The sequence below is a fragment of the Toxotes jaculatrix genome, chromosome 12 (genome assembly GCF_017976425.1).
Source record: "Toxotes jaculatrix isolate fToxJac2 chromosome 12, fToxJac2.pri, whole genome shotgun sequence".
In the NCBI taxonomy this organism is placed as follows: Eukaryota; Metazoa; Chordata; class Actinopteri; family Toxotidae; genus Toxotes; species Toxotes jaculatrix.
The window spans coordinates 2,775,018-2,919,196 of NC_054405.1; the positions used below are offsets into that span (position 1 = coordinate 2,775,018).

At 42.1% G+C, this 144,179-nt stretch overlaps 3 protein-coding genes across 5 annotated transcripts; 1 reads left to right on the forward strand and 2 right to left on the reverse strand.

Annotated features, from left to right (window-relative positions):
- Positions 1-7,826: 7,826 nt before the first annotated feature.
- On the reverse strand, positions 7,827-27,247 carry LOC121190961 (golgin subfamily B member 1-like). Its single transcript, XM_041051984.1, has 10 exons — positions 27,109-27,247; positions 26,858-26,928; positions 26,407-26,604; positions 24,036-25,813; positions 14,522-22,783; positions 13,586-14,278; positions 11,693-12,667; positions 8,952-10,774; positions 8,014-8,033; positions 7,827-7,840 (listed from the first exon to the last, which is right to left on the reverse strand). The coding sequence occupies exons 2-10, from the start codon at positions 26,877-26,879 to the stop codon at positions 7,827-7,829; spliced, it is 13,785 nt and encodes a 4,594-aa protein (XP_040907918.1). The 5' UTR covers positions 26,880-26,928; positions 27,109-27,247.
- Positions 27,248-29,699: 2,452 nt separating this feature from the next.
- Positions 29,700-75,081, forward strand: cblb (Cbl proto-oncogene B, E3 ubiquitin protein ligase). Of its 3 annotated transcripts, none has more exons than XM_041052111.1 (19): positions 29,700-29,873; positions 31,952-32,129; positions 32,672-32,922; positions 46,829-46,975; positions 51,515-51,671; positions 54,362-54,483; positions 58,689-58,826; positions 59,644-59,731; positions 60,433-60,564; positions 64,593-64,793; positions 64,915-65,112; positions 65,212-65,598; positions 67,617-67,708; positions 69,552-69,686; positions 69,784-69,848; positions 72,701-72,796; positions 72,976-73,191; positions 73,360-73,476; positions 73,874-75,081. In XM_041052111.1, exons 2-19 carry the CDS (start codon positions 31,962-31,964, stop codon positions 74,125-74,127), a joined length of 2,964 nt encoding a protein of 987 aa, XP_040908045.1. In that variant the 5' UTR covers positions 29,700-29,873; positions 31,952-31,961; the 3' UTR covers positions 74,128-75,081. The 3 variants fall into 3 exon arrangements, with proteins under 3 accessions (XP_040908045.1, XP_040908044.1, XP_040908046.1); XM_041052110.1 differs by lacking the exon at positions 29,700-29,873 and adding an exon at positions 30,572-30,914; XM_041052112.1 differs by lacking the exon at positions 29,700-29,873 and adding an exon at positions 31,572-31,703.
- A 6,563-nt stretch (positions 75,082-81,644) lies between these two features.
- On the reverse strand, positions 81,645-140,099 carry alcama (activated leukocyte cell adhesion molecule a). The gene is made up of 16 exons (XM_041052113.1): positions 139,879-140,099; positions 104,507-104,613; positions 101,915-102,134; positions 101,129-101,193; positions 95,992-96,079; positions 95,577-95,747; positions 93,463-93,587; positions 93,038-93,170; positions 89,245-89,357; positions 88,776-88,899; positions 88,405-88,526; positions 87,091-87,220; positions 85,256-85,282; positions 83,286-83,400; positions 82,777-82,895; positions 81,645-82,327 (listed from the first exon to the last, which is right to left on the reverse strand). The coding sequence occupies exons 1-15, from the start codon at positions 139,934-139,936 to the stop codon at positions 82,811-82,813; spliced, it is 1,683 nt and encodes a 560-aa protein (XP_040908047.1). The 5' UTR covers positions 139,937-140,099; the 3' UTR covers positions 81,645-82,327; positions 82,777-82,810.
- Positions 140,100-144,179: the final 4,080 nt, after the last annotated feature.

The window sequence follows — 144,179 nt, forward strand, 5'->3', positions numbered from 1 at the left end:
AAAAGCACAACCGCTTGGTTTGAAAGTAGCAAACACTTTTTCTTTTACCTGATGTGTACCAAGTGTACCACGGTAAAAAAGGTGGAAAAAACCAAACAAACCAGGAATAACAAAGAAAAAGGAAAAGGACATTGACAGCATCAGTTCTTAAATATTTAAGATTCTCTGTGAATAAGTGAGACTGGCATTTTAATATATTATATTGATATTTCACATCACTCACTCTTAAAAGAGTTCGCTATTAAATCTTATTTTGCTAAGCAAGAAAAAAATGATTTTTATACATGCAGATAAATGTGGTACAACAGCCATTAAAGGTAAAACATTTTTGAGACACAAACCTCACACATTTTGCACTCTTATATGCAGAAATACAAAAACAACATTTTGATAAATAAATAGTTAGTATACATGACGTTTACAAAGTGTAGTTCATTTCACTTAAGGAATTCTTCTAAATTAGGAAATCTTCCATCCAATGGATTAAAATGTTTCAAAATATTTTGGTGTTATCTTTGTATTTCAAGTGTTCAAATAAAATACGTACTTAAGAAAAGTAAAGAAACATCCAAATTGCTAATTACATCTCTCATGTCTCCTCTGGGCACTCTTTCATATAGGAGACACAACGAGGGCAGCAGCACTGACAGCAGTAATCCCGGAGCTGACAGAGGAGTCCACTGGATGTCTGTGAAGTTGTCTGAGCTCTTTCTACCTTCATCTGCTCTTGGTCTGCTCTGGTAGAAGCTGGTTGTATTGATTGCACCGCTTCATCCCCCGTGATTACATCCACCTGGATTGTCTGATTAGCTTTGTCGCTAGTTGTCAGTGTCCTAGACACTTTTTCTTTGATGTGGAGTTTCTCAATCTCACTGAGCATCCGAACCTTAAGTTGTTGAAGCTCTGTGTATTTTTTATCAAGCATTTTGCTCTCTCTCTCCCAGTCACTTTTAAAGGCTGTGTCCTCACTTTGTCCTTGTTCCTGCTTTTTCTTCTCCAGTGGATCTTTATCTTTCTGCAACCATGTCCTCTTAACGAACTGATTGATCACCTTCAGTCTTTTCTCCAGATTGTTTCTCATTTCTTGACCCCTGTTCTTCATCTGATCAATCTCCTTCCGTTCCACTTTGGTGTCCTTCCAGATCTTTCGCAAATAGTCTCTTTTTGACGTTTTCCCGTCGGTGAAATCATTTTGCTCCGCCTCTGACCTGGAGTAGTATTTCCCTTTTCTTTCAAGATCGCCTTTGTCTTCAAATTGTTCCATCTGGATCGCAAGGTCTGACAGTGGGATATCATCCTCGCATTCAGACTCTTCAGGTTTATTTAAATCCTGCTTCTCAACTTCATGCTTTTGCGGCAATTCTTCTGCTACAACCTCAGTTTGTACGGCCTTGTCAAAGTTCATTGTCACCACATGTTTTTTCTCGCTTTGTATCAGGTCATAATAACCACTGATTATGTTTTTCTGTTTATCGAGTTTGGCACACTTGAGTTCCAATATTGAATTTAGTCTGAGTATGTCTCCATTTTTGTCTTCTAATCGGTCCATATTCTTTCTAAAGTCTTCATGTGTCCTTTTATTCAGCTGTTGGAGTTTTGCTCTCAGATTACCCATGGAGTTCATAACACTGGTGAGCCGGTCCTCTGTGATTTTTGGTTCAGGCAGTTCACCTTTCATTCCCTTCTTTTCATTTAAAAACATTTCTCTCTCACGTTCAATAGTCTTCTTCATTTGATACAGTTGCTCTTTTTCTTGGTTCACCTCATCAAGTAGACAATCAATGCTTTCTTTCTTGCTTTGTAGCTCCAACTTTGTGATCTCCAGCTTGTCTTTTTCCTCTTTTATGTCTTGTTCTAATATGTTGGTTTGTTTCAGGATGTCAGACCTCATCAGTTTCACGTTCACAGTCTCTTTGTCCATCATCTCATCCACTCTTTCCAGATCCTCTCTCTCTTCCTTTAGCTTTGCCTTCAGTTTTTTAATATGTTGTTTTTCCAACTCGATCTTTTGCTTCCATAGATTTTCAGTGTTCTCCTTCTGGATGACAATGTCTGACAGTATACTGATAAGACCCTCCTTTTCTCTCTGTAACAGCTCAGAGTAACAGGCCATGCTGTCTTTCTGTTTATCAAGTTCTGCTAACTTTTCTTCCAATACACTGCACAATTTTTGCATGTATTTTTTGCTTTGTTCTAATCTATTTATTTTGTGTGTGATGTCTTCGCTTATCCTTTCATTCAGCTCTTTAGGTTTTGGTCTCAGAGTTATCTTTGATTCTCCTGTATCTTTTCTCATTTTTGCCTCAGACTCATCTTCGTTTTTATCAGTTTCATTTGAAAGCTTCTCTCTCTCTTCATCAGTAGTAAAGTTCATTTGACTGGGTTGTTCCCTCTCTTCTCTGATGAGGTCCTCCTGTTTCCTCTTGTTAGCACCAATCTTAAAATGTTCCTGTTCTTCTGTTTCTGTCAGTAAAATGCTCCTACTAGTTTCCTGTTCTTGAAATTGTTTTTGGAACACATCATCCTTGCCTTTTACTTCTGGTTTGAGTACAGTCATATTCATGACATCCTTAAGCTTTTCTCGGGCTTTCTGAACGTTAATAGACAAATCTTTAATGTTGGTTTTCTCTCGGTTTATCTCAGCTAGGAGAAGGTCAGTGTTCTCTTTCTTGCTTTGTAGCTTAGTTTTTTGTATTTCCATCATTCTCATTTTCTCTTTTGCGTCTTGTTCTAATGTATTAATTTGTGTAAGAATGTAAGACCTCATCTGCTCTAAAGAGCTTCCAGCTTCAACTGCTTCTCTTGTCTTGTTTTCCAGTTCTTGTTTCATTCTTCTGTTGTTCTCATCCTGGAGTTCTTGTTCTTTTTGCTTCCGTGCAATGATGTTCATCACATTCTGAAGTTTGTCTCTTTCAGTGTGAACCTTAAGGGTCAGATCTTTAATGTTGATTTTCTCTCTGTTGATCTCATCAAACAGACTGTCTGCATGTTCTTTCTTCTTCTGTAGTTCAGTCTGGGTCTTTTCCAACTTGTCTTTTTCTTTGCTTAAATCTCCTTTCTCTTGTTCTAACAAGTCCATTTGGTTCTTGATGTCAGACCTCATCGCCTCCACGTCCAGCTTCTCTTTGTTCATCATCTCATTCATTCTTTCCAGATCTTCTCTCTCTTTCTCCAGCTCTGCCTTTAGTTTCATTAGATCTGTCTTCTCCAACACAGCCTCTGCTTCCAGTCGATTTTTCATGTCTTGTCTCTGGACGACAATTTCTGACAACACCCTCTTCAAACCTTCCCTTTCTCTCTGTAGTGTCTCAGTGGAATGTGTTATATTTTCTTTGTGCTGATCCACATCAATTAGCTTTTGCTCCAAAACACTGAGCAGTTTCAGAACGTCTTCATTGTTTTGTTCCAGTCTGATGATTTTGTTACTCGTGTCTTTACTCATCCTTTCATTCAGCTGTTGCAGTTTTACTCTCAGATTTTCTATGACTTTCATTTTATTGGTGACTTGATGTTCCCTCATGACCAGCTCAGACCTTTCTCGTTCCAGTTTGTCCTTTTCATTCCAAAACATTTCTCTGTCTCTGTCAATGTCAGTCTTCATCTGACTGAGGAGTACTCTCTCTCCACTCATGTCCTTCATTGCAACCTCAGCTTCTTCTTTCTTCTTGTTGAGATCCTTCCTCAAACGTTCCACTTCCTGTCTTTCTGCCAGTATTCTCTCCTCTTGGCTTTCCAGTTCTTGTTTCATTCTTCTGTTGTTCTCATCCTGGAGTTCTTGTTCTTTTTGCTTCAGTGCAATGATGTTCATCACATTCTGAAGTTTGTCTCTTTCAGTGTGAACTTGAAGGGTCAGATCTTTAATGTTGGTTTTCTCTCTGTTGAGCTCATCAAACAGACTGTCTGCATGTTCTTTCTTCTTCTGTAGTTCAGTCTTTGTCATTTCCAACTTGTCTTTTTCTTTGCTTAGATCTTGTTTCTCTTGTTCTAACAAGTCCATTTGGTTCTTGACGTCAGATCTCATCAGCTCCAACTCCAGTTTCTCTTTGTTCATCATCTCCTTCTCTCTGTTCAGATCTTCTCTCTCTTTCTCCAGCTCAGTCTTCAGTCCATCAAGATGTAGTTTTTCTGTCAGTATGTTTTGCTTCCATAGATTTTCAGTGTTCTCTTTCTGGATGACAATGTCTGACAGTATACTGATCAGACCTTCCTTTTCTCTCTCTAACAGCTCAGAGTAACACACCATGTTTTCTTTCTGTCCACCAAGTTCTGCTATATTTTCTTCCAGTGCATTGTACACTAATATCACATCTTCATTTTTCTGTTGTAAACTTTCCATTTTGTGTTTGATGTCTTTACTCATCCTTTCATTCAGCTGTTGCAGTTTTACTCTCAGATTTTCTGTGACTTTTATTTTAATGGTGACTTGATGTTCCCTCATCATCAGCTCAGACCTTTCTCTTTCCAGTTTGTCCTTTTCATTCCCAAACATTTCTCTGTCTCTGTCAATGTCAGTCTTCATCTGACTGAGGAGTTCTCTCTCTCCACTCATGTCCTTCATTGTGGCTTCAGCTTCTTCTTTTTTCTTGTTGAGATCCTTCCTCAAACGTTCCACTTCCTGTCTTTCTGCCAGTATTCTCTTGTCTTGGCTTTCCAGTTCTTGTTTCATTCTTCTGTTGTTCTCATCCTGGAGTTCTTGTTCTTTTTGCTTCCATGCAATGATGTTCATCACATTCTGAAGTTTGTCTCTTTCAGTGTGAACCTGAAGGGTCAGATCTTTAATGTTGATTTTCTCTCTGTTGATCTCATCAAACAGACTGTCTGCATGTTCTTTCTTCTTCTGTAGTTCAGTCTGGGTCTTTTCCAACTTGTCTTTTTCTTTGCTTAAATCTCCTTTCTCTTGTTCTAACAAGTCCATTTGGTTCTTGATGTCAGACCTCATCGCCTCCACGTCCAGCTTCTCTTTGTTCATCATCTCATTCATTCTTTCCAGATCTTCTCTCTCTTTCTCCAGCTCTGCCTTTAGTTTCATTAGATCTTTCTTCTCCAACACAGCCTCTGCTTCCAGTCGATTTTTCATGTCTTGTCTCTGGATGACAATTCCTGACAACACCCTCTTCAAACCTTCCCTTTCTCTCTGTAGTGTCTCAGTGGAATGTGTTATATTTTCTTTGTGTTGATCCACATCAATTAGCTTTTGCTCCAAAACACTGAGCAGTTTCAGTACGTCTTCGTTGTTTTGTTCCAGTCTGATGATTTTGTTACTCGTGTCTTTACTCATCCTTTCATTCAGCTGTTGCAGTTTTACTCTCAGATTTTCTATGACTTTCATTTTATTGGTGACTTGATGTTCCCTCATCACCAGCTCAGACCTTTCTCGTTCCAGTTTGTCCTTTTCATTCCAAAACATTTCTCTGTCTCTGTCAATGTCAGTCTTCATCTGACTGAGGAGTACTCTCTCTCCACTCATGTCCTTCATTGCAACCTCAGCTTCTTCTTTCTTCTTGTTGAGATCCTTCCTCAAACGTTCCACTTCCTGTCTTTCTGCCAGTATTCTCTCCTCTTGGCTTTCCAGTTCTTGTTTCATTCTTCTGTTGTTCTCATCCTGGAGTTCTTGTTCTTTTTGCTTCAGTGCAATGATGTTCATCACATTCTGAAGTTTGTCTCTTTCAGTGTGAACTTGAAGGGTCAGATCTTTAATGTTGGTTTTCTCTCTGTTGAGCTCATCAAACAGACTGTCTGCATGTTCTTTCTTCTTCTGTAGTTCAGTCTTTGTCATTTCCAACTTGTCTTTTTCTTTGCTTAGATCTTGTTTCTCTTGTTCTAACAAGTCCATTTGGTTCTTGACGTCAGATCTCATCAGCTCCAACTCCAGTTTCTCTTTGTTCATCATCTCCTTCTCTCTGTTCAGATCTTCTCTCTCTTTCTCCAGCTCAGTCTTCAGTCCATCAAGATGTAGTTTTTCTGTCAGTATGTTTTGCTTCCATAGATTTTCAGTGTTCTCTTTCTGGATGACAATGTCTGACAGTATACTGATCAGACCTTCCTTTTCTCTCTCTAACAGCTCAGAGTAACACACCATGTTTTCTTTCTGTCCACCAAGTTCTGCTATATTTTCTTCCAGTGCATTGTACACTAATATCACATCTTCATTTTTGTGTTGTAAACTTTCCATTTTGTGTTTGATGTCTTTACTCATCCTTTCATTCAGCTGTTGCAGTTTTACTCTCAGATTTTCTGTGACTTTTATTTTAATGGTGACTTGATGTTCCCTCATCATCAGCTCAGACCTTTCTCTTTCCAGTTTGTCCTTTTCATTCCCAAACATTTCTCTGTCTCTGTCAATGTCAGTCTTCATCTGACTGAGGAGTTCTCTCTCTCCACTCATGTCCTTCATTGTGGCTTCAGCTTCTTCTTTTTTCTTGTTGAGATCCTTCCTCAAACGTTCCACTTCCTGTCTTTCTGCCAGTATTCTCTTGTCTTGGCTTTCCAGTTCTTGTTTCATTCTTCTGTTGTTCTCATCCTGGAGTTCTTGTTCTTTTTGCTTCAGTGCAATGATGTTCATCACATTCTGAAGTTTGTCTCTTTCAGTGTGAACCTGAAGGGTCAGATCTTTAATGTTGATTTTCTCTCTGTTGATCTCATCAAACAGACTGTCTGCATGTTCTTTCTTCTTCTGTAGTTCAGTCTGGGTCTTTTCCAACTTGTCTTTTTCTTTGCTTAAATCTCCTTTCTCTTGTTCTAACAAGTCCATTTGGTTCTTGATGTCAGACCTCATCGCCTCCACGTCCAGCTTCTCTTTGTTCATCATCTCATTCATTCTTTCCAGATCTTCTCTCTCTTTCTCCAGCTCTGCCTTTAGTTTCATTAGATCTGTCTTCTCCAACACAGCCTCTGCTTCCAGTCGATTTTTCATGTCTTGTCTCTGGACGACAATTTCTGACAACACCCTCTTCAAACCTTCCCTTTCTCTCTGTAGTGTCTCAGTGGAATGTGTTATATTTTCTTTGTGCTGATCCACATCAATTAGCTTTTGCTCCAAAACACTGAGCAGTTTCAGTACGTCTTCATTGTTTTGTTCCAGTCTGATGATTTTGTTACTCGTGTCTTTACTCATCCTTTCATTCAGCTGTTGCAGTTTTACTCTCAGATTTTCTATGACTTTCATTTTATTGGTGACTTGATGTTCCCTCATCACCAGCTCAGACCTTTCTCGTTCCAGTTTGTCCTTTTCATTCCAAAACATTTCTCTGTCTCTGTCAATGTCAGTCTTCATCTGACTGAGGAGTACTCTCTCTCCACTCATGTCCTTCATTGCAACCTCAGCTTCTTCTTTCTTCTTGTTGAGATCCTTCCTCAAACGTTCCACTTCCTGTCTTTCTGCCAGTATTCTCTCCTCTTGGCTTTCCAGTTCTTGTTTCATTCTTCTGTTGTTCTCATCCTGGAGTTCTTGTTCTTTTTGCTTCAGTGCAATGATGTTCATCACATTCTGAAGTTTGTCTCTTTCAGTGTGAACTTGAAGGGTCAGATCTTTAATGTTGATTTTCTCTCTGTTGAGCTCATCAAACAGACTGTCTGCATGTTCTTTCTTCTTCTGTAGTTCAGTCTTTGTCATTTCCAACTTGTCTTTTTCTTTGCTTAGATCTTGTTTCTCTTGTTCTAACAAGTCCATTTGGTTCTTGACGTCAGATCTCATCAGCTCCAACTCCAGTTTCTCTTTGTTCATCATCTCCTTCTCTCTGTTCAGATCTTCTCTCTCTTTCTCCAGCTCAGTCTTCAGTCCATCAAGATGTAGTTTTTCTGTCAGTATGTTTTGCTTCCATAGATTTTCAGTGTTCTCTTTCTGGATGACAATGTCTGACAGTATACTGATCAGACCTTCCTTTTCTCTCTCTAACAGCTCAGAGTAACACACCACGTTTTCTTTCTGTCCACCAAGTTCTGCTATATTTTCTTCCAGTGCATTGTACACTAATATCACATCTTCATTTTTCTGTTGTAAACTTTCCATTTTGTGTTTGATGTCTTTACTCATCCTTTCATTCAGCTGTTGCAGTTTTACTCTCAGATTTTCTGTGACTTTTATTTTAATGGTGACTTGATGTTCCCTCATCATCAGCTCAGACCTTTCTCTTTCCAGTTTGTCCTTTTCATTCCCAAACATTTCTCTGTCTCTGTCAATGTCAGTCTTCATCTGACTGAGGAGTTCTCTCTCTTCACTCATGTCCTTCATTGTGGCTTTAGCTTCTTCTTTTTTCTTGTTGAGATCCTTCCTCAAACGTTCCACTTCCTGTCTTTCTGCCAGTATTCTCTTCTCTTGGCTTTCCAGTTCTTGTTTCATTCTTCTGTTGTTCTCATCCTGGAGTTCTTGTTCTTTTTGCTTCCATGCAATGATGTTCATCACATTCTGAAGTTTGTCTCTTTGAGTGTGAACTTGAAGGGTCAGATCTTTAATGTTGGTTTTCTCTCTGTTGATCTCATCAAACAGACTGTCTGCATGTTCTTTCTTCTTCTGTAGTTCAGTCTTTGTCATTTCCAACTTGTCTTTTTCTTTGCTTAGATCTCCTTTCTCTTGTTCTAACAAGTCCATTTGGTTCTTGACGTCAGATCTCATCAGCTCCACGTCCAGCTTCTCTTTGTTCATCATCTTATTCATTCTTTCCAGATCTTTTCTCTCTTTCTCCAGCTCTGCTTTTAGTTTCATTAGATCTGTCTTCTCCAACACAGCCTCTGCTTCCAGTCGATCTTTCATGTCTTGTCTCTGGACGACAATTTCTGACAACACCTTCTTCAAACCTTCCCTTTCTCTCTGTAGTGTCTCAGTGGAACGTGTTATATTTTCTTTGTGCTGATCCACATCAATTAGCTTTTGCTCCAAAACACTGAGCAGTTTCAAAACTTCTTCATTGTTTTGTTCCAGTCTGATGATTTTGTTACTCATGTCTTTATTCATCCTTTCATTCAGCTGTTGCAGTTTTACTCTCAGGTTTTCTATGACTTTCATTTTATTGGTGACTTGATGTTCCCTCATCATCAGCTCAGACCTTTCTCGTTCCAGTTTGTCCTTTTCATTCCAAAACATTTCTCTTTCTCTGTCAATGTCAGTCTTCATCTGACTGAGGAATTCTCTCTCTCCACTCATGTCCTTCATTGCAACCTCAGCTTCTTCTTTCTTCTTGTTGAGATCCTTCCTCAAACGTTCCACTTCCTGTCTTTCTGCCAGTATTCTCTTCTCTTGGCTTTCCAGTTCTTCTTTTATTCTTCTGTTGTTCTCATCCTGGAGTTCTTGTTCTTTTTGCTTCCATGCAATGATGTTCATCACATTCTGAAGTTTGTCTCTTTCAGTGTGAACCTGAAGGGTCAGATCTTTAATGTTGGTTTTCTCTCTGTTGAGCTCATCAAACAGACTGTCTGCATGTTCTTTCTTCTTCTGTAGTTCAGTCTGGGTCTTTTCCAACTTGTCTTTTTCTTTGCTTAAATCTCCTTTCTCTTGTTCTAACAAGTCCATTTGGTTCTTGATGTCAGACCTCATCGCCTCCACGTCCAGCTTCTCTTTGTTCATCATCTCATTCATTCTTTCCAGATCTTCTCTCTCTTTCTCCAGCTCTGCCTTTAGTTTCATTAGATCTGTCTTCTCCAACACAGCCTCTGCTTCCAGTCGATTTTTCATGTCTTGTCTCTGGACGACAATTCCTGACAACACCCTCTTCAAACCTTCCCTTTCTCTCTGTAGTGTCTCATTGGAACGTGTTATATTTTCTTTGTGTTGATCCACATCAATTAGCTTTTGCTCCAAAACACTGAGCAGTTTCAGTACGTCTTCGTTGTTTTGTTCCAGTCTGATGATTTTGTTACTCGTGTCTTTACTCATCCTTTCATTCAGCTGTTGCAGTTTTACTCTCAGATTTTCTATGACTTTCATTTTATTGGTGACTTGATGTTCCCTCATCACCAGCTCAGACCTTTCTCGTTCCAGTTTGTCCTTTTCATTCCAAAACATTTCTCTGTCTCTGTCAATGTCAGTCTTCATCTGACTGAGGAGTACTCTCTCTCCACTCATGTCCTTCATTGCAACCTCAGCTTCTTCTTTCTTCTTGTTGAGATCCTTCCTCAAACGTTCCACTTCCTGTCTTTCTGCCAGTATTCTCTCCTCTTGGCTTTCCAGTTCTTGTTTCATTCTTCTGTTGTTCTCATCCTGGAGTTCTTGTTCTTTTTGCTTCAGTGCAATGATGTTCATCACATTCTGAAGTTTGTCTCTTTCAGTGTGAACTTGAAGGGTCAGATCTTTAATGTTGGTTTTCTCTCTGTTGAGCTCATCAAACAGACTGTCTGCATGTTCTTTCTTCTTCTGTAGTTCAGTCTTTGTCATTTCCAACTTGTCTTTTTCTTTGCTTAGATCTTGTTTCTCTTGTTCTAACAAGTCCATTTGGTTCTTGACGTCAGATCTCATCAGCTCCAACTCCAGTTTCTCTTTGTTCATCATCTCCTTCTCTCTGTTCAGATCTTCTCTCTCTTTCTCCAGCTCAGTCTTCAGTCCATCAAGATGTAGTTTTTCTGTCAGTATGTTTTGCTTCCATAGATTTTCAGTGTTCTCTTTCTGGATGACAATGTCTGACAGTATACTGATCAGACCTTCCTTTTCTCTCTCTAACAGCTCAGAGTAACACACCATGTTTTCTTTCTGTCCACCAAGTTCTGCTATATTTTCTTCCAGTGCATTGTACACTAATATCACATCTTCATTTTTCTGTTGTAAACTTTCCATTTTGTGTTTGATGTCTTTACTCATCCTTTCATTCAGCTGTTGCAGTTTTACTCTCAGATTTTCTGTGACTTTTATTTTAATGGTGACTTGATGTTCCCTCATCATCAGCTCAGACCTTTCTCTTTCCAGTTTGTCCTTTTCATTCCCAAACATTTCTCTGTCTCTGTCAATGTCAGTCTTCATCTGACTGAGGAGTTCTCTCTCTCCACTCATGTCTTTCATTGTGGCTTCAGCTTCTTCTTTTTTCTTGTTGAGATCCTTCCTCAAACGTTCCACTTCCTGTCTTTCTGCCAGTATTCTCTTGTCTTGGCTTTCCAGTTCTTGTTTCATTCTTCTGTTGTTCTCATCCTGGAGTTCTTGTTCTTTTTGCTTCCATGCAATGATGTTCATCACATTCTGAAGTTTGTCTCTTTCAGTGTGAACCTGAAGGGTCAGATCTTTAATGTTGATTTTCTCTCTGTTGATCTCATCAAACAGACTGTCTGCATGTTCTTTCTTCTTCTGTAGTTCAGTCTGGGTCTTTTCCAACTTGTCTTTTTCTTTGCTTAAATCTCCTTTCTCTTGTTCTAACAAGTCCATTTGGTTCTTGATGTCAGACCTCATCGCCTCCACGTCCAGCTTCTCTTTGTTCATCATCTCATTCATTCTTTCCAGATCTTCTCTCTCTTTCTCCAGCTCTGCCTTTAGTTTCATTAGATCTTTCTTCTCCAACACAGCCTCTGCTTCCAGTCGATTTTTCATGTCTTGTCTCTGGATGACAATTCCTGACAACACCCTCTTCAAACCTTCCCTTTCTCTCTGTAGTGTCTCAGTGGAATGTGTTATATTTTCTTTGTGTTGATCCACATCAATTAGCTTTTGCTCCAAAACACTGAGCAGTCTCAGTACGTCTTCATTGTTTTGTTCCAGTCTGATGATTTTGTTACTCATGTCTTTACTCATCCTTTCATTCAGCTGTTGCAGTTTTACTCTCAGATTTTCTATGACTTTCATTTTATTGGTGACTTGATGTTCCCTCATCACCAGCTCAGACCTTTCTCGTTCCAGTTTGTCCTTTTCATTCCAAAACATTTTTCTTTCTCTGTCAATGTCAGTCTTCATCTGACTGAGGAATTCTCTCTCTCCACTCATGTCCTTCATTGCAACCTCAGCTTCTTCTTTCTTCTTGTTGAGATCCTTCCTCAAACGTTCCACTTCCTGTCTTTCTGCCAGTATTCTCTCCTCTTGGCTTTCCAGTTCTTGTTTCATTTTTCTGTTGTTCTCATCCTGGAGTTCTTGTTCTTTTGGCTTCAGTGCAATGATGTTCATCACATTCTGAAGTTTGTCTCTTTCAGTGTGAACTTGAAGGGTCAGATCTTTAATGTTGGTTTTCTCTCTGTTGAGCTCATCAAACAGACTGTCTGCATGTTCTTTCTTCTTCTGTAGTTCAGTCTTTGTCATTTCCAACTTGTCTTTTTCTTTGCTTAGATCTTGTTTCTCTTGTTCTAACAAGTCCATTTGGTTCTTGACGTCAGATCTCATCAGCTCCAACTCCAGTTTCTCTTTGTTCATCATCTCCTTCTCTCTGTTCAGATCTTCTCTCTCTTTCTCCAGCTCAGTCTTCAGTCCATCAAGATGTAGTTTTTCTGTCAGTATGTTTTGCTTCCATAGATTTTCAGTGTTCTCTTTCTGGATGACAATGTCTGACAGTATACTGATCAGACCTTCCTTTTCTCTCTCTAACAGCTCAGAGTAACACACCATGTTTTCTTTCTGTCCACCAAGTTCTGCTATATTTTCTTCCAGTGCATTGTACACTAATATCACATCTTCATTTTTCTGTTGTAAACTTTCCATTTTGTGTTTGATGTCTTTACTCATCCTTTCATTCAGCTGTTGCAGTTTTACTCTCAGATTTTCTGTGACTTTTATTTTAATGGTGACTTGATGTTCCCTCATCATCAGCTCAGACCTTTCTCTTTCCAGTTTGTCCTTTTCATTCCCAAACATTTCTCTGTCTCTGTCAATGTCAGTCTTCATCTGACTGAGGAGTTCTCTCTCTCCACTCATGTCCTTCATTGTGGCTTTAGCTTCTTCTTTTTTCTTGTTGAGATCCTTCCTCAAACGTTCCACTTCCTGTCTTTCTGCCAGTATTCTCTTCTCTTGGCTTTCCAGTTCTTGTTTCATTCTTCTGTTGTTCTCATTCTGGAGTTCTTGTTCTTTTTGCTTCCATGCAATGATGTTCATCACATTCTGAAGTTTGTCTCTTTGAGTGTGAACTTGAAGGGTCAGATCTTTAATGTTGGTTTTCTCTCTGTTGATCTCATCAAACAGACTGTCTGCATGTTCTTTCTTCTTCTGTAGTTCAGTCTTTGTCATTTCCAACTTGTCTTTTTCTTTGCTTAGATCGTGTTTCTCTTGTTCTAACAAGTCCATTTGGTTCTTGACGTCAGATCTCATCAGCTCCACGTCCAGCTTCTCTGTGTTCATCATCTCATTCATTCTTTCCAGATCTTCTCTCTCTTTCTCCATCTCTGCTTTTAGTTTCATTAGATCTGTCTTCTCCAACACAGCCTCTGCTTCCAGTCGATTTTTCGTGTCTTGTCTCTGGACGACAATTTCTGACAACACCCTCTTCAAACCTTCCCTTTCTCTCTGTAGTGTCTCAGTGGAACGTGTTATATTTTCTTTGTGTTGATCCACATCAATTAGCTTTTGCTCCAAAACACTGAGCAGTTTCAAAACTTCTTCATTGTTTTGTTCCAGTCTGATGATTTTGTTACTCATGTCTTTATTCATCCTTTCATTCAGCTGTTGCAGTTTTACTCTCAGGTTTTCTACGACTTTCATTTTATTGGTGACTTGATGTTCCCTCATCATCAGCTCAGACCTTTCTCTTTCCAGTTTGTCCTTTTCATTCCAAAACATTTCTCTTTCTCTGTCAATGTCAGTCTTCATCTGACTGAGGAATTCTCTCTCTCCACTCATGTCCTTCATTGCAACCTCAGCTTCTTCTTTCTTCTTGTTGAGATCCTTCCTCAAACGTTCCACTTCCTGTCTTTCTGCCAGTATTCTCTTCTCTAGGCTTTCCAGTTCTTCTTTTATTCTTCTGTTGTTCTCATACTGGAGTTCTTGTTCTTTTTGCTTCCATGCAATGATGTTCATCACATTCTGAAGTGTGTCTCTTTGAGTGTGAACTTGTAGGGTCAGATCTTTAATGTTGGTTTTCTCTCTGTTGATCTCATCAAACAGACTGTCTGCATGTTCTTTCTTCTTCTGTAGTTCAGTCTTTGTCATTTCCAACTTGTCTTTTTCTTTTCTTAGATCTTGTTTCTCTTGTTCTAACAAGTCCATTTGGTTCTTGATGTCAGATCTCATCAGCTCCATGTCCAGCTTCTCTTTGTTCATCATCTCATTCATTCTTTCCTGATCTTCTCTCTCTTTATCCAGCTCTGCTTTTAGTTTCATTAGATCTTTCTTCTCCAACACAGCCTCTGCTTCCAGTCGATTTTTCATGTCTTGTCTCTGGACGACAATTTCTGACAACACCTTCTTCAAACCTTCCCTTTCTCTCTGTAGTGTCTCAGTGGAACGTGTTATATTTTCTTTGTGTTGATCCACATCAATTAGCTTTTGCTCCAAAACCCTGAGCAGTTTCAGAACGTCTTCATTGTTTTGTTCCAGTCTGATGATTTTGTTACTCATGTCTTTATTCATCCTTTCATTCAGCTGTTGCAGTTTTACTCTCAGGTTTTCTACGACTTTAATTTTATTGGTGACTTGATGTTCCCTCATCATCAGCTCAGACCTTTCTCTTTCCAGTTTGTCCTTTTCATTCCAAAACATTTCTCTTTCTCTGTCAATGTCAGTCTTCATCTGACTGAGGAATTCTCTCTCTCCACTCATGTCCTTCATTGCAACCTCAGCTTCTTCTTTCTTCTTGTTGAGATCCTTCCTCAAACGTTCCACTTCCTGTCTTTCTGCCAGTATTCTCTTCTCTTGGCTTTCCAGTTCTTCTTTTATTCTTCTGTTGTTCTCATACTGGAGTTCTTGTTCTTTTTGCTTCCATGCAATGATGTTCATCACATTCTGAAGTTTGTCTCTTTGAGTGTGAACTTGTAGGGTCAGATCTTTAATGTTGGTTTTCTCTCTGTTGATCTCATCAAACAGACTGTCTGCATGTTCTTTCTTCTTCTGTAGTTCAGTCTTTGTCATTTCCAACTTGTCTTTTTCTTTTCTTAGATCTTGTTTCTCTTGTTCTAACAAGTCCATTTGGTTCTTGACGTCAGATCTCATCAGCTCCATGTCCATCTTCTCTTTGTTCATCATCTCATTCATTCTTTCCTGATCTTCTCTCTCTTTCTCCAGCTCTGCTTTTAGTTTCATTAGATCTTTCTTCTCCAACACAACCTCTGCTTCCAGTCGATTTTTCATGTCTTGTCTCTGGACGACAATTCCTGACAACACCCTCTTCAAACCTTCCCTTTCTCTCTGTAGTGTCTCAGTGGAACGTGTTATATTTTCTTTGTGTTGATCCACATCAATTAGCTTTTGCTCCAAAACACTGAGCAGTTTCAGAACGTCTTCATTGTTTTGTTCCAGTCTGATGATTTTGTTACTCATGTCTTTATTCATCCTTTCATTCAGCTGTTGCAGTTTTACTCTCAGATTTTCTATGACTTTCATTTTATTGGTGACTTGATGTTCCCTCATCATCAGCTCAGACCTTTCTCGTTCCAGTTTGTCCTTTTCATTCCAAAACATTTCTCTGTCTCTGTCAATCTCAGTCTTCATCTGACTGAGGAATTCTCTCTCTCCACTCATGTCCTTCATTGCAACCTCAGCTTCTTCTTTCTTCTTGTTGAGATCCTTCCTCAAACGTTCCACTTCCTGTCTTTCTGCCAGTATTCTCTTCTCTAGGCTTTCCAGTTCTTCTTTTATTCTTCTGTTGTTCTCATACTGGAGTTCTTGTTCTTTTTGCTTCCATGCAATGATGTTCATCACATTCTGAAGTTTGTCTCTTTGAGTGTGAACTTGTAGGGTCAGATCTTTAATGTTGGTTTTCTCTCTGTTGATCTCATCAAACAGACTGTCTGCATGTTCTTTCTTCTTCTGTAGTTCAGTCTTTGTCATTTCCAACTTGTCTTTTTCTTTTCTTAGATCTTGTTTCTCTTGTTCTAACAAGTCCATTTGGTTCTTGACGTCAGATCTCATCAGCTCCATGTCCATCTTCTCTTTGTTCATCATCTCATTCATTCTTTCCTGATCTTCTCTCTCTTTCTCCAGCTCTGCTTTTAGTTTCATTAGATCTTTCTTCTCCAACACAGCCTCTGCTTCCAGTCGATTTTTCATGTCTTGTCTCTGGACGACAATTCCTGACAACACCCTCTTCAAACCTTCCCTTTCTCTCTGTAGTGTCTCAGTGGAACGTGTTATATTTTCTTTGTGTTGATCCACATCAATTAGCTTTTGCTCCAAAACACTGAGCAGTTTCAGAACGTCTTCATTGTTTTGTTCCAGTCTGATGATTTTGTTACTCATGTCTTTATTCATCCTTTCATTCAGCTGTTGCAGTTTTACTCTCAGATTTTCTATGACTTTCATTTTATTGGTGACTTGATGTTCCCTCATCATCAGCTCAGACCTTTCTCTTTCCAGTTTGTCCTTTTCATTCCAAAACATTTCTCTGTCTCTGTCAATCTCAGTCTTCATCTGACTGAGGAGTTCTCTCTCTCCACTCATGTCCTTCATTGTGGCTTCAGCTTCTTCTTTCTTCTTGTTGAGATCCTTCCTCAAACTTTCCACTTCTTGTCTTTCTGCCAGTATTCTCTCCTCTTGGCTTTCCAGTTCTTCTTTTATTCTTCTGTTGTTCTCATCCTTGAGTTCTTGTTCTTTTTGCTTCCATGCAATGATGGTCATCACATTCTGAAGTTTGTCTCTTTCAGTGTGAACCTGAAGGGTCAGATCTTTAATGTTGGTTTTCTCTCTGTTGATCTCATCAAACAGACTGTCTGCATGTTCTTTCTTCTTCTGTAGTTCAGTCTTTGTCATTTCCAACTTGTCTTTTTCTTTTCTTAGATCTTGTTTCTCTTGTTCTAACAAGTCCATTTGGTTCTTGACATCAGATCTCATCAGCTCCAAGTCCAGTTTCTCTTTGTTCATCTTCTCATTCATTCTTTCCACATCTTCCCTTTCTTTCATCAGTTCTGCCCTCTGTTTGTCAAGATTTATCTCTTCCATGTCAATCTTCTTCTTCCATTGATTTTCCATGACTTCTTGTTTCATTACCATCTCTGATAGTAAACCTCTAAGTTGATTTTTTTCTGTTTGTATCATCTGAGTGTAAACCGATATCTGGTTTCTCTCCTCATCAGTGTCTGCAAGTCTTTGCTTCAATATCAGGCATAAACTCTGCATATCTCTTTTGTTTTGTTCTAATATTTCTGTTTTGTTTTTGATCTCTCTGCAAGTCCTTTCATTCAGCTCCTTGAGTTTTGCCCTTAGAGTTTGTAAGGATAGTATTTTCCTCAAGAACTGATCTTCTCTGACGTTAAACTCAGACAGTTCTGCTTCCAGTTTATCTTTCTCCTTCTCAAGTTGTTCTCTGTCCATGTCAAGACTAGTCTTCATCTGACTGAGGAGTTCTCTCTCTCTACTGATGCTGTTCATGGCAGAATCAATCTCCTCTTTCTCTTTGTTGAGATCCTTCCTCAAAACTTGCAGTTTTTCTTTTTCTTCCATTACACTGTTCCTTTGGGTTTGTAGTTCTTGAGTTTGTGTTTTGATGTCATTGTCCTTTAGTTCTTGTTCTTTTTGCTTTAATGCAATGATGTTCATCACATTCTGAAGTTTGTCTCTTTCAGTGTGAACTTGAAGGGTCAGATCTTTAATGTTGGTTTTCTCTCTGTTGATCTCATCAAACAGACTGTCTGCATGTTCTTTCTTCTTCTGTAGTTCAGTCTGTGTCATTTCCAACTTGTGTTTTTCTTTGCTTAGACCTTGTTTCTCTTGTTCTAACAAGTCCATTTGGTTCTTGACGTCAGATCTCATCAGCTCCAAGTCCAGTTTCTCTTTGTTCATCATCTCCTTCTCTCTGTTCAGATCTTCTCTTTCTTTCTCCAGCTCAGTCTTCAGTCCATCAAGATGTAGTTTTTCTGTCAGTTTGTTTTCCTTCAATAGATTTTCAGTGTTCTCTTTCTGGATGACAATGTCTGACAGTATACTGATCAGACCTTCCTTTTCTCTCTCTAACAGCTCAGAGTAACACGCCATGTTTTCTTTCTGTCCATCAAGTTCTGCTACCTTTTCTTCCAGGGCATTGCACACTATTATCACATCTTCATTGTTGTGTTGTAAACTTTCCATTTTGTGTTTGATGTCTTTACTCATCCTTTCATTCAGCTGTTGAAGTTTTACTCTCAGATTTTCTATGACTTTCATTTTATTGGTCAGTTGATGTTCCCTCATCATCAGCTCAGATCTTTCTCTTTCCAGTTTGTCCTTTTCATTCCAAAACATTTCTCTCTCTCTGTCAATGTCAGTCTTCATCTGACTGAGGAATTCTCTCTCTCCACTCATGTCCTCCATTGCAACCTCAGCTTCTTCTTTCTTCTTGATGAGATCCTTCCTCAAACGTTCCACTTCCTGTCTTTCTGCCAGTATTCTCTTCTCTTGGCTTTCCAGTTCTTCTTTTATTCTTCTGTTGTTCTCATCCTGGAGTTCCTGTTCTTTTTGCTTCAATGCAATGATGTTCATCACATTCTGAAGTTTGTCTCCTTCAGTGTGAACCTGAAGGGTCAGATCTTTAATGTTGGTTTTTTCTCTGTTGATCTCATCAAACAGACTGTCTGCATGTTCTTTCTTCTTCTGTAGTTCAGTCTGTGTCATTTCCAACTTGTCTTTTTCTTTGCTTAGATCTTGTTTCTCTTGTTCTAACAAGTCCATTTGGTTCTTGACATCAGATCTCATCAGCTCCAGCTCCTGCTTCTCTTTGTTCATCATCTCATTCATTCTTTCCTGATCTTCTCTCTCTTTCTGCAGCTCTGCCTTTAGTTTCATTAGATCTTTCTTCTCCAATACAGCCTCTGCTTCCAGTCGATTTTTCATGTCTTTTCTCTGGACGACAATTTCTGACAACACCCTCTTCAAACCTTCCCTTTCTCTCTGTAGCGTCTCAGTGGAACATGTTATATTTTCTTTGTGTTGATCCACGTCAATTAGCTTTTGCTCCAAAACACTGAGCAGTTTCAGTACGTCTTCGTTGTTTTTTTCCAGTCTGATGATTTTGTCACTCGTGTCTTTACTCATCCTTGCATTCAGCTGATAAAGTTTTACTCTCAGATTTTCTATGACTTTCATTTTATTTGTGACTTGATGTTCCCTCATCATCAGCTCAGACCTTTCTCTTTCCAGTTTGTCCTTTTCATTCCAAAGCATTTCTCTGTCTCTGTCAATGTCAGTCTTCATCTGGCTGAGGAGTTCTCTCTCTCCGCTGATGTTCTTCATGGCAGCTTCAACCTTGTCTTTCTTTTTCTTCACATCAATCATTAAATGTTCCCCTTCTTCTTCTGCATGTTCTGTTTTCTTTTGTAACTCAATCTTTGTGATTTCCAGCTTTTCGGCTTCCTTCCGTATATCTTCTTTATCTTGTTCTAACATGTGACCATGTTTCAGAACATCAGACCTGAATTGTTCTAAGTCCTTTCTCTTTCTGTTCCTCTCATTCACTCTTTTTGGATCCTCTCTGTCTTGCTTCAGCTCTGATTTCAGTTTTTTGAGATGAAGTTTTTTCCTACTTTTTAATTTCTGTTGTCCTGTTGCAGTATCAAGTTTTCCATGTAGCTGCTCCTTCTCACTCTCCATCTCCTTCTCTCTCAGGTCTAACTCTTCTGATTTTTCTGCATGTTTCTCCTTTTCCACTTTTCTGATGTTCATCTCCACTTGCTCCAAATGTGTTTGCTTTTGCTGCAGGTCCTTTAATGCGCTCGTCATCATTTCTTTCTGCCTTTTAATATCCTCCTTCATGTTTTCTATTTCTTCCCTTGCCTGGGTTATGATTTTTGCCTGGGCCTCCATGTGTTGTTTTTCATCATGAATGGCTGCATTCAAATCTTCACTGTGTTTTTTCATGTCTTTACATTTCTCCATGCATATGTGAATTAGTTGGCAGTGCTTAAGAATTTGATTTGCAACTTTAGTGATGTGCGGAACCCACAACCGCTCCGTTCCACCTCTGCTCTCATCCTTTTCTTTTTGCAGCTTCAGCTTCATGATCTCTAGTTCATCTCTCTCTCTGATGATCCTCTCCAGCTGCTGGTCGAGCTCTTTCTTCCTCTTCCTCATCTCCTTCTTGAGGGCATCTTTTTCTGCTTTGACATCAGCCCACATCTCTTTCACTTCCTGGTCTTTTCGGTTGCCTTTTCGGATCATCTGTTGATTTTCTCTTTTCTTGAACTCCAACTCAGACTTCAGCACTTCCATCTCTCTTCTTTCTCTTTTAACTTTCACTAGAGCAATGTCAAGCTCCTGTTTTTGTTTTTGGATATCCTCCCTCATTTGGACCATTTCATCCACCTCTGCTTCTGCTTGAATAGTCAGTTTTTCAAAGACAATCTTTATGAAGGATTTGGTTTTGATCATGTTGTCTTTAATAGTCCTGTTCTCGCCTTTTAATGCTTTGAGCCCTTCTCTTTGTTTCCCTAAGTGAACATTTACATTTTCCAGAATTCCCATTTCCCTTCTAATTATTTCCAACTGTACGTCAATCTTTTGTCTCATGTTTTGGGGGTCAGCAGTGGAATCAGTGATCTTTGAGCTTTGGTGTACCATTGCATCTTCCTCCTTGTTGCTTCCCGTCTTCTTTTCCAGACTTTGTTTTTCATACCCTCTGTATACTTGGATGAGAGTGGTTGTGTCTTTGCTGCCCTGCCTGTCCTCGGCTTGCTCTTCCTTCTGTTGTTGCAGTTTTATCCTCAGCACCTCTAACTCATCCCTCTCTCTCATGGTTTTCTCCAGTCTTTGGTCTAATTCTCTTTGTCTTTTTCTGGTCTCTCTCCTCAGTGATTCCTTCTCTCTTTGTATTTCCTTCCACACCATTTCGCACTCCTCTTTTTTTCTCATGCTTTTCCCAAACATCTGTTCACCTTCTTTTCTCTTCGTTTCCAGCTCTGACTTGAGCAGTTCCATTTCTCTTATTTCTCTTTTGGCTGCCTGTGCTCTGAAATCAAGCTCCTCTTTTTGTCTTTCAATATATTCCCTTAAACAGTTCATCTCATGCATTTCAGCTTCGGCTTGCTGTCTTGCTATCTTCACACTCTCCTTCTCCATTTGAATCTGTTGTTTCAGCATCTCACTCTCTTCTCTCTTCATCTCTTGCTTCACTTGCTCATGTTGTTCAGCTTCACTGTTTTTCTGGTCCAGACTCTCCAGGATGAGTTTAACGTCTTCTTCCAGCTTCTCCTTATCTGAACTGAGTCCAAAGTTTTCATTTTCTGTTTCCCCCATTTCTTTGCCCATTCTTCTCTTTTGTTTGTCCCTTTCTTTATCAGCTTCAGCTGTACTGTATTTCTTTATGTCTCCCTTCTTTTCCGATGCAGGTTCTCCGACCTTTTTCTGACAGATTTGGTTCTTGAATTTTTTGAGGTTAGCTCTTTCCTGGGATATCAACAGATAAGTGCTTTCCAGGTGGTGTTCTGTAGCCTTAATCTTGTCGTTTAGGCCTTCTAACTGTCTCAGTTTTGCTTCAGTCTCGTCCATGATAATCTTTGCATGCTGACTTTTTTCTCTAGTCTTCACAGCCATTTTCTCGATGGCGCTCTTAACGTTCGCCATTCTCTCCAGCTGCTGCTCAATCGCTTCAGCTTGTCTCTGCACTTTGATTTTCAAAATGTCTAATTTGTCTCTCTCTCTCAAGGTTTTCTCCAACCTCTGATCCAGTTCTCTTTTCTGTCTTTTTGCTGCAGTTTTTGCCAATTTCATGTTACTCATTTCTTCTTCCAAGTGCATTTCGCTTTGCCTCATTGCAGTTTTTACCATTTTCAAAAACTCTTGGATTTGTCTCATTTCTTGTAGCAGTCCTTCTGTTTCACTGTCACCATCTGTATGATCTGTGTCAACATTCATTCTCTCTGTTTGGACTTTTAGGTCTAGTTTTACTAATCTCATGATTTCTTTTGTTCTGTAAATCTCTGCCCTAAGTCTCTGTATATCAGCACTTCCTGTGTCCTTTGGCTCAGAACCTCCATCCATCGCCTCAGTCTGCGTCTGTAGATCTTTTTTTGACTCCTGACTTTGTGTCAGTCTCATCATGTCAGACTCTTGTTTCACTTCATTGCCGTTGTCCTCTTTTTGCACATGGACTTCATATGTAGTTGTTTCATGTTTGAAAACATTGGTGTTTACCCACAAAATGTCTCTGTGCTCTGTTTCTTTCAGCAGTCCCGTGTCTTCTTCCTCCACTTTTCCAGTTTCCCTGACTGTAACTTGTAACCCAGTTTCAGTCTCCGGCCTCTGGCTCTGCAGGTCATTTATATCCCTAATGAGCCTTTTAATCTCTTGATTTTTTTCCTCCATGTTCTCCATAGCATCCTTTACTTGTTCTTTGATTTCCTCCTCTCTCTCCTTGAGTGTGAATATCTGCTTTTCCACTTCTTCCTTTTGTCTTACATTTATTATCAATTCTGCCTGATCATCATCAGAAAGGATTTCTTCATAGACCTCTGTCTGCACCTGTAAGAAAATCTGCTGCTTTTCATTTATGTCCACTGCTAAAAACTGCCTGTGCTCCTGTCCTTTCATGTCCTCACTTTGCTGCTGGTCTTCTAATGGACCAGACTGTTGGAAGGACACAGCCTCTTTTGTAAGTTCATCGTCTGCTCTTCCTTGGTCTGTTGGAATTTCCCGTGTTTGATCTTTGAGGGATTCTCTGACTCTTTCTTTCTGTGGTTCTTGAAGTTTAGATGTTTTCACTGAAAAAGTCTTTTTGATCGCAGACTCTGTCGATATCCATCTGCTGACCTGAGCTTTCATTGAAGTCAGCTTGTCCTTCACAAAAAAGAAAGAATTGTTTTTGTCATTGCTTCTCATGCAGCTATGTTAGGTTATTGTTGTTGTGACATTAATTTCATTTAACAAATTATCCATGTTTTTTGCTGTTAAAACTATACATCCCAGAATCATTAAACTCACTGCCATGGGCCTGTGGCAGGAAGAAGTATTCATATATTTGAGTGAAATAGAAATAGTAATACTTTTACAAACAACCTAGTACTACACTGGAAATGCCTTCTGGGAGAGACTGTCCACTGCTGTTCAGAACAACTGTAACACCTTTGACTTACTATGTGGTCTTATACTCCTCTTTTCTCGTACAACAAAACCATAGCAGTGTCAAATACACTCAGTGAGCACTTTATTAGGAACACCATACTAACACTTCCTTCCTTTGCTCTCATGGATTCACCAGATGTTGGAAACTTCCTCTGAGCTTCTGCTCCATGTTGACATGATTCATCACGTCAACATGGATTCATGTTGTTGACTCCAAATTCTGACCCTACCATCTGCAGGAATCCGGAACCATCAGACCAGACTACGTTTTTCCAGTTTTTCCAGAGACCAACCAGATGTGGTCTCTGCGGTTATATTCTACAATGATCCATTTCCATTTCCAACACATTACTCTGTTTAATGTTCCACTCTGCTACAGATACATTTTGGATTAATATTCTATGCAGACTATAATGTAAATAATTACCAATCATGACAGCTTTTTGCTTCTGTGCTCTGTTTCCTATCAACTGTAATCTGCTGAGCACACAGTATCCACTAACTGTTCTGTAATCTGAATGCTGGCCCTCTAACATTGTTCACTGCCAACCCTGTTTGTATCATGTGTTATATGCTGCATGCCCTTCTCCTCCTCTCCTCCATTCCCAGCTGTCCTATCTTCCTCCTTTTCCTCCTTTCACCCAGCCCGACCATCAGCAGGAGGGGCCTCCATCTGAGCCAGGTTCTCCTCAAGGTTTCTTCCAGGTAAAAGGGAGTTTTTTCTCGCCACTGTCCCCTTAAGTTCTTGCTCTGGGGTCAGACTCTGGGTCTCTGTAAAGCGTTCGTTCCTGTTGTGTTCCCATTAAAAGTGCTTGGTGAGTGTATATGTACCAGTGACAGTGAAACGCTTAAACCTAACTCATCTCATCATTAATGAGACATTAATTATGTCTCATGGCTACTCAGCCGTCTGACAACGCTAAGTAGCCACTCTACAATACAGTTTAAGCAATTGCGATGTACTTACCATGTATTTTTTCACTTCTTCCTTGTTCTTTTCCATCTCCCTTTGGGCTTTGAACATTTCCTCTTGTGTGTTTTTCATCTCTGTGGCAGCTTTTTCTATGTTAGTTTTCATGTCAGCCATAGTCAGCATTGTGGTTATTGTATTTTCCAGTTTTTGTTCTGCCTCCTCCCATTGTCTTCGCATCTTCACCTTCAGAATCTCTAACTCATCCCTCTCTTTCATGGTCTTCTCCAGCCGCTGCTCTAGTGCCCTTTGCTTTTTCCTCTCTTGAAAATTTCTCCATTTGATCTGGCTCTTCTCCTCTGTGAAGAGCCTCCTCCTCTGTTCTATATCTCCTCTCACCATTTGCAGCATCTTTCTGATTTCACGAACTTCAAAAATCACTCTCTGCATGTCAGCTTTCACTTTTTCATTGGCGTTTATCTTTATGTTGTCTTCCTCAAACTGATTTTCTTTAAGTGTTATCTCGTGCTCGTCCTCCATTCCCCGCTCCGGCTCCTGCTGTGACCCCTGCAGCATCTTCCTGATTTCTTGTACTTCAGAAATCACTCTCTGCATGTCGGCTTTCACTTTGTAGTTCATCTCCATGTTCTCTTCTTCAAACTGAGTTTCTTTAGGTCTTATCCTGTGTCCGTCCTCCATTTTCCCCTCCGGTGCCTGCTCTGTCTGTCCTGTCGTCTTATCTTGTCTTCCCTCCGTGTCTTGTTTATTATATTCGGCCTCTTTCTTCAATTCGTTTATCGCCTCTTTTTTTCTCCTGCTCATCCTTATCATTTTTATCAGGTTCTTTTTCTTTATGTCCATCTCAGTCTTTATGGCCTCCAACTCTCTTATTTCTTTCTGTGTCCTTTGTAACTTGTTGTCCAGCTCTTGTTTTTGCCTTTCAGTCTCTTCATTTATCTCCTGCCTCTCTCTCATATTCACCTCAACTTGTTGTTGACTGTCTTCCAGCACATCCCAAAGTTTCTCCATCTCTTCTCGGATTCTGCCAAGTTTGACCTTCACGCTGTCAAATGTGTCCGTTCCTTTGTTCTGTCTTTCCCTCTTCTCCATCTCTGGGACTGCAGCTTTCTGCATTTCCACATCTCTTTGAACCTCCCTCCACCTTTGCTTCACCTTATTGATATTGACTTCCATATTAAGTTTGATGTGCTCAATTTGACTTCTATATTGTGAAATATCCTCTTTACTTCTCTTCATCTGTCGCTTTATGTCTGCCATGATTTTGTCAAGTTGTTCTTTTGCCTGCTTTGCTTGCAGGAGCCTCTTCATCATCCCCTCTTCTCGCTTTGCCATGAGTTCTTTGGGTTCCTTACCTTCTTGTCTTGTCTTATCACATGTGATGGTTTCCAGTCTTTGTCGCTCACTCCTGATCTCATTACGTCTTCTGTCCAGAGCTTCCCTCTCTTGATACATTTCATCCCACATTTCCAGAAGCTGCGTTTTTTCTCGAGTGGCTTCATTTTTATTTTCCTGGAGTTTCTCAATAACGTTCTCCATCTCTAATCTCAGTTTTTCTATCAGTAAACACTGATGGTGTTTTTCAGCTGTCAGTCTGTTAATGTCCTTCTGTTGCTGTTCTATCTTTATCTTTAAGCATCCAGTTTTATTCCTTTCGCTTTGTGTCTCTTCCCATTGTTGTTCGATCTCCTCCATCACTTCACGTGTCAGTTGCCTTTGCCTTATAATAGTCTCCCTGTTGGTTTTCATGTTGACCTGTGTCTGTTTGTCCACTAATTTCTTGATGTTTGCCATTGTGCTGTTCTCTTGTCTTTGCGCTGTTGGTCAAGAAAATGGACAGAATGTCGCTGGTTTAACAAAAGACCAAACAGACCAACAAAAGACCACTGCTCAGTAGCCACTCTAGAGTGCAGTTTTTTTGTTGTGTTAAACCAGGCCAGAAAGGGTTAGGTTTTAGTTATCAGTTAGACACGCTTCTCTCACACTGTCCCCCTCCCCCACTCACAAGGCTGGCAAACAGCTGGACCTTTTCTTCACTGGACACTGCTACCCACTCCGAGTTAACCTTGAAACCCATGTTTAAAAAAACCCAAAAACAAACAAACCCTCACAAAACTCTTCAGGCCTATCAACCTTTCTTTTTCTCCATGTTCCAGCCCAGGATAAAGCAGGTTACCCTCACTGATTACCATCCACCTTTCCCTCTGCCTCTTCAGCTTTAGCCTCCACCTCCAATCCCATCCCCACCTACTTCCCATCTAGAGTTATACTATTATACAGTATTTGAATATTATTATTATTTAACCTAGTTCATGTTTTGCATAGAAAATCTTTGTGAGGTAAATAGTGCGTATAGTACATGCTGATGCTGATGTTTGAAACATGCACCATGTTAACAGGTTTTTCTTACCTAATTCAGCTACAAGCTCAGGTTCCTGGTGTGAAAGCATCTGGTGGAGGCTAACTCTGGACTCCCCCATTTGTTCCTGTGGCGTTGGAGTGTCGGTGATAGGTGTGGGTTGCTGTGAGACCCTGGCCTCCGTGGTGGCTCCAGGTGACCCCACCCCAGCGATGATCTGCTCCCTGAGCTCCTCCTGGTAGGTTTCCACTACAGAAGGATTTTTTTTGTGGTTAATTCTCTTGCATGGCTTTGACAATACTTTATACCTACACAGAAACTTGTACCTACTACTAATTTGACTTAACTGTACAGTCTGACAAAGCTATTTCTAAAGTTCTTAGGTTTTGACTTAATCATGCATTTAAAATGTTGAAACCTAATCAAACAAAGGCTGATGCATCAGACAGCTGTAATATGTTTTATGTTGAGAACCAAACAGGAATAAAATAATAACACATACCATGGTCTCCTGATTTGGCCATGTTTCCATGTTATGGTTTCAAAACTGGTATTTCCCATGAGATCACAGTCCTGTGTAGGAATGATAAAAGATAAAAAAAAAACAAAAACAAAACAAAAACTCACAATTTACTTAACACACACACACGTACTAAAATTGCTGCAGTTAGAACAAGCCAAATGAATGATTAAATGTCACAAAAATATTTCACTGCAAATTTATGTTATTTCTCTTATTATTTTTTGTCTTACCTCAGCTTTCTTTTGAGTTGTTTACAAAAACACAAAGTAAACCACATGAGACTCAAAGTCCTAGAAGGTAAGGCACATTTGTTAGAGAGTCATTTGAAGGAGGGCTGCGCTGGTGCGACACTGTTTAGTTGCAGCTCAGTGGAGATCTGCAGAGATGAGGCAGTCCGGCAAATATTATCTTCAAAACATTTTCTGTCTCCTCCCTCCACTTGTTTGTTGACCACCAGGTCTTGCTGTCAGATCGATGTCACCCAGAAAGTGTTTGTGTGTGTGTGTGTGTGTGCGATTGGGTGATGGTCGGGTGGTGGAACATCTTGGTCTGTGAGTCTGGTCTCTGCTGATAAGGGTGGGGTCCATGTCTGGCTTGGTGTCCAGGGTTTCCCTCAGCTCCCCTGATGTACTTAAGCACTGAATAACCACATATGTGGCTGAATGGTTGTTAGTGTGATTATGCATCACAATTACCAGAATCCTACATGCACTGCATGAAAAGATCTTGGAAATTAGACTTTTGATTTTGTAAAGATAAAGATATGGGAGTGTAGGTGAAATTTAATCCTGCACTGTGAATTTACACCCACGGTTTTCTTATATCATTATAACTAAGATGTCAGTAAAGTGCATTCACTCGGTTTGGCCATTTAGGTGCTTTTACAGAGACAATGAACCGGACATAAAATAAATGATGTCAGATTAACTTTCATTCTAAACTCATTTAGTTTAACTGTAAACTACCAATACTGTCTCCCTAAACTACAGTCAAATCAAATTTCTTCCATATCTGCTGTATTAACAGTTTTCTTTTCCATTGAGTATACTGCCCTCTACTGGGAAAGTGACAGATCTAAAAAAAAGTACCTTCAAATGTGATTGATACTTTCTGATAATTTTGTCACTAAGAGGGGTTTTTATTTTATCATTAGGAAAAAGGCTCAGTGATTTGGATCCCTGTTCTTATGCTCTTTTTTAAATATTTTCCTCTTCATTCTGGTTTCGCCTCCATATTTCAAATACATACCAGTCAGGTGTATCTGAGACTAAATATAAATACTTATAAGTACTTTTTCTTGAGTATTTCCAGTTCATGCCAGTTTATATTTGTACTCCACTACAATTCAGAGGAGAATTCTGGACCTTTCATTCCACCTAATTTATTGGGCAGCTTTAGTCACTAGTAACTTTACAGATGAATATTATTGTAGATTAACTGCCCGACAATATATAGCTTCACCTCAACCAACTACCTCAGTCAAATGTCTCTTACATGTTAATGCATCAGTAAAAATAATCCAATAATATAATATATAACAGTACATGGCTCACAGGGACCATTTTTCTGAATTATGATTCTTTTGATGCTTTAAGTACATATTGCTAATCCCACTTAAATACTTTAACTCAAGAGACATTTTCAAAGCTGAATTTTTGCTTTTATTGGAGTATTGTATAATCCATGCATTGTTCATTTTAACCAAGGTGGATGCTGCCCAGTGTTTATCATGCGGATCCTGTATATCACATGGAGAGTCACACCAGCTTTGAAAATCAGCTCTCTCTCCAGATGAAATCATATATCATGCAAAATACATGACAAATATTTGCCCTCAGTGCGAAGTTTCATGCCAGCAGCATGTGACAGATGACGTATCAATGAACTCGCTGCCAACGTTTATGAGGCTAAAGTGAGTACAGATAAAATGATACTGTGTTTTTTTTAAGGCAGCAGTCAGATGGAAATGAAACCCTACAGAAATACACACACCATTCTGTCATTCACTAAACTTAACACACTGCTTCAGCTTTCACTCTGCCACCTGCACAACAGCACTCTTCTATTTCATGTCCAGATCATCAGACCATCATTTCTAAGTCAGAGTAACTAAATCTAATGAGAAAAAAACACTACATTAAAAATTTTTAACAGCATTAATTTTTCAACCATCGTTGAATTACTGTAAAAATAAATACACAGAGTGATAACATCTATTTTTTAGTAGTACTCTTCTTACATATTTGTTACCACAAGGATGTGAAGCCAGGCAGCATTCCCTGACTATTAACTGTGTGTGACGAAAGGCATACAGCAGAAACTGGTCCTGCATTGGTTGACATTCACTGGTACGAGATAAACGTTCATATCAAATCCATCAATTAACATAAGAAAAAAGAAAAAGATGTAATAAAAACCAGGAGATGTAAAAAAAAAAAAATAAAAAACAGAAACATGATCCACTTACATTCAAGTATCATCACATTCAAAAAACATCAGTTTCTGTCAGATAAGCAAAATCTCTAAACTTGTTTTAATTCCAATTTTTTTTTATTTTTATTTTTATTATTATTATTATTATTATTATTTTTTTTTTTTTGGTTTTGGATTTTGTCCTTGGGTAATTCTTCTAAACTTTTATAACTGTTTTACTGTGATTCTTCTGTTGTAATTACTACTACATAACTTTGACAATAATCATTGCCTTTATTCCAGTAATAGTACTGGACATTTTTCTAACGCCCACTCTACTTCCTGTGTCATTTCCGGTACAACACTGCTCGTTTTGTCCACAGTGAGAGTAGTTGTGTGGATTTCTTTGGGAGCGGCCCTTCTCCTGTCACTCTCCTCTGTGGCTGCGCCAAAAGCACGAACGTGAGGACAGAGCAACACGGGAAGTTGGTCCGCGGTACTTCCATATTAAGAGCATGAACTCGTCGGGTTTTTGAGGGAATGTGATGGGAAGCAACCAAACAATGTGCAACTCCAAGCGTAGGTAAGTAAAAGTCCGGTACACGAAATGTAAACGTGCATTTACGTACACTGTAGGCTACTCGTATGTACAGCGTCCAAATGTGGTCGCTGCAAGCGTAAAACAGAAAGGAGAAACAAATGAAAAGAGATTTATTTTGAAATCATTTAAAAGCTCACGAGGGGAACATTCAGGACTGATGTTACAGCGATCCTGTAACACTGTGGTGGCGTGAGTCGTCAACTTTGTTTCCTCGGGGGGTTAATAAAAGAAAAGAAGATAGCCTTTTTCTTGAGAGTTGAGATGGGGGGGTCGCTTTTCTTTCTGGGGGTGTCAAACTTGACATTAGTGCCATCCCCCACGGGGGCACCAATAGGGTGTCTTGTCGCTTCTGTCATTGCGTTGGTCGGTTCCTGGAAAATATTGCTTCACTCTCCCATGGACCCTCCTACCGCTGGAACAGCTGCGTCAACACCGCTAAAACACAGACAGGAAGCGTGGGAAGTTAAACAGTGCCTTCAAATTAAAGGAAGAGACTGTGACCGTATTGGGTGGAATATGACTGTATTGGGAAGATTAGGGGGGGCATATGATTAAGCTAAAACACTTAATTGAACGATACGGTTCAATAAAAGTGAGCGAACGACTCCAGATCCTAGTTTGAAGTGTACGTCATTGTTCCTCCAGCGGGGCTTTATTTTGAAATGTGCAACAGGATGTGGCATTTTTGATATTACCTTTACGCTGATGTCGCTGTACAAAACATACAGTACAGACCTCCCAGCTCCGCGTTTATCCAACTAGTCCGACAGATACTCCGGAACAGCTTTTTTATAAAAATAAAAAAAAAGACGACTGTAAAATATGGAGGCTTTACAGTGAAGTAACAGGATTACACACGCTGGATACTTTTCCTGACACTGTTTTCCTCCGGACACTTGGACACTCCTTGTTTTTTTTTGTTTTTTGTTTTTTGTTGTGTGTGTGTGTGCGTGTGTGTGCGCGCGCGCGCTGGATGTGGATCAAATTCAGCAGGGATCCCAGCAGACATTCCCTGGTGGTTTGGTAAGTTAGGACTTTGTGTCCCCCCCCCTCCCCTCCTCCCCACCCTTGATGATCGATTCATGTGAGTTCCTGTTGAAAACGCCACAGTGACTGGAAAGGGATCTCTTGTGATCTTCACATGCTTGTGTGACTTGCCCTGGCATCACTCAGAGTCGCTTATAGAATCAACCCACCCCCCAGCTAGAAAACAATGTAGGACGGTTATGTTGTACTTTAATAACAGCAGAACTCTAAGTAACAGCCTGTAAACACATAAGCAAAGCTGGCGCACAGAAGCCACATAGGAATAGACCTCAGTATCAGCAGTGATCAGTGTAAACTAACCCTTCACCTCACGGGTGCCATCAGCAGTTTATTTGTTTGTGTAATTTGGTTGCAGTATCATTGTGCAGTTGAATTTAATCATTTGTAAAAAAATGAGTGGACAACAGCCCTCCTGAGGGAAGACAACAGCAGGCATGAAAGCAGGGGTTAAACTCTCATGTCAGGGACCAACCGGACACACAGGCACAAAACTATGAGGCTCACTTTGTGTTATATGTACTTAGTTCATCACTGCTGCACTGTAGGAGAAGTAAGACACTGTGGATGACAGTAGTCATTCAACACATTGTCTCAGTATGTTAACCTCTAGTATAATACAATGCTGGACTAACTGATCTGGGACCCTGAGAACACCTTTAAAGACCTGTGTCGAACCCCTTCCTCAAACAGGCCTGGTTAGGCATCCGTCAAACACAAAGACATCTTTCAGGTGTCTGTGGAGCAGCACTTAAGGGAGAAGCAGTGGTAATAACACTAACAGCATTTGTGCTGTTGTAACAGTTCCTCTGAGAGTATTTTTGTCAAAGAACCAGAGAGCTCTGTCTGTTTTTTTTTCCCGCTGTCTCATGTTGAAGTGGAGGAGTTCTGTCTGAAATCTGTGAATGGACAGGGGTCAAACAAAAGGGCGACTGTAACTGATTATCTTTACAAACTGAGCAAAAGGTTTAGGACTGTGTGGCAGTAATTATTTCTTTTTTTTTTTCGTGCATCAGTGTGTAGGAAATGGCAACTGCTCTCAGTGGCCGAAATCCTGGCGGACGTGGACCGAACCGAAGCAAAGGTCGGATTTTAGGCATCTTCGATGCCATCCATGATGCTGTGGGGCCCCCGAAACAAGCAGCCGCCGACCGGCGGACCGTGGAGAAAACCTGGAAGCTCATGGATAAAGTTGTAAGTTTGGAGAGATAAACCAGTCAGGCCTGTCTGCCAGATGGTAGCAGTAGGCACAGTCTTTGTTGGGAGACGCACATGGAGAGGTGGAGCCGATGCTAATCGGTGCACATGTGTTCCCCTGTTCATGTTTTCTGATGGTGCCTTTAATTAGCTGAAGCATTTGTTTGATGCCCTCTAACAGTACACAGCTTTGGCTGGCACATATGGGATGATAACTCATTGAAGATGCAACAAAAGACTGATTCATTCATCTAATTCAAACAAATAATACAGATTCGGGCAGCATTGTTAGTGTGTATGAACAATGTTAATACCATGCAGAGGTGTGTGTCTTTTCAGTGGAAATAATCTGCATACTTTTTACATTAGTAAGCCTCTTCTATCTTAAAGTATACTTTCAGATTCCATCATATTAACATCTGACCCTGTTGTGTTGTTGTGTCAAGCATCGTCTCCCTTTTTGTAATCTGGCGTACACCACTAAATGTTGGCGCGTCAGTCAGTCGAGCATTTCACGGACCGGGGCTTCTTTGCTGCAGGTCCGGCTGTGCCAAAACCCCAGACTCCAGCTGAAGAACAGTCCGCCGTACATCCTGGACATCTTACCCGATGCCTACCAGCACCTGCGGCTCATACTCGGCAAGTACGAAGAGAACCAGAGACTCACTCAGCTCAGTGAGAATGAGTACTTTAAAATCTACATCGACAGCCTTATGAAGAAATCCAAACAGGCCATCCGGCTCTTCAAAGAGGGAAAGGAGAGGATGTATGAGGAGCAGTCACAGGACAGGTAAGAGAACCTTTGATCACAGAAAACATTTATCTTGATTTACCTTTTTTCTTTCTTTTTTTTTTTTTTTTACTCTGTGAGTTCAATGGACAATCTGACAGAAGTTTCATATTATATTCCAATTTTTATTGATGATTTAAGCTTTAACATTTTCTGGTGGCAGCAGTTCTGAGCTTACACTGTGTGCAGGTCGTGTAGCTCTCCGGCTGCGTGCGGGTTTCTGTTGGTTAGACGTGTACAGTAGATGCTGGAGGATGCCGTCTGTTTGGAGGTCACTGTCCCTTTTCAGAATAATATAAGACACAGGATGTGAGTTGTGTCTGGTGTCACCGCTCTTATTTTCTTACTCACTGACAACTGTGGTCACCGAGACAAAGCAAGAGATGATAGACCTTCTCACTTACATCTGGACTCTTTGTCTGCAGTTTGCGAATGTTTCAGCAAAATGAAACGAAGCTACATTTAGTCTCTTAGCTCTGGAGTCCACTTTATCTCAATTCAGTTGTAAGTTGCTAATCTTGAAGATGGTCTAATGATTGTCATGTTCAGACGTAATTACTAAAAATAAAATATTTTGCTCCAATTTTTGATCTCAGCCGTGTCAGTGTTATGACAGATAATAATGCCTCACCGTGGGTCGTCAGCAGAGGCACTGCGATGATGGGCGATCCTACGTGGGAGGATTGCCCTTTTTCGCCAGGGTTTACAGGAAGGACACCCGCCATTTTCTGTCCCCTCAACGGTCCAATTTGCAAAGTGTTACATATCAAAACGACAGATTTTTGGTTTGTGGCTCCGTAAACCTGTCCCGAATGCCTTCTTTTATTTAAATGAGCCCAGTGTGATGGCTATGTGTTAGACATGAGCCTGACTGACTCAGATTATAGAAGGAGTGGGAGGTGGAGATGGAGAAGTGAAAGAGAGGAGAAAAGAGAAAGCAGGGGCATATTCAGCAGAAAAGAAACGTTGCCTTCGGTTTTTTGGTTATCTGTGTGTGGCAGCCGGGCTGCTGCCCTCGCTTCTTTTACTCGCTGCTTTTCTTTTATCTTCTGTGCATTTTACTGAAAATTAAATTCTTACTTAAATGTCACATAACTGTAGTTGCTGTGATAGTCAAGTTGCTGACATTGCCAACAAGGAGGTTGTCATTATTTTATGTGTGTGTATGTGCATAAAGATATATACATATATACATATATATATATATATATATATATATAGTCAGCTGACCTCATTCTTTGACCACATGACCTTCTTCCATTGCTCCAGAGTCCAGTCTTTATGAAAGATAATCGCCCATGCAGTAATTATCCAACAGGAGGCTCTTACCGATTTGCTTAGTTAAATCCAGGTGGTGACTTTTTTTTTTTTTGTTTTTGGCCAGGCAGTGTATATATAAAGCTTCCCCCCCCCCTACAATTTATTTTAGATCATCACAATGAAATTAACTTTGAGCTTGCACCATTTCCTCTTTAACAATGACCCAAAGGCATAATGATCACTTAGTATTGACTGGAGCGGCGGATGTAAGGAGAATGAGACGTGATGAATGAGTACTGCTTACAGCAAAGAAAGGGCACTGCCTCACCATAAGCCGCTGTATGCTTTGGACATCTTAGAAAAAAAAAAAAAAAAAGAGAGAAGAAAGAACTAAGAAAGTGTCATTTTCTAAAAGTCAAGAGTGTGAGCTGATGAAGGGTGTGAAAGGCTCCAATGGTTCTCTGTGATTACCATGTGCAGAGCAGAGGGAAAATCCCCATGCACTTTACATCCTGTTCATATATTTCCTCTCCGGTTGAGCTCTGAAATAGTCACCCAGCACGGTTTTTGATCTGTCTCTGTCTGTATGAACTCTTCATTTTTTTCCCCCCTCTTTCTTAAACTTGTCTTTCTTGTTGCCTCGATAATTCATTTGCTCCTTCACCATGACCACGTAACAGGCTCCGCTCCTGCGGCCTTAATCTGTCACCAGTGTTGTTGACGGCGTTTTGCAGTAATCACTACGCACTGCTGCTGCACTTACAGTAAAAGAGGAGAAAAAAATGTTTTTAGTTTTGCTAATTACATTATATTTTAATATTCAGCCCAAAGCTGCTATCTACCTCATCTCAACAAGAAGCACACACAACACTAACCCTCTGCCCTTCAGCTGAACACGTCACATCCCCTACCTCGAACACAGCATCTGTCACACCTGCATTAGAGTCACACAGGCTTGTGTCAGCCCTCCTCCTCAGACATGGACCCAGTTCCAGTTTTTGATAAGCAGTCAGAGAGGAATACCGCTGCTGGCCACTTCTGGGTTTAGGATTTTGTCAGTTCATTACTTAACACGTTCATGAATGTCTACTCTGATTTCCTATATTTCATTTTTATTAAATTAAAAAATAGTTACAACAACTCTGTAGTCCTCCTAGAGCACCGAGTCTTGATTAGCTCCATGGGATCACAGTGATCGAGGAACAGTATTTTTATTTTATTTTTTTTTAATTGAAATTAAATTTACATAGAAATGATCACAGTGGTATTCTGCATATTTAATTATATATCCCGGCAGTTTTTTTTTTAGATGTGATCTGGGGCACTTGTCAAAACAATGAAGTCGAAGAGGAAGAAGAAGCTGCTGGTTTCACCTCCACAGGACGATCACTATACTGGCAACACAAAAGTGACTATGATCAAAAAAAAAATTCAGCTTCTCTCTGCTACCTTTCAGAGAAGTTTCATCTCTAGGCAACCAGAGCCCACATAAAACACAGTTGGGCATTTTTTTTTTCTCATTCACCCTGTCTAAAACATTTCAGACATCAAACCATGTTAAGTAACTCTGTTCAGGCTTGTACTTGTGCGTGTGTGTGTGTGTATATATATATATATATATATAGTTTCAGTTTCCCCACACACCCATGTTGTGTTGCTGTGTGATCTAATTTACTCCAGTACAGAATATCTTAGCATTTACGCTCTACACAGTCTCTTTAACTCCCCTGTAAAACACGGATGGATTATGAGACAATGGGGCCCCTGGGCACAGACATGTAAAAGGCCCCACACCCCTTCAACACAGAAGCAAGGCACCCAGACTTCCATTTGTAGCTCTGTTGTGTTCTTCAGTGATATTATAATCCCCCGCCTCCATCCCAACCCCATCCACAACAAATAATGGCAAATGTATAGGATTCAAGTGGTCGTGCAGTGTGGTGGTAAACATTATTAGCTGTATAAAGGAGAGGCTTGTTGTGAAGTGGGAGGATGTGCGGAGCTTTTTCTCAGCGACTGTGTGAGTGTATATGTTTTACACCACGTACAATTCCCTCCGAGGAACGACTAAAGCGATCTCACATCTGGTGTCGCAGCTGTCTCTGGGGGACACGGGTAGCCATATGCGGCCTGCTGCGTCTTTGTGGCAGCCTGTCTAGCACAAGTCTGGTTCATATGCTTGATTAACTGCTGATAACCCCCCCACAAAAAAAGGGGGGCGGGGGTTGTGCTCCATTTTAAGACATCTGATGTCCATGCCGCCCCCCCCCCCAACACACACACACACACACACACACACACACCCTAGCCGCCTTACCCGGTCTTCATTGTCCCACAGCTGACCACCTGATCCCCCACCCCCCTCCCTTGCATCGTCCTCTTCCACACGCTGAGCAAGAAGACAGGGATGTGATAGGAATATTAATTAGGAAATTAAAGGATGGAAGAAAATTGCAAACAGCTGGTTTGGTGGAGGAGTCAAAGATTGCACAGGAACTTTCCGTTCTTACTTTCGATGCTAATGTCTCTTTGACTTAATTGTCTTTGACCCTGAAGTTACATTTGCCACTTAAGTTCCCCCCTCCAACAAAAAAAAAAAAAGTTTCTTTGTAGCCTCTTTTAAATCAAATACCCGAGAGCCCCTAATTTGACTCTGCAGGCTGTTATATTTAATTAGGCAAAATTAATTTCTTTGACTTATTTTTTTTTTCAAGATCCTCTTTTAATTAAGCCTTTATTTTCTAGAACAAACCTTTGGCAGAAAGATGAGTTGGCAGAAGATGAGTTCTCGTTGAGCGCAGGAAAACTTCACCGTCACCGTCTTACTTGAGATCAGACTCACTGTGGTCAAAATCTGTTGTGCGCGTTGGCAGTTAAGGGTCACGGACCCGTGGGATTTCATTCTATATTCAGCCTGATGAATCTTTTCTGAGATGAAAACCCCCCCCCCTCTCAGGAGACAGACCTGCCGCCGCAGCATAAAATGACATTGACAAACACAAGAGCCGTGTGGCTTTCATAACTCACTCGCTGCAGAGGATCAACCCGCCGCGTGAAACGTGGCTTTGCTGAGGTCGAAGCTGTAAAACACGAAGTTGCTCTAAACGAGATCTGCCTCGGCTTTAGAAGGCTCCCCTGCCTCTGTGAGGCCAGGGCGATTCCCCTGAAAACAGACTTTCACAGTTAGCTTCAATTAATTAACACAATTACACTCCTACCAGTGAAATGTCCATTTGTGTAGTGTGTCTTCGATCTGTATTTACAGTAAATCAAATGGAACTGCACTGTCACAAACCACGTGAAGTGGAATGTTAGGTCCATCACAGGCAGTGAAGATGATGATAATTTGGTGTGATATATAAAATGTTATACCATTTGGTGAACGTTAATCCATTAGCAGCAGTGTGTGTGTGTGTGTGTGTGTGACCACACTGTGTGACCACACTGCAAACTCTCTCTTGCCCTTCTGTGATGCAGCATCTGAAGTGATTTGCACCGCCGGAGCGTTTTTTTTACAGCCTGACAGGCACGCCTTTAGCAGCTTCCTAAAGTGATTGTCTTTAAATAAGCTGTATTAAAAGTGCACCTCTTTTGCCAGGAAGCAGAGCGTTGCAGATAAAAAAAAAAAAGACGATCTGACCTCCTTCTCTTCTCGGGCCCTTGGGTTTGTTCGCCACCCTGCTCCTCTGCCCCCCCTGCCTGATTGTGAATAATAACCCCTGACTCATGGTGCAGTGACATATTGGAGAAACATGCTCGGCGTTTTTGTAACTTCTCACCGTGACCAGCAGTGATGGTGGTGATGACTCTCTAGCAGCAGTATTTTGGCTCTGAGGAGGAATGAAGAAAGAAAAGGTCTCTGCCGAGCAGCGTATTCGTACTCGGGTTTTCTAGATGACCCCATCACTTACAGGAATTCAGCTCTGAAGGGAAATGAGCCACGTACAGAACCAGAGTGGGTTGAATGACATGTTTCTTTTTTTTTTTCAAGCAAAGTCGTGATTTGCTGACTCAGTTTATCTTTTTTTTTTTTTAAACTGATCCCCCCCCAAATGGAGACTTGTTTTGAAAAATCTTGCTGGAATCCTTCATCAGAAAATATTTCGAAAGCTTGAGATTCACAGTTCGAGGAGAATAAGACATTTGGAGGTGTTGTGAAGATCAGACTTGCAGATAAAAGTCTGAGGCCTCTCAGCTCTGGCATCAGCATGATTTGCCAACTAGTTGAAGCTTGCTACAGACAAAGACTTATGTAATGTTCCTGGTATATGTAGAGTTTACTGTCGGGGGTGAAACAGAACATTGCTGTCACTTTCTTCATCAGGGAAATGATCAGAAACCTGTGCAGCTGAGAAGCGTTCGAAGTTGAGATTTAACTTGATGTTGTTAATGTTAATGACATCACAATAAAATAATAATTTTTTTTTTTGAATGGCTGATTCCCGTTATCATGACAGGCTGGAAACACGCGATGTGGTCGAATTACTGAGGTGAGAGGTGCTGTGTGCTTCCTGGTGAATGATCTCACCGTGTTTCACACATTTCTTCACAGCATCACTGGCAGTGGAAAGTTTCTGTCTTTCGTTTTTCTGAATTGAATTTCTTTGTAGTTTACTGTGTTTGGTTGTAGTAGCCACACATTGTTCAGTACTCTGTAGACAGGACTGGCAGTTCTTTGATCTCTAAAAGCCGCGTGTATTAATCCAATGTGGAACGTACTTTGGTATCGGTTCTGTGGAATGGTACTCGTACACGTCCTCGCACTCTGGTGCGTCACAGGGAGCGGGTCGTGCTTTGAAGTGATGATGTCACACGTTCACATGGAAAGCTGTAAGGGCCAGAGCTCCGGCTGAGATGAGTAAGGCTCCAGAAAGTAGAACCATCTGGGGAGGAAGTGGAGCACCAGAGGAGGAAGCCAGAGCGCTTCAGTCAGGAACCAAGAGGCTCAGAACACGGGGGAGGTGTGTGTGTGTGTGTGTGTGTGTGTGTGGTAAGGGTCGTTGCTAGGCTTACTCACCGCTCTCTGACTAAGGTTTTGTCTGAATCTGCTGACTTCCAACCAAATGTTTCACAAACTCACTCATGACATTTACTTAAGCTTGTGTAAGCTAATGAGGGATTACAGATACAACAGTGATCATCTTTCACTCTCACTCACTCACTCACTCACACACACACACACTCAGATAGCTCATGCAACAAGTTAGACTGCTTGCAGATCATTAGATACTGTCTCTTTAATCTGACCAGCAGTGACCTTTCTGTGTACGCTCTCTGCATGGTTTCGTGTGGTTTCCCCCGCACAGTTCAAGCATACGTAGGTTAGGTGTGCAGCCAATACTACTATCAACACTTTGCCCCCCCCCCCACCCCCAGATGAAGTCCTCCATTGTGTTGGCACATTGTTGGCAGTGTGTCTTTGCTGAAGTTTTGCTGTAGACTTTCTCTACAGTTACCTTCACCCCTGCTCTGCAGACGTCGGTGGTGATGTCGCTGTGAATGTTGCTTCTGGGTTTTTCCTCGCCGCTCTCACAACGGTTCGATCATGATCTGCTCTTGTGGTGACCTGGTTAATGTCTGCTGTTCAGGACGCCAGTAGTTTCTTTCTGCTTCAGGACATTGCAGATTGTTGTATTGGCTATTTCAAAAGCCCTTACCAGTCACACGTTCCAAACTTTTTGCTGACTGACTGATTGACTGACTGGGTGGGTGGGTTCACACAAAATGTGCTATGTCCTAAGCACATCTACATGTAGATGTGAAATATACAGGAAATAAGAGCTGAGATTCTAAACACTTTCTGTCTCATAGTCGTCTTTTGATCTCAAACCCTGAGGAAGGATTACGAATATTCAGACAATGGAATTGGAATGTGGAAAATGTCCTCAATAAATAAATCATAGATAATAATAATGATAATAATAATAATGGGCTGGTTAATGGGCTCTCACTGTTTCCCACGGGTTGAGTATTTACTTGTGGTGGTGGGCGGCGTAGCGTGTGACCAATGTACATAAGAAACTCAAACAGTTTAGAGTTACCGAGAGAGTAACCCAGGTTATTTTCTATATTTAGAATTCACAGATGTCCCCTGAATGCCTCACATGCAGACTACCAGTAGACGCTACAATATACAGATGTACCCTAAACACCTCACAGGTGGCTGTGCACAGACAACGCTCTAAATCCTCACTCCAGTTTCTGCAGGGCACAGCACACAGCTCAGACAGGTGTGTGGCCAAAAATGAGTTGGTCTGGAAAGAATGAAATAAGGCGTGTGGCTGAAACTGGCTCATCCTTCACATTTGACTAACACCCAGAACGTTCCCACGGCTGCTGAGCAGTGTGGCTTTGAAGAAAACCAACCATTTGGACTTGTTCTTCCAAACTTTCTTGCTGGAATTATTCAGATGTCAGTTCACCTGGTCCGCTGTGGCTGTGTTTTTGTGTGTATGTGTGTGTGTGTGTGTGTGTGTGTGTGGAGGAGGAGCTGCCTGAGCCCAGCCCAGCCCACAGGGAGCAGTCGAAAGGGCAGAAGCAGCGTGAATGAACTGCTACATTCATTAAGTGCAGTGGGGTTATTCAGAGGTGGTTGGCGATGGATGGGGGAGGGGGGGTGGGGGGTTATTATGTGCAGAACTGGGACACCAGAGACCTGAGGTTCACACCCAGAGTCCTGTCTGAGGTAAAACAGGTTGTGTCTGAAGTCACTGTGAACTTTTTCTGTAACAAAGCAGACCAGGATCTTTCCCTGTCCTGAACCAACAGAACCATAAAACAGTTTAATACTGCTGAAGTCACTGCAGTGGATACTATGCTGCTGATGGCCTGCTCACAGGAAGTACAGGTTCCAGACGGTGCAACGACTGAATGGTTAACACCTCTGAACATCAACAATCAGTAACCCTCTCATATCTTAATACACACACGACATCCAGCTCAACAAAATGGCCACACAGCGACCGACCTTGAATCAAAGGAAATGTTTTGCACATACAGTCATTTAAAACTGCTGTTTTAGTTTGTCTTCCTGTGAGCATCTCTGCATGTTTTTGATGTTTCTGTAGTAGTAATAGGAGTGATGATAAAGATTTTACACATAGACACACAATAGGGGTCCTGTGATTGGACAATAAAGTTCCTATGTTAAGCTATAAAAAACTAAGACAACATGAAGTATGTGTATGCATCTCCAGAGAGAGGGAGGAGGAATCTGTGATTTCCTGCTCCTTCAATCTGTTATAGAACCTGAGTTTCTGAGCAGCATGGATGGGCTAAGAAAGGAAATCCATATCAACAGATACTCTTCTGGTTTTGGATTGTCCCTGGCCTCGGCCGCTTCTCTCTTTGTTCCAAAGCTCAAGCTCATGTTCCCTCCTCTGTCTCTGTCTCTCTGTCTTAATGGACACTGTTCTTTAGCTGTTTCAGTGGCAAATGATTTGCTCTAAATAATTGATGCTGAATAACAATCCTTGGAAACAGTTCAATCAGTGACTCTGCAGACCGAGTGCCCTTCTTCTCCCATTTTTCTCCCATCTTTCTGCTTTGACCCACAGGGTGCTTTCACCCACCCACCCACACCCCCAGCCTCCCTCCCACACCCTTTGTTTGTGGCAGCAGCAGCATGTACAAGATCTGATGATAGACTGATAGACTGATCTGTCTGATAGTCCCTTTATGATGCCGTTACAGTCCCCTCGTGGCCACTCCTCTCTCACTGTATCTCTGCTGTCAGCTGCACGTCCCAGTCCCATATTTCCTCTGACTTTCAGGTAGGTGGATGATTTAGATCCACCCTTCAACCCTCCAGAGTCATCCAGCAGTGGTTCTCTAATTCTGCTAACTTAAACTATGATCAAACTAACTGACATATTAATCAATTCTTTTTTTTTCCCCGTCGGTCTCCCAAAAACATTTCTAGTATATTTTTAAGACAGATCACTATTAATTAACAGTCAGATCATTCTTTTTTCAGACGTCTCTCACAGAGGGAAATGTTTTAGAGGGAACTGTACAGAGGAACAACAACAAGTCTGCGACAGAGGATACTGATGCCTTTCAGGTGACAGGAAACCAGTAGGAACAGAGCTGGTGAACAGCGGTTGAACAGCACTTAGCGCAGGTGTCACCGCAATGACGGTGTGACACCATGTAGGCCGGTGGAAGCTTGTGTCTTTCTCGTAAAAAAAAGTGCTTCACTGTGAGATTTGACTTTGTTTCGAGGCTAAACTGCGACTTTTCTTCAGTGAGGGTTTTTTTTGGTGGACATCTGTTTGGTTTCACTCTTGTGGATGGCTTGGATATAAACAGAGGTGCACATAACAGAGCCATCCAAGGATATCTATAACAATTATGCGTTAGTCTGCCAGCAGTTTTTCTGGCCACCGTGCTCCACACACTCTGAGCACATTAGCCCTAATGAATGGGCTGGCTTTCCTGGGGCGCTTGTCAAAGCAGGCAGATTACACAACCAGTCAAATGGCACGGGGGGGGGGGGGGGGGGGGGGGGGGGGGGGCACGGCAAGGACACATGAAGAAGGACTAACTAAGCAAACCTTGTGAAATGTTACTGCTGAGGACGTAAACATACAATCTGCTGTGTGCTTTGCATCCCAGTGACACGCTAGAAATAATATATCTGGTCTCAGTGCAACGTGCTCCTGATGCAACAGCGTGCGTGGATCATACGGCTCAGAATGCGGGCATACTGCTGTCTGTTTAGGGTGTTTTCCGAGCCGAGCCCCTCGTCCATAAAGTTCCAGCCGTTGGTGTAAGTGCCTGCAGCTTTTCCCTCTGCATCCCAGCGGAGGGATTTTTTTTTTTGGGGGGGCTGGTCCTCGGCTGATTAGAGGCCTAATGGTGACTGGAAGAGCATAAAATTATTGAGACGGGCTTGGCTTTGTTGGTGCAGGCACACACGCATAAATACACACATATATACGGACACACCCATGCACGCGCACACACACAGAATGCAGTGTATGCTACCACCAAGGCACAGAAGAGTGATTCTCACTTAGATCCATCTACTATGAGGAGAAGGCAATTTGGTGTTTGCTGAATTGGAGTCATTATTTTCTAAATAGCTTCTTGCGGTCACGATCGCTGATCGGGTTGTGTCATTGCCCAGCTATGCTGTGTGTACAAACTGTGCATGCATGGTCATGGCCAGAAAGTATACAGCATCTGCTGCGTTTCTAAATAATTTGTCCCCAAACAGCGCTGAGAGATTGATCGTGGTCTGTTATCAGTACAGGAGCACAATGCAATGATAAATAAATCCCGCCTGCCTCACTGGGGCAACCGCCATGTAGATGTATTAAACAGAGAACTGTACGGAGCACTGGACTGCATTTCAGCTCTTTCAGCATGAGTCAGCAGTCCAGTGTAAACCAAAGACAGGTTTTTCCTCTGGAGGAGAAGTGCTTTCATGACGTGCAGCATGATGCCAGAATACAGTGAAAGGTTCTGTGGACACCTTTCTCTGAAACATTCAAAACAAGTGGCTGTAAACAGCACTTCCTCTTCCTGGAATCATGCATCGTCACATAGAAGCTCCTCAAAAGAGTTTCTTAAAGTTGTAAAGCAACCAGTACCTGACGATAAACACTCGTGCGGTTGGCTTCAGATTTCGCGGGCGTGTTGCCCGAGGACCCAAGGAGGTGCAGCGTCCGCTGGGAAGTTTTTCGAAACATCGGAAAACATCTTTTCTACGTGTTATTTAAAATGAAGAAAAAGCTGGAACTCTACTATGAAGGGCAGCGCTTTCACTTCGGTTTGATGCTCTCGAGAAAGCTGCAGGCTGCGTTAAACACAGGCCAAGTGATCGCATGTCGAAACAGGCGCTGCACCAGTTAATTGAATATCCACCATCAGGCGAACGTCACTCCACTTCTTACATGTAGGAGGAGGTGACAGCTGTGACAGGAAAACACAGCATGTCTTGTGGACGCACTCGGGTTGGTTCAAGTGACATGCAGCCGTTTTAAAGAGCATTTTTACAGGAGACATTCTTTACTATAGAATTAGTTGATTTTAAGATGCTGCAGTTGTAAGATCTGTAACTTTGCGTGGACGCTCTGCGAGGTACTGCTCTCGGCTAGTCCCACAGAAGCTCATCTATTTCCCTGAACTGGTGAATCTTAATCTTAATAAATGATCGTGTGGAAAATCAGAAAGACTAGAACTTAACCTCGCTGCATGTGGGCGTCGTTTGAACACTCAACAAGGCCCCCCGTTAGCATATACAGTTCAACAGTGCTGTACTTGCTGATGGGAAAATACCTGAAGATGTTTCTGAAAACTCTGATTGTGTTATTGAGCCTCTGCTGGAGAGAGTGGGACTGTAAAACATTTCATATGTGCTCTGAGTTCAGAAGATAAGTTATTCTATTTTTTATTAGCTAAGCTAGTATGTTGAGTGGTCTCTGCTTCCTGACTCGTGTGTCTGTGTTCAGTCCTCGTATGTTATAAACATGATGTGTATGAAACACCTGCTTTCTTTAGCAATGCTGATGAACAGTCAGCAGCCATGTGACTCTGTGTAAGATTCCATTTATATAGACCTTTTCTATTTTTATCAACCGCTTTAAGCGCTTTTACACTACCAGTCACATTCACACACACTCACACACACTGTTGGGCGCATGAGGGGAAATTTGGGATTCAGGAATCTTGCTTATGGACACGTAGTCTGGAGGAGCTGGGAATCAAACATCCTCAGCCACAGCCTCCCCAAGTGTTAAAGCCTGAGTAAATGTCTGATGATTAGCTCACTGTCCAGTGAGTCAGTGTGTGTGTGTGTGTGTGTGTGAGGATAGATTCTGCAGTGGTGATGGGCTGCATGTAGAGTTTACGACCCTGTGGATCATCTGTTTGTTCTCTCAGTGAAGTCAAAGGTCTTGTGATGATCATACAGCAGTTTGAGGTTGTGTCACTGAGACGAAGCTTATGTTACATGTGAAATGATATTGATCAAAAAACGCACAGCACACACACACATCTGTCAAACCAAACAGACAAACATCTGTGGAACGATTGTTCTGTGATGGAAGGAAGAAGTAAAAAGTTAGTGTGCCCTCACACACACACACACACACACACACACGTACACATACACAAAGCTTGTTATCAGCACCCCACAGCCAGTGTGCTGTCTTTGTCCCACACACTCACACCTTGGGCAAAGTCACCCCCGTCTAAGTCCATGTGCCTGTGTGTTGCCCTGGAATGTGTACGAGCCTGGAGTCTAATCTCAGGGAGCTGGAGACAAATCCCCGTCCCAGAGGAGATGGAGAGGAGAATCACCGACACTTCACAAAGAATAGGCAATAAATAAATAAATAAATAAATAAAAATCCTTCCTGGAGTGTCCTTCCCCACTTCCTTCAGGATTTAGAAGTGTTGCTAACTTATACGTGACGACTGGGCTGTAAGCTTAAACTCCACTGTCCATATCTCAGCCGTTTCAGTACTAATCTCACAACTCACTTCCTAATGCCTCATCAAAGTCTGACTTCTGTGAAAAGACTTGACTACGCTGTTCAGAGAATTCAAGTCGCTTTAATTATTCCCCTCTCTCTCTCTCTGTAGCGCCGCTCAGCTCCCTGTTTTGTTGATGCAATTTAAATGCAAATGAATATTTGTGCATTTGTACAGACAGACTGAAAAAAAAAAAAAACGGAACGGAAAAGCCCGGATTTATCTTTGAAAACATTGGTCTCGCAAAAAGTGGTGAACGAAGTGAAGCATCAGACAAAGACTCTACCACTTGCCTGTTTAATATCACTTAATAGCTAGTATTTCCTTCACAGACCCGCAGTCCAGCAGTGTAAACATAGCAATCGTTATTTTTGATTAGATGTGGTTTAAAAAAACAAACAAACTAAAAACGATTTCGAGAAGTCGCATGTTATTTCTGTGCTGTTCGGTGTTTGAATGTAAAACAGTTTCCTCTGTGAAGCCTTTAGAGGCTCGTTTGATATTAAGGTCATTTAGATTTCCTAAATAAATAAATTTAGGGACATGATATTAAAAAAAAAAAAACTTTATACAATATATAAATTACAATACTTGAAATGATGTGAAATGAATTGTGCAACTATTTGTGAATGAAATCCAGTAGTGATACACATAGATATGTATGTATAAATAATATAAAGTCTATTGTGTTACATATGACGTGTGCAGTAAATCTGCTACACACAATATATAATAAAAATACAGTACATGTTTTGACACAGTTTTTCATGTTCAGTTGTGTTTATCACGTGACATGTGATTTAGCCCTGACATCCTGTCCCATACTGTACTTTTTTAAAGAGATTGAAGCCATTTCTTTTTTCTTTTTTTTTTGCTTTGAGAAAAAAGAAACAGTTCTTGGTGTCTTATGTGTGCAGCTTCTTTCTATTTGCGTCCAGATTAAATGATGTCTGTACTTTGAAGTACTGGTTATTGGGCTCACAGAGTGTCACAAAGATCTGTTTCCATGTTCCAGCTCCAGTAAATCTGAAGTCGACAATATGTCCAGAATTCTGAAGGTGGAATAATTTCCATATGGTATCTGTTGAGCATTCAAAGGCTATAATGGTTCACCAACTGTTTCCTCTCTCTTTTTTTTTTTTTTTTTTTGGCCTCTTCTCTGCAGGAGGAACCTGACCAAGCTGTCTCTGATCTTCAGTCACATGCTGGCTGAAATCAAAGCCATCTTCCCTGGAGGACAGTTCCAGGGGGACAATTTCAGGATCACCAAAGCTGATGCCGCTGACTTCTGGAGGAGATACTTTGGAGAAAAGTAAGCTTGGCCTCATCTTTAGCTTTTCTTTAGCAACTCTGAGCTGATACTTTGCTTTTTTTTTTTGATAGATCAAGATTTCTTTCTGTAATAAGGAGAAGCAGCTGTCAAGATCCTTCCTTCCTGTTTTTGTAATCTCCCGGATACTATCTGTTTCTTGATGGTTCAGACATATGCATGCCGTTTCTCAGTGTAATGACATGAGGGGGAGACGCTTGGATGTTGGAGCAACTCCAAGACAGTGTGACAGACTGTCACACTGAGCCCTGCTTACACACACACACACACACACACACACCCAGCTGAGAGCAGCTGCTGTGTGCGACCAGTGTTTGTCTCACTAACATGCACAGCTGAGACAAGATCGTGACCTCCGTCTGGTTGTGTGCGAACACCTTCTCCAATTTTACTCAAGTCTCAATCCACAGTTTGCAGAACGTTGTCCGACCTTTTGCTGAGCATTGTGGGTCCACAAACGGTGTGTGTGCGCTTTGGGTTTGCAGCTGCGTTTGGTAGCGTCACGTTTTGTTTTCTCTAAAGGACAATGACGTGTTTTTCTTTGCAGCCTAAAGGACGGAATGCAGCTCTCACTTAGTTGTGATTCAACACTTCCTGTGTGCATTGCTATCGACCACACCACACTTTATTTGGGCAAAGAAGACAAAGTTACAGGCCTGCACCGGTGTTTTACACCCTTCTTTCTATGGGAAGAGAGTATTTTTACAGGAAATTTACAGGAGGTTTGTCTTTCCTGTTAACACCATATGGCAGCTCTCTGCAGTGAGTTTTAGCATCCTAAACTATCTGTAGTGTTTCATACCTTTTTTTTTTTTAAACTGTGTCATCAGCTGTGTTTTATTGATAACATAAGAGCACAGAAGTGCTGTTTTGTTGTCCTCAGAACCACTAATTATCCTTTCATTGGAGCTTCAGAGTCATTTGAAGGATCAAACAGCATTTAGCCTATGAAGAGCCATTTTACGGTGTAGAAGAGAGAGGTTTACGATTTAATGAAGGGAGAGTCCCATATCAGTGGACTGAATTCCCTGAGGAACAGTTTACTGCACCACCTTAAGGGATTTCAGGATAATGGGATGCCCAGAATACACTGAAACTTACAGGGACAAAAACAAAGAGTCTCGCTTGTCTTTAAACATGTCTGTTATCTAAAGGAAACCAAATGAGGGCGATTAGGTGAAAGGCAGCGATGACAAACGAGCAAACGCTACACAACAAAAACACAAAACGAGAGCTTTCTAATGTGTGCTACGCTTGAAGAAGTGCATGTAGGTGTAGAATCGGCAAAGGAGCCCAGTTTGTACAAACACTGGCTTATAGCACGTCTTTATCTCAATTCACAGGATGCACAACTAACCATTTCTTGGTGGGTGGCGGAAGATTAAATCAGCAAATGTAAACACTACGATAGGGCTATAGGTTAAATCAGCATTTCAAGCCGTGCGATAATTCGAGAGAATGTCAGAGTGCACATTTACATTTGACAGCATTGTAGATGAGCTGATTGAAATGAGGCCACAGAGGAAACCATGTGAAAAGACAGAATTTCACAAGTAAAAGTCTTTTGCTGGCAGAAGGGACAGGCGTCCCTCTGGGGGACTGTGTGTGTTCCTTGCTTCAGATGAAGAGGCTCTGCTCGTGCTCCACTGTGTTCGCAGCCACTCCAAAGACGAATCAATTGTCAATTGTCAATCGATGATTGTTACAAAGCGCCGCTTCCTGTGGTCACGGGGAAAGGATGTGCACCAAACCCCCCCCCCTTTTAAATGACCAACCAGCCAAGGTCGCACTGCATTATCCAATCACAGTTGTCCCCAGCTTCAGTAAATGAGCTAACTTCATTACTTATGTCACATGATGTCTGTTAGATCAATGAATCCTATGTTCAGTTCAGAGAACCTTATTGTCATTCGCTTTACGTCTCGAGTACATATAAAAAACGAGATATGGTCTCAGTATGGTCCCTGAGAGAAAGTATTGCACATGTATGGAGCAGCTGTACAGATAAGGCATTTTCTATTGCAACAGTTTTTTGGGGTTTTTTTTTTACAGTGTCCTGTTGAAGGGCTACAGAGCGTTCAGGAGTCTGATAGCCTGTGGAATGAAGGAGTTGCGGAACCTGCTTGTGATGCTGCGGTAACCTCGACGTGTTCGAATATCAGTGTGTGGTATAATACACTGTTTCCATTGGAAGGTTAAAGCAGCTTCTTGAAGCACAGCCTGCATATTCTGCTTAACACAGCAGCATAATGAATCATGTGGTTCTCCAGTAGGGTGGTGTCAGACACAGCAGTGGGTATGTGAGGCTAATGTATACAGTCAGTGAATATTAAAGTGGTCAGCCATGCGTTGAAACCAGAGAGCAATGTTCCCATCAGCACTGGCTTCTGTGTGTGTGTGTGTGTGTGTTTTTAACAGCCTTGATTAGTATCAAACGGCATCCTGCTTAACTCTGAGGTCATGGAGCGTTCATGTGTGCTCCTCTTCTCCCTTTTTATCTCCCTCCCTCCCTCTAACTCTGGCTGTGAGCTGGTATTAAAAATGCGACTGTCTCCTCTCCTGCTGTTCCAGCCGGTGGCTCCGGAGCTGTTGTCATATTTTGGATATTTCCTCCATCCTCTCACCACCGCTGGGTTAGGCCGGCCCCGTAGCACACGCTGCAGTTGATTTGATTAATTTCTAAACTCCAGCTGTCCATTTTATAATTTGCTATTGTCACCTTTGTTTTGATATGACTCTGAAATCAAATGTCTCTGTTCGTGGCGTCGCACATATACGGCTGAGTCCGGTTTGTAAGTTTTGCAGACTGTTCTCACTGCATCTCAGTACTGATGCAGAAACATTTCCTAAACATGTGTTGTGATACCTTAGTTTGAGAACGATGAGCAGGGTTTTTTTTTTCTGCTGAATTTTGCTAGAATTCAAGATGAAATATGAAAATATGCTCAGTCTATAAAAAGAAAGAAATGGAGAAAGACAGAAAAAAAAAACGATTTCATGTTGTTGCTATACTTCCAGTCTAGTTAGCCCAAAATAATATATTGAATAAAAAGAAAGTATTGCCACATTACTTTTAGAAAGTCACATCAGTATTGACACATATCAGTGATAATGCATTTTATGATCCTCAGGTTTGGTTCCCGTTGTACATTTCAAGCTGCTGTCTGTCTGTTTAGAGTTGGAAACAGAGGGATGACTTGGTAAACTGGTTCTTTAGTGTGTGGCGTGCAAAATAATTTCTCCTCCACATGATCGACATTTTTCTGATAAACTCAAACCACAGAATAATTTCACAGCAGCGGTCGAACCGAGGAGGCGACATGATTTGAAGAGCCTGAGGAATAACTTTCGGTTAAACAATCCTCTTGGTTTTTATATGATTACATTAAAACAATCAAGGAGAATGTGACCAAAGTCCTGACCGAACCATTTTTAACGGTAACTTGACAGTTTCAGCTCAGTCAGACTGAAACATTTTAAGGCTTCATTTCCAGCCCTAATTGTGAATAATATTATAATGACTTTCAGTAATAATGTGTGAGACATATGAGTTGGTGTGTAAGTTGCAGGAGGGGTGTTTGTATGTTTAGCTATAGTATGTATTCAAAATTGGAAAGAACCTCCTAAGAATATCAGAGGGGTGTCCAGGTAAGACGCGTCTCCACACTCAGGTGCTCCTGATTATTAGATTTATTTTAATCTATTTTCCGACAAAGTATCCGATCTTGCACTTGCAGTACTCCCAGCTCTCGGTTGAGGTCAGAGAAAAAAAAAAAAAAAAAAAAAAAAGATCGAGGCTCATGCACGTCTGTGTCAGCTGCCGTGTGGTCAGTTGAATGAGACTCAGAGAGAAATGCGTTCCCACCAGTTCATTCTGTGACTTCACCACTCTGAGAGTCATAGGTGTTTTTCAGGCTGGCCTCGCTGTTAGAAGATGCGAACAAAGGCAGCTTTAACGTTCAGGTTTAGCTATCGCTTGTTCCTGAAACTCTCCATCTCTGATGCTACGATACAAACCCATCTCTCTGCAGGTGCCTTTTCCCCTTTCTTAATGTAATTCAATGTGTCTGGGTCGCTGCCTGGTAGCAATGCATTTTGGTTTTGTACTGTTGTTGTTGTTGTTGTTGTTGTGTGAAGCTTTCAGCCGCGTCAGGAAGTAAGATATATTAGTGTGAGAATAACTTCTGCTGATGTGTTTGACCACATCAGCAGACAGTGAAGCTGCTGATCACAGTCACCACAAGCACTTGATAGTTTGACATTTGGCAGAAATGGTTTCACCAGCAGATACTTGTGTTTATCACAGCCTCATCGAATCAAAGGGCACATTTTTTTTTTTCCTCTACCTCTTGTTTTGTCTCATCTGTCTAAGAGCTGTAGGAGTAGGACAGAAAATAAGTCTTATCTATGAGCCATTTCAATATTTTTGTTGTTCAGGATCTCTTGCATTCAATTTGTGAAATGTACATTTATATGAATAAAGATGCATTGTTTGACAGACTTGTTGCTGTCCCCTTGCAGGACGATAGTGCCGTGGAAAGTCTTCCGACAGTGCCTTCACGAACTGCATCCCATCAGCTCGGGCCTGGAGGCCATGGCCCTCAAATCCACCATTGACCTCACCTGCAACGACTACATTTCTGTGTTCGAGTTCGACATCTTCACACGCCTCTTCCAGGTGAGTCAAAAACATCACCAAGTCTCAAAACCTGTGAATCGAGACACTCGGACTCACGCTGCACATTAAGCACTTAAACGTTTTGTTCACACTGGATTCAGCTACAGCGGTTTTGGACTTTTGTGTGGGAGCTATGTCGTCCTGGGGTTAACCCTGAAAACAGAAAACATGAAAGCAAAAGGATGCTTGAAAAGAGTGTTGTTACATGTGTTAACAGGCAGCGTACTTCATCAAATGTCAAATCAAATGTCATGTACCCGATGTATTATCATAACCACCTCTAATGAGGAATAAAGCACGTTTATGAATAGACCTAGAATATAACTAATGCACGGATACACAAACAAAAATCACCAGTATACCAGACACACTCCGCTTCATTCATTTGATACAAATGTTTGCTTAAAGCAGGAGAACAAAAGTGTCCAGAAAAAACCTCCTACTTGAGCCACTTGTGCGATGTGTGCCATCATTTTTTTTTTCCCACCCATTTAGAGAATAGCGATGGCTTGGCAGAGTTTCACTGAATCAGCAGTAACCTTTATGCCAGTATCAAACTGTGCTCTAAGTGCAGACGCCCTAGAAATGCTGCTTTTTACCCGGATATGCTTGTGTATCTTCTTTTAATACATATTAGGAATCTGTTCCTGGGCTTAGCTACTTTACTGTTGCTAGTGTACAAACCCACTGCACTGAGCCCAGTGCCTGCCCTTAAGGTGAATCAGAGGGAGACTGTTTTGAATTTGAATCTATTAACTGTAAATTATGGATATAAGACACTGGATTGTATCTTAGCCCACTCTGGTCCAGTGCTGTATTCAAACTCTGACACAAAGTAGATAACGCTGTAGATGTGGGAACCCCAGTGATACTTAAAGAACCTCTAGACATATCAGCATTGTTAAATTTAAGCAGAAGGAGATCATGTTTTGAATGCATGCAGAGTCGCAGTGAAGGGGGCTGGGGCTAAGTTAACACAATAGGAGCAAAAAGAAAAGTAGAAAGTATTTGTTCCTGGCCGATGTTTTCTGCTCTATTTTGTGCGCTTCTTTGAGATTTGTGGATGTATGTGGCTTTAGCTCCCTCCTGTTGACAGATTACTGGCCCATGTGGCTTCAAGATGGTGTGTGTGGGCGGCGAGGCTTTTAAAAGCCATGTTTTACTTTGGCAGAACCTTTGGACTTTGTACTCTGCAAAGTGAACATGACAAATAAGACGGTGGAAGAGCATGAGGATTTTGTCAGGATCAGTTTCACCAAAAAAATGGGATGTCACTTTTTTGAAGAGATTAAAAAAAAAAAAAAAAGAAAAGTCCTAAACCTCTGATTTATTTGATGAACTCACAGGTTTTGTCAGTGAGTTAAATAGTGCACGCTCTAACTAAAGCAAATACAGTTGTGGGTTGGAGTTGCCAGTGACTGGCTGGCTTCCTGGGAAGCCACTTCCATGGCTGGCGTAAACCTGCGTGTCAGTGGAGGCGGTCCCCTGTGGGCGACCTCGTGCCCCCAGGGCCTGTTGGGAATTCTGGTGGGAGGCCGTACGAGCCAAACTTGATGACCAAACCACGATATTTTGTAACCCTGTCTGGACTGAAGTGGGTTAGCTCTTGTACTGTAATACCTCAGCTCTAGTTGACTGTGGGACATGATTAAACCCACGTAAGACAAATGTATGGTCTGACCATGAAGAACAGAATGAGAGAATAGTGTCTTTCTTTGCTTTCCAGTCTGTGTCCCACTCAGTACTTAGTGTTTTTTTTTTTTCTTCCATCTGGCTGTCTCCTGCCTCTTTGGGCTTTGGGCCACTATCCAGTTTACTGCTCAAATCAACAAACTCACAGAGTGGTTGGGCTTCAGCCCAAAAGGCCAGTTAATTCCAGAGTGTGTTTTTTTTTTTTTTTTTTTTGTCTTCTGCCAAACCAGCTATACAGTCAGGGCAGTAGATCATTGTCCCTGGTGAGCTCCGGCTAACAGGCTGTGGATGGAGTGTCTTGGGAGCTTGGAATCACATGGAGCCAACTGGCAACACAACAGACCATGACTTTATGCTCTGAATTCAGGGATCTGATGGTAACAGCTTCTCTGTCAATACCAATCTTCTTTTTTTTCACATTTGTGCTTGATTTCTGGAATTAAGTGGTGAGTGTGGTTGTTGCACCCAAAAAAAAAACAAAAAAAAACCCAACACCCTCTCATTTAATGAAGTGAGAGGGTGTTGTTTTTTTGTTTTTTTTGCAGATGCTAAATGGGACAAAGGTCTTTCTATATCTGTATGTAATCTTACACGCTTCATTTATGAAATCTTTCCTGCTGAGCAGTCAAGGAAACAGACTCCACCCCTCCTCGGCGCTAATGTTAGCTCGCTCTCTTCCACATCAAATGCTCTGGCATCTGTTGTAACTCTGTCCTGCAGAAAACCTCAAACCAGCTGTAAACAAAGCCAAACACAACTGGCTGGCGGTGCGCGAGCTGCCGCCCAAACTCCCAGTCACCGAGCTGGCTGTGTATCAGAGAACTCGCACCCTGTGCTTTCTTCTCTCGTTTCACTGAGCCGTTTTTTTTTTTTTTTTTCTGATTTGATGGCTAGTTTGATTCATTTTGTTCTGACAATATGAAAAATAAAACTGTGCAACGCATTATGATCCATGTTTAGTTCATACAACACTGGGTGGTCTTTTTTTTTTTTTTCAGCCATGGGGATCAATTCTGAGGAACTGGAATTTCCTGGCAGTGACGCACCCCGGCTACATGGCCTTCCTTACCTACGATGAAGTCAAAGCCCGGCTGCACAAGTACATCAACAAGCCTGGCAGGTATGTTAATGGTGTGTGTGTAATCTAAGTACCCGAGGGGGCATTTACGAAACTGACGTTCACCCCCCACTTTGACACCATGATTTACCAACAGTGCACAGGTGAGAAAAGAAGCAGGGGTAGAGCTCACATCTTAACCTCTCCTTTTTTTTTTTTTTTTAATTCTTCACACCGCCGTTTCTGTCACTATTAATGCACACAACTAAGTTTCCGTGAAAATGTGCAGCGTTATCACCGTATTTGAATGATATCACATGTCTTCCTTCTTCTCTGTGATGGTTTAACTTTTCACTCCTTCCAGCGGGGTCAGACCACACGCTGCATGAACTGCTCTCTTTTCTGAGCGTAACCCAACCCCTCATAGACTTCACAGCCATCGAATTGACTCCTGGAATGACAGAACGAGCTTTCTGTTTCACTCGGCGTGTGGGCTGTGTTGTGTGTGTGCAGCAGAGAGATGAGCTTAATGTTATATTTGCGCTTCCAGCAGCAGCTGTGAGCATAAAATAGGTGCAGAGGACAAAAAAAAAAAAAAAAAAAAACTATTTCCAAAAACAACATCAGCTCAGTTTGTTTTGTTTCCAGTTTTGCTGAAATTCACTCTATATACAAATGAGCAAACTTGAAATGCACTGCTGTGCTGTACTCATTAAAAGCAGCTCATTTGAATAAGGCTGGTACAGTCTCACTGGTACCTGAAGCAACATGCCCATACCGACGCAGCTCTTTGTGTTCTTAATGCGGGGATGTTGTGTGTCTGAGCACACTTGTCTTGTAGTGGTGATCTATGGGTAAAAATGGTCACTGGAACAAATTAGCAGCAAGGCTGAGTGAGCACACCTTCAGTTCTCCTCAGTGTCGAACACCTCACAGGATTCAGGAAGTCCGGTTTCAGCACTAATTAGCTTAATGACTGTCAATTACACATCAAAGCCTGTGCCCAGGTGAGATAAGTCTTATTCACTCAGACCTATTTTTGTCTGAATGAAGAACCAGGAAATCATTTCATTAAAGAAACAACAGGAGAACGATAAACAGCAGTTAATGACAAGCAGCTATTTAGTGAAAAATACGTGATATTGAGTTTCCTCCACTGTTTTTTCACCTTGATGTTCACAGAAGAAAATGAATTTAATCTGCTTCATCTGTGTGGGTGTGGTTTGATCAGCTTTGCCTGTAAGTGTTGTCTTACTGGCAACACATGCAAACAACCTGCTGCTATCATCCGATTCTGATTTGATACCTACACTGATAAACTCTGAGCAGCTGACGGAAATTATGTTCAACCTTTTTTCCAGCAGAGCCGTGAGAGAAACGTAGGACTTTGTCTCTTATAATAAAACGCTGATGAAGAAAATAGGCTCTCGGAGCCTTTAAATTCGTATGAGGGTTGGAATATAATAACCTTCTGCTGCCTCTTTGACAAGCCAAGAAGTCAGGATTTGTTTACCCTGGACTTATCTGAACCCCTCCCGCCAGTCACCTGCAGCTTCTTCTTCTTCTTCTTGTCATCTGTGTGCCGACACACCGCCGGGTCTGAAAGTCAACACGCTGTTTCTGGATCCAATTTTTCACGGATATAACCATTGATCTCCTCGGCCTGCACATGTGCTCATGAATATTTACAGTGTCGATCGCCGTAGCAAACAGCCTTAGAGCTCAGGCTCAGAGGCAAAGGATATCAGTCAGGAGCAAAGAATGTTTTTAGGAATTTCCATTTGGGATTATACGTGGCATAAACATGTTGTGCTTTACTGTCACACCTTCCCAAAGCTCTGTATTACTGTCATCTATATATTCATAAAACATGACATAATCTTTGTTTCAAACCCTGTGATAGCAGCAGGGTATAAATGATCCCTAAACAAACAGCATGCAATAAAGAGTGAGACGAGTGGACTACAATTGAACCTTTATGGCAAACTAAATTCTTAATAGTATAAATGAAGAGCTCATAGTTTCAAACTGATGTTGTGACAAAAAGCTCTCACTGCTCAGCTGGGAGGCTCGAACTCATTACTCACTGGCTACAAAAAAAAGACAAACTGTGGAGCAGTTTGTGTGTGTGGCATACACACTGGTTTCTGAAACAAATGCTGACAAGCTGCGTTTGGTGTGGTGCCAATGTCGAAGGTTATTTCCCCTTCACATGGCGAGTTCCTGGCCGTGGGGGGGGGGGGGGGGGGGGGGTGTGTTAAAGTAGCTTGAGAAAAGTACCTTCAGCAGCAGTGCTAATTTATTGCGAGCAGCTCGTACGGCCTCGAGCTGAGCTGTGCATGCCCTGCGACCAGCCGCCGGCCGTTTTTGCGGCGACGTGGTGGAGCAGATAATGACAGGACAGGAAGTGCGTGTGTGTGTGTGTGTGTGTGGAAGTCAGCGTGGATGGGGTTAGTGAGTGTCTGAGCATGCAAATGTATAGGGTGCTAATCCCCAAGTGAATCATGCAAATGCCATTGTTATGAACAAACACACACACACAGCTGTGTGGGCGAGGGCAGTCGTATCAGATGAGCCGCTACATGTAACCACTTCAGCTCACTCACACACACATAATAAAACACACCCACACACACACACACACACACACACACACACATTTCTATGCTAAGCACTTGGGATAAGCCAGATCTTACAGATTGGTGAAAAGTCAACCCACGATGTATTGATCATATCTCAATAAAAGGAGTCTCTCCTCAGTCAAAGCCAAGCTGCAGTGGATCTAGCTGGAGGCCTTTGTTGCGGGTGGAGGTGGGATTGCGTTGTGGTCAAGGCTCGCTCTAAGCCCAGCACTCTGCATTTATAATACCTCCTCTGTCTGTTGTTTTTTTTTTTTTTCCCCACATCTTTTCTACATTCAGATTGTCACCTTGTGCTGAGCTGTTTCCTTTCTGTTCAGCTGTGAATTGTTTGAGGAAGTCTGTCGCTTCGTTCGCTGCCGTTTGAACTGAAATAAAAGACAAAGGTAGAAAGTTCATATTTCAGAAAACTCTGTTGTATATTTTTGTATTTATCGGAGTGTGTGAGTTGTAATCACCCCGTCTGTTCTACCCTGCAGTGGTCACTCAGGTCTGATCGATCCATTGATCACAGCAGGTCTGCGCAGTTGAATCATGAGGCTATTTGAAAAGGTTGTCAGTATTAGTGTTAGTATTAGTATTCGAGGGACAGAGTGGCCATGGCTGCTGATAAAAGGAAAGTGCCAAAGAAGATTAAATGAAATGTTCCTGCCTGTAATAAGGCAAACCTGACAAACCTCAATGGACAATTTACATGTTCAAAGACATATAGTGTTTGCACCCTGTGATACTATCACCTCAACCCTTCTCAACAATCATGTGTTGTCTGCATGTCTCCAAAGACTACACACACACACACACACACAAACACACACACAGTAACAGCAGCTATTATGGTGGTCTGACTGTGTGTGTGAGAGAATTGATCATTTGTGTGTCAGTGCCCTCATGATGAGGTCAGTTGACACTTGCTTCTCTTTGAAACCATTTACCATTTATACATCATTATATTATATATTGTTATATATGTATACATTGTTATATACACACGTATTTATAGATACACATTTAGGAGGGCTTGAAATAATCATATTATATAAGTTATCATTATAGAATTATAATTATGAAAAATATAATTATTATTATAAAATAAACAGCATTACATGAGATGTATTTTTCAAACACGTAAAACAAAAAATTCATTTCATTCATTTTTCATTACAGCTTGACAGGAATCATCAATTTAGACAGTAGAAAAAAATATCTCTCATTGGGTTTTATTTGGTTTTTTTTTTTGTGTGTAATATTATTTTATATTTATTTCTAATTTATGTTCTGTGTTGTTGTGTGTGTTTTCCTCTTGAGCTGTGTCATTTGTCCAGTTTAGCTTGAGTCACTGCAAACTAGCAATTACAATGTCAACTTCAATACGATGAAGAAAATCCACAAAAACTCTACGCCGAAAAAATGCAGGACACAAAAAAAGAACATAGAATACATATATGTAAATACTGCTGTATACCTATAGAATAAGGGTGTATAGTAGCTTATGACTTGTCAAAGTTAGATTTGGATGTTATCATTTTTACATGTATTTAACAACCCAACTTTTTTCTGATTAAGAGTAACACCGTTGCTTGTGTTGCACCTCGTGTGTATGACCCATGCTCGTCTGTCCTCCTTTCTCAGTTACATCTTCAGACTGAGTTGTACGCGGCTGGGCCAGTGGGCCATCGGTTACGTGACCAATGACGGCAGCATACTGCAAACCATCCCCCACAACAAGCCGCTGTTCCAGGCCCTCATCGACGGCTACAGGGAGGGCTTGTACGTAACCTATCATACACTCAGACACACACTCTCTCCCTCTCTGGCTCAGTCTCTGTTTGTATATTGATAAGTTGAGCTAAACTCTCCGCTGCGTATGAGCTGTATACAAATGAGAAAGGATTTGCATAGTCTCTTGACAAATCAGATCACAGTGCTTCTTCTCTGAGCAACTTCCTTGATGAAACATTGTGCTCTTTTGTTTTTTGTTTTTTTTCTCAGCAAGACAAGAGGATGTCTTTGAGCTTCAGTTCGTTCTGCGGGGCCATCTGTTTCTATCATACCTGATAATCTGACAGGCCCCCAGACAAATAAAACACGCTTCCTTCCACTTAAGTGCATGGCATCTCTCTTCCTGCAGCCGTCAGTCTGGCTGGCAGAGGCTGTTCAGGGATCGCTGTTTTTTTTTTGTGCAGTCCAGAGGAAGGGGAGGAGGAGGCATGGGGGAACGGAGGGGGGGGGTCCTGTTTGAAGCATTCCCTCTTCATTCCATGTAGAGACATATTACTAACTTACATGGTTTTTATTCAAGATTTGCAGTGATTTTTTTTTTTTTTTTTTTACTTAACATCTGTCAATCATAAATCAGCATCAGTTAAAGTCCATGCAAATCCTTTAAAGTACAGCTAGCACTGTGAGTGCTCTTACTGCTGCTTCTTGTCAGCAGGATTGTTGTTATTTACTCATTCATCTGTTTTGAATATCATAGAAGTCAAAACATACATAACTCTGATAGGATTATTTTGAGCAAATATCTCGCTGTGTGTTTTGAACCGTTGAGCTTGTTTAACCCTCCCCCCCCCCTTCTCATCTGCAGCTACTTGTTCCCTGATGGTCGCAGTTACAACCCTGACCTCACTGGATTATGTGAGCCGACGCCTCATGATCACATCAAAGTGACACAAGTGGGTTTTGTGTGTGTATCTGAAAAACGTGGTCAGGTCATGGAATTTCTTAGGCAGAAGCCCAGTCTTCCTCATGACATTTAAGAGTGTGGAAAATGTTCAGTGATTGAACCTGATCAAATATATGTCAAACCGCTCATAAAATCTAATATGCGTGGGAGTGTTTCAAAAGACATGACTCAAAGCCCCTCCTATACTCTCTAAACCTTGAGAACAACTATATAAAATGTGTAATTAAATTGTCCAATTGTGTGGCTTTTTGCTTGCTTTACTCAGAGACTGCTTTTTGTGCACAGTGAGGCTGAAACTTGCTCTTTTTTTTTTTTTTTCCCACCACATTTTTCCACTCTGAAAACAACCAATGAGGGCACAGCTAGTGTTGTGTTCATCCACTCACGTGCAGTGTTTAATGTCCATTAATGTCTTAGTGACAAAGGGAAACCATCATACCTGAACTGAGATTAAAAAAAAAAAATAAACCTTGAATTATCATTAACCAAGATAATTGAAGGTCGTGGAGTAGCTGTGGATTAGTGACAGGAAGTCCCTGAAAGCATTATGGACTTTGGCATTAAGTCTGTGGTATAGCTGTGTGTGTATGTGTGTGTGTGTGTGTGTGTATTTTGGTGACTTTTTTCCTCATGCGCTGTTTGATCCATGCATCACTCGATGACTAACGGGATTTTGCTCTGCCCGAACAGGAGCAGTATGAGCTGTACTGTGAGATGGGCTCCACCTTCCAGCTCTGTAAGATCTGTGCTGAGAACGACAAAGACGTCAAGATCGAACCCTGCGGCCACCTCATGTGTACTTCCTGTCTTACGGCCTGGCAGGTAACGTAAAGAAAACCGTGAACTACCGTCACAATCTGTTGCCGTTACACATGCACGTGGGACACTGCGGGTTAATAATAGAATATACACATCTTTGTCATCAGCATCATCATCATCATCTGTGTCCCTCTGAAAAACATTCTGCTCAGTTTGGCATGAAAAACACCACGGGCTCACTTGTCAAATTTGAAATCTTATCAAACCAGCTGTATTTTTTTTTTTTTTAGATATATTAGTAGGAACAAGTCTTGGTTGAGGTTAACAAGTGTCTGCATATCAGTGAGAACAGATTACTGAATAATACAAGCAACTTTCAGTGCATGGTGAAAAAACCCCTCCCTCCCTCCCTCCCTCACTCCCTCCCTCCCTCCCTCACTCCCTCCCTCCCTCCCTCCCTCACTCCCTCCCTCACTCCCTCCCTCACTCCCTCCCTCACTTCCTTCCAGTGTCCTTGTGTCCCATCCTAATCAAATTTCCATATATCAGTCATTAGCGGAAGTGAAAACTGAGAGTGTGTGCACACAGTGTGTATTCCAGTGTTTCTGAAAGTGCTTCTGTGCTTCCTGCTGTGCGCTGTTTTTTTTTTTTGTGTGTGTGTGTGTGTGTGTGTGTGTGTGCATCCCATCGTACACAGTCCTACGCTGCCGGCTTCTTTGTGCTTGTGCACTTGTTTGCCTATCAGAAGCTTAGCAAGCCACGTGTGTTTGTAATTACCTTCCCCTACTGAGTCATTAGCATTAAGTCCAGAGACTCTCTCTCTCCTCCTCTCCTTCCTTTCCACCCCCCTCCCATGTTGCAATCAAAAAAAAGATGGCTCTCCAGACATGTACAAGTTCTGCACTGACCTTGGTGTTATTGATCTCTGACAGGGACACACACACACACACGTATTCACTCTGCAGGCCTGGACACAAGCCCAAAAACCTGTCTCGCAATCGCAACTCTGTATTAAGGTTATTGAGAGCTGGCTGAAAGTGCATTTGTTCTGACTCTCCGAGGGGTTGCATATTAAAAACATATAGACCTGCGTCGGTGTTCGAACACGCGTGGAATTGTTCAGCTTTCTGCAAGTGAAACCCAGAAACCAAGAAACTGCAGTCATTCTGTTTTCTGACGGAAATGGTTTCCAGTAGAGACAAACAGCAAGCCTTGCATTAATTATCTTTTTTTTTTTTTGTTTTCTATTAGTAGTGCTCATCTACTTGGCAGTGGAGCGTTTGCGAGGGAGGACCTGGAAAATGATTCAGAGGACTGTGAATGCAGGTTTTATACACCGAGTTGAGTGCACTCTGTTTTTCAGTCAGTCAGCGCTATAATAGTTTCCATTTATCGTGAGCGTTTTGTTTGAGTCATCTTAAAGAGATGATGTCGAAAAAGAAAAGACGGTGAGAGACATTTTACACCATTAGACTGCTTTGCTTACAGTCTCTGTAGATGCAGTGAGCCCGTGCTCTCTGTCACAGGAAGTCATCTTCACTGCTATTTTTATAGGCGTTTTGCTAACCTTGCAAAAAACAAAAAACAAAAACAAAAACAAAAAAACACTCAAATTAAATTATATTTACCCCCCAGATGAGTGAAAGGTCACAGGTCTCCCAACAACACAAACAATGAGTTCCTACAGGGTCTACAAAAGCATTTATTAGAAGGCGATCTGTGCTCCACACAATGTACGTCCTAACCCTGGTTTAAGTGTCTGGACAGCTTTGTGCAGAAGCACACACACACACACACAACACACACACACTAGTGTTTGGTTTGCTGTTCAGTTCTCAAGAGGTTCGATTTCATGGCTACAAAAGCTGGAGAGGTTTTTCTTAAGTGGCTTTAAGCTTCTGAACGTGGCTGTAGGTTTAGCAAATGAGCGCAGTCTTTCCAGAGCTCCGTCCTGCGCTCTGTAAACAGTGGGATGCGGCAGCACCCACATTTAACAGTGTTTGTCTGTCATACTTCCTGTTATGACAAGTGGATGTGACCACGCCTCCCCCACAATGACAGTAAGTTATTCAGTGGATACATGAGTGGATGCATAGACACTGAGACACTGACAACATCTAGTAGTAGAAAAATATATGTCTATATATATTGATATATATGAGAAACTGTGAGTCAGAGAGAAAGAGGGGGAACCCTCCTACCCTGTGACAGTGAGTAACCCGGCCTCGGCCCGTTCAGGTCACTGACTCAGTGGTGGTTCCCTGACTTTCCTCTCACTCCATGTATTAGTCAGCAAGGGGTGGAACAGTACGCTCTTCACACAGAGCCGGCTGATGACATACGTACCTCCACATCCTGTTTTCTTTATTGGCCATGTTTGATCTCTGCAGTGTATGGGGGCACATGAACATCAGAGGGTTCCCTTCTTCTAGATATTGGTTTTATCCTAAATCAAAGCAGCGAGGACTCAGAATGATTCACAGGGGGCTTTTCCGTGTCTTGGTTTTACCAGAGTGTAGGTTTCATCAGATCTGACTGCGAGTGGTTTGTGTGTCTTACTATTGATTGTATCAGTGTGAGTTTTATACTTTGTTTCCACAAAGTATAAAGTCAGCATTGTCCAGAGTGATGCAGACATTTCTTTTCAGAGAGCCTGGCTGCCTTTGGTAATTATTTCATTTAGTTCTATAAAGCATTTATTTGGTAACTTTCACATCGAAAGACATTTAGACTGAAACTGGTTCACCCAACATGAAATTTGGTTAGAAAGCTGCTCTCATCAATACATTTCTGTTAATGATGGATAATGTGGGAAAGGTGAACCCACAGAGGATGATCGCCTGACTCGGCAGCGATCCTCAGCTCTAGTTAAGCAGCAGCAGCAGCATCATGGAGCATTTAGCAGCTAAAGAGCCTGATGCTTTTTTCAGGAGATGGAGACCAAACCAGAGCTAAAAAAAAAAAAAAAAAAAAACATTCATACTTTGTGTACCTAATGTGTAAGTAGGCAGCTGTTTGCAAACACATTCACCATATCAGCTTCATAAAGTGATGATAGATAGTGATCATAGCTTGTGCTGCTGCCCTCTAGTGGCCAAGAAAATAAATAAATACAGGTTCAAGTTTTTAGATTTCAAAGTTACAGTTATCATTTAACTGACTATATTTTAATGTGTCAGGACACCTGTTAAAATACAGTCACATTTAAATTCAGTTGCAACAATGGTTATATGGAAACTAGACATAAAAAGCCTTCACTCCTCAGTCACATTCAGTCCAGTTTTAACCTTGATGTCCAGACTTCTGTAAATCAGGAAATCAGTGTGTGGAGGGTGGACATGTTTTTGAACTGAATTCAATTCACTCCCTTGTCACTTCAAGTTGTGTCCGTTGCTGAACTGTCTGGTTTCTCCCAGCGTCTGTGACCATCGCGCCGTCTCCTCCTCCTCCTCCTCCTCCCTCTGGGCTCCCTTCCTTTTTAACCTCCCACTCCTTCCCCTTCTCCACCCACTCTAATTAGGATTAAGTTTCAAACTTGCCTTTGGTGCCCCCCCCCCCCATATGGCTGCCACAAATGCAGCTTTGTTCTTTGTAAACATTGTCTGCCTTTGATTGTAGTCACTGAGTCAGTGCAGAGAGATGCACTGAAAACCAAAGCCTCTTTTATTATCTTATTTATGACCTCTGTTTGACAGCGGCTGCCATGTGGAATATGTACATGTGGCCAGTGAATGTTGTACAGTTTTCCCTGGAGAAGATCTGCACAAGCATGTGTCCAGTGGACTTTGCCAGAGCCCTTTCATGAATGAGGGGAAGAGCGAATAAGATATAGGGTAGTAATGACGAGCGTAATGTTAACCACGTGTATCCCAGCTGTGTGTGTGTGTGTGCGGCAACGCCCTTCCTGTTCCACAGGCCAATCCTTGACGTTTCCGAAACACTAAAGCAACAAAGCTATTCTCATCACATCATTAGATTTAGAAAGGTCTGTGGGTTACAAATGTTACTACCACACCTGTGTCACAGTGTGTGTGTGTGTGTGCAATGATGTATCCTGTCTCACACACTCTTTTCCCATATATCCGCTCCAGGAATCAGATGGTCAGGGTTGCCCGTTCTGCCGTTGTGAGATCAAAGGCACAGAGCCCATCATCGTGGATCCCTTTGACCCACGAAATGAGGGCACCAAGTGTTTCTTCCTGGACCAGCACAGCTGCCAAATGCTGGAGCTGGAGGACGAGGAAGACCGAGAGGACTGCTTGGTCATGAACGGACTGGCCAGCATCAGGAAGGTAAATCACTGATCTGTTGATGGACAGGCGAAAGGGCTTGAAGAATCACTGGGTGAATAAGACACAAGTGACTGAATCTAATCTAAACGCCCCTTTAAGACTTTGTTTCATGTCCTCTCAGTACTGTGGCGAACGTCAGAACTCGCCCATGGTGTCCCCCAACTCTTCGCCCGTCATCCCGCACAGGAAAGCCCACGGAGGAGGAGACTCCAGTCACTCCGTCCAGCACCTCGGCCTTCCCCCTGTCCCGCCACGACTGGACCTCATCCAGAAAGGTGCCATCCGCTCCCCGTCTGCCAGTCCCACCGGCTCCCCAAAGGTCAGTCGTGGCATTTCCCAAATACAAGGAAAGATGAGTTGCCCTGTATTTCATGTCACATGATCACTAAAGTCAGTGTGTCTCTCTCCACCTCTCCAGTCTTCACCAGGCATGTCCAGGAAGCAAGACAAGCCTCTCCCAGCCCCACCTCCCCCCCAGAGGGACCCACCTCCGCCGCCTCCCCCCGAGCGTCCGCCCCCCATCCCCCCCGAGTCACGCCACTCTTGGCTCTCCAGCCCCTCTTCCTTGTCCTCTTCCGTGTCATCGTCCACTGGCACCCTGTCAGACTCCCCGATGCCCCCCGAGACACGCGGTGCCAAAGACAGCCACTTGGCAGACGCCCATAGGACTGGAGTCGAACACCAGCTCCAGCTGGGCCCTGCCGGCCCCTCCTCCCACCTGAATGGGAGACCGCTCAGCTGTCCCATTGCAGGATTTGGACACAGACACAGAATTGAGGGGGCAGGAAACTCAGAGAACTCCAAGGTAGGGCTCAGCTTTGGTTTGGGAGAAGTTTTTTTTTGGTTTGTTTCTACAGTAAAAGAAAAGAAATGTTTAGCATGAAATTTGCACAGATGTTCATGGTTCCGATGGGATGAATGCTCTGACATCCTCACAGTGTGATTGATTGACGATGCATGCGCTTATCAAAGGCGTAAATGTATAAGAAAGTCGCTGCCGTCGTCGTCTCAGGACCCTGAATCCACATGACACCGAACAGGAAGCAGTTTTTCTTTGTTTACAGCTGCATTCAGTGTCACAGTCTCCACAGAGAAGCTGAAGACACAGTATGCGTGTTTATTTTATACTTTTAAGAACGCGGCCATCCTGTTTGATGACATGTATGTGATTCTCTGATTGACCAGCTGTCCCATGGAAAGAAACAGGCAGGTGAGCTCCACAGCTTGTTAGCAGGGTTAGGGTTCGTTTTTTTTTTTAGACGTGGTTGCTCTTACTAATTTAGAGTCTCTGAAGCATTTAATGGTTTCTCTCCCCTCCTACAGATTTCTGTTATCATTGTTTATTTCATCATGTGGGTTTCTTGGTGCTAATACATTGGAACTGTATTATTCATAGATGCGTATGTGTCTGTAATGTGGTATGAATATAGACTGGAATGACTTATTCTCTCAGATATTCCACCACATATAAACATCTGTGCCCTTTAATAAATGTTCTGTCATTGTCAAGCTTTTTTTTTTTTTTTTTTTTTTTTACAGTTAGGAAGCAGAAAAATCAGACAGTCAGAGAGACACAGGGTCCATTAATGAAAGAAACAGAATCCTAATAGGTGCAGTTTTACAGCAGTTGCTTACATGTATGTGACCTGCTTCAAGCCACATCATTGGTGGTTGTTAAGGGGGTTGAACTTGTGCATCACACCCAGAGGTGTGAACTCCTAATAGATCAGTCGTCTTTAAAGATGATGTCCAGTGACACATGTCTCACACTGACAGCAGGAAGCAAAGTGCAAAGCACTGGTAGTGAATGAAACATATTTGTCCTTAACGTCTTTTCTTTTTTTTTTTTTGTACCTGCTGCTCTTCATTGATTTATAGCATCCAGAGTGGTTTCTTTCTGTCTGTGAGTGTGTGACTGCAGATGTGTGGTCCACACAGGTTAAATAGAGCAGCCCCCCCCCCCCCCTTCTGCTTTTCTATAACTGCCCACAGCACAGTGTGGACCATTGTTCATGAGGTAAAGTACCTGAATGTGCACTCTGTTCATGAAAGTCAGAAGCTTAATGAGTTTACACTCGTGGTTATTCTGATCTTTCTGTGCTTGGTTACAGAGTGTGATACGCTTGTTCATGAGTAGAGAGAGACAACGGTGGAAAGTTTAATGATTCACATGGTCTTTTTATACACACACACACTCAGGCACACACAGCTGATCTCTCCCTCCAGAGACGCTCTTTGATCACGCAGTGCCTCCAGTTGCAGTGTGGAGGAGCATTGTCACTTTTGGTGATGTTCAGGAAGTGGATGTGGTTATTTGCATGCTTTTTGTCTGCCGTACAGAGCTCAAGCTCTCAGTTCAGCGGCAGGTGCGCTTTGCATATGAAATATTACTTCTAAACCGCTGATAGCGAAGGTCACGTTCGGCCCAGGCTTTTCAGAACAAGTCTGATGATAAGGCAGAATTCACAGCTCACGTCTTCCCTGTGACTGCAGAGTCTGTGGATTAGTATTGAGCTTAAATCACAGGAGAGCAGAGGATCTATCCTGAGGTCTGTCATGCATTGCTGCATCACAGTCCTCCTCAGCAGCACTGCTGTCTACATGCAGAGCTCGTCACAGTGTAGATATCTAGACTCTACCGCTAACTCTCCAGACAGTGATTCATCCTGCTCAGAGCACCGCTGGCTGATGACTGGACAATGAAAACCTTTATTTCAAATATATCAGCTTTTCATAAACAAGTCATTTACACATACATTGTTTTTCAACCCCCACTTTCTTTCCTCTTGATCCTCTTGTGTGTGTGTGTGTGTGTCTGTGCAGCCCTTCTCTAACGGCATTCAAGTCAGCGACGAGTACGACGTCCTTCCCTCGCGGCTCTCGCCGACTCAGTCCACACTCGCCAGTAGCCACAAGTGAGTATTACAAACACACACATTCACACACAATGGGATCATTTATCCAGCAAGTTACGGACAACCACTTTCCCTGGAAATACAGCGGAAAAGTTTGGGCAGTATTGAAATGAGAAATGTGTTAGTGTGGGTAGATAAGATTCCAGTAACACATTAACCTGTGAGCTCCCTGTGAGTTAATGGGGTTTTTTTTTTTTGTAGTACCTCTTCTATCTTACCTCCTGTATCAGACATGTGCAGTGTCGTCTGGCCGCTGAGCTGAGTGGACAGTCTTAGAGCAGACTTTGGGGAGAGCACTAACAAAATTGGGCTCGTTTTTAACCTTATCTTAAAACGAGCTTCACTGCGTGTTAAAGCTGCTTCTCCTGTACAAGCAGGTATCACTTCCCTTTGGTCTTGAAGCTCTGTCGCCTGAGTCTGCTCCTTTCTTTTCTCCTTGGTTTCAGACTCTGGGACTTTATACCAGTGTGAGGTCTGGTAGCCTCGGGGGGGGGGGGGGGGCCTGGCTATAGAGACAGCTTTGAAAAATGATGGCTGAACATCTAATAGCCTTTTAGCTGCAGCCCCGGATTAGATTAGGCCTCTCTCTGTGTATCAGGCTGTAGTGGAGGCAGGGGATAGAGCTGCCACTTCTGATGAAGCTTGAGCTGAAAGAGGAAGCTCTGCTCCTACTGAAAACAATTTAGTGTTGTAAAATATTGTGGGGGCTGTTAGAGTAATACACACACACACACACTTCCCTAACACATGATACCGCAGCTGACTCGCACACATAAGCTCTGCAAGGATAGGTTACATTCACAGGACCACTTACTCACACGCACATTTTTATATAGATATAGTAAAAATATATATATCAAAGTCCCTGCATCAATCGTGGAGGACAGTTCCTCCACTGCTGCTGTGTTTAATCATTACCCACACCTTACTGTACACTGTAACACATGCAGTGGGTAAACACAGCGAACAAGGGGCGGAGCCAGCTGATAAGAGGTGCCGCATATTTTCACATCACTTGTTCTGGGATCATTCAGAGCACGGTGATTATGGCCCCGATGCTCTACACGCGATACACGTCATGAGTTACTGTTCGGCTCAGTGGTTCCTCAGCCGTGATGAGAGAGGTGAGATGTTTCTCACATTCACAGCAGGACATGACAGCACACACACACACACACACACACACACACTCTTCAGTCCTCAGGCCTCAGCTTCCCAAACATTTCCCCCGCAGACACACATTTCATTTCTAATGAACAGTAAATGATCTTTCAATGTGTTTCTGATATTTTCCATCAAAGTGAAGACTGCTTGTTTTTCCGATGCACAGAAAAAGGCTGTGAGCGTTTTATTGTGACACACACACTCACACACACACACACACAGTCTTTTGATGTGGGGAGAAATTAAAGAGAGCACAAGCTGTAGGTCTGACTCCACTGACAGACCATTCCTCAACATGTCCTTTCATGTACCCCACTCTCTGCTCCGGGATACATGAAAGGACAAGTTGAGGAATCATCTCACTCAAATGTGATGTCGGGAACGGCTGTAAGACGCTGACTGGTCCTACACTGATGGACGTCTGTGTGTCCCCACAACAAGCAGCTAAGACCTGTCTGTAAAGCCCTGAGAGTGTGGGTGTTAATCTGAGACTGTGAAGAGTCGACATGTGTCATGTTTCATGACTCTTTACAGTGACGAATCCTGTACCTGGAAAAGTCAGCAGAGCTTTGAAGCTGGTAGCTGTCCTCTCATTAGCTGTGGCTGTGTTTCTGTTGTGTTTTTGACATGTTTGATGTCAGTGATAGTGAGCGACACTAACCAACCACTGTCTTCACAGACCCTCCAACCCTTTCAGCAGTCCTGTGTTAGACCGACAGCAGAGGGCGATGGAGCGGGTGGAGGATGACTATCAGATCCCTTCATCCAACCTCTGCCTGAGCCAGACTCCAGTCTGCATCTCTGTACCCAGCAGGTACCGACCTTCTCTCAGTGCGTTTAAGTTACCACGGTTACAAAAGCGTTGATGCTTTCAGAGTTTGTGTAGCAAAAAGTTTTCCTCTCTCACCCAGGCACTTGGAGAACGGCTCCCCAGAGCCCTCCAGTGAGGAGAGGAAGCCACAGCCCCCTGAACCTGGTAAGTCCTGAGACCAGCAGAGAGGACTGAAACATCCCACATTACCTGTAGAAACTGTTGGGACACTTTTGAAATCCACTATTGAGTCTTAAAATGTTCTGCTGCTGAGTGTCAACATAAGAAAGAGGCAGCAGGTAAGAATTCTTTTTGTAAGCTGAATGTTCGGTGCTCTGTTCGCTGAAAAAAATGTTTTGTTGAATTTACTCAATTTTAATGTTGAAAGTGGTTGCACGCAATACACTCATCTAAATCTAGACATATTTTTTTAAGTTGACTGTACTTTGTATTTTTGAGTAATTTCAAATAAATTATGTAAGCAGTTTCAGCACAAAAATTCGGAGTAGTTGTTACTCTGATTTCCTTAGGAATTCTAACTAAACCCATGTTTAATTTACTTACATTCATTATGTAATTCATATATTGTGGTTAACTAATTTGTTATTGTGCTTTAAATTAAATTGTTTTATTCTGCATGCTGCATATCGCCTCACAGCAAGAGGGCTCCAGGTTCGAACCCCGGTCTGGGCCCTTCTGTGTGGAGTTTGCATGTTCTCCCTGTGCCTGCCTGGGTTCTTTCCAGGTACTCCGGCTTCCTCCCACAATCCCAAAAACATGCATGGGTTAGGTTAATTGGCTACTTTAAATTGCCCGTAGGTGTGAGTGTGCGCGTGTGTGGTTGTCTGTCTTTGTGTGTCAGCCCTGCGATTGGCTGGCGACCAGTCCAGGGTGTACCCTGCCTCTCGCCCATAGTCAGCTGGGATAGGCTCCAGCTCCCCCACAACCCTGACAAGAGGATTAAGCGGTAGAAAATGAATGAATGAATTCTGCATTTGTGAAATATGTTAATTAAATTCACAATTTTATTTAAAACAATCAAAATGCATATGTAGATGTGGGGGTGGCCGAGAAACCCTGTATACAACAATGGGTTGTGGCAGACTGGAGCAATTCCCAATTCCATTTTATTTGACAAAATTAGAATCTTGTTCAAAAACTTCACAGTTAAAAAATGCACATTGGGCCAACCAGAAAGATAAAAGTAAGCAAAAAAGGGGGAAAAATTTCTCAAGAGCACTTCTCAAGAAGAATCAAAATAATACACATCAAAAGACTGCCTTTCTGGTTATACCCTTAAAGCAGAGGTGTCCAAACTGTTCCACAAAGGGCCGTGTGGCTGCAGGTTTTTGTTCCAACCAATCAAGAGCACACAGTTTGACCAATCAGCTGTCTGAAGTCTGAGATCAGTTGATTAAATGAGTCAAGTCTGGTGTGCTGCTGCTTGGTTGGAACACAAACCACAGCCTCCTCACTTTTATACTGGTGGACTGCACCTTCTTAAGAAATCGATATCAATTATCTCTTCCAGCACACTTACAATAATCCCAATATTAAATAAGAAATTATCAAGTAGAATTTCAGTTAAACTTACTTTGAAAACACATATTTCTTTTTAAACAAGATACTTATACAGGTCATTTCACCACAAAAGACAAAACACCCCTCCCACTCTACCACACTTGGTTTCTTCCTCTGTGTGAACCCCCCTATTTAACCAAATGGACTGCTCCAGTTCAGGTTTGGCTGTTCCTGGTCTGACACAGAAAGAAGTGCAACAAAGGAGACAGTAGTGATGAGATGATGATACCTCAAGGAGTGTATTGACACATGACCCAAACTGTGTTGGCACTGTATTGACACCATGTTGGTCACCCAATAGTGACCTCTGCAGTGGTTCTAAAATCATTGCAGGTAAACAAAATGAAAATAAGATGGAAAAGCTTACATCAGGGGTGTCCAAACTGTTCCACAAAGGGCCGTGTGGCTGAAACCAAGCAGCAGCAGCACACCAGACTTGACTCATTTAATCAACTGATCTCAGTCTTCAGACAGCTGATTGGTCAAACTGTGTGCTCTTGATTGCTTGGAACAAAAATGTGCAGCCACACGGCCCTTTGTTTGGACACCTCTGGCTTACATGCTGCAAACCTACAATAAAATAAATAGTTAATTTATCTGATAACATTTCAAACCTCTTACAGAAAATAATAGACACATATTTCCATAAAAACTAACAGTAAACAATGCCCTGGAGAAAAAGATTTACCTTATTTGCCGTCAAAAGATGATTCCAAAATGATTCCAGACTGGGGAAAACTACTTCTTACACAGCAGCAGCAAACACAGTTTCATCTCCATTCAACAAATCCACAACAATACATGTCAATGCAGTTTGTTTCTTTATAAACACAATTTGGCGCGGCACATCCAAACGACACACTTCCTGTATCGGTCACATGATTTTTTTCTTTAGGTGAAACACGCACCAATACGGGGTTTCACTCTTGTGCGCTCGGCACAGTGCTGACGCACCAGTGTTGTTCGTCCCACCACTAGGAGACAGGTGAACTCCAGTCTGCCACACCTCACTGTTGTATACCGGGTTTCTCAGCCACCCTCACATCTACATATGCATTTTGATTGTTTTAAATAAAACTGTGAATTGAATTAAAATGTTTTACATAATGTAGAATAAGGCAATTTAATTTAACTTAAAGCACAATAACAAATTAGGTAACCAAAATATAATGAATTTAAGTAAATTAAACATGGGTTTAGTTAGAATTACTAAGGAAATACCAAAAAGTAACAAATACTCAGACTTTTTGTGCTGAAACTGCTTATATAATTTATTTGAAATGACTAGTACAGTCAACTTAAAAAATATGTCTAGATTTAGATGAATGTATTGCGTGCAACCACTTCTCAATTCAACGAAAACATTTTTTTCAGTGTTGGTGCAGCTGTTCACAGCTCGGGCTGCTCTGTGTTGAACTCTTGCTTGTGTTCTTCAGTCAGGGGGTCGGGCCCAGGGGCAGCACTCGGCGCCGTCTGCCCCTTCAGTACCAACGCGTCACCTTCCGACTACGACATTCTGCTCCCCCCTCAAGGTAGCCTACCCCAACCAGAACACACCAACCCATCAACTTTACAGGCAGATTATTAGAAAATCATAAGATAAATAAGAAACAAATCTCGAAAAGCTTCAGACGCTGCAGTCTGCTTCCTCCTTGTGGTCTTTGTATAGACTGTGAGCTCAGTCTTGTCCGTGTCCTGTGTTGCGTTTCAGCATTAGAAGACCCCTTCAACAGCCGGCCTCCATCCCAGCCTCCTCCTCCTCCTCCTCCCCTGCCTCCTCCGCCGGCGCGACACAGCTTTATTGACCTCTCCTCCTCTTCAGCGTCCTCATCCTGCAGCTCGTCCACGTCCTCCTCCTCCTCCTCCTCTGTCATCACCCGACCACACAGGCCCTCCTCTGGACACGAGCACTTGTTACTGACCCCAGGTGAGCCGGAAAACGTACAGCATTTCATTTCCAAATCAGAGTTAAAGATAGTGTGTAAGTGTATTGTTCTCAGTGACTTGTGGAAGATGTAACACACACACACACACACACACACACACTTTGTTGCCTGGTCATTGACCTGATCTCTGCATGCCATCTGCGCTGTAGACACGGTGTTGGACATGCTGAACAGTGCTGCTCCTCTGCCTCCAGTCAGAAGACACACAGAAAACATTAAAGGCTCCAGAGCCTGCCTGGAGTACGACCACTTACCGGGGAGCCAAGGTAGGCTGACGACCACATGCACACGGGTCTTTGTGAGGGTGTAACCTTCACCAGAATACATATATAGGAATATATAGTTCTTATATAGATATGACTGCTTGTTTCTCTGGGTGTTAGACCAAAACAAAAGATTAAAAAAAATCTTGTACCCGAGGAATTAAGGTCCTCAAACAAACAAAACTGAAAGTCCTGAGCAGCTCTCTCAGTGATAACTGTAGGACGTGCTGTCTGAAACAGCTTCATTATGTTTTATTTTATAAAAATGTCCACATTTTAGCATCTCTGGTGTCCCATAATGCAGCAAGACATCAAAGACAAATAGTTTGTACAATCTTTACTCAGTGACAGCAGAGTTTAGTCTCCGCTGACGTGATTTCCCTCCTTTTCTCCCTCTAAGTATCGATGGAGTGTTTGCAGGCACCTGCCAGGCCACCCAAGCCTCTGCCCAGGAAGATCCCTCCAGACATCCACCCAGGCAAACCCCACGGCACGGAGCCGGAGACCTCGGACGCCAAGATCGCCAAGCTGATGGGGGAGGGCTACTCCTTCGATGACGTGAAGCGGGCGCTGACCATCGCTCAGTACAAAGTGGACGTGGCCCGAAACATCCTGAGAGAGTTTGCCTTAGTGGCCCCGAGGCTGAACCTGTAATCGCAGAGACAGCAGAGAGGGGAGCACAACACTGAAGCTGTGCCTCTGAATGGTGACTGAATTTAAAAAAAAAAAAAAAAAAGGGCTTCTTCATTCTGCTTGGCCTCAGAAAAAAAAAATAAACCTATGATCAACAGAAACAAAGAAACATTTTAAGGAGGGCTTGCCTTTTGTTGCCGAACAGAGATGACGACGCACAACAGAGTGGCTAAAACCAAATCATGGCAGAATCAAAACAAAAACAAAAAAAAAAAAGGGAGAAAAGACTGTGATGTCTGTGAATGATTTAAACCTGTGAAAGAAAAAAACAAAACAAAAAAAACCCAACCAGGCTTGTTGTTGTTGTTGTTGTTTACAGTGAGCTTTGCCAGTGCTGGCCTCTGGTTTTCCAATGCTCCTGTTGGTCTCGGGGCTCAGACTGTAACGCCTGTTTTAAAAGCCCTGATCCTGCTACTGCTGCTGCTACTGTTCCTTTCTCATCCCGCCACCCTCCACACTTTATTTTGAAGGGCTTGCTTTTTTTTTTTTTTCAGAAGAGCGAGATGTTTCCAGCTCTTTTGCTCAGCCCACTCTAAGACAACATTTTTATTTACAACCAGTGGGGGGAGCCAGACTCCACTGTTTCTCTAACTCTTGATTTCCTTTCTGTCTTCTGTGACGGTGTCTCCTGCTTCACCTTCATCGTCCTCTTCCTCCCTTTGTGTGTGTTGCCCGTTAGAGAAAACTCCAGCGTTCCGGCCCAGAGTCTGACTGACTGGGTGGGTCTTAGCTAAGCCTGGTGAGTCGGGGAAGCAGTCAGATGGAGTCAGAGGAAGCCTTATCTTTTATCGAGTCACTCGTTTCCCCAAAGACCTGGAGGAAAGTGAACGACAGCTCCAGAGGAGAACTCCTCTCAGACCTGCTATCTGATTTTGACCAGAAGAGTGCAGTGATGACCAGAGGATGAATCAGCTGAGGCCTTTTTTTTTTTTTTTTTTTTTTTTAATGACGTTCTTCGTGTGAGGACAGTGAGGCTATGAATGTATTTGTTCTGCATGAGTGAGCCACACCTTTGTACACTCTGAGCTCCTCTCAGGCCCAGTTCAGGCCTTAAGTGATGAAGTGGTTCAGAATGTTCAGTGTTGGTGGAAAATGTCGGATTCTTCCTCAGCGACTCTTCGTCGACACGCCTGCGTCTCACCTCGAGCGTTCAAGATCAGAGGAGCAAACCCAGCGTGTAGGTCAGACGTCGTCTGTTAGAGCCCACAGACGATGCTCGCTCAGCGGCCGTCACGCCGTGGCCTCCCCCCGTCTCCGCTTCAGTTATTCAGTGACCACATTCCCCACCGTGTTTGAGACAGTACACTGCAGAGCATTTCAGCTGTCAGACCAATGAGATGCAGCTTCACTGTGCAGGACAGGTGACGTTAAAACTCCTGCACCTCACAGTCTGGAATCAGCTGTGTTTCTCCCTATAATGACTGTAAGAGATCTCATCTATGCATAATGTTAAAGCAGTGCTGTGCTGAATGAAAGGCGGATCTGGATCTGGATCTGTGTTAGACCTGTTAGGGCTCTGTTTACATGGACGATAAAACTCAGCTTTTGTTTTCACACCAATTTCAGTCTTTTCATTTCATCCGGGGCTTCGGTTTATTTGGCCTTTGTTGTAATCATCAGACTAACTGTTGATCCAGATTATCTTCTTCCTCTAAGCTGGGGGGGGGGGTTGTTTCTTTCCGTCTCTGATGCTCGGTTTCCAGATCTCTGTGGATCGTTGTTCCCACTGATGGAAATAATGGCCAGAACTACAGGACTCCCTCACTGTACACGGAAAACAGACCAAACTGTCCTTTAAAGTCCAGCATTAAACCTGCTACATGTGGAAAATGAAATGTGATGACTGTCAGGACACCTGGTTGTGGGGTTTTTGATGTGACGTGTCATCCTGAGTCCTGTATGTGAGGACTGCACCTTGACTGCGTAGCGTCTGGGTCTGTACGCGTTCTTGTTTGTGAGCAAACAGGAAGAGGAAGTCAGCCAGGTCCCCGCCGTCTGTTTCAGATGCCTTCGTTGCTGTGAGTCAGTCCAATCTGTAGCCGGGGACGAGCAGAATGGACACACGGGCACACACAACACTCTCTCATCCTTTTTTTTTTTTTTTTAATTACGTACTATCAGAAATCAAATTTGGAAGTTGTGTAGTGGTTGTGTTAACAGAGGGTTTTAAACTGTTGATTGATTCAGGTCCTCTGTGACTGAGGCTCCTCACACTGCAGATAACACACACACACACACACACACACACACAAGCTGTAAATAAACCCGGCATTTTAAACAGGTTTCCCATAATTACAGTCTGATCTTATGAGGGTCTCTTCACCCTGGGTCCACATTTACATACTTCTGGGAACAAACCAGGTTACCATAGCAACCAGGTGAACAAAGGTTGCTGTGTAAACATTAGCCATACGATGGTGTGTGATGGAGACCAAATAGCCATTAGTGAATGTGCTCTTAAAGTCTGCGCCATGGGAGGGACCTGGTTGCTTTTAATATGTGGGTCCTGTGGTCAGTGTAACAGATAACAGACGTGGACTGACCCCCCTCACTAACCCACCACCCATCCCACCACCAGCCCTTCCTGACTTTTTTTTTCGAGGAGCACTTTAAAGGGGAACACCACTGCATTTTTTTAACAACGTACAGACGTTAATATTAGAGGCCTGAGACAGAGGACGTCCACGGAGAGTGAGAGACAGTGGGGACAGGGAGCTGTGATCTGTTATCACCTGCGGTACAGTTTCCCAGCATTGTGCTGTATGTTTATGCAGCACAGCCATAAAAGTATGTCAGCTAAACAAAAAAAAACACACACATATAGAAATGTATAATTAGCACTTAGTCATCAGCTAAGCAGCTTTACCTTCTGCCCTGACAATGGGAGAGATGAACAATCCGGACTTGACTTACATCCTTAGGATGATCATGTTGTGGCGGTGCTATATGTACTGAAGCAGAAAATGTTCTCTGCTCCTCAGAGAGAAATCAGCCAGATTCACAGATTTCGTTCATGTCTGGTTTGTTACTGAGCCTCCACACACACAGACATCAGAAACTCACAGTGAGGATCAGTGGCATTCCCCTTTAACTTAATTTTTGCACTGGTCTTTTTATTTTATTTTATTTTATTTTTTTTTTTGTAATCTTTATTTTCTCAGACTTGAACGGCTCCGAGCTCAGAATTGTGCATTCCATTGGACTCCCTAGTAAAAGGGGGGGTAAGTGGCCTTAGGTTGCAAAGGGCAGTCTTTATTTTCTAATTCCATATTCATTGTAATGTGTAACTAAAATGTGTTGATATTATGTAAAGCATAGAGTAATGTGCAATTAATTTATACGTTATTATTGCTTCTTTTCTTGATGTGTTATTTTCATGGATAAGTAAATAAAAAGTCACAATCCCTTTGTTTTGTTTAATGCTTTGTGTGTGTGTGTTTCCTGTTCCTTTATAAATAAAGCACATTTCTTTGAGCCAGAGGCTGCAAAATACTATAGAAATAAAAAAAAAAAAAAACAATTAAAAAAAAAAAAAAAAAAACCCTCAGCGGTAATTAAAACTTGAGGGAGCCTCGCTCTGCCCGAAGGCTGCTGAACTCAGATCAGGGGAAAGCTGTCTGACTGGCTGATCTGATGGAAGGTATTTGAATGTAACAGGAAGTTCTAACTGTCCCACAGTCAGTGAACAGTCACCAGACACCAGAGGTGCCTGCGGTGCTTCGTGCTGCTGTGTTCATACCCGCTGCAGGTCTTTTATACTGTGTTCCTCTGACACGTTCACTCATCACCATCAAACCACACACTGTACTTTAGTATGACTCAGTCCCACTTCAGCAAGAAACAATGAGCTCGTGGCCAAGTACAGAATACCAGCTGCTTTATGCTTTAACCTGAGTTCACTCGGGTTCAGCTGCTTCAGGAGTTTCTTTGTTTTCTTCAGGTGAGCAGTTAAATATTCATGTACAGTGTGAACGGTCTCTTATGGCCACCAAGTTCATGAATATTCATAAAGGTGGAAGTGGTATATTAATGTTTGCAGAGAACAATGCATTCATATATTACCCCCCCACCTCTTTTCCCAGCATGCACTGCACCGTGGGACATGACACTGAGTTAAACAGCAGTTAAACACACGATTTGTTGAAATACTTCACATAAACTCAAATATAATCGGAATCATTCTTTAGTAAGATTAAAGGGTTAAGATACTTAAAGGTGGCAGTGGGGGGACGGGGGGGGGGGGGGGGGGGGGTGTCTTTGGCAGGTCAGGTGGTTTCAGTAAATCTCATTTTGGAGTGAAAATGGATGAAGATTCAAAATATTACAAAAAAAAAAAAAAATTCAAATGAAAAAACATTACACCTCCAACACGATGCTCAGAAGCTGAAGTGAGGAAACAGAATCTCTTAATTCCTCTCGCTCTTAACACACTTTGGCATATTTTGTTTGTTCAAGGCATCATCACGGATTTGTTCCACAACGCACTATTAGCTAATGCAAATGCCTTGGACAGTACATTTGGTTTGAAATGCCAATACCGAGAGGTTTTTTTGTTTGTTTGTTTTTTTTTTTTTTTTTTTTTTTTTCATCCTCACTGAGCCAACCTGAATCATCCAGGGAATGTGTCTCAAAATAACTGCCTCCCGGGGCTGCTGGGTTTCTCCGTCTGTATTTTTACCCAACGTCTTAGAATTTACACGCAGAGGATGCTGGGGGCTTAAGCTCAAGACTCCCCGAAGAAATCAGGGACTCTCAGCGGGAAGCCGAGGAACAACAGCTGATGGAGCTCACATCCTCCCACACTCATCTCAATTGTCCTCCCACAACCTCGCATCTCTCTCTGGGGGCTGGAGTGGCCTGCAGTGGGCACAAACAAAGTCACATTGTCATCATCACCACACAGCAAAGCTGCTAATTAGCAGAGAGATCAGCAGGAGAAAGACTGGAGTGATGTTACAGCTGTGTCATTTGTTTCTCTTCGTGTTGGACTTTAAGTGGTTCTCTGGTCTGAGGCGGGCGACAAAAAGGGGAAACGAATCAGCCTCCGGGACTGTCTCCTATCGACAGTGGTCCTGCTGGACACTTGGAGGCTAACTTGGCTCAACTTTAGCAGGAGACACTGTGGTCGCAGGGGTCAGGGGGCCAAAAGCTGAGACCACTCGTGACCCTCTGTGCCAGAGGTCCTGCATGGACGTGAGCAAAATAGTTCCTTGTAAATACAGTTGTTTTCTTCTTCAGCTCTGGTTGTCATGGCAGCTGACTGGTTGAGACTGGTCCTCAGTGTCAGTAATTATGAATGTGTGTGTGTGTGTAACTGCCATGAGTGAAGTTATGGCCATGAAATGCAACCTTAGGCATCACAGTTGGTTTTTAAAGCATAACACACAGGTGATAGAATATAATGCAGTGTAATGTGATGTAATTCGTTGCTGAGCTGTTACATGTTCAGGTGTACATCATGCTTGTCATGACTAGCCCCTAAGGGGGCTTTTTTCTGAACCCTTTTTCTTATGATTGTTTTGAACTCTCTTTTGTGGACATTTTCAGAGTCTTGTTTAGTTTGTTAAGTTCTGTTTACTGTTCCTGTTTTAATTTGAAATCACTGCCCTTGTGTATCTTGTCTTGTTCTATTTCCTGTCTTTGTCTTGTTTCCCACCTTTGTGATTGTCTGCCCCGCCCTAATTGGTTTCACCTGTTGCCCATTGCCTTGTGTATTTAAGTCTCGTCTTTAGCTGTGTTCTGGTCAGTTCGTTCTTGCCTCTCACCTGTATTGTTACTTTGTTTCTGGTTTGATTTTTTTTTTTTTTTGCTCCTTGTTCAATCCTGTTGCCTCACTAGAGTGATTTTGTTTTCACGTTTTGTATTTTTGTTTTTGTGCCTTTTTCCCCTTTATGGGTGATCCTTGTTTGAAACTTTGTAAGAATAAAAAAGTTTTTTTTATTACATCTGTGGGGTTGTGCGTTTGGATCCCAGTGAAGGGAAAGAGGATTTCTTTATTGACAAAAACTCATGGACGTAGCACTATTTTTCTCAAAATGTACACTTTATTGTCAACAACAGTACAAAAAAAACAAAAGTGTGTATTTACAACACTGCTAGGACCTTCTCATCTTACCCTCTTTGGTTTCACTGCTGACCTGATTATTTGAAAAGGAAAAACGAATAAAAAAAAAAAAAAGAAAACCAACAACAACTGAGAAGGTGTTAAAAAAAAATGCTGACCTCCTGCTTTCATGTCATGCAGTTGTGTACTGTTGTGAATTTGAACATGTTGGGTGGGGATGTGTGTTACACAGGTAACGTCTGGTAACATCATTAAAAAAAAAAAAAAAAAAAAAAAACAAACAAAAAAAAGAGAATGGAATATTAGGTCTTTGACTACAGTTTAGAAAACCGGCATCTAAGAGATCAGAACATCCCCCCACAACCACTGCAGTCTGAAACCTGCCCCGTGATTCCTACCTTCAATGAAAGGTCTGAAGCTTCTGTTGTTAAGTTATTAATCAGAACATGAGTCATAAATATGCAAATATATTCAGCAAGCTTTAAATATCCTGAAGTGAACAGCTGTGCACGAAGTAAGTAAACTGAACTATAAACGTTAACAAGGGTCATGATTCCTCTCAAACTATCTCGTCAACAGTTTGTCTTTGGTGGGTCACACTGGGTTGTGTTGCATTGTGGGATGAACCCAGGGAGCCGTCACCTTCACACGCGTCACGACCGCTGTCTTCCGTTTGGGTTATCCTTCACACCACTTAGTTAAAATAACACCATAATAATGATAACATTACAGCAGAGAGAATGAGCGCAGGTACTGTATATGCCCCCACCCCACCCCATACAGTATGTTCTCAACACGAGGCGCCATCCACACAGGCTTAAAAAAAAAAAAGAAGAAAAAAAAATTATCTTGCATGCTGCAGCTCAACCATCCAGGCAGGTTGTGCACACAATATAATATAAATACATCAAAAACACACAAAATAAAAGAGAACATTCAGACCTGGCATCAGTAAAGCTCTGTCAAAGTGAAAACATGGGGAGAAAACTTCAAAATAATGGTCTGAGCTTTGACAGGATGGTACAGGAACTGCAGAGCACACAGGTAGAAGACATGAAGACGACAGTGTAGTGTATCAAACGAAATCTCAGGTGAGCCAACTGATTTTAGCATAAACTTAAAAAAAACAAACAAACATCTTAAACAGTTGTAGCTTTCTGATTCACACTTTTGTGTTTTCAGATCAAATTAATTGCGACATACAGGAATTAACGCGTCCCTCCTGAGACGGGCAGAACAAAAATGAAAAGAGCTGAAGAGGGGGAAAAATGACTGTCATTTACAAAAACAACTAATTAGCGGGCTCATTACGCTGAAGTCCAATTTACATCGACACAAATGACGTTCCTTTTTAGTTTTGGATTGCGGTCGCAATCAACTGCATGTATAGAAATCATTAACAGCACATCCAGTTCCATATCTAACACAGCACATCCAGTTCCATATCTAACACCATAATTATTACTAGAGCTCTTATTGCCGAGGGGAATCCATTAACTAAATATTTAGACAGCCCATCTTCCAGTGTTTAAAACCCAGAGACCTTAAAGTTTACAGGAGGTTACAGTGATACTGAGGTTGTTTTCTGTGAAGTGGCATTTTTCTCTCAGCACAGACAAACAGAGGAGTTTCCACCAGGAACGTGGAAATACAAAGAAAATGAACGTTAACATGCTCAGCGGGAGCCAGGGCGCACGCACACACACACACACACACACACACACAGAGAGAGAGAACTCTGATTTGTTGTACAGGCCTTTCGAAGTGTAGAGGGCGTTTACATTCTTTGAGGAAATTCTAGAACATAAGGAAAAAAAAGCAACCTAAAGGAAAAAAACAAACACCATACAGCCTCATGGAATTACTCAAATAAAAGCATAACAGGGAACATTCACCAGGAACACACACAGTAACAAAAATACAAAATGACACAGTAACACGATGCAGCCTCACTGCAGACTTCAAACAGTGAGGTGGGACAGCAGGCCAGGGCAGGACTTCGTGGATTGTTTGCTGCGTTTATGTGGAGCCTGATGGAGCGCGTCAGCAGCCAGCTGGGGAGGCTGGAGTTTGATGCCACAAGACTGCTTCCAACTGCTGCGTCCCCCACAGAGACATGCAGATCAATCATCAGTCATCAATAATCATTTCAGTCAACATTTTAAACATCAGACACATCCACATTCATCTTAAAGCCTGACTGTTTGTTTGCACTGACATGTCTCAGAGCTGTGAAACAGATGCGCTGCTATGTGGTAAAGGACACGCGAGCTGCCCACCTCCTCCATCACTGAGATTTATAGAACAGAGCGAGGCTTTATAGATCTAATGAATGAAAGTGTGCGTGAATAATTCAGTCAAGTCAGTTAAGTCAAGCATTTTTCTGTGTGAGGCACAGGGAGGTTAGCTGAGCGCTGACAGGAAACGATGATAGAACTTTATTTAAAAAATAAGACAAGCTGTAATAACCCGAAACTCTGCTTAATAACTTACACCTATAATGACACGGTAAATCAAAGAGAGCAGCAGAAGGTGATGGCTCTTACCTCTTTCATCCCACACAGAGCAGCCTGAGCACCTTTAAACAGTGTGATTGTTCTCCTCTAGTTTCTTGCTCTCCTCGGACGTTCCCACCTCCTTCTCGCCGGTTTTCCAGCTTCCTTGCCTGTGGTGAATACAGAATACAGAGAAAAAGCCTGATTTACTTCAGCTACAGGATGACCTTCTCACCTCGCACCCTACACGCGGGCACAGTCAGCCGGCTCCTCCCTCTGCTGCGTGCTCTGAAAACCTCCCACCTGACCACCGGCTGCTCATCACTTCCCTGACATTTGTGATCACTTTAGGGCAGACAGGAGAGTTCGTTCCCTCTGCCTGTCAGAGATACTGTGGCTCTGACCCTTGACCGCCCTCCTGCTGGTTATTATTCTAAATTCACTCTCCAGGGAGTAAATTCTGGTTTGTCCTCTGTGTGGAATGCTGAAGTGTTAGCTAGGGGGAAAGTGAAGTGTAAAATGTAAACATACAGACAAGCGTTCACTCGACTGTGTGTTACCTTGAATTCTTCATGTAGAGCCAGTAGATGAGTCCCACTACTGCAGCAGCAAAGAGGAGCCCGACCACGACGCCCACGATGACCTTGGCCTGGTCGTCTGAGTCCTCCTGAGCGCCTGAAAACACACAGCAGTACTCTGCTTCAGCTGTAGCACTAACACACACATACGCACACACACTGCACCCAAAGGAATTCACTGAAAGATTGTGTTGAGAACAAACACCCGCCCCCCAAAAAAATCCCAGCACGTGTCCTTGGTAGATTGTTTACTGTGAAGCTCCATGCTAACATTTTATTCCCACCACCTTCTAAAGCTCTCCTCTGTTGTGCTAATTCATACGCAGACCACAAAGTTTCATTGGCTGACACTTTATCACACAGCGCTTTACAGCTTGGTCTTGTGTTTATGGTTGTCCTCGTGGTTACTGTAGCGACATTAAACACCAAACTGAGAGGAGCTGTGTTTACGTTCCCGGGACAGTCACATCAGCAGCGCACGATGAAACGCTGGGTGTTTATGAGGAGGTGGTGTCTGGTGTGTTCTTTAAATAAGAACAGGAGACACAAAAGAAGAAAGAGCACGTCAGGCTGAGTGTTTTTGTCAGCCGTCACTCGTATCTATTTCACCATCACACTCACCACAGTTTTCCCAACCAGGTAATCACACCTGTGCTTCAGATGCAGATGCATGGTGTGTATTTGTTACAGTGACTTCCACGGGAATTTAAAAATGGCAGAGCAGCTGTTTCCAGTGAACCGTTCTATCTGTACGTATCTGCATCAGCTACACTGACTCACCGAAGACTATTCCTAAATTCCTATTTAATGCCATCAGAGCATAAGGGTCGTAGCTTAAGGTGTCTGGCTCCTTTAAAGCTGACAATCTTGATGCATTTGGGCTAAAAAAAATATCAGTGGAATCTATCTGTCATTAAGGTGGGGTTAGAGGTAAAAGCAGCCCAACCGCCTCCAGCTTCTCACGTCTTCTGTCGGATCTTGTTGAACAGTGTCAAACTTCCATCCGTCCGTCCTCCATCTTTTGGTTGACTTTTCTGTTTGAACAACTGTTCCAAATTAAAAATCCACATTTTGTTACTTATGGCTTTAACATCTTCCTCCGCTGCTGACTCTTTTCATGCACTGTGTGTTGTGTGTGTTTTTTTTTTTTCTTTTACCCCCCTCTGGCCTCCACCAGCCCTTTGGCCTTCATGGTATGCTATAAATAAAGAAATAAATAAAGAAATCTCTATCCTCTGGCCTTCTAACATCAACCCCAAGGCTATAATCACTCCTCACTGCAGGCTAAAGTCTTTCCCCTTCTGATCCCCTTTTTAGCATTTTAATCATGATCTTCTTCATGTACATGAATTTGCTTCCTATTGCTCAGCTTGTTTACTCTATTTTCTCATGTATAATGTGGGGCGATGGGCTGTTTTATCTCCTCTCAGAGCCGAATCATCCTCACCACAGTCAGAAAGGTTTTACTCATCCTGGGGGAATCCTGCGTGAGGCCGAACACCGAAGCTTTCCTCTGTTCCTGCCTCAGTCGATACTGTCGTACACTTCCCACTGATCTCCCCTTATTCAAAGTATATGCTTTGAATGAATAGTAGCCCATCATCCAGAGGGAATGTGTAGTTCAGATGCTGCTATCGCCGGTGACACATGGATGGGTATGATGACTGTGTTTCCATCGTTTAACAGAACTGTCCGCAGTCCTTTAATCATAATCAGGCACCCTCTAATTTTTTCTGAGAGCTTTTCTGCAATGAGTGAGCCAGGTTGAAAAAAAAAAAAGAAAACAAAAAACAATAACGTGAAGTGAAGTGATGAATATGGGTCAGTTTGTGCATGAAGAGAAAGTGGTGAGTGTGTACTGAGAGCAGAGTAAGATAGAACAAAAAAAACAAAAAAAAAACAAACTAGTCTAGAAAATAAAAGATAAGGGCAAAGGAAAAACAAAATCTTACCTTTTTCTTCCCTTTCCTCCTTAAAAACTGAAATCAAACATAAAAAAAATTAGAACTCTGAAAAAAATAAAGAAGGGCAAAGAAAAACATACATATGCTGTAACTAAATACGGCGCTGACTCTGCCAGGTGCAGCCTCACCACAACCAAACCAATCAAGCAAACCGCATCTTGGAAAGAGAGAAAGCAACAATACCTTCTAAAAGACAGCAATTTACTAAGCTTTCAGAACATGTGCCAGGCAGAGGCTCTTAAGACAGCCAGACGGGTATAGGACCCCGGCAAACAAGAAATCCAGCCAAACCCAGGAAATAAGAGACGGAGGAGGAGAGACAAAAGAAATTAGGATTATCACAGAGAGAGAGAGAGAGAGAAAGAAAGAATGAGGAGGAACAGCAATGGCACAGCATGTAGGCATGGAATGGATGGATAGCACTGTAGGTAGCACTCAGTGTTAGCCTTTGACAGTCCCAGGCCTTTCATTACATACTCCTTTTTTTTTTTTTGTTCTGTTTATCTGTTTTTGCGTTCCACTTTCTATAGTAGGCACAGGGTAAGGACTGTGTGTGTAACTGGCGTGTCTGCACACATTTTAAATACAAGTTCCAAACAAAGCACATTCTGCATTCCTGCTGTTGATAATAGGTTTAATCTATTGCTAGAGAATGAAACAAAGAGCAATTATGCAGCACTTTACTGGGCTCAGTTATTTCACTAAATACAGCATCATTTACCCCAAAACCTGCTTAGACAGGGTCTGGTTCTGTGATCGGCTCTCTGACTTTTAACTCTAAATCGATGATCTGATGATTTCCCACTGATCTGAATTCTCTTCATGCCGACGTATTCCACCACAGAAGAAGAAGAAGAACAAAAAAAAGACGAGCGGTACCACAAAAACATCTGCAGCGAGGAGAGAACTTGCTTTGTGGGGTGTAAAGCTGCAAAAAGCAACAGAGAGATGCTTTAGATGTTCTGTCCACCGTTCACCCAGCTGTGATGAGAACTGCTGATTGCAAGCTCATTGTCTTTACTGCTTAAAACTGGTTATTTCAGGGTCTTAAATAAACGTGTCAGTGCTGTTCTAGATGTCAGTATCACTCACACTTCAAAATAAATATATTCAGTATTTGGTATACTCATACACTCCTCTTATGTTTTGCTTCCTCACAGCTTTAAATATAGATTTTTATCAATATATTCATAAAACCCCACATTTTCTTATGCCTATATACTTTGTTATGCCCTGTTCATTTAATTAATGTGTTGGTGCAATGACCCAATTTCACTGTGCCAGTTATTAAAGTTTTATCTTATCGTCTGGGATGACCATAAAAAAATAAGATAACTCTAACCGCGGCAGCTTGAACTGCCTTTAATTGCAGAGAGGCTTGGAGTCGGTGTTGCTTTATTTAAATGTTGTCCTGTTTAATGCAACGTCCTCTTGCTGTAGAACCGGAGCTGAAGTGTTACGATGAGCAGCCCATATTAAAGAGAGGCGATAAGCCTGTGAAGTCTCACTGACGGCTGCACAAAAACACCAGCCGCCCGTTTGTTTCCTCCACAGCGGAGCTGCACAAAAACTCATGTGTCTTGGAGAATGGTTGCAACCAGAGTGAAGCCTAAATTCAGTTTGACTAATTGTCTCCCTCTGTTTCTTACTAATGATGGCTAATTAATGTAATGCATTCATTCAAAACAACAAAAGCCTGTATGTTGTCTGCTGAAGCTGTTTAACTTCACTTCTCTGTAACACAGGAGTTTGAGTGCACCTCTCTCATTCCCCATAGTTGGGAAATTAAAGCCAACCAACCAACTTGACAAGCATGGGCTTACCAGAGGAAACATTGATGGTCATGGCATCGTCTCCCATCCTGTTGCTGACACTGCAGATGACAGTCAGGTTCACCTTTGGGACCACAGTGAGTTTGTGGGTGGCCTTGCCGTTGATATAGGTGCTCTCCTCCTGGAGGCACAGGAGAAAAAAAAAAAGAAAAAGAAAGGATATTCGCAGAAATAAGGAGATTTGGAAATGTTTAGGAAAGAAACAGCACATGTAGCAGCCTCTTTTAGCTGCACACACGTTATTGACTTTTGCATTCTACAGGATATTTTGTACATTGCTCAACAGGTGGGGGAACTGTGGGATGCCGGGAAGACAGATAAACGGAGGCAAACACTGCCAATGTCAACATCAGACGGGGCAGCTGAGCCCTGCAGATATGCTGTGAGAGTCTGGCAGGTAAAGCCAAAATGCAAACTCATTCTGAATGCAGAGGAAAACACTAAACCTCCTGAATCCGGCCAGCAGAGGTGCTGGTCACACCTGGCTTGGGTGATACAGTAATACAGATGTGACAAAGACGAACTGAGGATACACTGAGATCCGATCACCACATTCAGAGGTAGTCTGGGGGCACATATGGCCACATTCTTTAAGCAGTTTAAGAGATTTATTTCAATGTTCTTCTTCTTCTCTTTAATTTCCAGCAGACAAAGGTAGGGGAAGTGCACTGCTGCCCCCCACTGGTTAAAAACAACAACCATGTTAACGCCAGCTGTGAACTGGGCCATAATATGTTAGAGCATTGCCTGCATTACAATGGGGCCTGGAGTACTTCATCACAGAACATCTTGATCAGTACTTTATATACTAGAGTGAATCATGTTCTGTACTGAGGCTGAATGAAGAAAGGTTGACCTGGCTAATTAAAAAGAGTAAGATTTAAAGGAGCGCGTTTCCATGGTGTGCTCTCTCTCTCTTGCATCTCCCTCACTGTGACATTATGTGTAACTTTACACTGATGTGATGTACACTGTGATGATCCGATCGTGTCCTTTAAAGATCTGAGCGTACTGAGATAATGTGTACAATCCCTGTCTGGTGAAAACCATCAATCTCAAACACACATGGCGCCTTTATGGGATTCTTTCCCAGGATAAAAACATTTGAAAACACACTGGATTGTCTGAGAATACGTTGTCACACAGCTGAAAACTTGCTGGAACAATTCTCCACTATGCATCGAAAGGGAAAATGAGTGAAAAGCCCCGGCAGGAGCTCTTTTTACTTTAACTGCGAGAGCAAAGCCAACTCTGACAGGATCCTCAAAGAACCCTTTAGTCACTCACTGATGCTCCCACACTTACCTTTGTGCCATTGACGCTCCATTGGAAGCTGGGTTCTGGTACTCCCTCAGCCTCGCAAGTCAAAACTTTGTGTTTGCCGTCGTCAGCGCGGTGTTTCTTCAGGCTGGTGATCACAGGCTTCCCTGTTGAAAACGCATTTTATTTATTTATTTTTTTCTTATGACGTAACATTTGATCACACACATGTTACACGGTTCACAAAATCCAGCTGTTTTCCCAAAATAAAATACTGAATGCGGGTAAATTTTAACCAGATTTGAACTAGTGACTGTGCTGCAGCAACCTAAGAGGGATGCATCTCACAGGTGTCTCACAGTGGGTGTTATACGAACACTTTGTTGAGTCAGTATCACACACACACACACACTCACCTTCTACAACCAGTTCAAAGCTCTGACGTCGTGTGAGGCCGGTCATGGAAACCTCACAGCTGTAGACTCCTGCATCAGCATACATCAGCTTGCTAAACTCTGGCTCCTTCACTGCTTTTCCATTCTGAGAACCAGATTCACAATGTCAGTCTGTCTCTTTCTAAAGCAAAGTGTACCTGTAACTATACAACAAACAAATTCCTTTTTCATCCACTGTCACTTTCACTTATCCAGTTGCTCTCACAGCTGGTCCTACGTAGGACATCCAATAATTTATGAATGTAAGATGTCCTCTATCTAGTTCCTATGCCCACTTGCCTCCTGTTCAGGGTCACAGGAATATTTATTTCAGAACTCAAGAGAAGACAGACACTTAGATGAACACCGCTTCCTTGCAGACACTTTCATTTCCTTCTTTATTTCAATGCCAGTTCCGTCTGGTCAGCGAGCCAACCCCAGCACCCGTTACCTTTGTCCATGACACTTTAGCATCGCCCGAAGAGTTCTTCTCCATCTTCACAGACAGGACGTCCCCTACTGTCTTTACAATCTTCCCGGTGGGACTCAGACTCAGATCCAGGTCTGAGAAAAGAAGAAAGAAAAAGGAGGGTTCTGTTCACTGGGTCCAATCAGTTGGCTGAGGGTAAGCAACAGCATCCATTCATTTTGGCAACAAAGCTGCCATGATGCTATTACCTTGAAGGAGACTCATTCAACACTAATGTCACAAGGTCCACTTTCAGACATCAGTCTCTGCTGAGAGCTCAGCTTTTATGCCTGCTAAATCATTTCTTTTAAACACATCCACAAACAAACCATTGATAAAAACCAAACCACCTGACATTTATTCAGCATTTCTTTTCCAGTCTTCTTTATATCAACAAATCCCATGTACAGTCCCAAACCACAAAGGAATTAGAGGGGTTTTTTTTTTCCCCTTGTGAGTCTGTGTGTGTGTCTCACAGCAAAATGTGGTCCTGGAGACAGCTACTGTGGCAGATTTTGTTACAGCAATACTGTTGTAACTGTGCAAGATCAAGTCACAAAACTTTACAGGTGTGTAGCTGAGATCAAAAATAAATGGCTGGGTTCAAAGACAGGTGTTGTTTGACCCTCAGTATTCATGGGTCGGAACTTGTGGCCGGTGTGTGATGGTCTCTGTATTTTATGTTGTATTACTGGAATTACTTTCATTTTGTGTACTTGGAATGACTGCAAAAAGCCTGCTGAAGCATACTGTGGCATTTTTGAATTCAGAAATGAATTCTCTTACATACACTCTAAGGTAGACCCATGCAATAAATCAGTGTCATTATTTTAGTTGTTACTTTATTTGCTGGATCCGCCCCTTTTACCGGATCTGCACCAAAATCTTATGGGTTCTTCCCTGGCCCGTGTCCCATGGCTCCACCAAGTTTGGTGCAAATGGGTTCAGTGCTTTTTGTGTAATCGAGCCAAAACGACAACACACAGACAACAGACAGACAGACATGGCTGAAAAAGGAACCTGCTCGGCGGAGGTAATAAATAAAAGCTACTTCAAAGACATCACCTGTTGCTCGTGTTATTTAGGTCAGTGTGTTCTGAGCGACAACGCTTTCTTGTTGGGAGGTAAATGTTAGTGTTGTGGTACCAGAGTTAATCCTAAGTGTTCTGGTTGAATTAGTGTATTTTGGATGTGAGATAAAGTGTTGTGCAGAGCAGCATGTTGGGAAGGAGAACTGGGAAAGAGAACTAGGAAAGAGTTTTGAAAAAGTGAACTCAGTACAGAGAAATGTGACTTAGCTATTGCACTAAATTGTCATTCTACTAACAGGTATGGTGTATGCATCCAAAGCTTGATAAATGTAGCAAACTGTAGTTTGCTTTTACTTAATGCCACATACATCATCCTGATACCAGAGTTATTTATAATGTCCTCTTTCATAGGATATGGAGCCACAGTAGTGCACCATTACAAAAGCTGTAAAATGTCAGAATTCTAAAAGCAAGTTAAATTTCTCCAGTGAATCTAAGACAAATTTCATCATACAAATAAACTAAACCGCTTGGGGTTGCTCATCGAGTTTTGGCACACTGAAAAAAAACGTGTAATTGTATTTTCTACTTCTAACTAAACCCATGTTTAAGTTACTTAAATTCATTATGTAATTCAAATATTGTGGTTACCTAATTTGTTATTGTGCTTTAAATTAAATTAAATTGTTTTATTCTACTGTCACTGGGAGACCCCGTGCACTAAAGTAAGGCACATGTGCTACACACTCTTTCTCAGGTAGATTTGATCAGAATGTTGATCCTGGTGTGAAGTGCTGGTGGTGATGTGTGTGGTATGAACATTTGGAGGAGGGGGTGAAGGAGACAAGTCACACTGTGATCGTGTATTTGATTTATTGAATTTAAATTGTGTTGACCTGTCTCCTTTGTTGCACTTCTTCCTCTGTCAGACCAGGAACAGCCAAACCAGAGCTGGAGCAGTCCATTTGGTTAAATAGGGGGGTTCACAGGGGAAGAAACCAAGTGTGGTAGAGTGGGAGGGGTGTTTTGTCTTTTGTGGTGAAATGACCTGTATAAGTATCTTGTTTAAAAAGAAATATGTGTTTTTAAAGTAAGTTTAACTGAACTTCTATTTGATAATATGTTATTTAGTATTGGAATTATTGTAAGTGTGCTGGAAGAGATAATTGATATTGATTTCTTGGTGCAGTCCACCAGTATAAAAGTGAGGAGGCTGTGGTGGCCGGAGCCTAAAGGAGAGAAGCACAGCTCCTGAACACAGCTCCAGATTATAGCTCCTGCCATGGGCCCAAACTTTAAGGGTATAACCAGAAAGGCAGTTTAGAGCCAATTCTTTTGTTCTGTATTATTTTGATTCTTCTTGAGAAGAGCTCTTGAGAAATTTTTCCCCCTTTTTTGCTTACTTTTATCTTTCTGGTTGGCCCAATGTGCATTTTTTAACTGTGAAGTTTTTGAACAAGACTCCATTTTATTTTGTCAAATAAAATGGAATTGGGAATTGCTCCAGTCTGCCACAACCCATTGTTGTATACCGGGTTTCTCGGCCACCCCCACATCTACATATGCATTTTGATTGTTTTAAATAAAACTGAGATTTGAATTAACATATTTTACATATGTAGAATAAAACAATTTAATTTAAAGCACAATAACAAATAAGTTAACCACAATATATGAATTACATAATGAATTTAAGTAAATTAAACATGGGATTATTTAGAATAATCAGAATTTTTGTGCTGAAACTGCTTATATAATTTATTTGAAATTACTCAAAAATTTTAAGTACAGTTAACTTAAAAAATATGTCTAGATTTAGACTAATATATTGCGTGCAACCACGTTCAATATTAAAATTGAGTAAATTCAACAAAGCATTTTTTTCAGTGCAGGAAAAGGGGGGAAAAAAAACATCACACCATACGAAGAGGTGGTAAATGTTGCTGCGAGTTGTCAGAGAACATTTACTTAACTGCCAGCCGGCTAGCCAGAGTAACAGCAGTTTTCCTTTTCTACGAGGACACGTTCCCTCGAGACACAGAGAAACACACACACTCACAAAAATATATCTTAAACAATTTCCAATTTAGAGAGCTATTGTTTTTCTTTCCCTCAGTCACAAACTCAATTTAAAAGTTGGGAGCTCTTTCTTTAAGATGTGTGAAATGCACCGAAACTGCAATATGGGACATAGAGGAGGGAAAATGTGTCAGACTTGTTTTTTATTACAATCACAGGGCCCATTTGAACTGAAGACTCAGAAACATACACCTGGGAAGCAGGGAGTAATTACTTGAGGGAGTGCTGGTGGATGGTAGGAGGGAGAACAGCTTATCAGTTGCCTGCGCTGCTGCTCGCCCGCCCAAACACTTTGTCACTTTAGCTCACTCGATGTCAGAAATTTCTAATTAGTTCTCCTCCTCCCTGCCTGGCACTCCACGCTCTGCCTCCCTGCCAGGCTGGGCTCTAAAAGTTTCAAGTTTCTTACCATTACTCTGCTCCTATGACTTTATTTACAGTGAATTAAAATGCCTTGTTTTAGATAAGAAGTTCAGAAATTTCAATCAAGGCAGAAAGAACATGGGGGAGTTTGTAGGGGGCGCAGCCGTTTGCAGGCTTGAGGCAAAGGCAAAGCGAGGACAGCAGTTGGGGGGGGGGTTCGTGTGTGCTACAGCAGTGTTTTCCCCCGCCCTTGTTGCCGTGGTACAGTCTGGTAAGGCTCTGCATATGTCATGAGTACTCACAGCTAACAACGATGCTTTGGGAGGCCTCCAGTTCCTCGTTGTCAGGCAGGGAGCATTTGTATTCACCTGCAGCCTCTCTGCTGATGGCAGTCAAAGTATAGCTGTCTGTATTTTCCACCTGCATTTTCTGGCCCTGGTGGAGAGAGAAGAGGAGGAGGAGCACGGAGAGGAGAGAGGTACTATTAGCTTCTATCCTTCTATTATAATGGCAGGAAATGAGAAAGAAAGGGAAGAAAGAAGGAATCGGATGACAACAGGAAAAAATTATTATGAGAAGAAAGCAATGTAGAGGCCCACGTAATTATTTGAAATTAAATAGCAAAGTCAGTTGTAAAGGCTTTTAAAACCCCACAGCAGTAACTCAAAAACTCAACACCTAGTTTGCCCTTTGTCACTGTCTGCTATGGCTGAGAACTCTGACTGACCTTGATGTGGAAGAAGAAGGAGCTGGGTGGAGGGTTTCCGTCACCGTGGCACTTCAGCGTCACGTTATCTCCTTCTACGATAGGACTCTTGGACAGGACTTGGAGGTTAATATTCTCCGACGGATCTGAGAGGTTTGGTGATCAATCAAAGGAAAAAAAAGGAATAGAAGAAAAGAAAAAGGTAGCATGAGTGTCAAAGATTCACAGACACCTTTCAGACTGTCAGGGCTGGACTACACAGGGCTGGAAAAAGTCACCTCAGCAGCTCACAAATTGGAAATTCCCCCACGAACCCGCTACTTCATGAGGTCTCTCAAGATCCTCGTTTTCACTTATTGATCCAAGCCTCCCATCTCCACCCTTCAAAGTTCAAGGATGTGATCGGGAACACAAAGAGTGCGCAGACTGTCCCTGTTGCGGTTCAGTGCAAAGCCCTCAAATCCCGAAAAATCCTTTCCTTTCCTTACCCAACCACAGCAGAAAACTTGAGCAAGCCCACTGTTCATCATGCCACCATGATATGTAGTTTCCACAGCCTTGCAATAAAAAAAAAACAAAAAAAACAAAAAAACACTTGAAAACAAAAAGATCTCAAGGGGTTTATCCTTTAACTGAAATCTGAAATAAATAAATAAACCACCTCATACAACAAGTGATTAACTTCTATACACCTGCATGTACTCAATCAACAGGCGAGCACCAGCTGAGACTACTTCACATGTGATGAACAGAAAAGAAACCATCTCTATACAGCAGTATATAGTCTAACTGAATGTGTTGCAGTGTCCTTGCAAAATCCTTATAAACCATATATGGGTGTAAGTCAGTATGTAATTTTTGTATCTTGCCATTATGTAGAATCAAGCATGGACACTTCACAAATGTGTTTCTGTTTCAGCAAGTTGATTTTGAATTACATGGCAGAAAGTAGTGCCCCCCCCCCCCCCCCCCTATTTTCAGATTTCAAATAAATCTAATTGAAGTATTTCAAAAGTGCCTTCTGTTTTAAGGCAGTTTCCCACTAACTGCATTAAACGTCTCATAGCTACAGCAGCCCTGCTGCTGACTGGCTTCCCTCTCTGTTAAACTGTTGCTAGAGTTGGCCAATCCGGGCGGTTTGCAGACCGGACAGTCACCGCTCAGTAAGATTCGGGGTGCTGCTATCGTCAGGCAATCGGTCCAATATTGAGAGAGTTTCATTCGGTTCATTTAATTCAGCTTATTCGGATCATGGTGTATTTGGTGTATGAATACTTTATGGGGGTCTGCCTGGAGGCATTACTGGCTCTGTTCATCACATGGAGCTACAGCAGAGCTGCTCTGAACCACTGAAAGTCAGGACAAATAAGGAGGAAGTCACCAAGAGACCAAAATACTGAACCTGATGAGTGTAAAAGGCTGTTTGAGGGATAAGACTTGGTTTTAGGGTCAGGGTTAGAATCCGGTTTAGGGTAAAGGGGTAGGGAATGCATTATAACAGGTCCCCAAGAATATAGTAAAAGAAGGATGTGAGAGCAGCAGATATTACACCTGCTTTTCCCTGGTGTTTAAATCGCTGCAGTGGTCAGTCAGCAGTGATAAATCAGGTGTAGAGGCTATTTGTATTAACCAGTGTAATGCTGTCAGTAGGGGCTGTGATTGCTTGGCCTCTATTAGTCCAGTTTGCAGCTTTCCTGTGAGTTACGCAAAGTTACACAATGAAAGGGCTGAAATGTCCAATGCACAACACAATATCGCATAAACCGTCACAGCTTGAGTTCCGGCTTTCTTAAAACCCTGACACGTGCGTGCTGTCACGTCAAGAAGCGATGATTGAAGCTGTTGACACTCAGCAATACACCCACGAAGCTTGGAGTCGAACGGATGAATGGTTGATGAGAAAATCTAAATACGGGCAGACAGAAAATTCCTCCATTTAAGCTAGATTTCCATTCCCTCCTCCCACATTTTGTGTCTCTGAATAGGTATGACTAAAAATAAATACACTGCATGAGATGTGTAATTTGGCGCTGCTTTTCTTCCATATTAAATGTATAAAACTTTATGAAGCAATCTGACTGAAAAAGAGAGGCAAATCTTAAACCAATATCCCCGTATCCCTGCATTTCACTCACAGTGAATGGGAAGAGGTTCAAGGTGGGTCTCCTGACTGGTCTGCTCGTGTGTGGACACGCAGGTAAAGACTGGACCAGTGTCTTCCTTGGTGGCTGTGTACTGGAGGAAGGAGGAGGTGGTGGACAGACCCGTGGCTGGATCCACTTTCATACTGGGGGTGATCACGACGGCTGTACATTAAGGGACAAACACACGCACACACACACACACACACACATACACACACACATACACACACACAGGCAAACACAAGTACACAGAAGAGTTAAGCTGTTGTTTTGGGTAAATACAGTACACTGTGACAGATTTCATTTTCACTCTCCTGACCCTGTACAAAAACACCCCCCCCCCCCCCTCAGAGGGATCTCCTTCTGACAGCAGCTTGTGTGTGCTGCGCTGCATGGGATACGCTACCTTTCCCATCAGCTGCCAAGGGCTTTCCATTCTTTCTCCATGTGATTGTAGCTGCGGGGTTTGCATCTGTCGCAACACATGTTCCCACCTGAGCAAAAACAGAGACGGGAAGAAAACATTAAAATATAACACAGAAAACACGCACAAGGTTGTTTTTATTTATTTCAGTCATTGAACTGAGAATGCTAAGAAGCAGAGGAATACATTCATTTAATTCAGTCTGGGTTTCATCACTATTCATTGCAACAATTTCTACACAAAAGCACATCAGTATAACATTGCTGCTTTCAGTGTGGATGGTATAGTAAATATTATTACAGACGCAATTTTACCCTGAAAAGAATAATTGTGGATGAAACATGGCCCAAAAATATCAGCACAAATACCTATTAGCAGCCTCGCTGTAAAAAAAAAACAAAAAAAAAAAACAACAACTTCAGTGGAACTTTAATTTCTCGAGCTGTACAACGTCCGCATGTCTGCTTTCCAACATTAACAGGAGAATGTTGGACGCGTGCCAGAAGAGAACAAACAACTATCTCATTCATGAATGAATTACTTTTTGTGTTCATAAGCAACACGGTCTCCCTGTCTCACGGCTACATCTTCAGCACTGAAGGTCAGCAAAGGTAGCAGAGATATGCCGTGTGTGAACCAGATAACAAGGAAGTCACAAGAGCATTCCTCCTCTCATGCTGCCTGGTTTCATATCCTATACTACAGCCCACACCGCTGAGAAAACATGACCCACCACAATCAGCCTTTTGTCAAGAACTGAGTCGCACAGCAGCAGAAACACTTGTAACTTACTTATTACACTTGCATGTAGTTACAGTGTATGCATACGCCTGTTTTTATTTACAGATCTCCTCCATACATATGTTAAAGCTACAGTATGTAACTTTTTTGCATTAGCTGGGACAGTGAGCACCACGTGGCGGTAGGTGAAGGGCTGGGAAGAGAGTGACAGAGCAGGGAGAGGGAGGGGCAGGAGGAATGGATTGGTTCACTTTCAAACCTCATTCTAGCGTTAATTTGATTTCCAGAACTCGCATACTGTGGCTTTGAGTCTCACAAACCTATTCTGCTTGGAATGATAATTAGCGTCTGATATGGTTTTGTCCACAAAAACCTCAATTATCGTGTTATAAATTCAGAAAAAAATCCAAACCTATAAATGTGCAAAAATAAGTTAAAAATCGCCGGACACAAGCTGTCTTGTACTTCTACTAGGAGTTTCAAGTTTCCAGTCCACGCTGGTCCTCAAAAATGTTTTGAATTTCTGAAAATGTCTTGAGACCCACAAAGACTTCATTTCTTTCTCATTTATCTTTATTGTATCAAGAGATCCACAAATTAGTTCCATGGGTATACTGCAGTAATCAGTGCAGCTAAATGGTAATGTAGTTTTCCCTTTTATCTGTACCGTGCCTCCACCTACTCAGGACTAACGTCAATAACATCATGTCATACAAATGGTGCAGCTGTCACGGTCCACGCTTGGAACTTACATTTCCACATGGTGTAAATGTAACATATGTAATAAACAGATTCACTAACTTGTTTATTGCCACAGCTTCCATCTACACGAGGAGCTTTGAACATACTGTAGGCTGAAGAAGAGAGCTCTCTTTAAATGACTTACCATCAGCATCAACACACTGACTCATTTCCACGCACAATGTCCAGCTCCGCTCTCTTACTCACATTAACTGGATAATGAAGCTTACTTTTTCTAAATGTATTATCCACCATCACAGTCAATTTAAAAACAAAACACCTATTCCACAACATCTCATCCTGTCTCTTCAAGGGAGACGTTTTACAAGACTGTAATGAGTTAGTACATCTGGCTGTTACCTGTGCAGACATGACACCCTTACTTAATGGACCAAGCAGACATCCAGCCGAAATGCGTTGTAAAGAGGCGATACGGGCCCACCAAAAGAGTGTGTCAGTGAATGTAGTTTCTGCGTCAGTGTGAATATAAAAGTGTAAACGCCACATTATTTATAGACGCGTGTGTTGGGATCCTGTGCCACGTGCTCAGAACACTAAGGCAAAACCCAGAGGCCTGACTCTACGATGAGCTGGAACAGCATCCAATCCCGCCACGCTCACCCAGGTGTGAAATTTAGCTTGAATTCAAATTCTACCCTGTTACTGGACGAGACTCGCTGGAATCTCCCAGGGTTTTCGGTTTCCTGTTCAAACTTTTTTTTTAATCTTTTGAAAAAGGTGAAAGCGTTTGGGTAGCTAACTACCAGTCTTCGACTAGCGATTAGAGTAACAGATCCGTTCCCGATCCGAAGGAGTCAGCGCAGCATCAGCTGATTTCTCATTCTGCCTGCCACAAAGACAAAAGGATTTTATCAACATCAAGTCAAGTGAGTTGAGTCTGCTGTTTTCCCACCGCTGCCGAGGAACGTCTGGAGACTGTGCTGGTTTCCATCATATGAAGCAACCTGTCTGTTCTTCTAATGTTTTGGGTTATTATCCTGCTGTAGGATGAAAACCTGGCTAACCAGTCTGTCTTCCAAAGTTATTGTCTTTTTCTCTCCATTCTGATATAGTATACAGTCCTACTTCCTACAGTTTAGATCAATAAAGCATCAGAGTGTGTACTAAGGCAGTTTGTTAATGAATTCAGCAGCATAGCTCACTTAATCTCTATCTGAAAAACCCTTCCTGCATTCTCCACCACTAAACACTGTCCTCTAATTAGGAATTCCACTCGTGTCTCAAGCAACCGTGCGCTCCATCATCCTTCATGCAAGTTATCAAAACTTAAATCCCTCTCTCCCAATCCCACTTTTTCTTCTGTCTCTCTCCCCTATTCCCAACGTCTCAGCCTGTCTCTCTCCCCTCACTACAAAATGCTCAAAGCGGTTCAACAGCACCTGAATTTTTAGGTGGGAATACCAACAGAGGCAGCAGTGCTCACTTGATCCATAATAAATGTGTGTATGCTGCATGTGGTGGAAGAAATGTGCATTGCTTGCTAGAGAGAAAGGAGGCAGATGACCGCTGTGAATGTGCTGGCCACAGCTTTTCAAAAGTTTTTTTTTTTTTCTTTTTTTTTTCCAACAGATGCTCACACTAGAGTGAATGTGAGAGTGTGTGTGTTTTCAGAGAGTGAACATAAACTGCAAAATAAGGAGAGAAATTCTTGCAGGAGTCAGGTGTTTAACTCTGAATCTAAGTAAGTTTGGATTTGAAGCGTATGCACTATTGTTAAAGCCCGGAGACGCACTTTTTCTGAGCGCGCGTTGTCACATTCTGACATTTGTTGTGGGTTTTTTTTTTAAACGTGTAAATGCTTTCAAGTTAAAAGCATTTTAACAGCCACCCTAAGAGACGTTTTGATACTGAGCTCTGTCATCTTTAACCGCAGCCTTGCTTTCACTGCGGCTCTTGCGTCCGCCTGCCACAGTCATGGATCTCCACTGAAAAAATTCCACTACGTAATCACTGATATGTCACAAACGGGCCAGAGGAGAGAGGAGCCTGAAACACGTCATGATGTGGCTGAGAGTCTGTTCAGTAACATGAGAAGTTAAAATGATAAAGCAGGCCTGATAAGACAGATTCATTTCCAAACTGATCTGTTTGCTGCTTTAGAAATTTACAAATAAGTGTTCACAACCAAGAGGTGTCCTGTTAATAGTTTGCAGTTTGCAGCAGTGGAGAGATTAACCGCCTATAAATCATCTTTCTCCTAAAGAGGTTTACTGGTGGCTGCACATGTTTTATCCTATTAAATGCAAACTGTGTATGTACATGACTGCTGAATCATTTACCACTTCATTTCACTGACGTATAAAAACTAAAGAGTAAACTTGTTTGAGAGAGAGAGAAAATCCATCCTAGTGGACGAAGTCTCCACCATCACAAAGTGACATCCATCGGCCACATCATTAAAACCACTGACAGGTGGAGTGATTGACACTGATTATCAACAAAGGCTGGCCCGTGTGCTACAATCCCACATGAACCCTGTGCACAATGGGAACTGGACCACTGGAAGAAGGTGGCCTGGGCTGATGAATCTCGTTTTCTTTGTGGCAGATAGCGTGTATGTCATTAACCTGGGGACGAGATGGCAGCAGAATGCACTATGGGAAGAAGACAAGATGAGGGAGGGAGGGAGGGAGTGTGATGCTCTGGGCAATGTTCTGCTGGAAAACCTTTGTTCCAGGCATTCATATGTATGTTGCTCTGACACATACAGCCTACCTAAACACTGCTGCAGTGGCCTCTCAGCAGGATAATGATCCCTGCCTCACTGCAGGAACTGTTCAGGAGTGGTTTGACAAACATGACAGATGCTGACTGGGCCTCTAATGTCTTAGATCTCAATGCTATTGAACATCAGTGTGATGTGCTGTTTGATCCATGGAGGCCCCACCTCGCAACTTACAGGATTTAAAGAATCTGCTGCTATCGTCTTGGTGCGTGATACCAGAGAGCACATTCAGAGGTCTTGTGGAGCTGTTTTGGCAGCATGAAGGGGCCCTTCACATTAAAGGCGGGTGCATTAATGCAACACTGCATTGATAAGAAATTATCTATGGAAATTAAATCCAGGAGACGGTCTGCAGTGATGGATGTTGTGAAAAGGACAGTGTGAATTTGGTTGTGTCTCACAAGAAAAAAAAAAAGCTAACTCGGTATCTATCAAATGTCTCAGTGTCCTTGAACACTGAGACTGAGACAGTCCAATAACCACCAATAATGTCATGTAAATGCAAACTGTAATTCAAAAGCGTATTTTATTTTTGACCGATTTCATTTTCCTCTACTCTTGACGTGCTGTAACGTGCTGCTTGGACTATGTAAATTACTCAACATGTGACATGACCATCCTGGGAACTCACACACACTACTCTCAACTGGTTTTGTGTCACACTATTCTGGTGTGACTGGTTTATGTGGTAAACTATTCACGATGTACCTACAACTGAAATTTACAAGCTCAGTCAAACAGACAGACAGCAGTCCCCTCTGTGGATAAATATTTACATTCAGTACATCCATAAAAAATGACTTCAGCCAACACACACACACATTTCTGTGTGTAGATTTAGTGTGGTCTAATGGGACAGCTTAACCCCTCCAGGGCTGTAGTGAATCTTACCGTTGTGAGCTTGTCCCTCTGCAATACTTCAGACTCGTCCATAATCTCGACTGACGACGGTTTCTCTGCAAACGAGAGAGAGAGAGAGAGAGAGGATTTCAGAATCACAGAAGAGTGGCTCGTGGAGAATTTAAACAAAGTTCTTCTTTTCTTCATTTTGTCCAAAAATTGCACAATGAGAACAAAAACAGAGATTTCACTGACAACGTTCAGCAGCTGGCGAGAAGACAGCCCAGTTCATCCCGAATGCTTAGGGGGCAAACTTACTGCAGTGTTAATATTCAAGCTTCAGGACATCATTTCAACCTGCCCCTGTTGACTACAACCTAATACTCTCTGTAAGGCCTATTGAGCTATTCTCTTCATGTCCTATTTCACGCTTGGGTTTGCAAAACCCATTAACATGGGATCCATGGGCAGTTTTGGGGAGTGAAATTCAGATTCAGAACCGTGTTTCCTACAGCACAGAAGGGGGCAAAAGGGACAAAATCCACAACGGATAACACTGAGTTCTGATGTTATTAAAAAGCCAAGCTGGTTGTTAGCACAGCTGCCTCCAAATGTCGCCCGTACATCTTTGAATAAGCTTGACAAATCAAATAGTCTTCGGTTTTCGCTTGATTAGTCAGTGCTCATGATTTGCTGTTCTGTTGAAATAAATGGCTTCATGGAACAACAACAATAACAATATCAATAAAGATAAAGTTGAAAAAAAAAGATTTATGAGACAATTAAGTCTGAAGGACAGACATACTTTTACTGTTTCTGTGTCAGTGTTGAACTTACTGTGAACAAGAACAGACACGGGGAACTCCAGGAGGTTGGTGACTGACACCACCATGCAGGTGAAGGTCTTCTGGTCTTTGAGCGAGGCCCGGGTGATGAGCAGGCTGAATTTGTCATCGATGCTGACCCGTTGAGCATAGTCGTCCGTGGCCTGAACTGTGGCTTGGTCTTGGTTTGCCTGTTTGATCAACAGGTCGCCAGGAGTGCCGTCGTCTCTTTCCTGCAGCACGAGAAGACACAGAGAAAGAGACAGCGATGACAGAAAAGGCTCGCTGATGTTGGAAACCATGATTGTGGTTTACTTAAAAAAAAGAGATGTTCAAAAACACAAAACAGTCCGGGGACGCAGATTAAACAGATATTAAAGCTGTCATTCAACAAACCTCCACAGAATCTCTTACAGTCACATCATTCAGCGCTGTAACATCATGAAAAACAAATGTTCCTTAGAAGAGGTACACACTGCCAAGTCACATCGTCTCTGCTTTTAGTGAAATGTCATGTGAATCATTTCACATTTTTATGGGTATATATTTTTTTTTTTACAAGTTCCCTTTTAGTTATCTAACACAACAAATCATTTATTTGTTGATACTGTCTAATTACACAGAGGATGATGAGGATCCATATTTCACTTGGCATCTTAAATCAAAAGTTTATGATGTGGATAACTAAATTGTACGGAGCCCCTCTGGTGACATTGGATAAAAAAAAAAAAAAATGCGTGGCCACGAGATCGTAACGCGAGGCCACGTTATTATCTCGTGGCCACGCATTATTTTTTTTATCCAATGTCACCAGAGGGGCTCCGTAAAATTGTGTTTTTTTTAAAATATTTGTTTTATTAAGGACACAAGCTTTGAAGCCTTTTAAGTTTCACCTTGAAGATACGTGAGCATCTCCACCGCTTTTTTAAGCACCTGCCCCAAACAAGAGGAAGCAGATGGAGCTAGACAGGAAATTATTCTGTCGTAGTTTCATACAACTCACTTCTTCATACTCCTGTTTTCACAGTCCGCTGGTTAGGGTTGACTGGTCTACAGAACTACTGAACACTACAGACAAACAGTCCTCAGAATAAGCTGGAGGCAAATGAAGAATTAAAGCCACACCCTTGCACTTTCAGAGTCTGATTCACACTATAACATGATGTCATCTGAACACAAGTCAATCAATAATTAATACCTTTAGGGCTGCAACTAATGATCACTGTCATTACTGATTCATTTGGATTTTTTTTAAATTAATCTATTACTCAGTTGATCCATGAAATGTCAAAAAATAAATGACAAAATTCCAATCAAAACCGCCCAGAGTCCAAGGTGGCATCTTCAAATGTCTTGTTTTGTTTTAGCAAAAGTCCGCAAGCTACAGATGTTCAGTTTAGTTTTAGTTTGAAAAGCTGGAACCTGAGAAAGTGCAAGTGAAGTTTGCTGGAACCTCAGCTGTAATAATACTCATCACTTTTTTTTTTTTTTTAAAGCTGTTGTGTCCGATGATGAGCTGAAGCATAAATTAGGATCTCTGAATTGCAGAATTTGGCCAAAAGACACACCAAATTAGCATTTTTCATTTTGAGAGCGCCAACACCAATATCTCACCATGACAGAGATCTCATTGACCAGGAATACAGTCTCCAAACACTCACGAATGGCACTGAGCATTCAAGTGAAATCCTTTTTTTTTTTAAAACAGCCTCTTTGTACTGAGACTTCAGACAAAATCCACTTTCTACAAATAAAAAGCGCTTTAGCTTAGTTTCATAACCACTGAAATGGAAAAAACTTTCTTTAATATAAAAGCATAAAGTGGCATTATTTTTTCCATGAGCTGTTATTTTCAAAGCATTTCCAAAGCAGTTGCGCGGAGTTAAATCAATGCGTGACTGAATGGTAAGGATCCTTATTCAACGTGATTCCAAAAGCCTTGGGTCCAGCTCATTAGTAAATGTAAGAGGAGCATTAGAGGTAAAAGATTGGCAGAGATTTCAACTGCGCATCAACTTTAATTTTCCCATAGTGTCTCTGCTTTGTTAATTTACCAGGAGGCAGGGATCCTCTCTTGGTTCTGTACATCAAAGATGAATCTGATATGGGGGCTACACACGATGTCTGGGAGTTACTGTAAATATGCCACGGTGACAGAGGATGACTGTGCTGTTTATGACAGATTTTCCCACTGCGTTTTTATGCTCTACCTCCTCTGTGCTTTTATTTGTTCATCAAACGTCTGTTTCTTTTCAAATGTGCAGTTTTTACCCCGGATGCCCTTCCTGACTCAACCTGGGTTTGGTGAGGAGGGGGGGGGGGGGCAGTATAAAACCACCAATCGCTGCCCACCCTGCCCCATCATGTGAGCCAAGACCAATGCATACATGCATTTCAGTATTTCTGTGAAATTCAAAACCCATAATTTGAAGATGCTGAAGTCTTTAGTCTTCCTAAGTCTAAGATTAGCATAAATAATTGATGTGACCATGTGTAACAACACACACACAGAGATAATACAAATCATGTCTTGGCTTGGGGAAGGTGTGCACTCAGTAAACCTCCGACTGTTCACAGATGGTACAGGGAGGAAGTATCTACTTACATATTTCCACTTGATGAACATTAGATTGTCTGGTGCCTTAGCTCCATTGTTGCACGGTATCACAATGGTCTCTCCGTACAAAGCAGTCACGGTGTCTGTGCCCCACACTGCAACACAAAAGACAAAGACTGTTAGTGTTATTAAAAAATATACGGCACTATCACAAGACCCCCCCCCCCTGCAGAGAACAACGGTCTGCAACAGCAAAAAATAAATAAATAAAAACCAAGAGTCCAAAATCTGTGCTTGTGAAGTGAGCATAACGTGTTCTGAGAACCAAAGTGCAAATGTCCTCATGTGATTCACACTTTTATCTGTAGACCGCTTCACCTGGAGCCTTTGATCAGAGGTGACACGGCAGGAGGAACAGAAGAGAACAGTGAAATTAAATATATAGTTCAAATCCGACACCCTGAAGGAGACTGTTCTTAAGACTGGGTAGTTCCTCCACAAGTAAAAGCACCTTAAAATAGATGGGTGCAAACAAAGTGAATAAAGCTACACCACACTATGGTGTCACTCCAAATGTCATGACACCACGTTTCAAATATGCCTCCCATTAAATCTGATGGCAGAGGTGGGAGAGGCTGGTCAAGCTCAGTGCCCCAGCACAAAACCATTTCCTCGGTCCACAAGAGTGAGGGAGCGCTGAGGTGGAGTCGTTGCTATGGCGGCCCACAGCCCATAGTCATGCGCAACGTGGGAGGAGGGAGAAAAAAGGGGGTGGAGAGAAGATGGATGGATGGAGGTCAGACCAGGAGTGGAGGGGCACCGAGGTCTTCACGCTCCAACTCTTTCTTCTTTGAGCTTTTTGCCAAACGGGCTGAACAAGAAGTGGTTCAGATTCTGCTCATTCCAGAGTGATGAGGACAGAGAAACCCTAGACTGAAGGGGCTGCTGACGCTCCAGCCTCAGGCCTGTCTTTTTTATACATCCTCAGCTCTGAGCTGACTTTTATTGATATCACAATCTTTAACTCCACCAGCAAAGTATTAAAACAAACCACAGAGAACAAAATGAAACACACTGCAGTTAAAGGCATAGATTCAGATTTATGATGCCCGTTTATAAAATAACTGACTCAGATTTCATAGCCAGGAGCAAGTTCCTACTTTATCCAATCAACTCAGGAAAACACATGGAATGATTTGCACTCGTAGCGTCATTTCATTACTGAATGTGTTGAGATTTTAACACTTTAGACCAAAACTTTTTTAAACCACTTTAAGCTCTTTTCTTTTCCTTGAGGATAATTAATTTAGTAGATTGGGCTGATGCTAGAATACATTTTTGACATTTGTCAGTCTCTGCATGAATGTGAGTACATGACCTTTCTTATCCTGCAAGATTTTGGAAACCTGTCCTGTATCACCCAGCCCGGCCATCAGCAGGAGGGTCCCTCCATCTGAGCCAGGTTCTGCTCAAGGTTTCTTCCTGTTAAAAGGGAGTTTTTTTCTCGCCACTGTCGCCTTAAGTGCTGATCTGGGGTCAGACTCTGGGTCTCTGTAAAGCACTTTGAGACCATTTTGATTGTGGAAGGAGCTATATAAATAAAACTGAACTGAATTGAATTAAAAATATTGCTCCTTTCCTTATGATATGATGAGTAATTCCACTTTTGACTTGTGGTTTGTTTATTCACAGTCAGAGAACAACCACTGTTATTTGAATGTCTAAAAAAAAAAAAATCCATTATGTGAACTTCCAATAACACAAAGCTTCATAGATTTTTTTTTTTATACATTTCAAGGAAATCACACACAAAGCTGCTTTCAAATTAAAGAAAGCGTGTATACAATGTGCAACACTAGTTGTGGTTTAATGAAGAGGACGACGAAAAGAAGCTCCATTTTTCTCTGGTAATGCAACACACGAGTCACATGGGAGTTCAGCTCAAAGACTCAGCTAAATTTATCGTCTTTGAACACATAACATTTGCGGAGAAGTAAACAAACTGTCTCGGTGAATTCGAGCCGGATAGCTAATTATGAGAGTCTGGGTGCCTGGAAACTACAGAGTGCAAAGAACAAAGTAGTGAAAAAAAAATAAAATATATATATATATATATACATATAACTTCTCTAATTTTAGGAGGTATGAGACAATTTGGTTTGTTTCCTGCCCAGTTTCATGTCACTGAATTTAATCAAAGGTCGCAGGAAATAGAAAGAAGAAGAGCACTTTGTCACCAAATAGTATAACTAGAAAATAGTTAGTAAATATTGTTGGTGAGTGGCATTCAAAAGCAAAAAACTTTATGGTTTAACTTAACAAATGAAAAAAAGTTTCGCTGACTTCATAATGGGTTTCATTATGAGCAAATCACAGCCACAGGATCCCAAAAGCCTGTTTGGTTTTGACTTGCTGTTTAGCTGACTGAAATCATGAGCCACTGTTGGAAATAAAGAACTGATAACATCTATCTGATATACCATGAATCAAATCTGATGAAACCATGAGAGTGTTTTATCAGAAAATGAAAAGTAAATTGTTCTTTATTAGTAAACACAAAGAATACTTGTTACAGTCTGCTACAGTACGGTGCCTCTCACACACACACACACACACAGACACACACATCCAGGGAGAGATCCTTGGATAAACCCCAGTTTTAATATTAAACCCAGGGTGTTTCTGCTGCAGTGACTGTCTTGCTGCATGGCTGCAGCATGGTGAACAAACAGTGGCGACACAAGCTGGATCTACGAATCCAAAGCAAACAGTGCAGCCGGGCCCTTCCGCCTGCTCACGTCAGCATCATGTAACCATCCTGCCTTTCACACGTTCCCATGAGCAACACTTTGCAGCCGCTTTTACTGAGCTGCATACCAAACCTCACTGTGGTTCTGAGCGTGTTTTCTATTCATTTTTTTTCCCCCCCTTTCAGACATCACTCCTAACACTACCAAAGGGGAAAGGCTGTTTGTCTAACTGAATCCCTTCAGGTGCAGACCCATAAGTCACCCACTATCTGTGGTATCAGATCAACAAAAGAGCAGTCTCTGTGAGGGAGCCAGACACGACCGCAGAGCATTCTTCACACAGGTGGGAAGGAAGTGCGTTTGCCTCCAGATTAAGAGCTGGAAGTACCAGAGAGGATAAAGCAGAGAAGAACTGTGTGTGGCCTCATTGTATGTGTATTGCAGACAAAAGAGCTTGTATCATCTTGTAATGCAAATGAACAACTGAAGTTAGTTTGTTTTTTTCCCTTCAGAAAACATTACATTTTTTTAAACAGCTAATTATGTATGAGTGCTGTTCATATGTTGTAGCAAATATGCTGTCAGTCTCTCTCAACCACTGATTAATGGTTCTGTGGGAACTGTTTTATTAGATCTACCATTACCGGAGGTAGTAGGAGTGTATTTTTACACAGGCAGCCTGACATCTTCGCTTGACTGAAAACCACCTACTCTTATCTTCATCTCGACTCTCCCAAAAATCATTTAGGATATAAGAGGGGTTGCAATCTTTTCCACTGTTTAAACTGCCTGGTGCTTTCTGGTTTTCTATCTCTCGGTCTAACAGGAGCACTTAAGAGAATAGTTTCCTCGGTTTTGGCGGCAAAGCAGCTTAGGATTTTCAACACCCGTCTTTTTTTTTTTTTTTTTTTCCCTGCCACGCTGGGTAACCGCCTTTCACAAACAAAAACCTGCAGCCCCCCTGTGTCCTGAAGGCACGTGTTTTGTTTGCTCTGGCGGCTCTAAGACAGTTGAGCCTATCTCCCGATTATCTACCAGCTGAACAATGCGTTCCGGGGGAGATGAAAACAAGCCTAACTGGGGTCTCACCATCCAGGCTTCATCTCTACAACAGCAACTGAATTGACAGTCCAGAGTTAGAGCTTTTGATGTGTTTTCATGAACTGCTCTCACGCCTCCTCAGAGCATGTTATCAAACTGTACAGGAGATGTTGAAAGGAAAAGCAAAGGAACTGTAAAAAGCAGTTTGCTTGTACTCCATGGTGAGAAGCTAGTATGTTTTTGCCCTTATATGCAGGTGTATTATTCATAACATAATAAAAATGTCTACAGGATATCTGCTGAATATAGTATGTAATGTTTATGTGACTGAAACCACTAATTAGCTTTTTTTTTCATTTATTTTTCATTAGCATGTCCCACAATGCTTCCAGTACAATAACAGCAATAGTGCTGCTTGGGGGGTCAGACTGTATATGGGTTGTAAAAGGAGCATAAAGACTTCTGCATGCAGTAATTAATCACAGTCAGCCTCGTCTATCTAGATGATGGATGTGTGTGAACCATCATATAGCCCCAAACCATGCCCGCTAGCAGCTGTCACAGTGAAATGGGATTCTTTGTGTCAGGTAAAATCTCCAAATCAAACTGGAATCGTGATAGCGCCATCTCACTTCACCACATCCCTCCTTTAAAAAAAACAAACAAAAAACAACAACACCTAAGTCCCTAAGTCCAGGGAGTCCAGTGGATTTAATGCTAGCAAACATAACCGAGCAGGTGTGAGGTTTCAGCTTTAGGACAAACTCACTTGGTCCTTCGTTAAAAGTGCGTGTGAGCGTGATGCAACAGCAAAGGCGATGACAGAGGACAGAAAAGATGGATCCACTGTCTTGCCGACACTTAATACAGCTGCTGTTGCAAGATGCAAAATGGAAAGAGTCTGAGAAAAGTGTGTGTGTGTATACATTTGTACGTGTGTGTGGTTATGTTGGCTTGTTTACTAAATGGGTGGGGTCTGAAAGCTGGGAGCCCCACTATACTCGCAGGGTCCAGCAGCTTTGTGGGGACTCCACAAGATCCCCACGAATATTGTAAAACAATGATGTGTGTTTAGGTGTGTGTGTGTGTGTGTTTACCCACACGTCTTCACATTATAGTCAGCCTCATTTATCAACCCGTCCAAATGCTGTGTCTGAGCATTCATGTATAAAATGCCACCATGGTCATTTTTCTCGGCTTCTATCAACCCTGTGGACAGCTGAAGAAACATTTGCATGTCTGCTGCTGCTCCGATATCTGAAATGTTAGAAGGGGAAGCGCTCGTTCAGGCGAGGAGTTGATTAACATGCATTAGCATAACAACAGGTCCACTGGTCTCTGCTCTGAAGCATAATGGGAAAAGCTTAACACCACTGTGATCACTGCGATGGGTGGACAGTTCTCCTCTCATGGAAGAAGTGCAGTCTGTATGAATGCTGGGTTTGTGCCGGATGCTGTAAAATTACAGTGGCTCTACATGCCCAAGGGAAGGAGAGCGTGTGCGTGTGTGTGTGTGTGTGAATAAAAATCTGCCACTGTGCAAAACGTAGTTCTATTTTGTCTGCTGGAGTAGCACATAATGAGAGATGATTGAGACCATCATCCTCGAACAGACAGACCGCATGATTTTAGTTTCCCCGTTGCACATGTGAAGCCTAGATACACACTATCAGCAGTTGAGATGAATTAGAAATGGTCTGTTATCCTGCAGTTCCTAGAGCGAATGTGAAAGTTGGTCTTACTTAACGGGCCTGATATCCAATATCTGTTTGAACAACACAATCCACCTCACGCTGTTCAAAACAGAAACCGTTTCTGTTGTGCTGTTCTTAAAGTAGATAGAACTGATACTTTTATAATCACTGTGTACTGTGTGAAAGCAATCTGACAGGATGGAAATTGGTGCCACAGGTGATGAATCTATTGAGAATATTCATCAGAATCTCAGTTTTACGTAGCTTAGCTGATTTCAGCTGATTGCTGTGCTCATTGTCTCGCCCGGAGATCCTGTGTTAAACTGTTATGATTTACTTTGACTGCTTTCAGCACCCTGTGTTTGGCACCAGGCACTGTGCACGACCTGCTCAGCAGCAAGCAGCGCACAGAAACAGCTGAGGATTCGTCAGGTGGATACAAACATGGCTCCAAATTAACGGCTGCCTCATAACTGCAACATGTGGAAATAAGTAGTGACTGTTTGCCCGCAGGTTTTAACATATCACCCTAATGATATATGAGTGTCAAGCAGTTACTGGAGGTTTGACAAACAGCTGCAGGAACTTGTGGCCTTTCCTGGGAAAAACATCTCCTCTAACATCAAGAAAGCATTGTTTAAAGAATGGGATTAAATAAAAGGGCTTACCGTATATGTTAGAATAAACAGATAACCACAGTGGCTGAGCAGAAAAAGACCAACACCTACAGAAGCTTAAACTCAATCATCCAAAATGTCAAAAAAAAAAACCCAAAAAACTTACATTTCACAAAATAGAGGACAGATACAGAGACAAACACATTAAATCTGTGGAAAATACCACAATACTCACAAACTAAATTGGCCAATTACTTATCACATATCAGCCCATTCTAGATAACCCACCAACAACGTGTATGAGTGTGTGAGTGAGCCAGAGAGAGATGTGTTTTTGCCAGCGTATGGGTGCGTATCTCCATGACTCATCAAAAGGGGTTCTGCTGTGGCAGAGATCAAAGGCAGACTGAAAGTCAGACTGTAGGCTTGCTAAAAATGGCAGCTTGGCTGAGGGGAAAGCAGTGATCCTGCTGTCTGTTGACACTGTGTGTGTGTGTGTGTGTGTGTGTGTCAGTGGGTAGGAGGAAATGTTTATACTTCACCCACACAATGTCTATTGCCAGATATGTACTACAGGCTTCCTCTTGACAGGACTCGGACCTGCTTCCCACCTAAAGTTAACGTGTCTTGAGTGATGGCACTGCTGTTGTATAGAGCACAAAGACACCAAATACAACACCTGGCTGCACAAATTGTTAAAGGGATACTCCAGTGATTTAGTATTGCACTCCAACGAAGTTGGGGGACAAATCACAGACATTTTTTTATTTGTTGAGAAAAATGATTCAAACAACAAACAATCCTACACTTCCCATAATGCTTTTATTTATTTATTTTTTTACTGGATGAAGAGTCCTGGATGTACAGTACTTGGATTTTCATTTGAAAAGACCCCGAAACTATATTGTAGCTATGAGAGTAGACAAAGCTTTAAATATGAATGTTGCTGCAAAGAAGCTGCAACTTCAAATGGATGCTTCTCACACAACTTCAACCCAGCAGCACAGAAGATCCATGCAATCACCACAGATTCAAGAACAGTGAAGTTGACCTTTGACCCTTTTGGATATAAAGCATCATAACTTCCTTGTTTTTATCCTTTTAGACATTTGTGGGAAATTTTGTGATCGTTAGTGTATGAATTTTTGAGTTTTGGCCAAAAAAGTTTTGTGAGCTCACAGTGACCTTTGACCTTTGAGCACCAAAAATTCTAATCTAGTTTACCAGTTCATCATTTTGAATTAAAATGTAATGACAGTTGTGGGGTTGTTTGCTAATGTTGCCAACAAAATATAAACAAAGTCTGATGACGCACATAAACAGCTTTTGACTGTTAAACTTTTACATAGATAATAAATAAACATGTTTTTTGTCAAGCTTCAAGTTTGACTGTTAGTTATTCAGTCATTTATTCTGTATGTAATGATCAGAGAAACACTTACAAAGACTTGAAACAAAGTTTTGAGGGACTTTAAAGGACGTCAGCGCCTTCTTGGACTAAGCAGATGGACATGTTTACTGCTGGTTTGAAAACTGTAAATATGAGACAAGCTGACACGCACGGCAAAGAGACAGAGACATCTCAACATGTCTCTTTATCTGATGTTTTATCCGATACCCTGTTCACCGTTAAGTGAAACTCCACCCATCTAAATCCATTCTCATCTCCATCTGGTCACACTGATATTAATCTGCTGTTATCTCTGAAACACTGAGGTAGCTTGAAAATTGAATTTTGGTTAGTGAATGTTACCTGTGTCACCTGGCTCACATGACATGTCCTGACTTTCATGTATGAATATAAGACCATTTCCATAAAACTGATAGTGCACCCTGTTTCATAAGGAGTAGTACAGCTCATTTCTCTATAGGCTGAACCAGTCCCCATGAAAATACTCATATTACAGTCATAATGATGTCAAGCAATACAAGTGCTCCTCTTCTCTGCTTTTGGAGCCACCAGCATCAAGCTATTAAATAAGCCTAATATCTTAAGTTACCGCAGTTTGTTTTCTCACTGCAACCTTCAGTTAAGGCCTATTTTTAAGGCAGCAAGGAAAAAGTTTCACCAGCTCAAATGTGATGTGCAGTTAAGTTACAGTAACTTCATTTTAAATATCAAACACAAACCTTACCTTCTATGTGTAGACTTAAAATATTGCGTTTATGCTGCAAGTTATCAAGTGCACAATAATCAATAATACCTCTGAATGCAGAGGAAAAGCTCATTCATCTTACTTAATGTGCTTAGCTGGTTCAAAACAATTTCACCAGAGGTTGTCATTATTATTATTTTTTTTGTGAGACTGATCGCCTTAAAACTCAGCCATACCCAGTCTGAGTGTTCTATGCTTCAGATCAGTAAGGCCCAGTTAGACGTAGCCCAAAGAGAAGTTTTCTCATGGAACTGATGAAATACTCAGCCAACCAAGGCTGAACAATTAGCACCAGTGAGACTCAAGTACTGTAACCTCGCTCGTACTGTGTCCTAGGATCATGTTTATTCCGCCATCATGTGTGGTATGAGAGTACAGCACAATGTCTGCCAGGGACAAGGATTTTTATTCCCTGCTGAAAGAACGTACTTTACTGTGCATGTATGGCATGATGGGGCACTCACTGACGACCATGGCCTTCTTATCTGCAGCTGTAGCTCTGTTTCAAGATGTAAGGAATAAAAGGCTTCTTGAAACATAAGGGGCCTGATGTGAAATACATGTAGAATTTGTATAGCAAGGCCACGTTTTCTTCTGCTTTGGCTCATTTGATGAAATGAAGGAAAGCAGGAGAGGAGTTAAAAAAAAAAAAGAATAGAATAGCCTTTATTGTCATTGAACAATGTTCCTCTGAGGTACTTGTGTGTCATAAATACAAAAAGAAAAAAAATAGATATATAAAGATAAAAATATATAAATATATAGTAATATAAAGTAGAAAAATCAAAGAGAGTGTCTCTGAGTATATACATATGTACAAGGAGAATGGCAAAAATGGGATCTTGGATGTTAGGTTTGAGGTGCTCCGCACGCAACAGATTAGGAAGCATAAATAATGACTCGGTTTCGCCACTTGTTACCAGAGAGCACAGTGTGGAAGAGAACAATTCAGTTCCACTAGTCTGAGCAGTCGACCCCCATCAACACAGTGGGGAAAATAAGCAGCTTGGCACTTCCTCCAGGCACACACAATGGCCCTCACCTGCTGGAGATGCCAGCCGTGCAAGTCCTCCTCGTCCCAAAATAAAAAAATGAAAGCTGTAATCTTATTTCGGGAGGTGTAATTGAAAACAAGCCAGTGTGCCCGGGCCAGGAAGTGTAAGTGAGCAGATGGTAATTAGCTCCGGCGTGATCCGTGGATCAGATTAAGGCCGGGCTCCAGCACGTTAGCACCGTGTCAGCTAGGGGGAGACGTTCTGATCCTGCACTTTACATTTTAATTTGAGCTCTTCTGGCAAATGCAAGGCTACCTCTAAATGGAGAATTCCCTCCTGTCCTCAAAAATAAATCCTACTTTTAGCATTCTGCTCTGAACTACTTTTGATAATTCAAATGCATTCCCACTCTGGAAAGACACAGCGTGGCATATTGATGCGATGCTCTGCAGAGATGGTGAGAAGAGCTACTCTCCTTACCAAGGTCAAAGGCCCAGCATATGGAATGAAAATGACTTCAATCTTTGATGTTACGATGACTGCAAAATAAAGAATCTGTAAAGAATAAAGATATAAAGAACCTTTTAGACAAAACTGTAATCTTATTTTTCATTGTCTCTTCTGTCTCTTCCCTTGAGATGCTTGAAGATTTGCCTCTGAGGGATGCTGCATTAAAACTTGTGGGATTTGGGATCACTCTCACATGTAAATGATGGATTCAATGTCAGCACTTAAAGAGGACAATCCCGTGCCATCTGCAGGGTCCCCTCACCCCCAGTGTAAAACTACACCTCTGAATCACTCTGGAGGCCTGCGGCCAAGCTGTTAGGGTCACTGGCAGTAATGGATTAGCTTGCTGGCACTTAACAGACAATTTGTCGCCAGCTCAAATGGCAATCGAGAGCGTACATGTACGTCAAAGCGTTTGTCAATATCTGCCGGTGGCACCATCTGTATCAATCTGAGGGGAATCTAAAGGGAATAGAACTGAGCTGGTCGTCTGAACTAAAGTGTCAATGTATACCTTCTACATAGTCTCCCATTACCAACCCTCATTTGTTTGAACACCTTACATGATATACCAAAAGGTCCATTTTGATTGGCTGGTAGATGGACATCGTTTTCTATGAAGGACGGTTTGTCTCACTACAAAAAATTTTTTTTGTTTTTGTTGGATAATCAGAGTGCAACCGTGGATAATAATGGTGTTCCGGCCATGTAAGCGCCACGTCTTCGCGTCTAAACTGTCCGACAAATGTGCTCGACATAAACATCCCATGTATTATTTAACAGGACCACGCAGTTTTCAGTAAATGCACACGGTAAAGTGCAGTCTTTTAGTCTGCTCAGCATTTTAGCTGAATCGACAGCCAGAGATAATTGATTTTAAAAAAGGCTTTCCACATGTTGTTTTAGCTTAAGCATTATAAACATGTATATATGTTACTAATCAATAATATACTCTGCCTACAGGCAGAACATGTAACATTTAAGAACATGTTTTATACATACAATTGTATACATTTTGGTTCTCTCATAAACAAACACACACACACACATATACACTAAATTCAAAGTCAAGGGAATTTCACAGGTCACACCCTTTGTATTTTGGATTCTACTGTAAGGAGAAAGAATTTCATGCACTGTCACATGTTTGTGGTCTGAAAACAAGTCATGGAAATGACAGGGGAATAACTTTTCATGGTGGACTATACCCTTTGATCTGTTTCTGAGAGGGAACTGAAAAAAAAAAAAAACTTGAAACCTGTCCCAGTCACCGCACACAGAGCTTCAAAACCCCAGTCAGGCTAATCACAGCTTTTGTTACGGCACAAAAATGCATGCAGGGAGGTTTGAAGACAAATGAGGGAGTCGGGAGTCTCAGATGTGCCTCAGTGCTAGAAAAACCATGAAAATGGTCTACAGCCGAGGATCTTTTTTTTTTTCTAAGATGAGGCTGAAAGTTCTCGTGTGGAGAAGTCCTGGAACCTGTTATGTTTGTGGCTATTTTTAATCGTTTCACAGAGATCAATAAAGTGTGAGGACAAGGTACCACATAATATTAGCACATCTCTTTTTCCTCTGCCTGTGGAACAACAGAGCTACATCAGCACCAGGTGGGGGTGAGACCTTTGCTGGGACACTTCTAATAAAATCATTTCTAAAACTAGCAGAGTGAGGCAGAGGCTGAATTCTAATAGCTGCCTGCAGGCTAGGCTCAGTTAGATTTGTTCAGTGGCCAAACAAGCACCTCCCCAGTACCCTTCCATTTGCTCTCTGTCCTTACTTGTCTCCCATCTTTTTTTCTCTTTTTCACACACACACCGAATTTGCTGCATTCCAGAGCAGAGGCTGTAAATGTGCTGCTGCTCACTGGTTTAGGCACGTCTCACCTGACAGCTAAATCTTTTAAACACCAACACTACTGCTTACCGAGACATGTTATATGAAAAAAACCAAGCCGAACACATCCTTTTTGATATGGTGTTGGCAGGAGAATATTAAGCATAATGAATAAAGCCTGAGAACACTTAGCAGCTGAACAAAAGTGAACACAGACACTTCTGTTTACCGTTGACTTATTCAAATCTGTCCTGCCACTATAGACAAATCCATGTTCCATTTGGAAAGACAGCTCATGTTTTATGACATGCAGTACAGGATAAAAAAAAAAAAAACCATTCTGCTAACGGTCAGTGGGACTCCTCGCTGCCAGCTGGAACTAAAGAAGAAGGCCGGTGACTTGTGTTGTGAAGGTCAGAGCAGTGAGCCTCGGTGGATTCCTCTGGCTCTGACAGAGTTTAAATTACTACCTATGCCCACCATCATGCCTGGAAACAGACAGGCATATGTTTTGTCTTCCTTGTGTTCACATGCAAAAAAAAAAAAAAAAAGAGTCATGCTTTTTTGCAGCACTGTCCTCCTCTATGTTAATTCAGTCCTCTCAAAGCTTCCCAAATGTAAATTCCTGAGCTTCTTAGCAGCGCTGCTAGTGCTGTTATGATGTTTAACCCTAACTGACCTGTGCATGGGCTCAATCCATAAAAGTGAGGGAAATAAAAAGTCTCGTGCTGAAAGTAGTTTGCCAGTAACTGAAATGTTTAGCTGAGAATGGCCCAGACAGGAGACATAAGTGGGTATTCTGAATTGGCACATGCACTCTATATTCCTATTTTCACCCAGAAAATCTGATTTTGTGTCAATTATCCGGTGGATATTTATGAGTGTGTAATCATGTGCATGAACCTTGAAACAGTCCTTCATTCATTCCTTGGACGAGTTGAGCTACAGTGGAAGTGGTGCACCCTGTATAGCTCCTCTCACACTGTACAAAAAGCCCATTAAAATGCCCACTAACATCTGGCTTTTATCTTCAGTGGGAAAGGGTCAAATGACTCAGCACGAATCACAGGTATTTACGGGCTCCAGGTCCAATCGGCAGTGGCGGAAACACAACATCCGGGTGGACACCATTATGTTTGTCCCCCTTCTGGCAAAGATATGATGCTGGCGGGTAAATAGGTGGGGTACACCCTGAACAGGCTGTACATTTCCCATTTCACCTGCTCGGTTTGAGGCATTGGGGCTAGTTTTTCTCTGCAAGTCGTAGCCTGTGTGCTCTGTGAATTATGTTGTAAGGTAGGATGAGCACATCAGTGTTTAACCTGTCATTTTACATTTGGAGCAGCAAACTAAGCATGAATTTATCAAACACTAATGAGTAAGCAAATCACATATGAATCAATTTGTTTCTTTTTTCTGTGAAATTAAACAGAAGAAATGCACTGACTCTCCTTGGAGCACCTTACTGAACTCTGACATGTTTACAGCTGCACTATACTGGACTCTTTATACACATAAGAGAAAATATGTCGAGGGAAAACAGCATATATATTGGCTCTATCAACAAGAAACTGATTAGTGCAGAGTGGAAAGTGGGTGCACTGGGAGAGACTTGTATCCCTTCTCACACTAGGAAATGATGAAAGCAAGCAGAGCTATCCAATTTAAATTAGTCCAGGACGGAACAAAGACATATCAAAGAGATATTCCACCCAAAAGACACTGACACGGTGTCGTCATAAAGTTTCACATCAGCAATGAAATTAGCCACTTTCCCATTATTCTCCTGTACAGGTCCACTCAAATCTCCCACACTGCTGAAAATTATAAGGCAGCAAAAAGGCAGCCAAACCCCTTAATGAGTGGAACAGAGAGCATGGAGAACAAGAGCAGCTTAAGTAGAGCTCTATGGGCACACACACACACACACACATCTCTGGTCCGGTCTGCAAGGTAAGAGCACTCCACAAACCAGGCCTGCAGTGCAGTGTGTTTCGAACACAGATGAACACAGCGTCCAGGGGAACGAGGGTACTGTGATGGCAGGTCTCCAGGAAGGGAGAGATCACTGGCTTACACGGGTCGTGAGTGCCCTCCTCCCTTTCTATCATTCCCTCCATCCATCTCTCGCTAAGCTAAATGATAGACCTTCAGTGGCACATCACTGAAGTAGAGGCAGCTCTTTCAACCTGATTATTATGGATCATTATGGACCAGGCTAATTAGCAGTTGTTAGTCTGCGGCTAAGTGCAGCAGGCCCCCCCACCTCCAACACACACACACACACACACACAGACACACACAGCCTCCATTTCACAAGCTCAGATAATGGTAGTTGCTGTGCAGAAGACGAGGTAAAAGGCAGGCTCCTCAAATCCCACTCATGAGCACAGCTTTAAAGCACTGCACCAACCTTTGGCCCTGAGTCTGGACTTTTGGTCATACAGCATTCTGTATACATTATGTGAAGAAGGAGGTTTGAACATTTCTGGATCTGACATATTTTCTCTGTCCTCAAACACCAGCACTAAGGCTCCATGGTTATGTTAAAGTAATAATAGCTGCCTTCTTTAGTGAAGGGAGTTGTAAACTACCTGTGACAAATAGTTACAGTGGCTTTTTCAAAGAGAGTTCCCGTTGGCTGCATAAGAATTCCCAAAAGAAATCAAACCCAAATTTTCATATGAATATAATACAATTGTATATTAAGTGCTGCGATCAGACACACGTAGCACAAATTGACATTAATCATAGATTAGTGGGAACCAACACACTGTTTCTGAGAAAATCTGTCATCACAAGATTTTTCAGCTGTTTACTCATTATCTACTTCACTAATGACGAAAAATGACATTTTGTTTTAAGACGTACCAACCATGAATAGAAATGTTCAGTGTTATCAAACTGAGCTGTGCAAAACATGCAACCTCAACCTTCTCAGAACGAGAAGTGATAAATACTGAAACACAAGCGTCAGTGTGCAATCAGATAAACCGAGAGACACCTGATAATACTAATGACTGCTTTGCCAAGATGTGCAGTTGGTGTGGTGGCATGATGCTGTAGCAGCAGGAGTGTCATGACCAGCCCCTAAGCGGGCTGTTCTTTGAACTCTTCTGTTTTGTTTGGATCTCTTTTGTGGACATTTGGACCTTTTCAGATTCTTGTTTAGTTTAAGTTTTGATTTTGAAATCATGGCCCTTGTGTATCTTGTCTTGTTCTACTTCCTGTCTTTGTCTTGTTTCCCTCCTTTTGTGATTGTCTGCCCCGCCCTAATTGGTTTCACCTGTTGCCCATTGCCTGGTGTATTTAAGTCTCGTTATTTGCCTGTGTTCTTGTTGGTTCGTCTGTGTTCCATGCCCGAGTCTGTTTCCTTGCCTGAGTGTGTGTCTTTTCCCCGTGATCGTTCCCGTACCTGTGCCTTGCATTTTTTTCCCACCTCATGGCCTTACTTTGGTTTCCTCTGTTTGCCAGTAAGAATGTTTTTTTATTTTCGTTTGGTTTGGTTTCTGAGTATTTTTCTTCTGCGTGGATGATTTTTGGTTGTTTGAGTTTTGTTCCCTGGCCCTGGACACTTCCAGCATCAGTAGTAAAACCCTGCAAGATAATTCAAACTGAACTGAGGCTGACAATGGAGCAGAGTCCACTCTTTTCATCTCCACCATATCTCTCTCCATTTTTCTCCCGCCCACACCAGCAGTGGAAAAATGCACTGCTATTTGAGAGACACGGAAATAGGAAGAACAATAGAGAGAGTGAGTGAGCAACGATGTACGGTAATGATGGCACATGTTGTATGGGCACGCTGCCAGATGGCACGCCTATCAAATGACCCTGAGAATCCAAACACGTACGCCATGTTCCCACAGTTGCAGCACTAAAAGAGACAATCACACTTTTACAAAATAAAACAAATAAATTAAAAAAAAAAAAATGTGGTAGAACAACAAAAGACAGGTTCTGCTTAAACATCCATTCAAACACGGATGCGGCTTCTTTTGCAGATGCATGCACTTCATCAGCTCCTGTGAAAGATTCTCACCACACTGCAGGTGCTACAGCGCCCGGCTACCTCTAAACCCTCCCTCTTGCTTCAGTCCACCACCCTTTCTCGTCTCTCCTGTCCATTTCAAACCAAGTTTTAAAGTATGAATAAGTACTTTGATCCAAGCCCTAATCCTTTGCCTTGATTTGCTTGAGAACTTTACAGTTGGGAGCAAATTGACTGGCAGTTCATAATCCCTCTGCTTTTGCATGCACTCACTCACTCACTCACACACTTCAGTCTATGGCTTGTCCTCACCCCCAATTAAATAAAATCAAAAGGCCTGCACAAAACAATAAGGCTTTTCTTAGGTATTAGGTTTAGAGGCAGCTGGGCAGCGAGAGAAGGGAGTGATAAGGCTGCCCTCTTTGTGTTTGCATTTTCCTCCGGTGCTGAAAAGTAGACCTGACTCACACTGACACAAACAGTGCTGAGGTTAGCACTCCCCCGGGCCTACCTAGATAAGACTATCTTGGCACACATATCAGGGCATGAATACATACATACACACTTCAGTTTTTCAGTGAGGAGGTGTTTCTGTGGAAGGGAAGGTGGGAGGCCTCCTTATCTGAACGCATGCACCTCTTGTCCCAAATGAACCAAACTTGTTTGTGAGTTTGTGCTTGTGTCTCCAGTGTGTGCACCATGGACACGAACAGGAACGCCAAGGAGGATGTGGCCTTGACTTGATGTTACATTCAGACAAAGCAGGAGACCAAAAAAATAAAAAAAATAAAGAAATCAGCCTTCCTCCGCTACAAATCACAGTGGCCCAACATACCAGCATTGTAAGTAACAACAGAACTGGAGGCCATGGATGTTTCACGTCTTCATTCTTCCATTCCCTTCATTCCTCCCAACACCTGCCACTGCCAAAAAAACTCCTGCTGTTACCTTGGTGGGCGGGGGGGGGGGGGGCGGGGGGGATGTTTTAAAACTAAATTTTGAAATCTTCTATTATCTTCACATTGAAGATGCTTATCACTAGAAATATGCTTGGCATTCTGTTACAGTTCAGTTGGTAGAATCTCATTTCCAATGTTGATTTGTTTTTCTTTTTTTTTTCCAACCCAGACTTTACAGGGATGTGACTTCTGAGTGAGCCATGGAAGATATTTTTTTAATCAATTTAAGATCATATTTCCTTCAAATAACTGAAGTTCTTCAGAGTATTAACTTCAAAAGCCTGGCACATAAAATACTTGAGTACTTTCCTGCACTGAACAGACAAGACAATAGAGGGCAGGTAACATATTCATCATGTGCATTATTATTTGTGAAATATGATCATACTCAGACTGCTGTGTCACACGATAAAGTCCTCTGCCCTCCTGTTTTTGAATTTCATGTGGAAAATTACAAACAACTTTGTCTGGCTGATTTCCCATCACACTTTTTGCTCGGCATAAATTAATTTATGTACATTTCACTTTTTACCCAAATAAATATTTACACCCCCTAGTTTTACTTTAACTTCAGAAAACGCTGCTGTTTCCTCGAGCAGGAAATTGCGGCACTCTTTTTTTTTTTTTTTTTTTTTTTTCTCCTGCTGTTCCTCGCCATCCCTGTAGCCTGGGGAAAGAAACGGCGTCAAAAGTGAGGAAAAACAAGTGCGTTTGCCTCAGCTGAAGAGGTACTGGCTATGCAAAAATAGACTGTATGTACACACACACGCACAGATACGCTGCTGGAAGATAACACGTTGAACAGGTGGCTAGGAGCATAACAGCCCTATTCCTCTGTCTCTATCTGCCAGGCATGAGTCCAAAAGGAATTGGACAGGTCACAGAAGGTCAAACAAACTCTTCCCACTGCCTCTGAAGTGCCTCTGTTGGCAAGGGGGGTGGGGTGAGTGGGTGGTGTGGGGGGGGTGGCCCTTCCTTTACAGCTGCTTTTGTCATTACCATTCTTCTTTTATGTTAAAAAAAAAAAAAGGGCTCCTTATTGCTGGCATGCGTCTGGTGAGGAACGCAGACCACTCTGAGGTCTGAGGGAGTCACCTGGTTATGTTTCAGCTGCGACGCAGAGAAAGACAGATTGATGAAGGGACCCCTGATGGATTTGTGTAAATCTAGAACAAAAGGCGAATATGATTTAAAAAAACAAACAAAAAAAACCCACTGACGCAAGTATGAAATGAAGATGAAGAAAATCACACTCCTGAGTGGAAGGCAAGTATTAAAGGCATTTATAGAACAGCACAGGAACACAGAGTCTCTACATTCAGTAGGGCTGAAGTGTTAAGTGATTTCCGCATCTGGGAATTAAAAGCTTCTGTGAATATTTTAGGGTTTAATATTTATAATGAAAGGTTTTGTCATATGATTCTCAGTGTCTTCTAGCACACTATGAAAGGTAACTCTTCAGTGCCAACCTCAGGCACAAACAAGGCACAAAGAGGCCCCTACACTCACTCCATCGCTTGTGCCAGTTAATCAAATGAATGAGAGAGCAATTTGATCGGATCTAAATTGTAATCTGATTTTTCACATTCAAGCTTTTACCTCTGCTTTGTTTTTTGTTTTTTTTTCCCTCACATTTTATTTTATTTATCATAGGTCATCACTGATTGTTTTTCACTTTACTCCTTCACTGAACAGGAAGAAGGTTTTCTATTCTTTTCTATAAAATCAATTTTAGAAGACTATTTGCTGCTTATTCAGCCACTGGTCAACACTAAAGTCTTTTTTTTTTGTTTGTTTGTTTCCCTCGGAGACAAATTCGATGTGTAAGCGATTCTGTTGGTGCTGACGTCCTCGTGGCTTCCAGTTCTCACAAAGTTCACTGTTCTTAAACCACATGCGTCAGAGGCCACCGTTTCTGAGTTTTGAACAGGCTGACTCAGATCACACCACCATGGAAAGAAAAATGCATCTCAAAGAACAAAGAGCTGCACCATATATTGATACGGAGTCGAGAACCTCAGCTGCTACTTTTCCCTTTGCTTCTTTCAAGGGGACCATATGTTATTGCTGATCCACTCCCAAAGTGAAACACACATACTTTGCGTAAACTTCCTGATTAACTGCGACTTGGCCTCTGCGCCACTCCCAATATGCAGTGCCGTGTAGCGGGAGGTGGAGATGGAAGGCAGGCACCCTTGAGAATTGAGGCTAATTCATTCTATATGGGAAAAAGCCCTCTGCTGTTTCAGCAGGCTGCAGGCACCAGCATGTCTGGAGACAGCATTATGCTCGTCAGCGGAGACGGACGCAAACATAAGTCCCTCTTGTTAAAAAAAACAAAATAAACCTTAGTGCCTTTCATTACTTACTAATCACCTAATTTGCCCCCAAAAAAACAATGGGCACTGTGGACATTTGTTGTCTGAGATCAGGAGACAGCATGAAAATCAAGTAATGAGGAGCGAGGAAGACATTTTGACCTTCAGCAGTCGCCCTGTCCTTATGTCACTAATGTTAGTGGGATGCATAAAATGCACACTTGCCAGCTGAGGAAAGGCACAAGTGGCCTACGAGGCAGATATCTCTTGCCAGAAACACAGAGAAAGTCAACTCACGGCTGCGCTCCATGTTTATCACAGTGGATATTAATGGACGCAGCCTGACCAGAGATGCTCTGAACGTCCATCAGCAGCTAAACGCTCAGGCGCCCCTGGCTTGGCTGATATGGAGCGGGCGGTTGAGGGGGTGGGGTGGGGTGGAGTGGGGTGGGGGAGAGAGAGCTGTGACTGGGGTGCTTTATCACAACGAGGTCTGCGGATGGTTATCTAGAAACGACAAATCAGCCCTCATCAGAATCCCATCAGCCTACAGAAACAGGCCTATCTCAGCCTTATCTGAGAACTATGTAGATATCAGAGAGGATTAAGATGTTATCTATCAAACACCAAGGAAGAGATTTTCTAAAAAGAGTCAAATGCATTTCAGCAGGGGACTCTCACATTTTAGGAGGAATACCAGGAATCGCTGATGCAACTCTGGGTCTGAACTTTTGGCTCACCTGCAATAGACTGGAAAACTAAAATAAACCTGCGCCTGAATGGTTTCCTCTTCTCACAGAAGTATGTCCTTGTCTCCATTGCTATATTATTTCTGTAAATTTCACAAAACAGCCTCACCATTGAGAGAAGACGATGAAAGCTTGTTTCGGGTCGAGTTTTCCAGGTGTTAAACACGTCACCTGGCGTGAGGCTCCGCTCACATTTCATTTGCATTGGCGCCTCAGTAATGATGAGTGGTGACTAGAAGGACGGACAGGAATGCAGCAGTGTGTGTTTTTCAGGTCTGAGGCTGTGAGGATGAAACGACGACAGGAAAACAGCAGTGATGCTGACAGTAATCCGCAAGAAAAGATGTGTCCTCGAGGTGATGGCACCAATTTCTACAATGCCAACCGCAGATTAAGAGGAAATTAATAATTTGACAGACAGCGGGTGATTTAAGGACTCGGTGTCGGCTCTTAATGACAGTGTGTTTCAGGCAGATGTGAATGTGTGACGATGCTTTATTGGTTCCTACAAGGCCAACAGCCACAACTGAGAGCCTGAGGTCTAAACAGGCCCACAGAGCTCTCTAATGTTTTATCAACACCAGAACATTAGGATTTTATGAGCCCTGCATGAAACCGCTGTGCGCGATCACTTCGGTCCACACGCTGAATCATAATCACAACTTTATCAGTCATCATTGGTCCTTTGTTCCCTCCTTCCCTTTTCTTCTACCCTTCTTTTCCTTTCTTCATTTCTCTCAGCGTTCTCTTTTCTTTTCATTCCAGTTCATTTACAACATCTCCTGACTGATCACGTCACAGACGGTGTAGATCATCTGGGTTGTTTTAGTACAGGTTCAAATAGACATCCATGTGATTGTTTAAAGAATTTGATCCATATCCTAACCTGCATTATAAAGTAAGAACCTTCAGCTCTGATCTTCAGTCATGCAACAACCTGAACGCTACAGCAACAGAATATGAAAATGATGTTCACAAACGGGTCCTCCAGTGAAGGAGGAATGTGTGGGCAAGCATGAAGGTCATCTTCTTTTCTCTGCTCCGTTATCTACATCGCCAGGTGAAGACAAGTCCTAAGTCCCGTGCATGCGGGTAGCTCTGAAACCGTATCAGAACCAGAACAAAAGTCTGTTTATTCTGTGACAGACATCAGCCCAGTGACTGCTGTGTGTCATTGTCCGAATTCCTGTTAGACACCCCCAGACACATTGCACAACTGCTGGGCGTACACACTGCACTGCTGGTGGAGGGAAACATGTATTTTTACTTCGTACTGGAAGGTCCTGTTTGTGTAGCCGTCATGTTTGCAGTGTCTCCAACTGACTGGCTGACCTACACAAAAACATTGTTTTCTTAAGTAAATACAGACCCACCTCACTAGGACTCTCACAAGACTCCATTCAGTTTTAAGTGATGTGTGTGTGTGTGTTCTTCTTCTACTGTTTGGGGTCATTATCTTGCTGAAAACCTGACCAACCAGTCTGTCACTCTGTTACTTTGCTTCTTGCCTTTTTTCTCACCATTCTGATTGAAATATACACAGAAAAAAACAAAAAAAAAAAAACAAAAAGCCGGCCTGATTTAACATTGAGGACAGACCCGCATTCTTTATTTATTCTTTATTTATAAAGGTATTTTTAAAAAAAACTCTCCCCTCTTCTTCTCTTGGCTCTGACTTGAAATGTGCTTTGAGAATACCTTGACCTCGTTAATACCACTGAGGCAACTCCAAGGTTTAACTGCTAATTTTACTGATTGTAACTGTTACTGCTTCACATTTTTTTTATTGTCCTTATTATGATTGATTTCTGTTATTTATTTGCCCCATGGTCAATTCCCACACTTTTACTTTTAGCATTACTTGTTAATCTTACCTTGTTTAAATTAATAAAGCAGTGTATTAATCTTTTATTGCTATCTGATTTTAGTTGAGTCTACATGTATATGTCTGTACCTCAGCGTCAGTGAGCAGACTGGTGGTTCTCCCCCCCTCCTTCGTCCTTTCATCCCTTCCCAGGATATGAAGCAACCATTCACACTTGGCTTCAGGTGACTCTGACGACACTAACAACTGTTGTTACAACAGCCAGGAGCAAAAACAAACCAAGAGACATCAATGGCCTTGATAACGACCCCACAGAGATTAAATACCCAGGACTCACCACGGGTCAGTCAGAGCACTTAAAGAAAAAGCGAATGAAAAAGGATGAATACAAATGTTACTGGTCTGCTAACAAATAAAGGTCCACCAACAACCTAGAAAAGATAAGAAGCTAAAATGTTTCAGTAAATACCACTAAAGTAATGTGTCATCACAAGCATGTGACAAATAGAAATATATTTTCTCTATTAATGTCTTCTATTTGTATTTTTATTTCTACATACAGGGAGGGAGGGAGAAACTAATCCCACATTAATCCACAGCCTGCTCCAACTCTCTAGAACTACAGTCACCAGAGACGGGGTCTACTTCCTTCAGGACTCTGCTCAGTCTCCCAAAGACACGTTGGAATTTAGCCCTCGAGCACTCAACCACAACTGTCTTTGTATGATGAGCTTCCTAAGATCTCTGCAAGTTTTAACTTGACCAAACACCTATTTGAGATCTCCAGGTGAAAGGAACATACCGTTCTACTCACTGATGACCAGCTCACACATATAATTACTCATCACTGCTTCAGGTTTCACACACACACACACACACACACACACCGCCCCGGATGTATCTTGGGCCTGAGTTTGAATGTGGAGCAAATAGTGAATGAGTTCAGATGAGACTGAGATAGATAAGATGACTTAGCTCCCCAGGCCTGTCTATTTATTTATTTATTTTCCTCACCATTAACTCAATTCAATGAGCATGAAAACAGTCAACAAGCCTATCAGGGCAGCATCAGGCTTCTTGACTGCACCAAAGCAGCTGTCTTCAAAGCTGCATGTCACGGCTCAAGCCTCGAGAGTGAAAGAGAGGCAGAGAGGGGGAGAACAAAGCCGAAAAGCATCAAGTTATCTATTCAGCATTTTGTGGCTTATATGCATATCACATTTTTTTTTTCCTTCCCCTGGATGGAAGCAATCCTTTCTAACGTTAAATATTTGAAATGACAGTTTATGTCACCATCCTCTTCACTCTGCATTGCCATCAGCAAACTCTGAAAAACGTCCACACAAGGTAGATAATGTGAAAACAAACGCGGGGGTGGAAGGATAAACGTGAACAGACCAGCTATGCCGCTGAGAGGATGGACAACTTGACAGGTGAACTGACCCGTATCTCAACCAAACACATAAGAGTTCCTGAAGGATAAATTATTGATGGATCAAAACAAAAGCTCCACAGTTGAAGTTTAGTTTTTTGGGTTTTTTTTTTTTTTTTTTACTTAGGCTGAAAAAGGCTTGAGCAAATCTTTTAAATCCTTTTTTTTGGTGCCCAGTTTTGGAACCCTCAGACAATCCAAACTTTTTTTTACAGCCCAGCTCTCATCACTGCTGTTGGTGGAAGCAACATGTACAGGCACACGCTCACTCCCCTGGATTCCACATGAAAAACAGATGACCGGTCAGTGCCACTGCATCCATCAGAGGAAAGTGACAGGAAGCACACCTCATTCTCTATTGTCCTAAGAGCATGGAGCAACTGGAACAAGTAGATGTGAACACAATATGGAACAGTACCTGAACTGACAGAGATGAGACAGAATGAGCCACGAAAGGCCAATATGAGTCAAAGCAGAGGCAGTGGGAACGTCTTGGGAGGGAGTCGGGGCTGGAGAAGAGCCAGCTCCTCTGTGGCCTTAGGTTAGCTTCATTAGCCACTGTGAATGTCAGCAAGAGACAAAGGAATGGCTGCCAAGTGCTGCACCTTTGTACTGCAGCTGTGTGGGCTGTCTAATAAATGAGGAAAGGGAAGGATCCCCTCTCGCTGCCTCATCTGTGGCCACAGCAGCATGAAGTAAAACTGTTCCACTAGTCTCAGTATCAGCCACCTTTGTGACTGTGTGTGTTCTCTGTCTCGCTCTACTAGGTGGAGACACGACCCCCCCCACCCACACACACCTCCCAAAAGTATCCCTTGAAAAAGAAATCCCACCCTGCTTCCTTATCATTGGTGAACATGGCTGTGAAAGCCTTGCAGTGGCTTTGAGCAGAGTTAAAAGGTAAACAGAGAGGAACAGTAAATGTCAGAGTGACTGACTCATGAGCTGCCGCGGATACTACACACTGCTGCTGAGCTACAAGTGTAGTCTCAAAGAGAAGGTAGTCCAGGATTAAATACCTGAGCGCTGGACTACAGACTGAGAGACAGTCTACCGGTGGTGGGTGTCTCTGACTGGTCCCTGGGAGATCACCCTGGTATTTCCTTTAATAAGGCCAAACGAGGTAGAGCTTCCAGTGGTTCCAATCCAGTCCCAAAGTTAAAATGAAACCTTAATACCCCTGGCCTCAGAGGAGAGTACCAGGGTACAGCAGGTCTGGTATTTCTTTGGCCTCACCCTAGACTGTAAACTACAGCTGCAGTGATTCCTGCATAAACAGTAGATCTGAAGTCCAACAATTTCACATATATAAACTCTAGGAGTCATAGATCCTGTAGGACCAGCTTATTCAGACTTTACCTCCCTCTGTGATCTGAAAAGCCATAACCATCACAAACCAGAGGTGAACTGTGTTATTTTATGTTAAAACCTGATGAAATGACCACGTGCAGGTGAGCGCTGCATGTTTTAAATTACTGCAACACAGCAGTGGAAAAAAATGACGAGCTGTGCCTTTAGGCTATCACTCAGTTAGCTCCCATTACAGTACATAAGCTCAGTGTCTACCATATATTGATTTATTTGAGGCGAAGCACCACAATATTAACAATAACCGCCACTTATTGATTTCTTATTTTCTTCCACGGTCTCCAATAGGTAAAAAATTATTTCAGTGTGGAGTTAGGGGCAAGGAGCCCCCGCCCACCCCCCTCCGCCCCTTTCATAGTCAAAACTTAACGTTAATGTTTATTCTTTAACTCTGACAATGTTTGCTCTCTCAATATACAGTATATGGTTCAGCAGCAGGGTGGTGGGGTTTACAGACCATCGCTCAACTGGAGGACTGCTCCATGTCACACTGGATTCCAGCAAAACAGTGAATCACTACCAACTCCAGGCCGCTATTCTGACCCTGAACACAAAGAAGCCTTCAAATTATATTTTGAACAAGGGGAAGGAAGTGGTGAAACAGTCTGCTGTGCAATGCTGAGACTGTGGCTCTGCATTCAAGGGAAAAAAATGGAAGTAAAGAAAGAGAGGAAAGGCCAAAGGGGATGCTGGAAATGGCGAGATCACTTCAGAAATTAAAGTCACAAATTCGAAGCTAACTTCTGCAGTTTATCTGTAAGACTTCATCTAGCTGGGTGAATTTAACACACACCCAGAGATGCTGCAGAGTGAAGCAGGATAAGGAGGAGAAACAGGGACTAGTCAGACAAAAAAAAAAAAAAAAGAAACAAACAACACCAGGCAGCAAAGAAGATTCACTGAGACAAGCCCATGGCAGTAAACACAACTTTAAGATGAGGATAATGCCAGAGTGTACCGCGGGTCTTAGCACCATTCAGGGGAATAATCTCTCAATTACTGTATAGACTTTGTAAACAAATGGTGTAGCTGCAGCACAGAAACGTCTAAACAGAACGCTGAACTAATTTTTGATGATGGTGCGTAGGGCAACCATTTCCAATTTCCTGAGCCTTATTTCTCACAAAGCCCAGCAATGAGGTGGGCATATTTTGCTGACTGAAAATCAATTGTACCATGGAAGGAAGTCTTAGCATCCTAATGTTGGAGGTTGTGCTAGAGATTAAGACCTTATAAGACCTGTAGTTTTCTCAGTGCGGTGGGCGTTCCAGTTCGAAGCGCTTGTTTACCAAAGAGGAAAGCCTCCAAAAATAAAACTTCCCAAAGTGAAAGTGAGTCCTTCCTTAAAACACAGCCTAGCGCTCCAGCTTCAGATTTATTATTGCAATATGATGTGTGACAGTTAAAACATTAATATTAACGACATTCAGCCAGAGCTTTAAACATGAAAGCAAAAATGACTACCAGGCCCAGTGACAGAGCCCAAACTGCTGTCAACATTTAACACTTCTCCGAATTTCAAAGCTGTAGCTTCTGTTTAATATTCTGCCAGAACCACGCATGGACAAAAAAAACGCTGCAGTATTTAGCCGCCAACACAGGGCTCCTGAAACTCAGATGAGAAATCCAACACATAAACACAGCACGATAGTTATGCAGGAAGAAATATCACTCAAATGTAATGAACAGATTCTTTTTGAGGCTCCTGACCATCATCTGTCCTGAAGATGCTGCAGTTACTGGATCAGTGTCACAGAGAATAACTGTCCCAATTATATCATTCAGGTGTTCCTCATTAGGAACTGTGGCAGACGCCTTTTTTTAATCTACTTTGTCACCACAGATCAGAGGAAGGGAACTCTTTCCTCCCAAATCATTAAATTCTCTTTAAAGCTCCATAAATACAGATGCTGATGTACGGCAGTATCGTAGTGGCGCACTTTAAAGCTGAAATGCAGCGGTAATCCCCTTAAAACTGTCTTGATTTGAAACTCCCGCAGACTGTGTGAGCACGAAGTGAGGTGAGGCCGGGCAGCATTCCTGTTTCCCAGCACTGAAACCCGAGCAGTTCAGCAGCATCATGCAAAGCATCATGTTGTACCACCAACTGCTTCACAAAGCACAGAGGTGGCTGTTAGCTTTAAAAACCAAAAGCCCGGGCTTCAGGCAGCATGAGGTTTAGGATTACAGACAGAAACAGCACAGGGATAACAGCAAAATACGCCCGCCAGGGAGGAGAGCATTGTGTAGACATCGTACATCTTGTGTTATGAGCTGCAAAATGTCTCATGGATTCTACTGAATCTCTTTTTTTTTTTTTCAATATTTCCTGAGCTTTTAATTTTAAGGTTCTATCAGATGTTTTTTTTTTTTTAATAAAATTTAAATGTTGGCTTTGCTTTGTGTTTTGTTAAAAAAAAAAAAAAAAAAAAGAGAGAAAAACATGCAGGGTTAAATGTTTCAAAAGACAAAAAATACAGTTTTTTTTTCTGGGATGACAAATCTTTCATGTTCAATATCTCACAGCTGAGCCGGGCTCTGATAGGATGTCACAGTCAGAGGCTCGCAATTTGTCCACGCTCACGGTAGAGCAATCTCCTTTTCTTTTCAAAGTGCCCTTAACTGATCCAAGTCTTAACACACTGCTGGTGTCTGGCACTTTGTTTGGTCAGGTTCCCACTGACAGACCGAAGCCCAATTAAAAGAAGATGAATCTAGGCTTTCCTCCCATTGCAGCCCAAGGTCAGGACTTTCACTTCCTCTTACTTTAAATTCCCATCTTTGTTCACTCCACAGCACTGCTGCAGGCAAATGCCGCTTTGTGCATCTAAATGTTTTATTACCAAGTCATCTCAAACTGCTGTATGGACTGAGCCTGCAACCCTTCTGAAACAAGGAAAATGTTTATTAAATTGTTTATCAATTCCCTTAATGACTGCCAATCGGTTTTCTGGGTGGAAGAAAAAGTAGACCTACACAGGTTTTCAGCATCAATGCAACTGTTGTATTATCTCTGAGTCTGAACACAGGCTGTGGCCTAAGAGCTGAGAGCTATATGATGAGCGTCAAGTACATGGCATTCCTGGAATTTAAGACCATGTTGCACAGAAAGATGTTTCAGCATGTTGCTGGTGTTTACACCCTTATTTGCGATGACACTACAGTGTTTTGCACAGGCTGAGTATTTATTTGAGGCGGCGGGCGGCGCAGTGTGTGACCAATGTGCACGCAGAGATGCCAATGTGCATGCAATTTAGAGGGAACAATCCAGGTTATTTCCTGTAGCTAGAATTTATCGATGTCCTTTAAACGCCTCAGACGCAGGCTATCGATAAGATGCTAGCTAGGCAGCTGTGCTCAGAGAAGCCTCTAATCCCCACTCCCCACTGCAGTTCGACTCGGACAGGTGTGTGGCCAAAAATGTATTAGTTTGAAAACAGTGATTTTATCTACCTGGGCGTGTCTTAATCTACGCGCGTGGTCTGCCCTTTGGAAGCGGTTCTCGATTCCTATCCATATTTGTTCTGTGGTTAGACAACTGCCAGTGGGCTATTTACTCTTTTCTAGAAAAACAACACTGAGGATACGGCATAGGGTGTTTTCAATTTTCTCTCCTTGATCTATCTGCTGTCTATGTTTTTACTTTCCTTTATCTTAAGGATATTTTTTGAGGAATTTTACATTTCTAAGATTTGTCTTGCTTTCATACTCAGACAGAGAAGTTTGGCACCAACACCCTCCTCCACGCAAATTACTGTTAATTAACCAAAGAGTGCAGCTGTACCTGCTGTACCCCACAGCACATCTTCCTCTCTGTACAACCAAGTAAAGTATTTCAGAATAAAAGAAGTCAAGAATTATTCAACACGTCTTCAGTGGAATATTCTAATTAGGAGAACATGAAGTTGGATCGTAAGCTGTCGTTCAAACCCTTGCGGGCTCATTCGAGTCAGTCTCCCAAAGCATCTTGGCTGTTAATTTTACAACATTCAAGAGCAACAGAGCCATTATTATGATGCCTGCAAAGACTCCAAGAGCTGAGACGATGGAGACAGGGTAGGTGGCGTACACTTCAGCTCCAAGTGCTTTAATACAAACATGGTGATCTACAACTGTAGTGCTTTCATCAAGCATTAGGAACCTTCAGGGGAAAACACAAAGATGAATGCTTGCTTTGTGAAGCCACTGAGACGCACCAATTAAAAGTAGCAAACAATGTCAACATGACCCACTTTCCTGTCTCCTCTGGTGCCCATGTTGTCAGCCACCACTCTCTCTCTGAAAGGTAGACATTCACTCACTCCACCCTGCCTGTACAGTATTAGTCCAAAGCACAGTTCTGTGCCCTCTGACCCCCGGCCCCAACCCCCCCGCCCCCCCCAGGCATGTTGGTACCCTACCTTCATATACACTGTGCAACACAATCCTTTGGCATGCAGGGAAATGCTTCCCCGTCAAATCCAGCTGCTTTTAAGATGATCGTGGACTAGACTGAAAAGTGGCATTTGTGCAGAAGTCACATATTGTGAAATAAAAGACGGAGCGGATGTCTCACAGAGAAATCTAATTATGTTGAAAGAGTAGATGTCCTGTTGTCTTTTTTTTTAAATGCCACAGTTCTTCTGTCCAGCTTCAAAAAAGAAAAAAAGATTCAGGCTGATAAAATATGCATTCAGTCTGTCTGTCTGTCTGTAGCAGGTGGATTTGAAGTTTCTTATCGCAGGAGTAATGCAGCAGCTATTACTGTAGTAGAAGTATTTAATGTGCTAATGTGCATGTTTCCATCTTTAGCTCACCAAACGGAGCCTAGCTGACCTGAACCTCTCAGGAACGCGGGTCAAACAACAAGTCAAATGCTTGCATCTCAAATATCAGGCCTACTCATGTTCATTATTATGCCAGTCAGTGTTTAGCTTAGAGAAAACCTGATACAGTCACTCTTGGCACGCTCTTGGCAATTAATATGCATGTCTGAAATTTTACCAGCAAGTGTTCTCATACCAATCCATTGTACAGCATGTATGATCTCTACTGTGCTGCTCAGTTTGTATTTCAGAGCCTCGACTTTGTTGGGCTATCATTCATCTTTTTCATGTTGATTGGATAAACAGCTGGTTAAATGGTCTATGACAGTAGGTCAGGCTATTTTTATCCCCATAAATGCATCCAGGATGCCTATTCAGTGGAGTGAGTGGATGTTTTAGGGATCAATACTAATCCTGAGACCTGCATTTCTTCATGAACTCGTAGACACAGAGCCTGAATGCAGCACTATTCTGTGCAACATCGCCATTATTATGTTTGTGGCTTCAAAGTTAATTTTACCATGGACGGAAGGAATATGGGGCTCGATGGCCAAATGTAGTAAAAAGCACATAAAATCTCCAGGCGGAGAGAGCGCCCTGCTGAATGGCTCTCCTCCAGACTTCCTTCAGCTCAATAGTTATAGAGCTTTTTCTCCTCTGTGGTTCCTTTTAGGGGACCACTCTCGGCTGCATTCAGCTAATTGACATCTAAGGTTGCAATAATGACCACGGGTTATAGAAGTCCAAGCTCTGTTAAGGTTTCATTTTTAGCTATTGATTTTTTTTTTATATTCGTATTTTGTCTATTGAGTTGGTCCTAACAAGGTCCCATTCAGCTGAACAACAGCTAGCCCTCTACAAGAGAGTCCTGAAGAGTCAGTCTGGATTAAGGAGGACAACAGGTCTTACAAACCTCTAGGCTAAGGGGTGGAGACCTGTATGACAGCCCAAGAAGTCACAGGTCTTTTTAGTCCTCAGTATCAGGGTTCAAGTTTCAGTTTCGGTACAGAGTAGGAGTCAAAATTCGTCACACTGGTAAGTGTGTCTGTCCACAGGGGCTGTCCCACCAAACAGTGTCTTCACATTCTGTTCCATCCCTTCTCATTACTTGTTGGCAAACATATTCAGTAACTAGAAAGTGAGCAGCACATTGCAAATATATTTACTCTATGTTTTATTTAAAGGTTATTTAACAGAGCTTCTCAGTGGCCCTTTCTGCGCCCTGTGACTCAGGCTTCTGGGTAGGAATATCCTCTTATCTACAGAAAGAATAGTCTTTCTGAGCACAGTACGCTCTTTCCAACTGTAACCCATACATACATGTATATATATATATGTGTGTGTGTGTGTCTGCGTGTGCAAAAGTCACTGTATCATGTGGCTTTCATGCTTTACCCTCAATTTCCCCCAGCTGTGGTTTTCCAGGATTTTCACCTCTGCCTCACTTCCTCTGTGGGCTTTTTTTCTTGGCAAGGTGGACTTTATCAAATTTGAATTTTCCTGCACATTAAAACAGAGCCGCAGCTCTGTCGATGTGATTGGGATAAACACGGCATTTAACTTCTCCTTTTGATACGGTCATGCTTCCCTAGACCTGTCAAATGACTTTACCATGACATCACTGCACAACAACGTGACACTCACCACAAGAGGTAAAGTGCAACACCACTGGTGAGTCATACTGACAAACATGGCAATGTGTGTGAGCCTGTGTGTGTTTGCGTTGGGGCAGGGAACTTCTGATGATCTCATTTAGTTTCACTTCCCATTACAGCTACTGTCGCAGCTCCTTCCTGGACGTTTCAGAAAGCAAGGTGCTTTTCTGTAGGGGGACTTGCTGAAAACTACAGTGGGGAAACATCCAGCCTGACTGGAGGCTCCAGCATAGATACGCCTCTCACCTTGACAAAAGCAACTGGGAGGGCTCATTTCCCAGTAAATAACATACATATTCAAAATGGTCTTGTTTCTGCTTGTTCTTCTTTTATTACTCTGCCTTTGCTCTATGCAGCAGTTTAACAAATCGTCTCTGTTAAAGTTGACATATTTCAAACCACAACTATGATTACTGCCTAAACACAGCAAGTGGCCACAGACAGACAGTGTCCCGTCAACATTAACGATGAACGTTGCAGATTCTGAAACTGCTGTGATAGGGGATCTCATGGCTCTTCGTCATAAAAGCATCACAGGCCGGTAAGGCTGAAAAACACAATGACTCACTGCACTTTACAGACACCTGATACACTATTGTTGTAGTACACGTCATCTGGATACTAGACCCATATGCTGCTAACTGCAGACGTAAAGATAACAGTTTTAATGTAAAATGTATTTTTTTATGTAAAAACTAACTTTCTGAAGCAATTATTATTATTATTAATAATAATAATAATAATAAACTTTATTTAGCACTGTTCAAAATAGTTACAAAGTGCTTTACAATAACTACAATTAAAGAAAACACAGAAGATAAGGAGGAGTTCAAATTTATGGCATTTTTATATTAAGTAATGTTTTAAGTACGCAATCTCACAAAGTGTTCTACATGTCACAGGATCTCTTTTGAATATCTTTTGGTGTTTTAAAAAAAAAAAAGTGCATTTGAGCCACCATGAGCGCCTTGGGGACCTTTTACTTATTCAACAGTATTCTTGCATTTATATGAGAATGTAGGGAAAACAACTGAATTAATTAAGCGGAGCCCACATTTTGCCTGTCAAAGCAGCTGACTGAACTATTAATCCAGCTCGAGTGAGGGAAGCAGGCACTCTGGAGAGGAAAGCGTAGGGCTGAATCACTGATGTATTACCCCTGCTGCAGACTTAATACTGTGGCCACATTTTACTACCAACATTTCTCCTGAGTGATGATAACATCATCATGACATCCCAAAGCTGTCTCAGCATTTTAAGATGTCATCGCTGCCAGAGGAGAAAACCTTGCTTCTCCCAAATGTCACCTTTTCAGACTTTCAGTCAAACACTCTTCCCTTTAGCGCGACCATTCACAGTTTTGAAATTACTTCACCAGCTGGTCATGGGAAGTGGACTTCTCTTAACTTACAGAAGAACCTTGTAAACCTTTGACCCCTTTCACATGACAATAGCAAGTTATGGGCTGTTTATGTGATGTGCCAGAACAGCGTGAGGGGAGTGTGGGGCGGAGGCTTTGTGATCAAGAAATCAAACCATCAAGCCATCTGACAGAAAGATTTAGGTAGGGCTTCAAACAGACTGTGACCTTTCAGAAATCAGCTACAGGGGTTGTTAGATGAAGGTAGCTGCCCCACCCAAAGCACCCCCCCATGCCTCCCCTGCCTTCTCTTGCTGCCATAGGACCCCCGCCCCCCTCCCCAGTGGTATTTTCCCTCCAGAAAAAAGACGAGTCGTTTTACACGTTGGGGCAGGTTGAGCTAGCATTTCACAACCATCCTGTCCCCTCAAGCAAAAAGCAACTTAGCGGAACTGCATACCACACCCATTATTTTCGGACCTTCATTCCATGACCTAAAGCATTCTGTCTTTATCGGTCCATTTCAAAGCACATGTATCTCAGATACTTACAGCCTGACTGGAATGAATCATAATCTGTTCTCAGAAAGGATCAAAGCTCAGCACCACAGGACTAGGTACTGTACTGTAATGGGAAAAGTGCTGTTATTCCCATGAAAAATGGGAAATTTAACTGATGCTATTGCATTAAAAATGGAAAGACGTCATGCCATTGGGAGGATTAACTGTTTATCTGGCAATGCACCAATTTGGTAGATTTGTGGAGTCTATTTTTAACAGGTTTTTTCATAGACATCTGACAGGTAGCGAGACTCCTAAAAAGAGACTTTCACTTATACCCTTACTGTGGAAAAGTGAAATGGTAACAATCTTTTGTCACGACAGTCGCAAGGTAAATAGCAGACGTGGTGTTAATCTTATCAGGAATGTGTACTTGCATGTATTTGACTGGCTGCTGCAGCGCCGGATATCAGGCTGCAAAAAGCTGATCCATGTTCAACTTTTTTCCCCCCACCTGGCCCTGCTGTTTCCCCTGCCACCGCCAGACACCTCATTATTGGCATGCCCACTTTTCAACGGGGCGGGGGGGCGCCGCTCAAATGAATGAAGGGGCTGCATTTTTTTTCCCGGCATGCTGCTAAAGGCAGGCTTAATATTTAAGTCTTCCCTTCCATCATAACAGGCCAACGACATGAATGTACCACTACATGTGTAGCTGGCCTATGGCCAGCATTTAAATACGCACCCTTAAGTGTGTTTAAAAGCATTTTATGGCATCTATAGGGGGCAGTGTTAGGAACTCTCTACAGTATATATATTCACAAAAGAATTTAAAAAAGGGCTGAGAAATGACTGCAGAGCTAAAATGCCCCGATCTGGACAGAAAATAACCCCTTACTTAAAATTCTATTCTGTCACAAACAACAATTTTTTTCTAAACACTGTTTACTGCTCAACGACAACGGCGCCCACACTTGTACGCCGTATCCCCTCATATTTGTGCTGGCAGCTTATCACTCTAAAGTCACCCTGAAAAGCTTTTTTCCGTGGCTTCAAACTTCTAAGTCAGAAAGTCCTTTTGAAAGCGTTCCCCCCACCTTTGATGTGAGGAATGCTACAGATCAAGCCGGAAAACTGACTTCAGCTGCTATCTAACTGTGCTGGTATCTGTCACTGTGTGGAGGATAAATATGGGTTTCATGTTGAGGGAAATGTGACCAAAAATAAATAAAGAAATACATTTTTTAAAAAAGTGCATTCCTTCCTCCTGTGGAGCCACTCATCCAGAGACAGGCCAGATAGCATCAAGTGATGGAGATGGAACCCCTGGTTGTGTCACATGTCAACCACCAATCCACTGCCTCCCACCCCGACCACCCCATCCACCCACCACCAAACCTTCCAGCACACATACACACAGGCACCAGTCAGACAGGCTGCCTGTCCTCCAACGGCTCTGACAAAGAGCAGCCCTGTGAGCAGAGAGAGGTGACACAGAGGCAGCTCAGAGATAAGAGCTGTGAGGGGGGAAAAAACAAAAAAAACAAAACATTTATTCTGACTTATCCTGCCTAAGTGACGCGAGACAATGTCACTGGTGCCAGAGCTGGAGATAGTTCAGTGTCTGAAGTCTTTCAAAGCCCAGCCCTTGTTTTCTCACTGAGAAAAGCTATTCACTCTCCACTATCAGCCACAGAAATTACACAGGGCTAAAACACTGATTCCCAAAAAAGGATTTCGAAAAAAGCCCCAGTGGCCTTTTTTAAAATTTCCAGGTTCTACCTTTCAAAATGATGAATATTCAGTTTCCTTATTAAAGTGTCTGCTCTCATGAGATGTTTCATTATATCACACAAGAAGAAAGAGATGTTTCATTATTCCAGGAAAGAAGACAGAGTGACCATCAGTTTTTCACATACAAGTCTGAAGCATTTAGACCTCGAGAGGGGGGAAAAGGATCCTGTGACTGGAATGACAACAGTCATTAAATGTGTATTACAGCCTTATTTCTGGCTTCTTCTTGGCCCATTCAAACACAGCCAATAATAAACTCACTCACACACACACACACTCACAGAGGCACGCTTAACACACACACACACACTCACTCACACTCACACACACACACACACACACACACATACACACACACACTCACAGAGGCACGCTTAACACACACAAACAGAGGCTTGGATTACAGCTGAATTTAAACAACATATATCCCTAATTACAAACAAATGATCTGATAGCAGTGACCACATTTCAACCCCGTGGGGCTGGCGGGTCTTGTTTGTTTGGACAGGGAGTTGGCTTTATTAAAAGTAATTGCCTGGAAGGATAGTGGAGGGAAAACCCACCTGCATTCAGTTTAACCCCCCCGTTCATTTCTGATTTACCCCACGGTTAGAGCTGACAGAGAGCTTCGTGAATCCGTAGCTATAACCTATATTTCACAATAAAAGTATGTGTAAACTTTTAGCTTGTTCATCAACACTGCTCACCAAAACTTTCCTTATATTTCATTTTCTTTTTTTTTGTGTGTTGTTTAGGGGAAAGCCACCCAAACCACTGATAGATTTTCCATGCTTTCAGGTCAATGTATTCGGTCTGTGGCACCGAACCAAGCGTGAAAATGTTATCAGTATCAGACAGTCATAAAACAAGAGCGGTAACTTCAGGTGTACGGTGCTTCACCCCGCAGGCATCTATCTTTTAGCTAACCGGCGTGATTCTTGCTAGTGGTAGTAAAACATGAAATGGCTACGGTATTTACAGCCTACAAAAAAAAAAAAAAAACACGAGAGGAAGCATCCAGTCTGCTCTGAAAGGTACTCATGCTATATTATTAACAAAGCTTACCTTGGTCAAGCGTCCCGGTGCTCAGGAAAACCAGGAACAGCAAAGCAGACGAACCCATCCTTATAAAGTAGCTTTCGGGGTTTGGAGATACCTCTTGGGTGAGCTTCAACAACTGAGGAGTTGAGGTCGATGTGAACGGCACAAAAATGGCCCCGCGAAAAATGTCACACTTGTTAAGGAGAGAGGAGAGGAAAGTCCGAAACCTACCGGAGTGAGTCAGCTCAAGCAGTGAGAGAGAGGGAGAGAGAGCAGGTGACACACACACGAGAGAGAGAGGGGGAGGAGGAGGAGGAGGACTGGAGATTTGTGGGGGCTTTTTAGCCTTAAAGTGCTGTCGGAAATATGGCCGCTCCCATTCGAGAAAAGATAAAGATGGAACTACATCTTTTTTTTTTTTAAATATTCCGTGTCATACAATAGATAACTGATGACTTTGCGGAAGTGCTGAGCTTTAAGGCATTCATGAATCAATAACACAGGACAGTGAAAACAACTTTTGGTTTACTACACACGTCCAGCCTGCGGTTCATCAACAGAGCTCTGCGGAAGCTTAACCGAGGATTGACCAAATAAAACCTAGTCCAAGACGTTCAAGCCAAACATATACCACACGTATGACGCATTTTTTCCAGACCTTAAACACCTGAACATTGTTCGTCTACACCTGGTTTCTGAAAATTTTACGAGGGATAACTGAAGGCAACACTTGTTTCCCACTTTTTTTGCTCCACCTCATTTTTTTTTTTTTTTTGTCAGAACACTTTATTAAATGGTATATGCATACACCGGACACGGAAGACACACAACTGTACCGTTCGTTCTTGAAAAACAAGGAGGAATGGTTTAGAGCCATCGACTCTGAATGAGTAAATGTGGTATCTAGCAAGAAGAACAAAAGGTTTACTATAAAGTATTTGCCTTCATTTTCTAGCTTCTATCTTAAATCTGCTGTGTCATATGAATGGAATGGAACAGAAAGGGAAGGTTTTGCTGGGTGGGACCTGTGACTTCATGAGAACAAATCTTCTCTCACTTAGGAGCGTAGGAGAGGCACGCGCCGCACTTCCCTCTGGTAGCAGGGTTCACTTTCGATTTGGAAGTAGTGACGTCATGTCATTCCCGCGTGGCCGGAATATATATATATATATATATATATATATATTTATTTATTTATAGTTTAGCTGACACCCAGAGATGTATCCAGGTAACTTTACACAGCTGCCACTGGCTGTGTAGGATCTCACATGATTATAGGCTGTGATCAGGTAAACTGTTCATCTGATACCAGAGAAGTTCCTCTGTTCAGCTGTCATTTCCTCCATGGTTCCTCCTCTCTGATCTGTCTGAGCTGCCTGTATGTGATTCTTAGAGTTATAGCAATAATAAGCTAAGTTATTTGCAGTGCATAATAGTGCAACACTTGTTTTTACAGTGCTATAATAATATATAAGAGGTCACCACCACAGACAGCGTATGTGCAGATTTAACTATATACTATGTATAATTACTATAATGATAAGGGACAGAGGACACCGGCAGATGAAGAATTACGTCTCCCTCTTTATGTTTTCTGTCAGAAACACTGTTTTCAGGGTCAGATTGAAGTGAAGGGAAAGATTTACGTCCACAGACATGCATCTCAGGATTCCTGTGTCTGATCAGACTGCATGGCCTCTGGTTTGAAAAATATTATGACAGGGAACGTTCATGTTGTATTAGCATAATCATAAATGCTGCTGGAGTTAAAGTCGTATGGTGTAGTGTGGTGGAGAAGAATCACTGACACTGGGCCAGACTGGCCAGAGTCTTCCTCCACACCTTGATTCAGTAGACACAATAGTCAACAATCCTTTGATTCTGATGTATAATTGATTTATTGCAAATTTCTCCAAACAGGATACCATAAACCCAGCTATGCCAGCAATCTTATTTCTGAAACACCAGATTCTAGAAACTTGGTGTCTAACTCGAGGCTTTGTTAAAAGTGTATTCTTAAAACAAATTGAATGCCCTGCAGTTGGGATTTGGTATTATAGAGAACTGATTAAAAAAAATAAAGCTACCTTATTTTCATATTAGAAGGCTAAAATAAGCTAACATTTGGTCCTAAATAGGAATAGACTTTTAGTGATATCATTTTAAACAGGATTTATGCATTATGAGGTTTCTGTAAAGACACTACCACTGACGTCTGTGGCAGTTTGTTAGAGGAATATTACAATGATTTTAATTTAGTAATTTTAAAATGTAATTTAAAAAAAAAAAAAAAACTCAGTATGACCTGCTGTGGATATAATGTGATTCTTCCAAAACCTGTAACCAGTTTTGGGAAATTTCACTGAAAGTAACTTTTTCAGGTCCTGAACTGTTGACAAAACCAATGGTGTATAGATTTAAATTAAGAGAATGAGATAATGAAAAGATCCTCTGAATACTGCAAGGACACAAAGTCATGATGTGACCTTCTCATGGACCCACCTGAGGAGTTAATGTAAGAGTGAAACTGACATAGTAAAAAAAAACCCTTTGACTGTAATTATCTGGGAGCTGATAAAATGCCATTTTGTAGCTTAAGCTGCAAGTTCCATTTTATGTTGTCTTTTCTGGCAAAGTTCACCAACTAATTAAATATATTGTGAGTGTACTTCACTTCACCTGTGATAGAGTTGAATTAAATGTTATTGATGTTCCATAGAATTCACTCTCTACACTCGTCTCCACTTCTCTACTTTTTTTTTCTTTACTGTAACAGTGTACTCGTTTTATTACTGTGTTCTGCTTGTATATTTCCACAGAGGGGCCAGGTCTCAGGTTTAGGCCTTTAGCCCTGGAGCTAGCGTGCATTCAGTGCTTGTTCAAGGACACTGCAACAGTGTTTGTTTTCACTGTCGCAATCCTTAAACCAGATTTTCAGCATTCACTGGAAGGATGGTCTTTAAAATGACATGGCAGCTGCGTCGCTGAAGTCACCTACACTCAAATGGGGACTTGGGGTAAATTTGCAAACAACATCTGTGAAAAGAAATTTAGCAGTCTGATAACTGTGGTTCAACATGGCTTTTTTTTTTCCCACTCTGAGTTTATCAGTGTTGAACATTTGGAAGGTTGTGAACTGAATAATAAATCACAGGTCCCCACCACATAGTTTATACAGTAGCTGGGAACCAACATTCCTGCAATCTGTTCTCTGTTTATATTTTATTTGTCAAATGTGCCCTCAGTGGGCTTTGATAAAATGTGCTCACACATTTGAGGTGAACTGTGTACATGCCTAAAGGTGTAGACCAGCCACTGGCACACACACCTCTCTTGTTTAAATGACATGGCTGTCCATATTCAATATTTTTATCATTGTTAACTGTCATGACTAGCCCCTAAGGGGGCTGTTTTGGGAATCCTTTTATGTTCTGAACTCTTTTGTGAACGTTTAGACTCTTGTTTAGTTTGTTTTGTTTATAGTTCCTGTTTTATTTTGAAATCACTGCCCTTGTGTATCTAGTCTTGTTTTACTTCCTATCTTTGTCTTGTTTCCCTCCTTTGTGATTGTCTGCCCCGCCCTAATTGGTTTCACCTGTTGCCCCTTACCTTGTGTATTTAAGTCTCGTCGTTTCCATGTGTTCTTGTCTGTTCGTTTTTGTCTCTTGCTTCTGTCTCTTGCCTTTGCCACATATCCTTTGCCTTGTCTCATTCCTCGTCTTGCCTATCGTCATTGTATCCCCAGTCAGGTTGTGTATTTGTTACTCGTGTTTGGTTTTAGCTCCTTGATCTGTGTTTCTCCTCGCCAAGAGTGATTTTGCATTTACATTTTGTATTTTTGTTTTTGTGCCTTTTCCCCTTTATGGGTGATCCTTGTTTTGCCACTTTGTTAGAATAAACACTATTATTTTTGATTACGTCTGTGGGGTCGTGCATTTGGGTCCAAGTCCTTGCCCTAGTGTTGACAGTTAACAAATTCCATGACGAGTCTAAAACCAGCAACATGTTAGTCTGTCTCATGGTTTGGTGCTTTCTGACTCTGGTTGACCTCTCTGCCTCAAGCCCACTGGTTCCTAATGAAGACATATGGAATTAAAAAGGTCTCAAAGATTAGGAAAATATAGCATATCACCTGAATTATCTTTGACTTTGATTATTAGGTTGTTTCTGTATTTTCAAACTGCTCAGGTGCTTTTAGATTCAGATGCTTCCAGTCATTGGATGCTTAGACTTTAACATTTAATAAAAAAACATATTACACATATTCATTCTAATTACATGTTAATGTTGTGTATGAAAAGTGAGGCTAGTGGATGTCTGTGGGC

What these genes read in the sequence shown, in the direction of transcription:
- cblb (XM_041052111.1), top strand. Translation starts at nt 31,962, where the DNA reads ATGGCAACTGCTCTCAGTGGCCGAAATCCTGGCGGACGTGGACCGAAC. An exon ending in GGAAGCTCATGGATAAAGTT is followed by an intron (nt 32,130 to 32,671) that starts GTAAGTTTGGAG and finishes TCTTTGCTGCAG; the next exon opens with GTCCGGCTGTGCCAAAACCC. An exon ending in GACTGGCCAGCATCAGGAAG is followed by an intron (nt 64,794 to 64,914) that starts GTAAATCACTGA and finishes ATGTCCTCTCAG; the next exon opens with TACTGTGGCGAACGTCAGAA.
- LOC121190961 (XM_041051984.1), bottom strand. Translation starts at nt 26,879, where the DNA reads ATGGCCAAATCAGGAGACCATG. An exon ending in AAGTCACCAATAAAATGAAA is followed by an intron (nt 12,668 to 13,585) that starts GTCGTAGAAAAC and finishes ATTAAAATAAAA; the next exon opens with GTCACAGAAAATCTGAGAGT. An exon ending in ATGAAAGGATGAGTAAAGAC is followed by an intron (nt 10,775 to 11,692) that starts ATGAGTAACAAA and finishes ATGAGTAAAGAC; the next exon opens with ATCAAACACAAAATGGAAAG.
- alcama (XM_041052113.1), bottom strand. Translation starts at nt 139,936, where the DNA reads ATGGGTTCGTCTGCTTTGCTGTTCCTGGTTTTCCTGAGCACCGGGACG. An exon ending in CACCGGGACGCTTGACCAAG is followed by an intron (nt 104,614 to 139,878) that starts GTAAGCTTTGTT and finishes TTTGTGTTGCAG; the next exon opens with TGTGGGGCACAGACACCGTG. An exon ending in CTAAAGTGTCATGGACAAAG is followed by an intron (nt 88,900 to 89,244) that starts GTAACGGGTGCT and finishes TCTGGTTCTCAG; the next exon opens with AATGGAAAAGCAGTGAAGGA.